General features: G+C 50.1%; 7 protein-coding genes across 18 annotated transcripts; 5 read left to right on the top strand and 2 right to left on the bottom strand.

Annotated features, from left to right (window-relative positions):
* The first annotated feature begins 3,150 nt into the window (after nucleotides 1–3,150).
* LOC122387224 (RING finger protein unkempt-like) lies at nucleotides 3,151–15,504 on the top strand. 2 transcript variants are annotated; one of them, XM_043377181.1, is made up of 14 exons: nucleotides 3,151–3,350; nucleotides 3,454–3,663; nucleotides 6,330–6,485; nucleotides 6,848–6,972; nucleotides 7,417–7,552; nucleotides 8,005–8,207; nucleotides 8,857–9,014; nucleotides 9,390–9,587; nucleotides 9,895–10,075; nucleotides 10,625–10,863; nucleotides 13,131–13,277; nucleotides 13,644–13,846; nucleotides 14,270–14,378; nucleotides 14,759–15,504. In XM_043377181.1, exons 1-14 carry the CDS (start codon nucleotides 3,298–3,300, stop codon nucleotides 14,828–14,830), a joined length of 2,190 nt encoding a protein of 729 aa, XP_043233116.1. In that variant the 5' UTR covers nucleotides 3,151–3,297; the 3' UTR covers nucleotides 14,831–15,504. The 2 variants fall into 2 exon arrangements, with proteins under 2 accessions (XP_043233116.1, XP_043233117.1); XM_043377182.1 differs by lacking the exons at nucleotides 14,270–14,378; nucleotides 14,759–15,504 and having other exon boundaries at nucleotides 3,258–3,350; nucleotides 10,625–10,874; nucleotides 13,644–13,785.
* Nucleotides 15,505–16,771: 1,267 nt separating this feature from the next.
* LOC122387247 lies at nucleotides 16,772–17,783 on the bottom strand. The gene is made up of 2 exons (XM_043377302.1): nucleotides 17,768–17,783; nucleotides 16,772–17,175 (listed from the first exon to the last, which is right to left on the bottom strand). Exons 1-2 carry the CDS (start codon nucleotides 17,781–17,783, stop codon nucleotides 16,790–16,792), a joined length of 402 nt encoding a protein of 133 aa, XP_043233237.1. The 3' UTR covers nucleotides 16,772–16,789.
* Nucleotides 17,784–20,832: 3,049 nt separating this feature from the next.
* On the bottom strand, nucleotides 20,833–30,401 carry LOC122387239 (protein disulfide-isomerase-like; the record flags this gene model as incomplete). Its single annotated transcript, XM_043377288.1, has 8 exons — nucleotides 20,833–21,690; nucleotides 22,189–22,299; nucleotides 22,705–22,833; nucleotides 23,321–23,491; nucleotides 23,857–24,057; nucleotides 24,418–24,651; nucleotides 24,904–25,376; nucleotides 30,323–30,401. Coding segments are annotated over 8 exons (1,461 nt in total), but the record flags the coding sequence as incomplete, so codon positions are not given.
* Nucleotides 30,402–32,954: 2,553 nt separating this feature from the next.
* Nucleotides 32,955–60,804, top strand: LOC122387232 (zinc finger protein 771-like). Of its 9 annotated transcripts, none has more exons than XM_043377261.1 (6): nucleotides 32,997–33,118; nucleotides 34,495–34,849; nucleotides 36,264–36,412; nucleotides 36,981–37,117; nucleotides 58,241–58,890; nucleotides 60,734–60,804. In XM_043377261.1, exons 2-6 carry the CDS (start codon nucleotides 34,529–34,531, stop codon nucleotides 60,755–60,757), a joined length of 1,281 nt encoding a protein of 426 aa, XP_043233196.1. In that variant the 5' UTR covers nucleotides 32,997–33,118; nucleotides 34,495–34,528; the 3' UTR covers nucleotides 60,758–60,804. The 9 variants fall into 9 exon arrangements, with proteins under 9 accessions (XP_043233204.1, XP_043233202.1, XP_043233200.1 ...); XM_043377264.1 differs by having other exon boundaries at nucleotides 33,003–33,021; XM_043377262.1 differs by having other exon boundaries at nucleotides 33,016–33,083.
* A 19,531-nt stretch (nucleotides 60,805–80,335) lies between these two features.
* LOC122387240 (nucleosome-remodeling factor subunit NURF301-like) lies at nucleotides 80,336–101,599 on the top strand. The gene is made up of 32 exons (XM_043377289.1): nucleotides 80,336–81,719; nucleotides 82,049–82,214; nucleotides 82,536–82,657; nucleotides 82,939–83,156; nucleotides 84,943–85,053; nucleotides 85,837–85,963; nucleotides 86,278–86,357; nucleotides 86,701–86,886; nucleotides 87,235–87,456; nucleotides 87,875–88,023; nucleotides 88,385–89,089; nucleotides 89,400–89,834; nucleotides 90,174–90,320; nucleotides 90,589–90,757; nucleotides 91,092–91,233; nucleotides 91,598–91,851; nucleotides 92,100–92,216; nucleotides 92,540–92,779; nucleotides 93,052–93,147; nucleotides 93,418–93,494; nucleotides 93,747–93,962; nucleotides 94,284–94,514; nucleotides 94,839–94,989; nucleotides 96,511–96,659; nucleotides 96,956–97,082; nucleotides 97,335–97,506; nucleotides 97,846–98,110; nucleotides 98,331–98,515; nucleotides 99,365–99,532; nucleotides 99,882–100,077; nucleotides 100,290–100,374; nucleotides 100,596–101,599. Exons 1-32 carry the CDS (start codon nucleotides 80,704–80,706, stop codon nucleotides 100,784–100,786), a joined length of 6,915 nt encoding a protein of 2,304 aa, XP_043233224.1. The 5' UTR covers nucleotides 80,336–80,703; the 3' UTR covers nucleotides 100,787–101,599.
* Nucleotides 101,600–102,468: 869 nt separating this feature from the next.
* On the top strand, nucleotides 102,469–112,409 carry LOC122387244 (ras-related protein Rab-40B-like). 2 transcript variants are annotated; one of them, XM_043377296.1, is made up of 5 exons: nucleotides 102,469–102,808; nucleotides 104,605–104,831; nucleotides 105,229–105,422; nucleotides 105,824–106,046; nucleotides 111,017–112,409. In XM_043377296.1, the coding sequence occupies exons 2-5, from the start codon at nucleotides 104,681–104,683 to the stop codon at nucleotides 111,277–111,279; spliced, it is 831 nt and encodes a 276-aa protein (XP_043233231.1). In that variant the 5' UTR covers nucleotides 102,469–102,808; nucleotides 104,605–104,680; the 3' UTR covers nucleotides 111,280–112,409. The 2 variants fall into 2 exon arrangements, with proteins under 2 accessions (XP_043233231.1, XP_043233232.1); XM_043377297.1 differs by having other exon boundaries at nucleotides 104,602–104,831.
* A 595-nt stretch (nucleotides 112,410–113,004) lies between these two features.
* Nucleotides 113,005–120,841, top strand: LOC122387245. 2 transcript variants are annotated; one of them, XM_043377298.1, is made up of 9 exons: nucleotides 113,005–113,157; nucleotides 113,785–113,867; nucleotides 114,870–114,953; nucleotides 115,794–115,951; nucleotides 116,359–116,513; nucleotides 117,114–117,209; nucleotides 117,503–117,736; nucleotides 118,531–118,706; nucleotides 119,031–120,841. In XM_043377298.1, the coding sequence occupies exons 2-9, from the start codon at nucleotides 113,787–113,789 to the stop codon at nucleotides 119,208–119,210; spliced, it is 1,164 nt and encodes a 387-aa protein (XP_043233233.1). In that variant the 5' UTR covers nucleotides 113,005–113,157; nucleotides 113,785–113,786; the 3' UTR covers nucleotides 119,211–120,841. The 2 variants fall into 2 exon arrangements, with proteins under 2 accessions (XP_043233233.1, XP_043233234.1); XM_043377299.1 differs by lacking the exon at nucleotides 113,005–113,157 and adding an exon at nucleotides 113,232–113,268.
* The last annotated feature ends 1,055 nt before the right edge of the window (nucleotides 120,842–121,896 follow it).

Here is a 121,896-nt window from a genome sequence, read left to right as displayed (position 1 = left end):
AGTTTGCCCATTTGGGCCCCATGTGGGCCCCGAATGGGTGTGCCCAGCTTGTTGGTGCCCAGTTTGCCCACATGCTGCCCGCGTCTAGCCCAGATAGGTGCCGGGTCAGTTAACAAAATTGTGTAATAAAGGAAATGTTCATATCCCAGCAAGCATGCCCACATGGTTCCCATATGGGGCCCACATGGCCCCCACCTCTTCCATATGGCCCCACATGGGAATGGCAGTGGGTGCCACGTGGGACCCATGTGGGCCAGCCCACGTAGGCCCATATGGGACCCACGCGGCGCCCACATGGGACCCATATGGGCCAGCCTACATTGACCCCATATGGCATCATGCATGAATTTGATATACTCGTACTTGGAGTACAAAATACACATGAACAACAGCCACCTTTTTTGCTTTTATGCACTTGGAGTAACTTAAATGGGGCCCACATGGGTGATCCATATGGGACCCACATGGGATGCCCATCTCCAGCCCACATGCGTTTGGCCCACCTGGCCCATTTTTATCCCATATGGGGCCCATATGGGTAGCTCATCTGTAGCCCATGTCCCACGTGGGCCCATCTGGCCCATGTTCAACCTATATGGGACCCATGTGGGCATGTTTGCTGGGCAGATAGGTGTCGGGTCAGTTAACAGTTAGTTTTGTAGTAACTTTTGCCCATGTGGGCCCCGGATGGGTGTGCCCAGCTTGTTGGTGCCCAGTCTGCCCACATGCTGCCCGGATCCAGCCCAGATAGGTGTCGGGTCAGTTAACAAAGTTTTGTAGTAAATTTTGCCCATGTAGGCGGCTGGGCCCCATGTGGGCCCCGGCTGGGTGTGCCCAGCGTGTTGGTGTCCAGTTTGCCCACATGCTGCCCGCATCCAGCCCGGATAGGTGTCGGGTCAGATACCAAAATTTTGTAGTAAAGGAAATGTTCATATCCCAGCAAACATGCCCACATGGTTTCCATATGGGGCCCACATGGCCCTCCACCTCTTCCATATGGGCCCCACATGGGAATGGCAGTGGGTGACACATGGGACCCATATGGGCAAGCCCACGTAGGCCTCATATGAGACCCACGCGGCCCCCACATGGGACCCATATGGGCTAGCCTATTTTGACCCCATATGGCATCATGTATGAACTTGATGTATGCACTTGGAGTCCAAAATTCACATGAACAACAGTCACCTTTTTTGCTTTTATGCTCTTGGAGTAACTTAAATGGGACCTACATGGGTGATCCATATGGGACCCACATGGGATGCCCATCCCCAGCCCACATGCGTTTGACCCACCTGGCCCATTTTTCCAATATGGGGCCCATATGGGTAGCCCATCTGTAGTCCATGTCCCACGTGAGCCCATCTGGCCCATGTTCACCCCATATGGGACCCACATGGGATGCCCATCTCCAGCCCACATGCGTTTGGCCCACCTGGCCCATTTTTATCCCATATGGGGCCCATATGGGTAGCCCATCTGTAGCCCGTGTCCCACGTGAGCCCATCTGGCCCATGTTCACCCCATATGGGACCCACATGGGATGCCCATCTCCAGCCCACATGCGTTTGGCCCACCTGGCCCATTTTTATCCCATATGGGGCCCATATGGGTAGCCCATCTGTAGCCCGTGTCCCACGTGGGCCCATCTGGCCCATGTTCACCCCATATGGGACCCACATGGAATGCCCATCTCCAGCCCACATGCGTTTGGCCCATCTGGCTCATTTTTATCCCTTATGGGGCCCATATGGGTAGCCCATCTGTAGCCCATGTCCCACGTGGGCCCATCTGGGACCCACATGGGATGCCCATCTCCAGCCCACATGCGTTTGGCCCACCTGGCCCATTTTTATCCCATATGGGGCCCATATGGGGCCCATATGGGTAGCCCATCTGTAGCCCATGTCCCACTGGGCCCATCTGGCCCATGTTTACCCCATATGGAACCCACATGGGATGCCCATCTCCAGCCCACATGCGTTTGGCCCACCTGGCCCATTTTTATCCCATATGGGGCCCATATGGGTAGCCCATCTGTAGCCCATGTCCCACGTGAGCCCATCTGGCCCATGTTCACCCCACATGGGACCCACATGGGATGCCCATCTCCAGCCCACATGCGTTTGGCCCACCTGGCCCATTTCTATCCCATATGGGGCCCATATGGGTAGCCCATCTGTAGCCCATGTCCCACGTGGGCCCATCTGGCCCATGTTCACCCCATATGGGACCCACATGGGATGCCCATCTCCAGCCCACATGCGTTTGGCCCACCTGGCTCGTTTTTATCCCTTATGGGGCCCATATGGGTAGCCCATCTGTAGCCCATGTCCCACGTGGGCCCATCTGGGACCCACATGGGATGCCCATCTCCAGCCCACATGCGTTTGGCCCACCTGGCCCATTTTTATCCCATATGGGGCCCATATGGGTAGCCCATCTGTAGCCCATGTCCTACGTGGGCCCATCTGGCCCATGTTCACCCCATATGGGACCCACATGGGATGCCCATCTCCAGCCCACATGCGTTTGGCCCACCTGGCCCATTTCTATCCCATATGGGGCCCATATGGATAGCCCATCTGTAGCCCGTGTCCCACGTGGGCCCATCTGGCCCATGTTCACCCCATATGGGACCCACATGGAATGCCCATCTCCAGCCCACATGCGTTTGGCCCACCTGGCTCATTTTTATCCCTTATGGGGCCCATATGGGGATGCCCATCTGTAGCCCATGTCCCACGTGGGCCCATCTGGCCCATGTTCACCCCATATGGGACCCATGTGGGCATGTTTGCTGGGGCTCAGCCCATATGGGACCCAGATTTAGCCCATTATAATAGCCCACATGTAGCCCATGCCCACTTAAGCCCAGATGCCCCACTTTCAGCCCATATGGGCCCCATTTGGGAAGGCTGGCTGGGCATAGCCTCTCCGATTATGCCTTTCACTCGATACGAGCGGGACCCATAGGCCGAGTGGCCTTATAACCCGATGACCAACTAAGGTAAGGTAAGGTAAGGTAAAAAAACGAAAAACTGTGCCTGTTCTAGTTTCTCGCTATAGAATAGTGATAAATTATCGAAATCAGTGCATCGATTTTGGAGCATGGCCTCGCCTAGGACGCTTGTCTGCTTTTTAGACACTTCCTTCTCTCGCGTGCGTAAATTGTAAATATGACCTTGACGTAAAGTTGACGTCATAGTCTTGCCTTGTTTGTTAGCCAATCAGCGTCTGTCTCATCAAATAAACTCTGCGCAGACGCGCTGCGCAGTAGTCGCCGTTGTTGTGAAAATGCGTGTGGAGGGCAAGACCGCGCATTTTTCAGAAAAATCATTACATTTATCGTAAGTATGATGTATATCACATGACTCCCTATTTTGTTTAGTAACCGATGTCTAATATGTTGTTAGGAGACAGGATCATTCCCCTTATTTTCCTCCATTTCAGATACTTGAAGGATTTCCGTGTGGACCAGTGTCCACTCTTTCAACAGCACAAATGCAACCAGCACCGGCCATACACTTGTTTTCATTGGCATTTCAAAAATCAGCGGCGACGAAGGCCCATCCTCCGCCGAGATGGTACATTCAACTATAGCCCAGATGTTTACTGCACCAAGTATGATGAATCAACTGGAGAATGCCCAGATGGAGACGAGTAAGTACCTACCTTGCTGCCTGAAATTTGCATGTTTTTAATCAAATGCATGTTAAAAGAATTAGTAGATTAATTATATAAATATATCATAGGCGGCGGAACGGGGAGGGCGCCTGGGCACCATGCCCCCCTTTGGTTTTAGTATTTTAACATTAGCCCTATGGGCGTTGCATGGAAAGAATGGGACCAAAAGTCGGCACTGCCCCCCCCCCCCTTAATTGAAGGTGTTCTGCCACTACTGAAATATGTATTTTTGAAAGGCACATTAAGTATCTAAACATTGAAGGCAAAATTCCATTTGGCATGCTAAATTCCACAAGCTCTGTTGAGTGTTGTGTTGATTTATTGGTGTTACTGTTGCCTTTTGAACATATAGCTAGGTTGCAAAGATACATATATTGATATAGTCTGTTCCATTTCGATTTTAAGCTTGCAGCTGAATTGCCCCAATGAAAACAGCTGATGTTGAACTGTAGTTCAGCCATAGTACCCAGAGCAGCTACAAGGTAGGTAACCCATAACCGGGCCTGGCGGTAGGAACGCCATGGCATGGAGTCGGTCTGAGCAGTTCAAAACCATACCAATTTTGGAGTGCTATGGCAAAGACTGGCTAGCTGGAATAGGGCCATGTTGACCCAACCCCCTTGTTTCAACAGTGTTCCATTTACACTGGCCCAAATCTGCCGTGCAAAGGCAAAAACTATGTGAGGTCAGAGTCTGACCTCACATAGTAGCTTTTGCCTTTGTACAGCAGAAATCGGGCATGTGTGAGCTGCTGGGGCAAAACAGACTTGAGGCCAAACCATATTACCTACTGCAAAATAGCCTTGCTATGCAAATACAGAAGCAGCGTGTACCAATCTCATCGTCTTTTTTGTCCCACCCGTATTTAATAGTATAGGGGATGTACTGAGTACTGGAGTCGGAGCCAGACCATTTTACTTCGAGCCGGAGCCGGAGCCGCCATGACATTCACCTAGAGGCGGAGCCGGAGTCGGAGCCGTTTTTTTTCTCCGGAGCCGGAGTCGGAGCCGTCTGAAATTTCTACGGCTCCACATCCTTGTTTTTTGTGAAAATATTTCTGTTTTATAAATTTTTTAGTCAAATGTTTTCCAATTTAAAAAAGTTAAAACTCATGTTCCCATATTAGCTGTCATACATGCTCAATTGAGATCCTGTAGCTCAGATAAACCTACTTAGTTATTATTATAAGCCTTAATAACTTGTCAGATCTCTGAATTGCTTCTGCCATTCCAATGTGTATGCGGTTAGAATTTGGCGCTTTTTCTCAATCTTGCTGTCATGGATTTTTTTTTTGCTGCTGTTTCCATTTTATAATTGTCCAATTGTTTTCAGGGTCATACCATTTGCATATGTACTGTATAGCATGTTTGGTGTACCTATGACTAGAGCCGACATGCTTGCATTCTTCATGCTGATCCTCGCAGACGCAAAGATTATCAGCAATTTGCAGAAATTAAAGCTGTATTAATGTTACATCTGTCCTTTGGATTTCAGACAGCTGGGGCACTTTGATCTGATGCTTCATAGTCACTTGTTTTGAAGCATAACGTCTCGCTGAATTTCACGCACAGTAATAACCTGCTGGTATACTCATCATCCATCCATCATCCATGTATCTGATACCTACCCCAAAAGTTACCAATGTCTGTGCGTACAGGCTACAGTACCTATTGCGTCCTTCTCGCACTGAAAGAGTGAATGCCGGGTTGTCTGTTCGTGATGGTCGTTACACCCGTCCCTGGGCGCGCACCGCCCAGCCGCACGTCTCGCCTCGCGTGGGGCAGCGAGCTGTTTGTTTACCTCTAACTCTGCACGCGGTGACAACACAGTGTTTCTGTATCGGTCCCGAGCCGCGGTGACAGCATGCATCAGAGGCGGTGGGCTCTGCCGCGTCTCCGGGCACAGAAACACAGCCTGCGCTGGACTCTCTCCCTCTCCCTCCACTCCCCTCTGCCTCGCTCGCGCTTCCCGCACCCTCATCCTATTGTTTCTAGTCTTTTTTCTTGACACATTCCTTCTTTTTATTGCGCGCTGCCGTCATTGCAATATCCTGACCCTTACTGCGGCATACAATTCATTCGGCATCTCTCTCTCTCTCTCTCTCTCTCTCTCTCTCTCTCTCTCTCTCTCTCTCTCTCTCTCTCTCTCTCTCTCTCTCTCTCTCTCTCTCTCTCTCTCTCTCTCTCTCTCTCTCCCCTCCCTCACTCCCTCCCTCCCTCCCTCCCTCCCTCCCTCCCTCCCTCCCTCCCTTCCTCCCTCCCTTCCTCCCTTCCCGCCCTTGACACTGATTCATCGGTAGGTCGCGTGGGTACCCCACGGGAGACCAGGCGCCGGTGCAACGCGACCGTGCACGTGACCTTGAAACTGGCGCTCTGTCATGTGCACTGCACAGGCCACGCCCCCTTCTAGCTATCGCCTGCCGGCCGGCGGGGTAGTTCCGACTTCGGCCGCCAGGGGCAGCACTGTCGCGTCTGCCGTGTGCTCCGCACAAGCCCGAACGCGGACGGCAAAAACGGCATATAGCAGTATTATCGTCACGTGGTTTTGCAGCAGCGATGCCGTTGCCGGGTGCTGTAAACAAACGACAAGCGGGGCTCGCGGACGGACGAGGAAGCGTTGACGGTGTTGCCATCTCTCGGCAGGTGTCCGAACTTACACCGCACGGCTGGCGACACTGAGCGGCGCTACCATCTGCGCTACTACAAGACGGGGATGTGCGTACACGACACAGACTCCAGGGGCCTCTGCGTCAAGAATGGCGTCCACTGTGCGTTCGCGCACGGCCAGAACGACATGAGGTGAGGCGGGAGACGGCCGGGGCGCCCGGACCCGCGCTGGCGAGATGTCTTACTGCATATTGACGTAAGTCCTAACTACGTGGTGGGCTAGTACCTACCTGTCTTCAATGCAGCTCTGTAGCCTACAATGAACATTGCTACACTGAGTCCTATTTCGACTTCATCACCAGCCATCTTTGCTTATTATCTGCTCGATGTCTATTTGAGGCTTTCTGTTAAGTGTGGCGTTACGTGGCTGTCCGCCCTTTCTGCTCCTCTCTGAGATTGGTGCCTGTTTCAAACCTTCATTGTACGAAAAGAAGTGTTTGGAACCTTCTGCCTAGTCCGACATTACGCGTTTCCTCTCTGCCTCTTTGTCTCAGGCCGCCCGTGTACGATAAGAAGGAGCAGGAGATGATTGATCATCCGGAGACCGATGTTACCGGCAGCGGCCCCAACAGTCTCGACAAGGAGAGGAATCTGATGAGCGAGGACCCCAAGTGGCAGGGTAGGTGGCGCGCGCGGGGGCCAGTACTGGAGGCAGTGACGCACGGCGGGGAGATGGAGTTAGGTCTTGGTCTTTAAGACTTTCTGCAACATTTTCATGCTATCGTTAGTGACAGTGAACATGGATCAACAAATTTTAGCAGATATTATGGGCGTTTCTCAGCGACTTGCACCTTGCCAGAATCGTGTTGTGGTAGTAGGTGTTGCATAGGCCGTCGATATCACCTGTTGTAGTCATTCAGTTGTTCAATATCCAATTCATCCACGCCATTTGTTGTGTCAGGTTGAATGATAGTGTATAGGTTCAAAGATAACAGTGGTGCATTATGACTGGGCCTCCAATTGCAAGTTAAACATGCTACATGCATTGGTTGACGTGTTTCATTTACTACAAACCACACTGTGCGGCGCTCGGCAGCTAACCTACCCCTTCCCCCACACACAGACACGAACTACGTGCTGGCCAACTACAAAACGGAGCCGTGTAAGAAGCCCCCCAGGCTGTGTCGACAGGGCTATGCGTGCCCCCAGTTCCACAACCCGCGGGACAAGCGGCGCTCGCCGAAAAAGTACAAATATAGGTGAGTCAGAGACCGCCCGGACCCCGCCCGTGTGTACTGGAGAAGTCATGTGTGATCGATTCATCGTGTTTTATTTTCTAAGCAAGCTTTGATCGTTTGAAAGAATATTTTGCCACACATGCACCTCACACGTAATTTTTTAGTTTTTACTTCTTCTTCTCAAATTTTGCTCATTTTTTTAGCGACGGTGTCGTAAGTCTTGAATCCAGTTGCTTATTCTGATCACTCCATCTCCTTCCTCTTGGCTTGCTTCTGGAACGTCCTCTCGTTCCGTTTTAAGTGCCGCGTTCTGCTGTCTCCTCGCGATTAAAATCGAGCTGCTTGTCTCGTTTTCACCAACCTCTTTAACCCTGTCCACCTTTCTTAAATCTCCACCAGCTCTCACCCCCCCCCCCCCCCCACCAACGTCTAACCCTCACCGCGTTGTGTAACCCTCCCTCCCCCCTTTCCAGGTCGACTCCATGTCCGAACGTGAAGCAGGCGGACGAGTGGGGCGACCCGGCCAACTGCGAACACGGCGACAGCTGCCAGTACTGCCACACTCGCACCGAGCAGCAGTTCCACCCGGAGATCTACAAATCGACCCGGTGTAACGACGTGCAGCAGAACGGCTACTGCCCGCGCGCCGCATTCTGTGCCTTCGCGCATGTCGAGAGTGAGTGAAGGAGAAGGAAGAGCACAGGGCCTGGGCTATGTGGAGTGATGTTAGTAGGAGAGAGGGAGAAGAAGGAGAGGATGAAACAGCGGGGGCGTGTGCGGGAGAACAGCTGTAGTCGAGGTTCAGTGCAAGAATTAAGGTTTAGCAGCAAAATGTAATGAATGATGGGTGAAAATAAGGCAGAATAGATGGATTCACGGGGTTGAGCAGAGGAAAGACGGATGCAAATAAAGATTATACGTTTGTGTTCAACAATAATAATAAACTTATTGGCGCCATGCAGACTGCTATTTTTATAACCTACATGATGCATTCTGGAAAGCAATATAAAATGCAGATCCAGGGCCCAATCTTACCAATGCCGTAAATAGGATTTGGCAGCACTGGCCGGAGTTTACGGCACTGATATCAAAGAAATCCTTTTTATTTACATCCAGCTAATATTGTCCAATGATTTTGATAGCATGAATGATTATGAATGTTGTCTGAATGAATGAATAAACGAATGTGGAATAGTTCTGAATGTTACCAAATGCCGTGAATGCGCATTCACGGCATTTGGTAAGATTGGGCCCAGGTGTAAATGCCCTGCGTGTAGTAAGGTCGTCATCCCTTTGTGATATCGGTGTTCTCCGTCTATTTCCAGATGAGATGGTGTCAGGCAGGGAGGTGGGCGCGCCCGGTCTCACGTGCCTGGCCGACATCGTGTCATCGGCACTGCCGCAGGAGGAGCCGCGGAAGATCGCTGAGCACGGTGACGGGCCGGCGCCGCACAAACCTCACCGCAACGGACGCCACTCGCTGGTGAGACTCGCGGAATGGTGAGGAAGGCCGAGGAGTGAGCGTGCAGTCAGCGCTGAGGTCAGATCGACAGACTCGCTGAGGCCGTGGTGGCATGCGGGCGTACTGACATGCGCCAACTTACAGTGGCCGTGAGGTTCGGATGGACAAAGGATATTCGTGAGGCGCTGCAAGAAATATAGCTTTTTGTTGTTGTTGTTGTTGTTGTTGTTGTTGTTGTTGTTGTTGTTGTTGTTGTTGTGTACCAATAACAGTGGTCAATGCGCTGTTTTTCATTTTAATCCCCCTCCGTTCTTGATCTGACTTCTGCAATCTTGCCGATCCGTTTCCTCCCATCTCGTTATTGAGTGTTGACCCTGCTCTCCCCTCCTCTCGCAGTCTGACCTGAACAGCGGCGCGCTGTCGGGCCACGGCAAGTCCCGCACGCTGAGCGGGCCCACCTCGTCGGCTGCCGAGCCGCTGCCGTTTCACACCTCACCACTGGCGGTGCCGGCCGGCTCAGCGGCCCACGCGGGCGGACCGGCCGGCGGCGGCAACTACCCCAAGGCGCCCGGCAGCGAGCGGGGCGAGAAAGACGTGAGTCTGGGGAGGGGGGAGACCACAGTTGGTGGTGGTAGAGTGGTGATATTTGCGCAGAATAGGCTCCGTTGGAAGGACGTCGGTTTTATTTCTTGTGATGCGTTTCATACTACTTCAAATTTCTGTTTTTATTTCATTTTCCCTTCTCCATTTCTGCCCATTTTTATTGCTCAGTTTTTGCCTGTTTATTTTACTCACTTTTATTTCTCCGCCTATTTGTAGTAGCTATTTACCACTTAACCGTATGTTGGAGCTAAGTACAGTCCATCCCCTCCGAGACCTGACTACCGTTCCCCGCTCCCAGGCCCAGCTGCGCCGGCGGATTCACGAGATCGACACCGACCCTCGGCTGGACCCGATGGAGAAGTTGCGCCGCAAGAACAGCCTGTTCGCGTCGCTGGGGATACCGCTGTCGTCCAGCGTGCCGGCCGGCGCCGCCGGCGGGAGGCTGTACGGACCGGCCGACCCGCTGGACAGTATGATGGGTCAGTGGGAAGAGGGACGGGGGTGCAGAGACGAGGGTGGTGGGGTGGAGAGGGGAGGGGGATTGAGAGGAGAGGCGGGAAGATTATGATGGCGGGCAAAGGAGGACTGGATGGGGAACGGCCCGGTGGATTAATGATGAAGGGAGAAATGAATAATGCTAGGATTTTGATTTTTGGAAGGGTCCGTAGCGGAATCGTCGTGACCTGTTGGATCAGCTGTGGCTGGATCCGGCTATAAGTGACGTCTGCCCTTTGTGTGACCTCTCTCTGTCTGACCTCTGACCTCTGTGATCTCCCGTGGTGGGTCAGATTTCTCTGGACCCGGCCATTAGTGACCTCTGCCCTCTGTGGCCACAGGTCAGATGTCTCTGGACCCGGCCATTAGTGACCTCTGTGACCTCTGTGACCACAGGTCAGATTTCTCTGGACCCGGCCATTAGTGACCTCTGCCCTCTGTGACCACAGGTCAGATGTCTCTGGACCCGGCTGTGAGTGACCTCTGCTCTTTGTGTGACCTCCGTCTGACCTCTGTGACCTCTGTGACCACAGGTCAGATGTCTCTGGACCCGGCCGGGGACGCCGATGACGGGGTCATGGCTCAGATTGACCGTGAGCTGGAGCGGGAGGAGCGCGAGCAGCAGGCGCTGGGCGCCGCCCTCTCGGCGCCGGTCAACATCCCGCGCGCCGGGCTCGGAGAGCCGCTGGGCGGCCTGTCGCCCTCGGCCGGATCGCCGCTGCTCTCCGGACTGGCCCTGCTCGGCTCGCGCGCCGGCGGCAGCGTGGACCAGGTCAGGCAATGGTCGGTTGGTAGACAGCATGTTATGCTGATAGGCTTTCGTCTGATTGTGAATCCATATAATTGCGCTTGTACATTTTCTAGTCAGATTAAAGTCAGATTTGTTGTCAGAGGCCTGTTTCACTAAAAACTTGCGATTACAAGTGTTTGAACTTTACAATTCATAAGTATTTTTGCAAACTATGTAAAATCGGGTTTCACTAAACTTCATCACCAGCGGCACCTCCGATAAAAAGAGTTGGTAAATAAACATGTAAACAATAAAGTTGTTTTTAATCAAGAACTTTAACATGTTACAGATATCGCTTCTTTTTATCAAACTATGTCTAGTTTTCATGTCAGAAATTGCAGGAATAAATTAAAAATAATGATGCTGTTTCTGAGTGGTATAAATGATAGTTCACAATATCTTATTATTGAAAGAAAATAACACGTAAAACATTTGACAGCAGAAGACTGTTGAATGCAATTATGGCGCGCGAATGACAAAACATGACGATATTTATTTATTGCTCGTAGCTGGTTCGTAGGGAATGTGCTAAGTGAAAAAGAGCATATAATGACTCAGCATATCATATTTGTTTTAAATAATTGATTGCTTTGCGTCATTGCACAAAAAAGTATCAAAATTCCGAACGTCAGGACCACTGGAATTTCAGGTTTGTAATTACGATGTTTTCTTTCAAGTTTCTGGTCTTCGTGAAACAGAAAGTTTGCGATTCCCGTGTTTTCTAGCAAACTTTTTCTTGTAAAAAAGTTTGCAAATTTTAAACTCAAAATTCATGCCCGAAGGTTTCGTGAAATCCAAATTTCAAATGTTGGTAATTATTTCTTTTAAACTCAAGTTTTTTCTTTGTAATTACACACTTTATTTGTTAGTGAAACAGGCCTCAGATTTGTAGTCAGCTTTGTTCGCTCGTTATATCGGCAGGAAAAACTCGTGCTTTTTGTAATCTATATTACTATTTGTGGTGACGTAGTTTCTGTCTATTACGAAGGTCGCGACATGGTGCTACGTAGCGCGGGTTACAGGTCACACCGTTGCACCTACCGCGCTGAAGTTTGCGCAACTCATAGAACAAGGATGGACAACGTGTCTTTGATGGGTCTCAGCTCGATCGGATCGATAGCGAGCGCGTGGCGCGTGCCCAAAAAGTGCAAATTCGCGTCATAGACTTTACATGTATTAATCGGCTGGCAAAAACGGGCGAAAACAGCCAAATTTGCCCGACACGGGTCCGGTCCCGGTGCAATATCTCGGTAAATGTGCGCCCGATCGGCACGGGGAAAACAGCATCGTGTAGAGAATCGAATGGGCAATCGAATGGTGTGCGATGCGGAGGATGGCACGCGCCACGTGCACCGGGGAGGACACTTTCTTTTGAAAAATGGACGTTTTGGACGGATTTTGGAATTTATATTAATTTCAGGTGATCGTCAGACGGAATGAGTTGAAACAGCGCCTATTAGCAATAAAAATGTACCGTCTCTCATGGAAAAATTGTGAAAAGCTAATTGATCAAAAACAATGTGGAAAAAATCGCTGAATTAAATGGTATTTGTCCAAAATGTGCCACTAAATAATTACACGGATTTTGCTGCTTAACCTAATACGTTTGACAATTGAAAATGCCATCATTGGAAAGAGCATTCAATTCTCTCCAAGATCCAATCATCACGTTTGCATGACAAGCAACAGTATTCTTAAATATATAAATATTTCAAACCTCTGCAAAACGATTTTTAGCGAAAATTATCTACGCCTTTCATTGGTCATAAAACTACGCACCTGAATTATAAAACACATTTGACAGATTCTGAAGTGGAAAGCATGCTATCAGACACGGGCACCTCGATGCGGTGGATATTTTTTCCAAACCAAATCGTTTAGCCGTCAAAAAGCAATCCACCGAAATGGATGGATAACCCAACCGACACAAGAACAACCAAACACCCGCCGATAGAAAATACCCCTTTTCGCGTTGCGGAGCACGCGGGTCACCCTAGTAAATACTGTTTGGTACTTAATATGTTTGTCTTATGGAAACTGCTGGGCCGCAGTAACAGTCTGTAGTGGGCCGCAGTAACAGTCTGTGCGGCAGTAACAGTCTGTACGAGAGTAACAGTCTGTCCTTTACCGCAGGGTCTGCTGGGCCGCAGTAACAGTCTGTGCGGCAGTAACAGTCTGTACGACATTAACAGTCTGTCCTCTGCCGCAGGGTCTGCTGGGCCGCAGTAACAGTCTGTCCTCTACCGCAGGGTCTGCTGGGCCGCAGTAACAGTATGTACGGCAGTAACAGCCTGTTCGAGTACAGCGGCAGCCCGACCAAGTCCAGTCTGGGGGCGATCGGTGGTCAGCTCATCTCTCAGAGTCCTCTGATCGGCAACAGCTTCGGCGCGCTGGAGGTAGGTGAAAGATGAAGCACAGCGAAAGGGAATGAGAAAAGCAGTCCTAAGCTCGCTCTAGCTAGCGGAAATATGACGGCTAATCGAGATTCGAGGCTGTATTTTACTGGAGCATATTGTGATCTTTAATCAACTGGTGTTTGGCAGGTTGCTTCATTCGAGGATATTCCACCACCATATTGGTACTTTTCTCTAAAGGATGCAATGATCGTCAGTCCTGTAAATAACTCGGACACTGATGGCATCAGGAGCCGAGGGTTTATCAACAACTTAAGAATCGCAACTTATCACCATACATACATGATTCCTGCCTCACCCATCCGACATCAACCCATCTGACTCCGTTGTGTGTGCCGGCCGACTCAGGTACAGCGGCTGCGGGAGGAGCTCTCTCAGAACCGGCTGAAGCTGGTTCAGTGGGAGGAGTCCCTGCTGCAGGCGCGCACAGCCTGCGAGGCCTGGCAGCGCGAGGCCGAGGAATTCAAACTGCGCGCCAAAATGGCGGAACAGGCGCGAGACGAGAGCCAGCGGCGGCTGCAGGGCCTCCAGCGGGACATCGACGCCATTAGGTGAGGGACGAGATCATAGAGAGTGAGGGCAGATACTAGTGGCGGGTGAGGGTAAAACTCTGGCGGGTGAAGTCAGTCTTCAGTTCAGTGGGGTGCCATGCACTTAGCAGCGATTGCTTAGTGACGCATATGACTGGATACGATTCGTGAAAACCCCATAGCATCATGAACATCGATCCGTCACCATCATCACCTTATATGGTGTGTCTGCTCCCTCAGCGTTACCAATTATACCTGTGTCGGCTCCCCCATCACTATCAATGATACCTGTATCTATTCCCTCGGCACTACCAAATACGGTACTTGTATCAGCTGCTCCCTCAGCGCTACCAATGATACCTGTATCTGCTCCCTCAGCGCTACCAATGATACCTGTATCTGTTCCCAGCGCTACCATTATGATACCTGTATGTGTTCCCCCAGGTCTGAGCTGCACGGCGTACGGCCGGTATCGGACCTGGACTCGTTACCCGTGGGCACCCTAAACACGCTCAAAGCGCAGCTGGTGGCAGACCTGGAGAGGATAGACAAGGTAGGGCGAGCGTAGGAGAAACTGAGAGGGAGACGGGAGACTTGGGTAGTGGGCTGATTTATTTTATGTTGTCAAATAAGTTGTTGTTTACGAGCTTATCGCGTAACGATCTTAGTTATTATTTTGATGGTTGTGTCTGGTAAGATTTTTGATAAAAGCCGCTTCCCTGATGGCGTTCTAAAATACTGCGGACTTGTACCCATTTTTAATCCCAAATTGAAGCTAGATGTGGTAGGGTCTCACTGTTTCTCAGAATAGCTGTTGCCCAACATTTTGTTTTCCCATGTGTCGTTCGTCGACCAGCCGTGCCCTGTTACGCATGTCCAGCCCCCCGGCCTGGCCGCCGGCTGATGCAGCGCTCCCCTCCGCTCCGCCGGCAGGCGATACTGGGTCAGGTGCAGGCGCAGCACCAGGGCCGCGGTCCGGGCGGCCAGCCGCGCTGGCTCCAGTAGCCCCACTGACCGCTAGGCGCCTTTTCCAATTGATGTGGCCGCACCGACACTCGGCGTCGACACTCTGCGTCGTCGGAGTGTCGGAGTGTCGGTGACGGCGGTGAGGAGGGTCCTGTCGACGCCGCCGTCGTCACGGACCGTCCTCGGTGAGCGGGTGGCTGCCGGGGGCGGTGAGCGGCGTCACAGACGTGTGGGAGCCGCGCCCGGCCGCGCGCCGCCGACTGCCATACAAAGATAAACTGAGCCGGCCAGGCAGACCGCCCCGGCGCCCCGCGCGCGCGTCCGCGAGTCTATAGAACGAGAGCTTGTGTTGCGCATCGTCCACTGCCGCAGCGGGAATTTTTTAGGAGTGTTTTTCGGGTCGGCTAGCTCGCCATGGGTCAGCCAGCTGCAGCGCGCGCGCCTTCAGACTGCAGTGTTTTGGAATCGGTTCAGCCGGGATGCTTGTGTTAGAAGGGGATCGCGCAGCGAGGGAAGGTTTCTGACTGCGTTTGCCAACTGCGGGCGCCTCAGAGGCTGGCCGATCGTAGCCGGGAAACAGCGTACCTGCCAACATTTGACCGATGAGGTCTGTAGCTGATATTTTTTCGAATTGTATGAAATGTTTGGGTGATTTGTCTCGTTGATAGGTGGAATGTTTTATGTTCGACACGAATTCATTTTTTCCAACAAAATCCTATTTTTTGGTAACTTATTTGTGCTTATTATCACATTTCCTGGGGATTGGAGTTTCTGTCGATGCTGGAATATACCGCGTGAGGTCAAATTTACCTGGTGGCAGGCAGGCACGCTCTCTCTCTGGTAGACGATGCTGACCCTCCGCGCGCCGCGTGTGTCTCTGCCGGGCCCCACAGTCGCTCGCGGCTCGAAATATGACCCCGCGCCGGCTCCAAGTCAGGCTGTGTCCGAGCGGATGGCATTCGTCGCCTCCAGACCGAATTGTGCGCACCACTGCGGCGTTCGTCTCGACATTCTGGTGAAGACTAGGAACCATTTACGACGACTGAGTGAAGCGCTAAGGACAGGTCCACCAGAGGTCCCTTTAAGCTCTCAGTGAGCATTCACCGGTCGGCTTGTGGCTCCTCGGCTTCGTCAATGTTGAGCACAAACTCGCAGAGCGTTAACGAGAGACGGACTTCGAATGGCCGCGCCGCGCCTTTGCCACTAACTACAGCGCTTTAACCAATATATAACCGGCGTTCGCACTTTGTATCCGTACAATACCTGATGCATACCTCAGACGTACACAATATTTACCGTAGTGAAAATGTTAACGACCCGGCCGGCGGCGTCAAAACCGTGTTTCGTGTGGACCGTAGAACGCTAGAGCGCTGGGCGAATCGCGGCTGCGGAGGAGGCGACTCACAAGTATTGACCTTTTGTAGACAGCTTTGGACGGGCGAGGGGCGGTGCGCTGTCGTGTATTCCATGTGGGGGGGGGGGAGTGGTTGGGGGGGGGCGAATTTCGGGTATGGCGGGTAAGGGCTGAGCCAGCTCCGCCAAAGGCTAGCGAGCTGCATCACAAAACGAATAAACGCATTTTTACCATTGCCGCGTGTGTTTGTTGGGGTTAGGGGCGCGCCGACTACGAGGTCATTTTGCGCCCACTTATCACGTGTGTTTGTTTCAATATGACCCAGATGACCTATGAGGTTCCTTGACATTTTTGTCAAAGCTGGAGGTTGCGAAATGGATGCTTTTCACAAGGACGTATCACTGTCTTATCTGCCATATTTGCCAAAGTGGGCTCAGTATCGAGCGTGTTTTGAATACGAGAAATGACAGAATTCTGTCAGTGTTATGAAATGACAAACATTTTCAGACATTGCTCGACTCATCACAGAAACTGACAGTATGACTTGCGATGTTCATTTACACAATATCAGTGAAATCTCGGCTTACAGGTTCATATCTCAGCGTCACCAAACTCGCGTCCCCCCGTCCCCTCCCCACACGCCCTCACAGATTCCCACCGAACCCCATCACCATCGACTCCCTGGGTTTGTGCGGCTTGAACTGGACCCTGGGCGGCAGCAGGGCTCCGCTGCGCCGGGCAGTGATGGGCAGCACCTCTGTGGGCGCAGCGAGCGGCGGCGGCGGCGGCTGCCAGGTGGGCGGACCCCGCAGTAGACCTGCCGCCACACAGCAGCACAGCAGCACGAAGAAGAGCGCGCCGCGCAGACGGTGGAGCGGCCGGCCGGCGCGGCAGCGCTGTAGCAGCTCGCGCGCGGCCGCCACACCCGGCTGGCGCAGGAACAGCAGGGGAGAGGCGCGCGGCGGGTCGGCGGCGGCGGCCCCCAGCGCCGGCGGCTGGCGGGTCACCGGAGACGGGTCCGAGTGAGCGCCTGCAGGATCGGAGGGGAGGGTAGAGGGTTGTCAGGACGGATTGACGGATTAGGCGGTTAGACGGAGAGTGGTGAAGAGGGTGCAGTGGGGGAGGGGTTTCGCAAAATACTTTCGATCATTTTGATTAGAACCAGGAAAGAGGCTGCAACATTTAAGGATGGTGCATCTCCAGTTGAGTGCGGGGTACGTTCGCAGGTGGTTAAGATGTAGAGTTGCAAAGTTTCCCTACCGCATTACCGGCATGCCGGTAATTTTTCACTACCGCAGGTTTTTTTGTGGTATCTGGCATGTCCTGCCGGTAGCATGCCGGTATTTTTGGTTTTGCACAAAAAAATATTAGCATATGATTCAAACTTTGGACACTAAGAGGAAAATGTGGCATCTCTTGTAGGGGTAAACTGGAATCAACAATGCAGGTTTTTTAGTATGCCGGTAATTTGGTGGTGTTTTTGCTTTGGGCGTGGTAGCATGCCGGTATCCCCAAAAAAAAAATTGTGGGGCGGGGCGGTGCCGGTAGCAGCCTTTGGGGGAAACTTTGCAACTCTATTAAGATGCGACAGAGCAAGCGGTGTAGGTTGTTTTGGCACCCACCTTCCTCCACCAGCATATTTACGTCTGGACAACGAGTTGCGGGGAAAAGTGCTGATTTTGTTGCAGTTTTAGGAGCCGGTGATTAGGCTGGATTTTTGGGTTACTTTTTCGTTCCGATTCATGTATTTCATAGTGTTTGGCTTTTGAATATTTTAGTTCTTTCAGATAAATATTACTTGCCTTACAACGTTTGTAAAAACGTTTCATTTTTTTATAAGCCGACGTTCAGAGTCCTAAAAATACATCAGCACTACAATCATTGTAAACAAACAAATGGAGCACCACTTGGCTCTGTTCCAAGGCCATTTTTAGTTTATCTGGTGGTTTTCTTACTCTTGTACGTCGTTTTGTTGGATGTTTTGAATCCCTTAAGATTGACTTATATCATATATAAGAAGCATGTTGACTGAAAACAATCTGAAGTATCCAGGAGGCTGACAGAGGTCCTGACTCCTGAGGCGCACCTCCTGAGCAATATCAATATTGATATCAAGTCAAAGTTGAACAGGTTATGAAATTTTGGTTGATAAACGAAAGTTGATCGGGCTCATATATCAGCAAGAAAAAGTTAAATTAAAAGAGCTTATTGGCCAAAAACAAGCTATAATATTGCAGACCTTGGAGCAATACTGAAGAGCACGCTGAGCAGGATCATGCCAGAAAATGTTGACTGATGAGCGCATATTCATGTATTGGTATGAATATTGAATGATAACTTACAACAGCAAGATAAATTAGTGCTAACTATCAAGTTAGAAATCTAGAATGAATGGACTTGGGCAGTTTTACTATGCAGTATGCTTAGATGCTATGCAGATTGTATAATGTGCATCAGGTACTCTGGCTGGCAAATGAAACATGCGATCATTCCATTGCTACTGGAGGAGAAAGCTTGGATCACTAAATCCACTTTATGTTGATTTTGATGTTAATCATCACTGTATTTCTTGAAAAAGGATTGTAGTAAAATTGTCAATGTGACAATCCATGCAACGATGTGATCATATAATGTGTTCATACTTCATAGTCATTCGTGATAGTGATTATTGGTCCAATATACAATGGCAAAGCTCTCAGCCTCAGCGTTTCTTCCTGTGGATGGCAAGTACTGACTCAGAGCTTAGAAGTATTAGTTTTCATCACAGGGTTGGGATAAAAAGTACTGATGGTAATCTTCCACCAAGGAACTCTACTTTGACATGGTATGAGATGTAGGCACAAGTAGGTAGGTGCTTAGTTCCTATAGTCAGTAGTTGTGTATGTTTAGTCAGGTTAGCTTAGATTAGATTGTTAGTTTTTTTTTTTTAATTTGCCAAGTGTCCATAAAAATGTGACCTGAGCAATGAGCATACCTGACTAACCTGACAGCTGACCTAACCTCAATCATCACGTACATATTTGCAGCCTACCCAAGACCTGCATAGCAGTAGCACCCAGTTATAGATAGGTACTCAGTACTCACCCTAACTCAATCTTACCTGCTAACCTTCAACTTGCCAAAAGTTAGCTCACATTGCCAAGCTGCATCCAGGGAAACAGTCAACTGAGGAATTGGCTCATTGGGTGGCTAGTGTGAGTCTGTGCATTTAAAGTGTTTCTTCTCTGAAGCTGCTCAGCACTGCTGTATGTCATGTTAGATGCTCAGAAAATGTGGAAATGATTACTAAGCTACTTAAGTGCTTTGTTAATGCTCGAGACATGAACAAGTACAGATCCTGCAGGGTACAGCTATGAGTTAGGTGCTAGGTGAGTATGTTATGTGAATGTGCTGTTCCCTGTTTGACGATAGTAAGTATACAAACAAGCACAGTGTCAGTTATATTCAATCTCCACATAAACATACAACAAAAATGGCCATATAGCCTAACTCCAAAGTCCGAACACACCACAGATAACTTAAGCCTTTGCAGGCACAAAAATGTTTTGATTAACAGGACAGGTATACAATATATCCTCTGCCCTTGGGGATCTTGCTGCTAAGTTGAGGTACGATGACTGAACTTCAGGATTGATCAACCTTTTCTTAGCCACTGCTTATATACAAGAAAGACCAAATGCTTGTTTGTTTTGATTTACAGGACATGTATACAATATATTATATCCTCTGTCCTTGGGGATCTTGCTGCTAAGTTGAGGTACGATGACTGAACTTCAGGATTGATCAACCTTTTCTTAGCCACTGCTTATGTACGAGAAAGACCAAATGCTTGTTTGTAAACTGCGTTGAAAATTTAATGATCCACCTTCAATACTGACATGAAGGCACAAATGAAATAGTGAACAATATTGATATTGATATACACTGACGCTTTTCGCTTCATATTTTGTAACAAACGCGCTAAAACTGCAATATGACAGCACTATATGCTTCTTGACAAAATAAGAAAGTAGTAAAAAATTAGCCCTGATGGCATTCATTCTTGGTGGAAACGTAATTACAAAATGTTTTGTAGTAATTATTAAATTCCGGCCGAAAACAGTGCACGGTTTAAAAAAGAATCATTCCAATGACGGTCCATTCTTGCGGTCCTGAAATCGCCACTATTTCCGGCCTCTCCAACGCAACTCGTTGTCCAGACGTAAATATGCCCTCCACCATGACATCGGCCGGCTTCCTGTCATTATCTCCGTCTTCGTCCATCACTGTTCGGACGAGTTCAGAGGTTGCACTTCTAAAACATGCGAGCTAAAAGTATCTCGGCCACCTCGTGACGGTGTTATCAGTGCTTCTTGAAAATCGCTCCTTTCGTGCTCGTCCTGTCGATTATTTATGCTTTTGATACGCCAAGTTTCATTTAACACTTGTATTGCTACTGCTTCATCAGCTCCATCAGCTCCGTCTTGCACGCTGTGATCGAGTGAATTAACGAGAAGGCACTATTGAAAAATAATGACCCGCTCGTGAACTTGATCTTATTGTTCCTCTCAATGCCTAGCTAAATCAGAACGATCTTGCAAAGCTGTCTGCTCACCTAGTTTTCAGCGTGTTAATTATCAAGTCTAAATGGGTAACCTAACGTAAGAAATTCCACTATAACGGGGAACTGCATTAGCAAAACACGACATTATGAAAAGTATTGTCTATTGACAATGAACTGGAAAACTCTGACCGAGCGAACGAGTCTAAAAAACACCACTGACACCGATGGAAGACATTTTAGCGGCAAATTCCCACTCCAGGCAACGTACAGATATCCACACATCCGCAGCCCAGCCTTAAACTCTGTTTAGGTAACGCAGAAATCTCGATTGCAGGAATAGGCGCCGTAACAGTGCGTGAAAGTTATGAACCCAAAATATAAACGCTTCACTTACGAGCTACGAAGCAACACATGTTATACGTGTATTTCTTTGGAATCGTGATAATCTCTTGTAACGTGTTCAGTGTAGCATTAATTCTGCGTAAAATGCTTACACATTTCAACATTTCTCCGCGAGGTTAATTCGGGATGATAAGGCTCCGTAACGAGTCATCCAACTAAATAATAACTTACCAAGCTAGAAATAAAAAGCCTACACCTTACATATTATAAAAAACATGACAGCGCAAAGACACGACAAGCGCACCCGACATACACCGACACTTTTCGCACTATCTAGTTCAATATCACCGAAACTTGCATATAACTTTCAGTATTTTTACATTGCAAAACTATTCGCCTACCAACAACACCCACCACTCACAACGTGTCTCACAATTGCACGTCATTCTATCCTTCACAGTGAGAAAGTCTGTAGTGTTCAAGGGTTTTTGCTGATAGAATGATATCCTGCCGCTACCAAATCCTCCACTGATGTCGCTAACTGCACAGACGATGAGAGCAGCGACGATGGAGACGCGCAGCCGGGAGACGGGTAGCTTACAGTTCGTCGTGTCCGGCGTACTCGTCATCATCGGTGTAGTCCTCGCTGTATTCGAAATCCTGCGCAGGGGGTGGGTGGTGTAAGTAGATCTCAAAATGGAAGCGAACGCTTACAGTGAGCGGTCTTTATCACAGGAATAAATCCTTCAAATCTAACGACAGAGATTGTAATGGGCTGGGCCATCATAACATAAATGTGAACGTTCGGAGACATCAGCCTCTTTTATAAGTTTCTTTTCTAAAATACAATCTAAGAGCCCGTGGTGCCTGGTTCATTCTGACCCCTTGCAGCTCATTCGGGAGTCTCAGCCCTTTAACTACACACTACAATCTCCCACCCAGTTAACAGTGAACGGGCGCTCTAGGAAACCGACATAGGGCATTCAAACCTCATTTTAACGTAAATGTAAATCCAGAGATGGACCCAATTTTGAGATCAAAATCCACTACTCAGTCCCAATTGCGAGGATCCTGCCCTCAACCACCAGAAACACGTAAATCCCGTGTACGCCGCAGAATTCTGAGCCGCGAGTTTCCCGTGCCCACAGAGCACCTCACCTCGTCGTCGTCATAATCATCCTCCTCGGGCGGCGCCTTGCCGTACTCGCCGTCCGTCTCTATGAACTTGGTCATGCCGCCGACGGTCCGCTCCCCGTTATACTCCACCACCTGGGGCACAGGGCGCATTGTGTCATCACACCGTCCCAGTGCGGCATCACAGCGTCACACTCAAATGACACATGACACACATGACACAAAATGACACAAAGCGTTACACATGACTCAGCTGCCAAACAAAGGTCCTTTTACGTGTAATGCTCCGAAGCAAAAGCAATCTTTTGGTACTGTACTTACAAAAAACGCCTGAGAGCAACAAAAAATAATCTCAACTATTTCGATAGATGAGACACACAAGCGCAAAAAACGCTTCAAACCCTGTTCGTTTCCAACGAGTTCCCTTTTCCCCGACAAAGCATTCACCTCAAGCATCCCTTCGGACGTCCGGATCCCAAATGTCATGCGTCCCCACTCACCCACCCCTCGGTCTCAAAGATCGTCCCGCTCCAGACCCACCTCATTGGTGCCCTTCTTCCACATTTTGATGGTGGGGAAGCTGCGCGGCCGCGTGTGCGTCAGCTCGTTCTGTGTGGCGTCCATCTTGGCTATGAGCACGGTCTTGGAGTCCTTGTACTTTTCACCCAGCTGTGTGGGGCGGAGGGAGGAAGCGTCATAGAACGGAAACGCGTGGCCGTCATGCAATGTTGGGTCGTGGTGACATTGCATTGATGTATTGTTTTAGACTTGTTTTAGGGATCATGGCAAATCAAAATAAACTCACATTCCAAACACCAACGGCACACACCGTTAAAGCAGACGTGAAATCGCCAAATGCATCAACTGGATCGTTTCGCACCCGACCATCGCTGCCGGTTTCGGTGCAATATTTAGCGGCAGACATAAAGATAGCTCGCTATTTCACCAGCGGACGCGTGTTGCGGAATCCCCACAGCACCGCCAGCCACTCCTTATAGCCACTTCCATTCGGTACCTTCAGATCCGGCACATCTCTCCCTTCCTTAGCCAACCCCGACCGCAAACTTGAGACGCAGATGACTTTCGCAATCCATGCGCCCAAAAACCCAACTAGCACTCGCGTGACACGCACCTTTTTCAAGAATATCCTCCTTACCTTATCGAGCTCCGGCTCCAGTTTACGGCAGTGGCCGCACCAGGGCGCGTAAAAGTCCACCAGCACCGTTTTACTCTTATCGAGTGCCACGGTGTCGAAATTGGACCCGACTAGGTAGCGCACCGGCTTGGCGTCCCAGTCGGCCGGCAGGTCCTCACTTAGAAGGTACGGCTGGAAGGGGGGGGGGGTCAGTGGGTGAGGGTGAGCTGCTGCAGGGACGCGAGGGGCTCTGATCAGTCAGGGAGTATTGCTGCACAAGCGTGTTGCGAGATGGCCGACGCCAACCGAGAAGTTTTGAATACTTGGCTGCTTCCAGAAATAGTGATTAAGAGTTTGAATGATTTTATGATTTAATGATTATGATAATGATTTGCTGATTTGAATGATTTTATTATTATTATTTGACCATTTAATTTCAAAAAGCTTCACTAAGCAAGGTGTTAAAGCAATATCAGAAATAAGTCACTGAAGTCATAAACGCACCCTCGCTTCTCATGACTGCGCCCATCCCTCTATCCCCCTCTCCTCTCCCTCACCTTCAGTTCGCCGCCCAGGTAGGCCGTCACCAGTTCCTGTAGGCTCTCACGGGTCGGCGGGCCGCCCTTCTCTGACCGGTACTTGGTCATGTCGCTCGGACGCACAACGCGCACAGTCGGAGCGTCCGAGGGCTTCACACCGAAAAACTCCAGCACGCGACTGAACGACTTTTCGTTCACGTCCACCCAGGTAAACAGCATCTGCGCCGGGGAGATAAGCGGAATGGTTAGTCGAGATATATAGTGGTCTACGAATTCCATTTTAAATTCGTCCCATTCATTCAATGACGTCCTTTTTCTGTGGGTGAATTGGTCAACCCAGGTATCAATCCTACGTATTCGATTTATTAAACACTATCATTGTCCGTGCTGACGACAATCATGTACGGCTGTTAGCCTCGAATTCAGGAATTAATAGTCGTTGGTTTCCAAAATAAGCTGATTTATTCATTAGGTTCATTTGCATAATTACATAAAGCTAGCTCAAAATAATTTTCAGTTTCAATGCCCATTTTGTCTCTGCGATCCCGAGCCTCTAAATGTCCGGCGGCTCCCACCTACCTCGCCCCTATGGTCGCGCGCCACGGCTCTGGTGACAGCCGTCGTCTCCTCGAACAACTCCCCATCGGCCGGCGTGAACAGCAGCAGCGTGCCGTCACCAGACGAGTCGAACACGTCATCGGCAGTGTTGTCGCCGAACCGGAGCAGCAGCGGCGGCGCCAGCCGGTCCACCCAGGCGGCCAGCTCGTCCACAGAGTCCACCGGGCCCGACAGATCGTGACGCAGCTCGTCGTACTGGGAGGGGGGGGGGTCAATGGTGAGGGTACAGGGTGGGGTTTGGTGGGGAGGGTACAGGTGCAGGGAGGGGCACACTGCAGAGGTGTGAGGGTCCAGAAGACAGGCAATAAGTAAACCATGAAATAACAAACTGGAAATACTTCAAGCAGGCTGAGAGCAGCGCACCATGAGAGCAAAAGAGCAATTCAATTTACCGAAGTGCGAGGACTCGGTGACTTACATCAAGTCACATCTGCTCCCCCGGCTCACCTTTTTGAAGATGGCCACGCTGCCGTCAGCAGCGTCCAGCTTGTCGGCCACCTCTGTAGTGGTGGCCAACGCGCACGGCAGGCTCTCCTCCCGCTCGGCCCACTCGAGGAACGAGCCGGCGCCGGCGCCGCCCGCAAAGAACCCCACCACGGCCGCCTCGCTCTGCGCCAGGAACGTCTCGGCCTGATCGGCGGTGGTGATTGTGACGGCCGGCGGACCGGCGCGACGCCGCACCCACGCCGCGATCGCCTCGGCCGTGTGCTCGCCCTCGTAGTCCACCCAGCGGTCGCCCGTGTGCAGCTTCAGCGTCGGATAGCTGCGGATGCTGTGCCTCTCGGCCAGTTTCTTGTGGCGCGTGCAGTCGACTTTGGCGAGCCGCGCTGTACCCACAGCGCCCTCCTCTCTGCGCAGCTGCTGGGCAGCCTTGGCGTAGTGCGGTGCCAGGTTCTTACAGTGGCCGCACCATGGAGCATCTGAAATGTTCAGGATAGATATCAATTATCAAAGGAGTCACGTTTTAGGACCACTGCTAACACTGCCACAAATGAATGGTGTTTGCTGTTTGCAGTACAACCTGGTGATAAAAAATAAAACAAAAATCACGATTTTGATACGATACCAAGGTAAGTAATTGTTTTAACCCGCTCAACGAAGAAAGGCGGCTTTCCACCCCCCCCCCCACCCTCTCCTGAAATTTTTCATTAACCCGGCCTGGTCCGGGGGGGGGGGGATCCCAACCACCGCAGCACCGCGGCCACGCTACGGCGAAACGGATCGTGCCGTGAGGAATTCATCAGCGCGGAAATTCCACGTGGAAACCGGGCTGTCCGAACGCAGCCTAGATTTCATTCACTATTGCTCGCCAGGCTCTCTCGCTTGGCTCGGAGCGCGCCGCACACACGTCCGTCGTCCGCTCGGGGCGAGGGTCACCGGCGGAATGACAGCAAGGTCAATTTCTTGACCTCCCCATTTTAAGTCAAAGGGGGGGGGAAATCAACTGCCTGATCTTTTTCACTGAAATAGCCAATTTTACCATGAATGGTGACTTCATATATGACTTAACTTGACTTCATTGGAACTTGATGTCTTGTTTGCTATTGGTGAACTGTAAGGTCATGAGAGTTGCCTTTTCTTTCTATCTCTTTCTTTCTTTCTTTCTTTCTTTCTTTCTTTCCTTGTGAAGCATTAGGACCACTGAGGTAGATTAAAAGACTTCAAGTTTTCACAACAATTCACATGTAGACACACAACACCCATTCCCTGACTCAAAGCCCCACCCACTTGCCCCAGCTTGTGTCCAGCTACATCCTTTGGAATTGGCGCGTCTCTGAATGACTTAGGTTTCCCTCCTTCTCACTCCTCTCCTCCCAGCTAACAATTTGCCGTTGTTACAACGTCGTTTAAACGTTGTCAAATGGTTACCACAACGTCCCGATTTATCGTTGTGACAACGTAATTTTGTAGACTCCAGACAACGGCGTGACAACGTCATCCGACCATGCATTTGAATGTCATCACAACGTTTCTGTAACGTGGCCGTGACGTCCCAAAACTGTTCTTACAACGTCCCGCCAACGTTATGAAATGTTTTCTGTTACGTACCAACAGTGTTTCTGGAACGTTGTCACCACGTTTCCGCAACGTGACTACAAGGAGTATAGAACGCTTTGGCAACGTCTCTGCGACGTTTTTATCACGTGCGCACCACGTTGTCGCTACTTCGCATTGCCGTCCCTGCGACCCTGAGTAAACGTCCTAAACATTTTCGCAACGCCCTCTCAACGTGTTCGCAACATACTCAGAATGTGTTCCCGACGCTCTCTTCCCGTTCTCTAGACTTGTAAAAAAGGCATGTAAGAAGTGTATATTTCAATACATCATACAGGTCAATTTACAACAAACAAACAAAACGACGGCGGCGGCATCGGTGATGGGGCATGAGGCCCAGGGGCGCCCCCATGGGGGCGTGGGACGGAATTGGGTTCTACCGGCTCTGACGCTAGCCGCTAGCACGCCAGAACTGGTGGAAGTTCACTTCTTTACTAACCCTCGCTGGGAGGATCACTCGGCGGACCGTTAGGCACCGGCTCATTTGCGGCCTCGATGTCCCTAGGCAGCTGGCAGTGCCTGACTAGACGGTCTGCGCACCCCCCGTTCCGGTCGCAGCTTCCGGACAGCCACTTCGCTACCGCATTGCCGACAGTAGGCCTGCCGCAAGGCGCGCTGACGAGTTGCGGGACGTCTGCGGGAAGACATGAGGGAAAATCAGACATTCAATTCATGAAAAAATCACAAAAATACCTGCACCACTTTCCGTAACAGTGCGACAGGCTGGATCAAACTGAAACATGTCAACACCTTAGAGGCTAGAGCTACAATGAACTATAGCCTAGACCGCACGATATTACAAGGCACAATCTTGCAAATGCTACTCGTAAATGGTACTTTGACTTACCAGTCAAAACAACAATCGCATCAAACGCAGACAACTGGCGCTATCTTTCATCTTCCAGCTATCTCAGCCGCGCCCGCCGCCGGCCCTCACTGCTCGCTCGCGCCGCGTAGACTGCGGCTCGGCCGGCTGGCTCTGAACGCCGGCCGGTGACACTGACGTCACGGCCCCTCAGGCGAGGTCAGGGCGCGAGCCACCGTTCGCCTGAGTGGCGGCCCGCGTGGCTTGCTGGCAGCCGCGGATAACAGCCGCGTTTACATAGGGATAGTTGCAAGCCTCTAGCTCCGCCTGTGATGTTGCAAAACATGCCAATGACGCTTTGCAATTTACACATGTTATATATATATATATATATATATATATATATATATATATATATATATATATATATATATATATATATATATATATATATATATATATTAGAGAGAGATAGGGAGAGAAAGGTATCGGAATTTAGGCGCTAATTATTCAGTACCTATAATGTCAAGGTTGTGAAAAACCGTTTTAACAACGTGTTGGCGACCACCAGCTGACAACGTGAACAGTCCAAGTGTTAAAATATGTCAAATATTTAACGATGAAAACTGAATATGCGCATTGAAAGTCAAAGGAAATGCATTATATGGCCATATATGTCACCATGCATTATCAAAATATAATGCTGCAAGTGCGCGGTTGCTGCAACGTACCAATAAAACGTTGTCACGACGTTTTACCACGACTTTCGGACCAAACCATGGCTTCACAACGTTCAGAACGTTGCTACAACGTAATTAAAACGTAATTTCGCAACTTACCGAAACACGACGTTGTGACAACGTTGTAGTAACGTTTCCTGTTAGCTGGGCTGAGAGCAAGGCTGAGGAAACCCAACAGCTGATGACAGACCTGAGAGACGTCCTCATAGGTTACCATGCAATTTTTGCTGATAACTCCTCACAGAAATGAGTTACAACCATGTGAATAGTCTCATTATAATATGACCTGTTTGTCAAATTGCATTGAATGATACGCAACATGACCTTCAGGTCGTGTGACCTGAAGTCAACCTTTGACCTTCACTTTTTTAGGTCACCACATGTTTTGAAGCAGATTGAGGAGAGGATCACAATGGGACAAACTATTAGGTTTGTGATCACAATGGATCACAAACCTAATAGTTTCTGCCTAGGCTCATTATTTAAAAAAAATGTGAAAACTACCCATTCTATTTAATCCTGTGACTTCATTTTTTTTAGCCTGACCTGAAAATGGCCTCAGTAATTATTCTAGGCCTTGCCCATCTGTATCACATGCCATTAACCTCCTGTTGCTAGCTTGCTTTGTTCTCAAGATATCACGGGCAGGTATCTGCCCCCATCAGTGTGAAAGTGGCACGGACCCCGGTGAGTCTGCTGGTAAAATGACCAATAAGTCAGTGCATAAATCACCAGGGTGCCTATACTAATACTAATCCTACACCACTTCAATGAATTATGTATTCAGTAAAAGCAAGGATGTACTTACAAAATTCCACCAGTAACAACTTTGTCTCTGCAACAACTTCTTCAAAATTGTTTTCATTTAAAATCAGAACACCTTCATCCTCTTCAACATCAGTGGTGGTAGAGCAAGTCACAGATACAAGGAACAGAAGAGCAAAATAATGTATATTCATCCTGACTGTTCTCAAACTTGCATGAACAGTTTCTATCTGGTTGACTAGGCCCCTGCAACACAAACCCTCTCAAAATATGAAGCCAACCTCTGCAAACGCTGCAGCTTAATTGTAAGAGGCCTTGGTCTTGGAGGCAAGAGCTGTTTGCATCACAAACAGCTTTCACTACGCGAGAGTAACCAGCCTTGTCAAATTGTCAGCTTTAATTTCACAGCTTTTTTGTTTTTATGTCAACAATCAGCAGCTGTGATCGTGTCAGCGAGCCGCTCTTCGAGACGTTGACACAAAGTCGACACAATGTTGACAAAGTTGATGCATTACGTGCAAAAGTCGAAGATTTTTTTAGTGGCCTTATGCTCCACAAAAATGTAGCAGCTGCGTAATTTTTGTCGCAAACTCTTTATCTTTATTTTGCTGCAACATTTTAAATGTCCGTGCTATATTCGTTTCCTAGGCTATTCAATAGCAAGTCCCTTCAGGTCACAACCCATAGCAGAAAAAACGATAAAATACAATCGCAGACCGGGTCAAAAGCAAATGCTTCAAGCTGAGCCATTTCCGCTCTCAGGTTCTTGGCAGCTTAGGTCCTTGGCAGCACTTTTCACCTCCATGCTTGGCAAGAGAGGGCAAGGGCCTTTGGGGCCTTGGAAATAGTGATGCATTCAAGGCTGTAAGTTAGGATCCATTTGTGTTTTCATCAATCATAACTTGGTTGCCTTGGTCGTAGTATATCATTTCAGTTTCAGTTTGCTTGGTCCAGTGTTTTTATACCTGGAGTGGTCTAGGCTAGTCCAGGGCACTAAAGGGCTAGTCAAGGGCATGGCGATAAGTAACTGTTCATAGTAATAATCACGGTGACTATAAATAGGTAATAATAAGCTGTGTTAAGTTACAATTTCGCCATCTCACTGGGCAAGAAGCATTCTGATTCTTATACTGGTCGAGGGTTACGTTCCTTATGTGTAGATTCAGCCATCCAGGATTGGATTGGTTCCACTTCCATCTGGCATTGCAAATGGGCCAATGGCATCACCGCTGGGCGCTGCCAGGGGCTTCGGGTTCTATGCTATTACATAGGGAGGGCTCAGGAGACAGATGACGTCGTGGGGTGTCAAGGTTTTTTTATTTTAAAGATATTGCTCTGTAGCAAATGATCTTTTTTAGGCTCTAAGGGAGCCCAAAGGTTAATATCAGAGTGCCTTTGAGGCTGAAATCCTCAAAAAATAAATATTGGCAAAGGCTGGCAGACACCTGTTGATGTCATCTTGTCAATGTCACTGATGTAAACAAACGGCTAACCATTCTACCTCCATGGCGCTGGGTGCTGGCTGTCCACTTGAAATGGTGTGTGTAAAAGTTCTGGTTAGCACTTGGTCCACCGCATATTTACGTCTGGACAACGAGTTGCGTTGGAGAGGCCGGAAATAGTGGCGATTTCAGGACCGCAAGAATGGACCGTCATTGGAATGATTCTTTTTTAAACCGTGCACTGTTTTCGGCCGGAATTTAATAATTACTACAAAACATTTTGTAATTACGTTTCCACCAAGAATGAATGCCATCAGGGCTAATTTTTTACTACTTTCTTATTTTGTCAAGAAGCATATAGTGCTGTCATATTGCAGTTTTAGCGCGTTTGTTACAAAATATGAAGCGAAAAGCGTCAGTGTATATCAATATCAATATTGTTCACTATTTCATTTGTGCCTTCATGTCAGTATTGAAGGTGGATCATTAAATTTTCAACGCAGTTTACAAACAAGCATTTGGTCTTTCTCGTACATAAGCAGTGGCTAAGAAAAGGTTGATCAATCCTGAAGTTCAGTCATCGTACCTCAACTTAGCAGCAAGATCCCCAAGGACAGAGGATATAATATATTGTATACATGTCCTGTAAATCAAAACAAACAAGCATTTGGTCTTTCTTGTATATAAGCAGTGGCTAAGAAAAGGTTGATCAATCCTGAAGTTCAGTCATCGTACCTCAACTTAGCAGCAAGATCCCCAAGGGCAGAGGATATATTGTATACCTGTCCTGTTAATCAAAACATTTTTGTGCCTGCAAAGGCTTAAGTTATCTGTGGTGTGTTCGGACTTTGGAGTTAGGCTATATGGCCATTTTTGTTGTATGTTTATGTGGAGATTGAATATAACTGACACTGTGCTTGTTTGTATACTTACTATCGTCAAACAGGGAACAGCACATTCACATAACATACTCACCTAGCACCTAACTCATAGCTGTACCCTGCAGGATCTGTACTTGTTCATGTCTCGAGCATTAACAAAGCACTTAAGTAGCTTAGTAATCATTTCCACATTTTCTGAGCATCTAACATGACATACAGCAGTGCTGAGCAGCTTCAGAGAAGAAACACTTTAAATGCACAGACTCACACTAGCCACCCAATGAGCCAATTCCTCAGTTGACTGTTTCCCTGGATGCAGCTTGGCAATGTGAGCTAACTTTTGGCAAGTTGAAGGTTAGCAGGTAAGATTGAGTTAGGGTGAGTACTGAGTACCTATCTATAACTGGGTGCTACTGCTATGCAGGTCTTGGGTAGGCTGCAAATATGTACGTGATGATTGAGGTTAGGTCAGCTGTCAGGTTAGTCAGGTATGCTCATTGCTCAGGTCACATTTTTATGGACACTTGGCAAATTAAAAAAAAAAAACTAACAATCTAATCTAAGCTAACCTGACTAAACATACACAACTACTGACTATAGGAACTAAGCACCTACCTACTTGTGCCTACATCTCATACCATGTCAAAGTAGAGTTCCTTGGTGGAAGATTACCATCAGTACTTTTTATCCCAACCCTGTGATGAAAACTAATACTTCTAAGCTCTGAGTCAGTACTTGCCATCCACAGGAAGAAACGCTGAGGCTGAGAGCTTTGCCATTGTATATTGGACCAATAATCACTATCACGAATGACTATGAAGTATGAACACATTATATGATCACATCGTTGCATGGATTGTCACATTGACAATTTTACTACAATCCTTTTTCAAGAAATACAGTGATGATTAACATCAAAATCAACATAAAGTGGATTTAGTGATCCAAGCTTTCTCCTCCAGTAGCAATGGAATGATCGCATGTTTCATTTGCCAGCCAGAGTACCTGATGCACATTATACAATCTGCATAGCATCTAAGCATACTGCATAGTAAAACTGCCCAAGTCCATTCATTCTAGATTTCTAACTTGATAGTTAGCACTAATTTATCTTGCTGTTGTAAGTTATCATTCAATATTCATACCAATACATGAATATGCGCTCATCAGTCAACATTTTCTGGCATGATCCTGCTCAGCGTGCTCTTCAGTATTGCTCCAAGGTCTGCAATATTATAGCTTGTTTTTGGCCAATAAGCTCTTTTAATTTAACTTTTTCTTGCTGATATATGAGCCCGATCAACTTTCGTTTATCAACCAAAATTTCATAACCTGTTCAACTTTGACTTGATATCAATATTGATATTGCTCAGGAGGTGCGCCTCAGGAGTCAGGACCTCTGTCAGCCTCCTGGATACTTCAGATTGTTTTCAGTCAACATGCTTCTTATATATGATATAAGTCAATCTTAAGGGATTCAAAACATCCAACAAAACGACGTACAAGAGTAAGAAAACCACCAGATAAACTAAAAATGGCCTTGGAACAGAGCCAAGTGGTGCTCCATTTGTTTGTTTACAATGATTGTAGTGCTGATGTATTTTTAGGACTCTGAACGTCGGCTTATAAAAAAATGAAACGTTTTTACAAACGTTGTAAGGCAAGTAATATTTATCTGAAAGAACTAAAATATTCAAAAGCCAAACACTATGAAATACATGAATCGGAACGAAAAAGTAACCCAAAAATCCAGCCTAATCACCGGCTCCTAAAACTGCAACAAAATCAGCACTTTTCCCCGCAACTCGTTGTCCAGACGTAAATATGCTGGTCCACCAGATATGGTGCTTAACCCAAACCAACCTACCAGCCATCTTGTTGGTCATCAGCAGAGACTATATAAGTTGAATTTCACCAATTAAATCCTAACTTCACCTAGGTATGAATCAGAACCTGAGTGCAAATAAGTCGTAGGTAGGTGGTTTTAGTTTGTAGGTTGTAGGTAAAATGGTTAGTTAGTAGGTATAAGGCTAGTTTAGGTCAGGTTAGAAGTTAGAATGATAACCCATTCATTCTGACTTCTATAATTTACCCACTTTTCTGTTGTAAGCGTGCAAGGTATAGTTGGGGTATAGTTGTGCCCCAACAATAGTATTGTTGGGGCACATTTGTGTGACATTACCGGTTACCCACAATGCTGGGACTTGTTGATGATGTAACTGGTGAAAATAATATTCAGAGATCAACATCTAACATAACCAACCAGGAACCTACCAACCTATGACCTATGTACTAGTCTGCAATTTTCCAACCTACAACTTACCTTGCAGTTTCTCCCCTACTATCTACTTCCTTGTCCCCTTGTCATTGTCCTTCCTTGCCCTTGTTGAATAAAAAAAAAAATCAGCAGGTTTAGTTAAGTTTGGTGAGGTAATGTCAGGCTAGGGTAGGTTAGGTTAGGTTAGATTTGGCTAGGTTCGATTAGAAAAAATATCAAATTGCTGAAAAGTTGCTTTAAAACGCATCCATTATAACATCATCAACACCTAGGCATCAGCATTGTAGAAGTAGCATTGCCTTAAAGGAAATAGTTCACTTTTAACATGGGGTTTTGAGCTGGAATAGCAGTTTCGTAGCTTGAGCTGAGACTAGCACAAATCAGGAGCTTTTACGGCTCAACGATCACCCTAGACGAAGATATTCCATTTCTCGTTCCGAAAAGAGTGCCTTGTAGAGGAATGCGTGCCTTGCACAGGAATGCAGCCACGTCATCGTCAGCCAATCAGCGTGCTGCTTACAGCCAATGCAGTATGCGTAGGTTTGAGCTACGCAATATGATTGGTCAATGCGTAATAAGCTTCCGCGTCAAACATTATTTTACATAGAATATAGTTCGTCCTATATTAAAATATAGAAAATAATTGTTTTTACGAAAAGGTTTTATTTTATTTCATGATTATTTTTAGCATAAAAAATCATAAATTAATAGCAAAATACTGATTTGAGGAAAGTGGACTGTTTCCTTTAATGCTTTATGCATATAGACTACATAATAACACATCGACATGGTCTGTTTGTTTGTCTTCATTGTTTTACCACCACTGCAAAGGAGACGTTATGTTGGCATTCCAGTTGCTCCACTATGCAATTGGTCCATAATCAAATGCATACCTACCTCTCCAAGAAACAACCCTCTGCTGATGAGAGGGAATGGGAAGCTGCTCAAAGCAGCAGCAGTGACACACACTTGGCCAGCAAAACAACACCAGTGTCCGAGACTCAGAACCCTGAACATTTGCCGCTTGTTGTGGTGATGCCTACCCTAACATGTTCCATTTCTCCATTTCCAGATTCATTTGTCCAGATCTCAAGCCAGCGCTCGTCATGTCCGCCACGTCACCCCTGTCGGCAAAGACACCAGTACGAGTGAGGCAGGGCCGGATGGAACCGGCCGACATCGGCGAGGGTCAGCGCCCGTCGCTATCTGAGGCGCCCGCTCATGGTGGGGAGTGGGACGACTTCACCGCCGTGCACAATACTACAGACAGCGTCTTTCAAGAATTATCAATAGTGAAGGAGGAGATCAAAGCAGAGATCATGGAAGAGATGAAGGAAGAGATCGAGGAAGAGGTCAAAGGAGAGATCCAGGAAGAGATCGATGAAGATATCGAGAGTGAGGGGAAAGAGGAGGTCTATTCGCTAGAGGTCAGTCAGTGTAGTGCACTTCTCGGTGCGAGCGACTTTAGCGAATGTCATTTGAGCGAACGTCATTTGAGCGAATCATCTTCAGAAATTACTGTCGTTTCAGCGCGACTATCAATTATAGCGAAAGCTATGTTTCAGCGACATCTATTTCGTCAACTACTATTTAACCGATTGCCATGTTGAGTGAAATACTTCATCCTCTCGTAACGGTATCTTTTTACTAATGGGCACGAATATTGCTGGAATTCCCATGGGTAACTGGAACGCGGGTACCACGTTAAAAACTAATACATTTAGCTCTAAATTTAACGCTACATTTATAATATAAAAAAACGGTTGAAGTTCACCCCCTGTCCTTGCGTTTCAATTTGGATCAGTTCTCACTTCTCCATGCTTAAAAATTTGTTCTTGCCCCAAACATCGTAGGTACGAATTTCTAAATATTTGAGTGAGGCCCTTCACCTTGAAAAATTGATTGGATTCCTCTGTGACATCCTTCCAGTTTATTGTTGGCCCTCTAGATTCCCTCGTCGTTCTATCTCTCACTTTCTACATTTCAAGATCAAATTTAGCCGCTTTCTTCCCCTCCCACCACTTGCTGGTCACCCCTTGTTGGGCTGCAGCAACTGCAATTTTGGCGGGTTTTGGGGCAAGTGACTTATCATGTTTCGATCGGATTTCTTTAAAGAATGTGATCGTGATAAATGAAAAGGTTAAAAAATGAAACATTTCAAGAGCAATGATTTAAAGTTGCGGGGTGAGGCCTAATCTCTTTGTGGTTTCCAAGCTTGAAACCAAATTTTTATTTTACCTTGTGCAAACTGAAGCAAGGCACATACTAGACGGGTATTCCATTGGCAAGAATTCCCGGAAAGTGGTCAATGATGGGTGTTCGTTGAGGTCGGGTTCGCTGTAACTGAAGTCGCTCCATTGGTCTCCCATTGACCGCAATATATTCGCTCAATCTGGCTTCGTTCATTCTGGCCCTCGCTTTAGATGATAATTGCTGTAATCGAATTCGCCCAATTGGCAATCGCTGAAAAAGTCAATCGCTTAAGTTGATAATCGCTGAAAAAGTTCCACTCAAATGTCGCTCGCTAAAATGACGGTGAGGTGTTGCGCAGAACCCTTTTTCAAGAGGTTTCGTCAGCAAGGATTGAATCCATAGAGGTGACGAAGTATCGTCTGCCCAGTTTTCTCCTGTCCCAATATTTTCTGTTTTATAATTTGATAGTTATAGGTGTCGATATTACCTATTAGGTTAACCAATTTTTAACAATTATTTAACTGTTGACTATATATTTGGTTGAATAGCTGAGTTTGTTGCGTTTGCTAAAGGTGCCCGGACAAATCCTGGTAAGATATTTATTGGTGTCGTTTTTTGACAGTGGCTTCATTTCCCTGTTTGATCCAGGCTGAGCTGCCCTTCCTACCATGGACACCGGATGAGGATCCTTTGTCGGTCAGCGCTCTGCAGTCTCTGGTGAAGGAGGAAAACTTGCGGTGTCAGTTGCCGTCATCGTCTGAGGACTTCTTCGGCTTCACTGAGGTGGACCGGGACAAGTAAGCATGGCTCAGTGGGGAGCATCTGGTCTAGGGGTTAGTTTCTTGCCTCTAGATTCAACCTGTCTGGTTCAATTATCGGTCAAGGCACGTGACATTGACGCTACCTGGCTGCTTGGAATACAGCGTGAGACTTCCGGTTAGCACTTGATTCACTGGATTTGCCGTTTAATCAAAATAGTATATTTCGGTAAAACAATTGATGGTTCTTTGTGAGTTCCTTTAGGTCATTTTTCGATGAGGCCAACTCTGAGTTTGCTGGAGGTCCCCAAAGTCATAGTATTTCCGTATTCATAGTCATAGTCATAGTATCATAGTATTTCCGGGTGTTAGCAATGCTTCACAACTTAACGTACGCATAACTCGCAAGCCAAAAAGCTATTGCGTCGCGAAAAAAGAAACGCGTCCGATAGCTGTCTTTAAGTTTTGCTCGCCGTATACCATCAGATTTGACCTCGAGTCAATATAAAGTTAAATCTGTCGCAAAAGATGTAAGTGGTCGTTTGCTTAATAATCGCCTACAATTTTTATATGTTAACTTAACCCATTATTTATCGACCTTTTTCAGGAATTCAAAGCCCATCCCGAAAGGCTCAGAGCTGCTGGTGTACTACGGAGACGACTCGGCCCCCCGGGAGCTGACCGTCCACTCGGAGACGTCTGGGGAGTCTGTGACTCCCTCTCCGGCCGGACCGTCATCCTCAGGTCAGTGCGCTGCTGAAGACGTTTGGTTCATGGTTCCTATTGAAGTTGGGCCCCTCGTGGGATGAATCCTCCCCCGGACACCAAATTGCTTGTCCTCGTCGATTGGTTGGTTACTGAGCCATTCCGATGGAAGCGAGAAGGATATAGGGAATAAGCTAGGTTTCCATGGGTGAGATTCATATATGATCATCGACATCGCCAGTGACCCACCACATGACGCAAGTACATGCGTGCAATGGTATGGTATCATTATCAGTGTCTTGTTTGATTATTGTAATCCATAAAAAGGTAAGTTAGCGCTACTGGTAGAGGTGTTGAAACATAAATACGAGAGAGCGCGCATTGCCAAGACCGGTACGTTACTGGGGAGTGTTCGCTCGGTCGTGGGGATTACCGCTGTGCCAGCCAGCACCCCCGACCGCAGATACATACACGGGCCTGATCCGCCTTCAAACAGATCGTTCGGTCCGGTGACATGTCCCGAGGGCACGGCCTCGCTTCACGTCCCGGAGCAGCCCTCTGACCTGCCGGACCCGAGAAATCGGGATAGCCCCAGCGTGCGCAGTGAACAGCCGAACATCCCTAAACACCTGCGCACTTACAGCCGCCCGCGTGGAGCGGCCAGTTGTGTGCTGCATCTGCAACGGTTCTCTGAACGGCTAAAGCTCAACGTACACGTTCGGACCCACACCGTCGAGCGGCCGCACGGCTGCTCCTTCTGCCCGGCACGGTTCGCTTATCGGTCAACTCTTAACAGACGTATGTATGCGGACCCACCACGGTTCGTCGGAAGGTCATCTCAGGCTCAAAAGAAACGATATATACCATTTGAAAGCTGACGGTGAGGTGAGCTGAATCCAAAAATGTAATTTTTATCAAAATCGATCGATGGCCTTTTCTGATCCCGGACATTCTTGAAAATATAAACATGTATTTTGGAGTTCCAAAGAAAGCTGAACGCCAAAAGAACAATATTTAGCGAAGCAACATTTCCAAACATTAATATGCGTCTCCCACAGCCGACAATAAGGCGCAATCACACAGCTCAGTGTCACGATGGACCAAAGTCAGCCGCACAGAAGCGTGAAATGACCCTTATCGACTCGCAGACCCAGCGCTTTTGGCCCGCCTGACCGGCCACGGAAAGAACGTTCGGCTCTCGTTCTACTTAACAAATGTCATATTTGTCAGTTTAACTGTCCACATAGCTATTTCGACAATGAATTTCCACCACATGAATTTCGACAATGTGCCCGTTTGAGCTGTAACGGCAGGGATCCGAGGGTGACTGCGTACTTCTGTTTGTTCAGGTCCTGCTGGTGATGTTACCCAGAATAAAATTACAACAATATATAACTTTGGTTTCCTTTGTACCTGCAATGTTCGTGTTTCGAGGTCCTTTGGTTTATAGGCAGTTCAATTACGAACTTTTTTTTACTGGCAACTCTAGTGAAAAGTCCTGTATGTGCTCTACAGGTATTGGCGGTGCCCTTCGATGTCCTCACTGCGACTACCGCTGTTCGGAACAACCGTGTCTAGACGGACACTTGAAGACACGGCACGGTGACGTCGTCAGGATCGGCAGATTCCATTGCGAGTGGTGTCTGTACTCCTCGGACTCTTCCGCCCGCATTAAACGACATCGAAAAAGCCACACGAGCGAACGGCCATATGGGTGTACCACCTGTTCAACACGATTTAATTCCCGAGCCAGTCTCATTCGACATATGCGGATCCACACTGGGGAGAAGCCGCACGGATGCTATATCTGCAAGGCACGATTTTTTCGACGGTCAAACCTCAACACTCACATGCGTACTCACACTGCTGAAAGGCCGTTCAGCTGCCCCTTCTGCCCGGCGCGGTTTGTTTTTCAGTCGAGCGTAAACAGACACTTGCGAACCCATACTGAGCACCTTCCATACGGCTGTTCAGTCTGCTCGGCACGGTTCGGTCACCAGGCAGACCTCAACAAACATAAGCGTACACACATTGAGGAGCGGCCCTACGGCTGTTCCGTCTGTGCGGCGCGGTTCTATATACGGTCAGACCTCATCGGGCACATGCGGACCCACACCGGGGAGCGCATTTCTCTAACGAAACACACGAGCCTCCCGACCAACTAGCGCCGACTCTTGGGTGACGTCACAGTGATATTTTGTGCTAACGCTGAGCTATATGACACAAGCATGCGTCTATAGAGATTAGGTTCAATATATAAGCCTCATTGAATGTGGCGACATCCACCGTCGCTATGGTGTACAGGATAACCCAAAGGTTTCTCTATATGTACATATACCTTTTCCTACATTATTGGCTATTATAGTAACACACACGAAGTATATTGGCAAAGTGCATGAAGTACATCGAGTTTGCATTATGGAGAGTTGGCGCAAAAGCCATGGGCTTATCTCGTGGCGCCAAATCTCAGCTAATCTGTCCACTGTCTCCAATATCACTACACTGCTATACCGCCGCCGCCGTGTCTCGGATTGTCTCGCGCAGCCAGCCGCCCCCACGCGTGCCCAGCGACGGGCGCAGGCCCACCAGGCTCAGCGAACAGAATGGGTACTTTAGTATTCACCGGTAAATCTACCTGATTCTTGCAAAAATGTGTTGTTCCTATACGCCACTGTATCGCAGTGTAGCGCTCTGCCTCCGGCGATGCCCGATCTCGGTCCGAGGCTCTTCCGGAGAGAGTTTTGGAAGTTCCGGCTTTGTGAGCAACGCGGCGACCCGGCCAGTGTATAGCGGAGCGGTGGCGCTAATGTACGTACATACATATGTGTGCACTGTGCAGAGGTGACGTGTGTGTTTTGTGTGTAATATTGTGCCCGCCTCACTCGTTTCAACTTTCACCTGACTCGGCAGCCAAGAATAGCAATTTTCGGATGGATCGGCTGGCCACGATGAGTATAATACAGTACTGTTCTGGTGCCGTCCGTTTGCCGTGGTGCGGTGGCCCGGTGGCAGAAGTAGAACTAGGCGCCGGATTCGCGCTGTGAGATGTTACAGGTAGTGTGCCACCTTTGAAAGATTTCCCGTTTTATTTTTCCTAGGATAAGAAGCTTCTGTTTTTACCTAATATCGCAAAAAAAAATCAAAAATGGGCCTGGAATAGTGCCTTTTTCGCCTAAAAGTTTATCGGTTTTTAGATATGTATAACAACTGTAGTGGGCTCACCTGCAAACAGGCGTCGGGCAACAATCGCGAATGCGGCGCACTTGTGACAATAAGCAAAGGTCATTATAGTGTTACGACCATACGACGTACGGGAATGAGTTATCAGCTGTCTAATCGTAGACAACACAATGTCGAGCCTTAAACTGTAAGCCTGTATTGGTATTGTTTCTTAAATTTGGCTGTCGAACATTAATTTGTGGTTTGAAATATGATTTTATGTAAAATAATTAATATGAAACAGCCGTCTCTTAAGTTATGACCCCATTACACCACACGCAAGTGGCAGAAATGACAATGATCAGCTGACGCATTTTTCTTGGCCGAAGTCAGAGCGCGCGGCCCGACGCACCACGCGTATTTGGAAATTCCGACCTCGACGAGCATCAGAAGCCACCTAACAGGCGTGTTCGAAACCGCCGGAGATGATGATGAACGGGTTTATCGAAACTTGATTGGATGAGCCTATCGGTAATAGCGATTTTAGTGTGTGCATTTATTGTTCATAGTGGTGTGAAATGTGGTTGGGGTACGACCGACAACCCGTCGGGGCGAATTTCGCACTGGGGTACTCAAAATTTGAAGAATTTAAGACGTTTTAATGAGTTTTGAAGGTATGGATAAGTTCTAAAAATCCGATTCTCCTTATCCGGGTCATTAACTCCATATGGTCCAGGAAAGCTGGCACACTACCTTTAAGCATGTGCTCTTGAGCTTCTATAAGAGTCGGCAGTCGCAGCGATCGTTTTTAGCCTTCAGTCTATTCCCCACGAACAGCGATTTGCGCACGAAGCAATTTGGCTTGTGGCAACCAGGTTATGCAGCGAACATGACTTGAATTTCGACAATGTGCCCGTTTGAGCTGTAACGGCAGGGATCCGAGGCTGACAGCCGGCTTCTGTTCGTTCAGGTCCTGCTGGTGATGTTACCCAGAATAAAACTACAACAATATATAACTTTGGTTTCCTTTGTACCTGCAATGTTCGTGTTTCGAGGTCCTTTGGTTTATGGACAGTTAATTACGAACTTTTTTACTGGCAACTCTAGTGAAAAGTCCTGTAATGTGTTCTACAGGTATTGGCGGTGCCCTTCGATGTCCTCACTGCGACTACCGCTGTTCGGAACAACCGTGTCTGGACCGACACTTGAAGACACGGCACGGTGACGTCGTCAGGAACGGCAGATTCAAGTGCGAGTGGTGTCCGTACTCCACCGACCGTTCCGAAGCTTTTACACGACATCGAATGGTTCACACGGGTGAACGACCATATGCTTGTGCCACCTGTGCTGCGCGATTTAGTAACCGATCCAAACTCGTTCGACACATGAGGATTCACACGAATGAGCGGCCATACGGCTGCTCCATCTCCCCAGCACGGTTCGGTTACCAGGCAGACCTCATCAGACACATGCCTACCCACACGGGGGAGCGGCGGTACGGCTGCTCCATCTGCCCGGCACGGTTCGTTGACCGTTCGCACCTCACCGTACATATGCGGACCCACACTGGGGAGCGGCCGTTCGGTTGCCCCAACTGCACTGCACGGTTCACTCAACGATCACACCTCACGACACATATGCGGACCCACACTGGAGAGCGGCCGTTCGGCTGCTTCATCTGCCCGGCACGGTTCGCTCGACGGTCAAACCTCGACACACACATGCTCATCCACACTGGGGAGAGACCGCACGGCTGCTCCATCTGTACGGCACGGTTCGCTCGACGGTCAAACCTCGACAATCACATGCGTACCCACACGGGGGAGCGGCCGCACGGGTGTTCAATCTGCCCGGCTCTGTTCGCTTCACCATGGGCGGCGCCACCGGGGGGGACGGGGGGGACAGGTCCCCCGCTATCGAAAGTTAGGGGGGTACAGTACCCCCCTATCGGCGAGGTCCGTTCAATAGTTGATAATAATGCATTGTAGAGTTATCCGTCGCATTTAATGCATCGTTGGTTAATCAAGACAGGTTCTGAATAAAGATTGCTGTTGGGATGTATCGCAGGGGGTCCTGGCCATCTGCAAAAGGTGTGGAGCTGTGATGCCTGTAGTCATAAGGTGATCGGCAGGGCCTCGGGGATCGTGCCCCCCCTTTTTGGGGCGCCAGACAGGGTTTATTACCTCCCCACCCCACTGCCAGACCACATTGCCGACAAAACCAAGTTTACTGAAATTCCATAGATTTCCGTTACTATATGGATATTTTCCATTCCTAATTAGTCAAATTCAAGCATGGCAGCTCTACCACAGGAACCATTTGAAATATATGCCATTTAACCCAGCACTTGTGGGCAGAAGTGTTCGGATAGATCACAGGCAGGACCAAAAAAGCACGCCGTAGCCCAAGATCTTATAATTGGGTAGCATCGGCACCCTCTCGTCAAGGGGTTCGATAGCACTCGTTTTTTTCTGCAAAACTAAGTTCGGTCGGCGGCCGAACGGCTGGGGGTCTAATCAAGCCCCCTTCCCTCCCCTTCTTACGTCAGCGGCTGTGAAAATGCCATTACCAGCTGTTGAAACATGGCAGTTGCTTTTGCATGAGTGCACGAAAGGGTTTTAGGTACGTGATACGTGAAAGGTTCTACATGAAATTGAGATACACCAGCTTATCAAATTGTGCTCACTGTGGTGCGCTCGGTTTTACCTTGACTAGTCTTTGAATTCTGGGGTGAAACAGACCAGTCAAGAAACCTGTTCCATAAGGAGAGCCACTGATGCTAAAGAGATGAGGGATGAGGTTTCAAGAGACCTTCATTACCTCCCAAAGGGGTGCCACGCCATTTGCCAATCCCTGCTGTAGTTGTTACGATTGGAGGGTGAATATGAGAACGATGCAGGTCGTGACAGCTCGATCATGACGAACACAATGGTGCCGACATCACAGCTCTATGTACCGCAATTTTTGACGAAGTTAATCAACAAGGACCGGAATCCTACCCTGGGGCACTTCACCTGCAGAGGTCGCCGGACCTGAGACCCTTTCACTCAATTTTTTCAACGGTGCATGCGGCATGCGCTCGTTTTTCCCTTGAAGCTCTTGGTAAGTAAAATCCATCAGAAAGTGTGATCAAATAACGGCTGGTGACCTTCCATGACCTAGCATGACCTTTTGAGTGACCACCGATGACATGACCACTGACGGCTAGCCATTAGCTGCACCCTGCCCGTTGCATATGGATCAGGTGGTGATGTCATGATTCTGAAATTATATTGCAGTTTTGGCGCACTTGTCAGAGCAGAAAACATTCCCACTTTTCCTCCATGACTATATGATGATGAAGCCATGAAGCTGACCAGACGCAAGATCGAAAATTTGAAAGTACGAAACGTAAGTAGTTGGCACTGCTACTCATACCTAAGCAATTCGCAGCTTGTAGGAAACCAGCTTTGAGTTGGCAAGACTGCAAATTTTGATTTAGAGGCAAGGATGCTTGAAAAGGTGATCGATCTTATAGTTGTCCTATGATAAGTTTGGAAACGGGATGCACCATTCGATGTGTTTTGGGCTTTGCCAAGTTTCGCGGCGTTACGTGCCTCGTTTTTTTTTTTGCATACACGATCAGTATCTACTTTTGGGATTCTCAGTCAGGCAAGCCCCCGTCCCCGTCCCCCCCTATCGAAAACCCGTGGCGCCGCCCCTGCGCTTCACGGTCAGACCTTAAGACACACGTGCGAACCCACGCAGGGGAGAAACCGCACTGCTGTTCCATCTCCTCTGCACGATTTACCAGACGGTCACACCTTTACCTACACATGCGGAGCCACAGTGAGGAGAAGCCGATCAGCTGCTCCAACTGCCCGATGCAGTTTACTAGACGGTCACACTGAAAGAAAAAAATACCACCCTAGTTAGTTTTTGGGTGGTGGTCATATTTTGAACAGCCTTTTACTTATGGTAAACCAGTTTACGATCCAAATACTAGGCCCAATATCAAAGGAATACTATGCAACTACCAATGCTCATCAAAATACCATGGTCTTAGTACGGTAATATTTTTTCATCATACTACCTTGAAACTAAAGCATAACTAATAAGAAACCAAAGCTCTACTAACGCTAGTATTATCCTGGTACCGCCTACTAAGAAAAATACCACCCTAGTTAGTTTTCGAGTGGTGGTCATATTTTGAACAGCCTCTTACCTATGGTAAACTAACTTACGACCCAAATACTAGGCCTAATATGAATGTAAAACCATGTGAATACCAATGCCAGTAAAAATTACCATGGTATTAACACGGTAACTATATGTCGTCATACCATGCCCAAAAACCCACGTGATACTAGCACGAAACTAGGACTTTACTATCGTTAGCTACTCCCTGGTAATGCTTACTAATGACTTATCATGGTAAAACCATCCTTTTGTCATCTGGATACCAGCTTTGCTTTGCTGGCCAACCATCGTAAAACAATAGTTTACTATGTGACATTTATTGTGATATTACCAGTCGGTTAACAGGATCTTACTAGTCATCAACCAGCATGCTTCATATGCTGTGCTTTAGCCTATCCATGCCAAATTTGTTTATCATTACGACAGCCACTTACTGATGCACAACAGCATGCATGACAGTATCTACCTAGCAGTCGACAAAGCAGCTCTTCACTTTTCCAAAGCATCTACCTAGTAACCTACATGAAATATTTCACACATAAAAAGCATTTGGCCACAAACAAAGTTACGTCTGCACATAACCAAACAACGCGCATGAACAACAATTATTACAGTTCACTTTATCATCACAATGCAATCGGTCTCTTTTCACACAATCGTTGAATGTCGCCCTTCCAGCGATTTATCACGCAACACCTTCTCCAAGGGCATTGGTAGCCATATACCGAAGGTTCGAACTTCGAAAGCCAGCTCTGGAAAAGAGCAGGCATTGATATAAGATAAACCAATGGAAAGATTGATTGTGTGTGCTGCAGTGACACTCTATCTCCTACCCCTCCCACCTTGACTCGCAGTGTCCCGTGACCTAGCTCCCAGTTTGATGAAACAAGGATTTAAGATAAGTTGTTTTAAAAAAATGGCAGCATCTAATAGAACAGGGGATTTGTAGGGTGAGGAATTTAGCAAATTTGGGACATTAGGCCAGAGGCTGGTTCAGGTAAAATGCCCTATAATGAATTAATTGCCATGAGGTGCAGTGTTGAGTGTTGGCAATAATTCAAAAATTCTACTCTTAACCAGCGCCCCACTGGGGTATGTTCTGTAACGCACTCCACTGGGGGAGGCGGGGGCTATTTATAGAACCCCCCCCCCGCTCCAACTCCGAAACTACTGGGCCGATTGTCAAAACTGAAACGGCGTCTGATAGCCCTGGAAAAACTGTCGAGCAAAACCTAATTTTATTGACCTCGAGATCACCGTTGACGTCACAGGTCAGATCAAAATAAAAATTAGCAACGTTTTGGCTTGTTAACCCTCCCCCGTATAGGGGGGGGGGGGGGTCGAACGGACTCCCCCTCGGTTTTTCGCGAATACCTCGCGTAAAAAGCGGCCGACCGCAACGAAGCTTTCAGTACCCTCGAGTTATAATCAATTTTACACCTACCCTAAAAAATGTAATGGCCCTGACTAATGACCTTTGACCTGTGACCTACTTTTCGAGACCATGTTTGGCCGGAATCGCGATTCGGCGTATGTCGGCTCGCATTTGCCGCGCGTTTGCAGTCCTTTCGTGGTTTCAAGCGTTCAAACATGGGATATGATGCTGCTCCCATGCATTAGGGTGGATGTCAAGGTCACCAGAAGGTCAGGTCAGTTCATTGACCTTTGATGACCTCGGTTTACTTTTTCGAGTTTTATCAGCATCTTTCTAGGCTAGTTTTTTTAGCTGATTTCGAATTTAACAACCATATATGAACATTTACGAAGTAGTTTTGGTGCCTTCGTAACATGTTACGAAGCTGTCAGAGGCGGTTGCCACCTAGTGCACCTACTACGAATACCCGGCAAAACCCTTACTGGTTGACCTGACCTGACCTGACCCGACCTGGCCTAAATGCATGAAGACATCATCTATGATCATAGCTAACATGATATTCGTGATCAGTTCCCTAAAAAACCCAATAGCAGCCACGTTTTACGACGTTCTAACAGGTCCCAGTTTTCCCCACTTTTGGGTCATTGACCTGACCTGGAAGGTCAACCGATGACCTAGGACCGACGACCTAGGATAAAATTGGGTACCATCGGCTTTCTCTCGTCACGGGCAGCACGCTCGTTTTTTCCGCGAAGCTCTAGCTCAATCAGCTGGGCGAAACGGCAAGGAGGGGGTTCAACGGACCCCCCCCTTAAACGTTCGTGGCTGAAAAACACCAATACGGGCGAGGGTTAACCCCCACCCTACTGTGGGGAGGGCTATTCATAGCCCCTCTCGTGTTTACGCAATATCTTTAAAACCGCTGGACGTATCAAAACAAAGCTTTTAGGACCTTCGGCTGCATCAATTTATTTGACACCTTGTGCACTAATAAAATTTTCGTAGCTACTATAGATCGGCCGGAAATGACGCCAGAGTGACATCATGTTCGGCCGATTTTGATGCAAAGCATTGAACAACGGTAATCGCTCTCAAGATCTGAGTTTTAACCCGGCAAGCGGTGGGCCTCCCGGCTACCTTCCGCGCGGTGGGAGGGGGGGGATTTTTGACCCCCCCCCCCCCCCGAATCTCCGAAGCTACTATGACGGATCGGTAAAATTTAAATGGCGTTCGATAGCCTTGTTAAATTTGTCGAGGGAACTTCAATTTCATTGACCTCGGGGTCACCGATGACATCACAGGCCAAGTCAAAGATAAAATGTTTCACCGTTCACGGGTCTTTTAAGGAATGCGCTGCAACATCGAGTAAAGGGCATTTTGTCAAAAATCAGCGATAGGGCGTGAGTTGCCTATTATACGAGCATATGTTGCTATTGGAGGTCACTGATAATACCAGGTCCGATCACCAAGGGTCAGCACATGAACCTATCTTTACTAAGTAGGGTTGTGCGATGCATGTTTTATGGCCAATTTTTCATATTCGCCTCAATGGTGTTGGTTATAAGACCATCAGGGACGGTTTTTTGGTCACTTTCTGGTGGAGGTCAGGTCAATGTCAGGTCAAAAAGGTCAAATTTCAGGTCAAAGTTGATAGTTTCGCATAAAATTGGTATTGATTCGATGCCACTCGTCACGGCGAGTCTAATGGTGGTCTTTGTTTTGCGCTTTGTGGTCTAGAATTGCCAAAATCGAGTTTGAAAATTTGACGTCATTAATTTTGAACAGTTTTTTTTTGTTATAACTTGGCAAAAAGGAGTTATCGATCTAATACTTGGAATGTGAATAGAAGTCCATAGTGGCTATTACATATATTCCGTTTGTTTCGAAAATCGAAAAACTTTTGGGATTTTTTGGCTATTATATCTATTTCTTTTTATTTTTGGGGTCAACTTCAAAAACAAAATCGAGAGAACAGTATAGTAGCCCTGGTAATTCTACACATTTCATGTCTTGAACATTTTTATGCATAATCAAATTTATAGACCTGACAGCTCTTCCCGCGAAGCTTTTTTTTTGGTCGACAATGGCAGAAATGACGTCACTCCGACGTAGCGGCCAACTTATCATAGCCTTTGGAAAAAAAATTTGGTCACAATGTGCAAAAGGGTACTGAAAGTTTGGTGAAGATCGGCGCAGCGGTTCTGGAGATATATCGAAAAAAAAACTAAAGATGGATGCAAAAAATGCCCCCCCCCCCACCGCCTTGAGGGTTAAGCTAGATCCTTTTTTTTTTGCATGGGTGGACTCTACAGGGCTACCAAACTGATTTCGGACTTTCGAAATGTTGAATATTTTGAAAATTATAAATATAAAAACTCAGAAATTGTATTTTTATTTTTTTACATATACGTTTCTGAATGAAAAAAAGCAGAATTATATGTGTTTGAACACATATGCGTTGAATATATGTGAACTTCATCTGACAAACACCTTTTTTGTTGAAAAATGTCAACTTCAAAATTTGACCATTTTTGACCTAAAGTGACCTGACCTGACCTCAGCTATATTCAGCTAAAATGGCCTAAACTGACACATACAACACTGATTTCGATATATATGGCCTACATGAACCATAAAACATGTCTCACGTCACCGATGCACGATATAAAGCTTTCGTGACCTGGGATGAGATGGCCTTGACCTGAAAAATTCGAAGTACAAGTTCGGTACCCTCAGGTTATGTTACGCATATATTCACGAGTGTGCAAACAAAAAATGAGCCTGATCTGATTTGTTGGCCGGCGCCCAGAGTGCCAAGACGCTGATATTTTTACTTTGACCTGACCTGTGACGTCATCGATGACCTCGAGGTCAATGACATTAGGCTTCGCTCAACAATATTTCCAGGGCTACCAGGGGCCGTTTGAATTTTGACAATCGGCCCAGTAGTTTCGGAGTTAGGAGCCCCCCCCCCCCCCCCACTGTAACGTGCTGTAACGTGCTGTGGGGCGCGTTAGAGCACATACCCCAGTGAGGCGTGGGTTAACAAATAAAAAAACACGTTGATTTCCGACGCTGGGAAATGCCCGCAATGATACCCACCCCACCACCCTCCCCCTACCCGGTCCAACAGGGTCTCAAGGAAATTCAACAACATGAACCGAAACAAAGGCTGCGATCTTTGCTGGAAATGGCACTCGTGAGATAAGTATTATTATGCTGAAGATACAACGACTTACTTGTTATTTTCGAGTATCCTCCACCGTCAGCTACGCTAACCACCCACACAATCACCGTTCAAATATTTAAAACCACGGAGCACCTTCACAACGCCGGCGCGCGGCCGGAACTGACATGGCGGCGCCGCTGCAGCAGAGTCAGACGCACGTGGATTGTTAGTAAGGGTGTAGTGTTGTCATGGTGTTGCCATGGTATACCTTACCATAGCAGCAGAAGCACACCCAGGGAACTGTTGCAAGAAATTTCTGGCCTTTCGTCCATAAAACTATTAATTGCTCAGGGTCTCAGCTAGTCCTTGGATGACGCTCCTTCCAACATATAAAAAATTGGCAAACACCTCTATGGAAAGGAGGAGACTTGATCGCCGAATTCACCTGCTGGATCCGCCCGTGGAAAGGTTGATTTTACTATGGTAGGGAATATTAGCTTACGAGGGTATCTACTAGCCTCAGGTGGTTACCACCTTGTAAACTGGGGTACAAAACCACCCCTGATAAACGTAACCATGGTAATATCAACATGTCAAGGCAGGATAGTATTCAGCACCATAGTAGGCTGGTAGTAATATGATGGTAGGCTGATGGTAAAATTTACCAAAGCTAGTAACTTAGTAAATTGATGGTAAAAACTTTTTTCAGTGCAGACCTCACCAAACACATGCGTACCCACACTGAGGAGCGGCCGTACGGCTGCTCCGTCTGTGCGGCGCGGTTCTGTCTACGGTCACACCTCATCAGGCACATGCGGACCCACACCGGGGAGCGTATTCCTCTAACCAAACACGGGAATGTCCCGACCAATTAGGCCGTACGCCGACCGTTTCCAGTGAATTACACCACATCAAAGTATCACACCGATGAACGGCTATACGGCTGCTCCATGTGCCAGACACGGTTCTCTGAACAGCCGAAAATCACTTAACATATGGGCACCCACAGTCCATACCACGGGGCGGCCATTTGTGTGCTCAATCTGCAACAGTTCTCTGAACAGTCAAAGCTCAACACACACATTGGGGCCCACACCGGGGAGCGGCCGCACGGCTGCTCCGTCTGCCAGGCACGGCTCGCTTATCAGTCAACCCTTAGGCCTTAAAGGGACCCTCCCACCTTCAAAAAAGTTAATGAATTGGCATGAAAGTGATGTCGCTCGGTTCAGAAAGAGCAAAAACGAATATCTACGAAATTTCATCGAAAAATATTCACCGGTTTTCAAGATATTAGACTTTTACTTTTGTTTACTTTTCGGGATCTCCGCTGTTCCTAGCGACTTTACCGGGTGTCCCAAAAGTAAGGTCATGATTTAAAACTTAAATATCTCGTTCTGTAAGAGTCCGAATCACTTCCAATTTTAACACGTGCAAGGTACATCCATAAAATTATTTTCTTGCATGCTTAAACCATTTTTGATCATAACTACACCGAGCAGTAGGCATAAAACTGAGAAGGTCGAAATTCAACTCTTAGAGAGGGTCCGTCATTAAAACAAAGGGTAAATACCGCCCAGTTTTCGGCCCTAAGCAGACCCTATCAGCTCGCCCTATCTCTGAACTCATGCATAGTTTCGCCTCAACCGGTAAAACGTCAGAAAAAATGTATAATGTACGCACAGGGCATGTATACTTAGCCACCTGTGCTTCGAGGTCCTGAGGACGACAGCGGGAATCGGGTGAAAATAAATCAAGAGAGGTGGCCGAGAGTCCTCCCAGTGGTTCTTCCGCTCGTCGCAACGCAGCTGTGCCGACACCCTAGCCAGCAGTGGTTTCAGCAGGATGGAGACTATGCTTGCACCGTCCTGAAGATCATGCATTGTCTCCGAGAGTGGATGTGAGATCCCGTAATTTTCAGTCAGGGCAACGCCATTGAATGGCCTCCGCGGTCACCTGACGTTACACCTTCATATTTCTATTCTCTGGATACACAACAGAAAGATTGTCTTTTAGGACAACCCAACGAGCCGTGAAGAACTAAGGATGATCCCTTCGAGCAAACATAGGCGGCATCTCACCAGAGAATCGCTCCAGAATAGTGGAGGAAGTCAAACGTAGTCTATTCATGCACGCGGCCCGAAATGGTAGCCATGTAGAAAAGCAGCAAATGTGGGGCTACGAACCAATGTATTGACTCATATGTATGTCAGAATAAAATTTTTTATAAAATGCTCTTTCATATGATGTCCTATTTATATCTATCCATCGCGTATTTTTGGCAGTGTGGCCAAAACAAATGATGACCTTACTTTTGGGACACCCTGTATTTGAAAGTGCGGCATTTGTTGCGCGCAAAGCAGCATATACCACCGCGTGCTACCAAACGTTTTAGTAAAAGATTTAAAATCGTTAGATCTCCGCTGACGTCACAAATTCTAAGGGGGCATACCAATGCATTAGCCCCTTAGAATCCGAAAACTGCAAGTTTGAAATTCGATATCTCCGAATTAAAGCATTTTTCGATGTTGTGAGTGCCCAAACCGGTATTTTCAGGCAATGGCCACCAATTTGGCTATCTCAACTCAAATCTAATGTTAAGGTGGGAGGGTCCCTTTAACAGACGTATGCGGACCCACAGAAGCGCCTCTGTAGGCTGACCGAGGTCAGAGCTGTTGCTGGACATGAGACCTTGATCCCCGGCCTGTCCGCGGGCTTGTCTATAGCCAGCAAGGAAATGGCGTACCCTGAACCCTCGTAGTGGTCCCCAGTTTGAAATATCACTAGATGAGTTTGATTTCCTTCGGGCATGGAATGACTATCGGAATGGCGGAAATCGTTGTTAACTGTGTGCGAACTGCGAACTGAGCACGTGCGAACCCACACGGGGGAGCGGCCGCACGGGTGTTCAATCTGCCCGGCTCTGTTCGCTCGACGGTCAGACCTCAAAGTCAAGACACACGTGCGAACCCACACAGGGGAGAAACCGCACTGTTGTTCCATTTACCAGACGGTCACACCTTTACCTACACATGCGGAACCACAATGAGGAGAAGCCGATCAGCTGCTCCAACTGCCCGATGCAGTTTACTAGACAGTCAGACCTCACCAAACACATGCGTACCCACACTGAGGAGCGGCCGTACGGCTGCTCCGTCTGTGCGGCGCGGTTCTGTCTACGGTCACAACTCATCAGGCACATGCGGACCCACACCGGGGAGCGTATTCCTCTAACCAAACACGGGAATGTCCCGACCAATTAGGCCGTACGCCAACCGTTTCTAGTGAATTACACCACATCAAAGTATCACACCGATGAACGGCTATACGGCTGCTCCATGTGCCAGACACGGTTCTCTGAACAGCCGAAAATCACTAAACACATGGGCACCCACACCACGGGGCGGCCATTTGTGTGCTCAATCTGCAACAGTTCTCTGAACAGTCAAAGCTCAACACACACATTGGGGCCCACACCGGGGAGCGGCCGCACGGCTGCTCCGTCTGCCAGGCACGGTTCGCTTATCAGTCAACCCTTAGGCCTTAACAGACGTATGCGGACCCACAGAAGCGCCTCTGTAGGCTGACCGAGGTCAGAGCTGTTGCTGGACATGAGACCTTGATCCCCGGCCTGTCCGCGGGCTTGTCTATAGCCAGCAAAGAAATGGCGTACCCTGAACCCTCGTAGTGGTCCCCAGTTTGAAATATCACTAGATGAGTTTGATTTCCTTCGGGCATGGAATGACTATCGGAATGGCGGAAATCGTTGTTAACTGTGTCACATTGATTTTGTATTTGTTTTCCTTTATTTTTATATTGCATTCTATAGGGCCGGCATAACTTTGGTGTTAAGCATGTGCTCTTGAGCTTCTATAAAAGTCGGCAGTCGCAGCGATCGTTTTTAGCCTTCAGTCTATTCCCCACGAACAGCGATTTGCGCACGAAGCAATTTGGCTTGTGGCAACCAGGTTATGTAGCGAACATGACTTGAATTTCGACAATGTGCCCGTTTGAGCTGTAACGGCAGGGATCCGAGGCTGACAGCCGGCTTCTGTTCGTTCAGGTCCTGCTGGTGATGTTACCCAGAATAAAACTACAACAATATATAACTTTGGTTTCCTTTGGTACCTGCAATGTTCGTGTTTTGAGGTCCTTTGGTTTATGGACAGTTCAATTACGAACTTTTTTACTGGCAACTCTAGTGAAAAGTCCTGTATGTGCTCTACAGGTATTGGCGGTGCCCTTCGATGTCCTCACTGCGACTACCGCTGTTCGGAACAACCGTGTCTAGACCGACACTTGAAGACACGGCACGGTGACGTCGTCAGGAACGGCAGATTCAAGTGCGAGTGGTGTCCGTACTCCACCGACCGCTCCGAAGCTTTTACACGACATCGAATGGTTCACACGGGTGAACGACCATATGCTTGTGCCACCTGTGCTGCGCGATTTAGTAACCGATCCAAACTCGTTCGACACATGAGGATTCACACGAATGAGCGGCCATACGGCTGCTCGATCTGCCCGTCACGGTTCGGTTACCAGGCAGACCTCATCAGACACATGCCTACCCACACGGGGGAGCGGCCGTACGGCTGCTCCATCTGCCCGGCACGGTTCGCTGACCGGTCGCACCTCACCGTACATATGCGGACCCACACTGGGGAGCGGCCGTTCGGTTGCCCCAACTGCACTGCACGGTTCACTCAACGATCACACCTCACGACACATATGCGGACCCACACTGGAGAGCGGCCGTTCGGCTGCTTCATCTGCCCGGCACGGTTCGCTCGACGGTCAAACCTCGACACACACATGCTCATCCACACTGGGGAGAGACCGCACGGCTGCTCCATCTGTACGGCACGGTTCGCTCGACGGTCAAACCTCGACAATCACATGCGTACCCACACGGGGGAGCGGCCGCACGGGTGTTCAATCTGCCCGGCTCTGTTCGCTTCACGGTCAGACCTTAAGACACACGTGCGAACCCACACAGGGGAGAAACCGCACTGCTGTTCCATCTGCTCTGCACGATTTACCAGACGGTCACACCTTTACCTACACATGCGGAGCCACAGTGAGGAGAAGCCGATCAGCTGCTCCAACTGCCCGATGCAGTTTACTAGACGGTCAGACCTCACCAAACACATGCGTACCCACACTGACGAGCGGCCGTACGGCTGCTCCGTCTGTGCGGCGCGGTTCTGTCTACGGTCACACCTCATCAGGCACATGCGGACCCACACCGGGGAGCGTATTCCTCTAACCAAACACGGGAATGTCCCGACCAATTAGGCCGTACGCCGACCGTTTCCAGTGAATTACACCACATCAAAGTATCACACCGATGAACGGCTATACGGCTGCTCCATGTGCCAGGCACGGTTCTCTGAACAGCCGAAAATCACTTAACATATGGGCACCCACACCACGGGGCGGCCATTTGTGTGCTCAATCTGCAACAGTTCTTTGAACAGTCAAAGCTCAACACACACATTGGGACCCACACCGGGGAGCGGCCGCACGGCTGCTCCTTCTGCCCGACGCGGTTCGCTTATCGGTCAACTCTTAACAGACGTATGTATGCGGACCCACAGAAGCGCCTCTGTAGGCTGACCGAGGTCAGAGCTGTTGCTGGACATGAGACCTCGAACCACAGCCTGTCCGCGGGCCTGTCTATAGCCAGCAAGGAAAATGGCGTACCCTCGTAGTCGTCCCCAGTTTGAAATATCACTAGATGAGTTTGATTTCCTTCGGGCATGGAATGACTATCGGAATGGCGAAAATCGTTGTTAACTGTGTCACATTGATTTTGTATTTGTTTTCCTTTATTTTTATATTGCATTCTATAGGGCCGGCATAACTTTGGTGTTAAGCATGTGCTCTTGAGCTTCTATAAAAGTCGGCAGTCGCAGCGATCGTTTTTAGCCTTCAGTCTATTCCCCACGAACAGCGATTTGCGCACGAAGCAATTTGGCTTGTGGCAACCAGGTTATGTAGCGAACATGACTTGAATTTCGACAATGTGCCCGTTTGAGCTGTAACGGCAGGGATCCGAGACTGACAGCCGGCTTCTGTTCGTTCAGGTCCTGCTGGTGATGTTACCCAGAATAAAACTACAACAATATATAACTTTGGTTTCCTTTGTACCTGCAATGTTCGTGTTTTGAGGTCCTTTGGTTTATGGACAGTTCAATTACGAACTTTTTTTACTGGCAACTCTAGTGAAAAGTCCTGTATGTGTTCTACAGGTATTGGCGGTGCCCTTCGATGTCCTCACTGCGACTACCGCTGTTCGGAACAACCGTGTCTGGACCGACACTTGAAGACACGGCACGGTGACGTCGTCAGGATCGGCAGATTCAAGTGCAAGCGTTGTCCGTACTCCACCGACCGTTCCGAAGCTTTTACACGACATCGAATGGTTCACACGGGTGAACGACCATATGCTTGTGCCACCTGTGCTGCGCGATTTAGTAACCGATCCAAACTCGTTCGACACATGAGGATTCACACGAATGAGCGGCCATACGGCTGCTCCATCTGCCCGGCACGGTTCGCTGATCAGACAACCCTCCTCAAACACATACCTACCCACACGGGGGAGCGGCCGCACGGCTGCTCGATCTGCACGGCGCGGCCGTACGGCTGCTCGATCTGCACGGCACGGTTCGCTGACCGGTCGCACCTCACCGTACATATGCGGACCCACACTGGGGAGCGGCCGTACGGCTGCTCCATCTGCACGACACGGTTCACTCAACGGTCACACCTCACGACACATATGCGGACCCACACTGGAGAGCGGCCATTCGGCTGTTTCATCTGCCAGGCACGGTTCGCTCGACGGTCAAACCTCGACAATCACATGCGTACCCACACCGGGGAGCGGCCGCACCGGTGTTAAATCTGCCCGGCTCTGTTCGCTCGACGGTCAGACCTCAAGATACACGTGCGAACCCACACAGGGGAGAAACCGCACTGTTGTTCCATCTGCTCTGCACGATTTACCAGACGGTCACACCTTTACCTACACATGCGGAGCCACAATGAGGAGAAGCCTGGATGGCGAGCGAGGCGGGCCTAGCGGAGCTCCCAGCGGAGCCGCTGGCCCTGACACCGCCTGTCCTTCTACCGGACTCCACAAGTCTGACTACATCGACCTCTCTGACGGTGCCCACCTCGCGCACAGACCCACCGGAAGCGAGAAGAGCTGCAGCGGAGACGACGCTGGCGTCTCTCCCGCAGCCCGACGTGTCCATCTGGACCGACGGTTCGGCTGGGGGCGGCACGCACGATGGCGGAGGGGGAGCCCTGCTGATCTTCCACCAGGAGTCCCGCACCGTTCAGCTAACGGTAGTGGCCGGGAAGGTATGCAGCAGCACCCGGGCCGAACTCGTGGCCATCCGCGAGGCGCTGGCCGAGGCCGCGGGCGATCTGCCTGACCGGCCGAGCATGCTGCTCCTCCTCTGCTGCGACTCGCGTGCAGCCATCCAGTCGCTACAAGACACGGCGGACTCCCAGTCGGCTCTGGTAGCGGAGATCAGGGACCTGCTAGACACCATCACTCGTTCAGGCCACAGACTCCACTTGCAGTGGGTGCCCGGCCACGCGGGCCTGCCGGAGAACGAGGAGGTGGACCGTCTGGCAGCGATCGGGAGCTCGCGCAGACAGGACCAGATCCCCGTGGACCTGTGGTCGGCGAGAGCCGCGGTGGCCCGCCGGGCGCGGGCGATGTGTGATGCGCGCGCCAGACGCAGCCACCCGCACCCCGACCCGACGCCCGGGCACGACGGACTGGACCGCCGAGCGTCGGTGACCGTGGCGCAGCTCCGGGTGGGATGTTCGCCCCTGACAGGAGACACCCGGCACCGACTCAGGCTGGCCGAGTCCGACGCGTGCGTCGACTGCGGCGAGCCGGACTCGGTCCCGCACCTGCTGATGGACTGCCCCGCACACCAGGGGCCTCGGACCCGCCGGTGGGGCCCCCTGCCGACGCTGGGGGAGATATTCTCCACCGAAGCTGACCTCATCGTAGACTTCCTGGTGGAGACGGGCCGGGCCCCACGGGACCCGGCCTAAGCTGGCAAGGAAGAAGAAGAAGAAGAAGCCGATCAGCTGCTCCAACTGCCCGTAGTGCCCGATGCAGTTTACTAGACAGTCAGACATCACCAAACACATGCGTACCCACACTGAGGAGCGGCCGAACGGCTGCTCCGTCTATGCGGCGCGGTTCTATCTACGGTCACACCTCATCAGGCACATGCGGACCCACACCGGGGAGCGTATTCCTCTAACCAAACACGGGAATGTCCCGACCAATTAGGCCGTACGCCGACCGTTTCCAGTGAATTACACCACATCAAAGTATCACACCGATGAACGGCTATACGGCTGCTCCATGTGCCAGGCACGGTTCTCTGAACAGCCGAAAATCACTTAACATACGGGCACCCACACCACGGGGCGGCCATTTGTGTGCTCAATCTGCAACAGTTCTCTGAACAGTCAAAGCTCAACACACACATTGGGGCCCACACCGGGGAGCGGCCGCACGGCTGCTCCGTCTGCCAGGCACGGTTCGCTTATCAGTCAACTCTTAACAGACGTATGTATGCGGACCCACAGAAGCGCCTCTGTAGGCTGACCGAGGTCAGAGCTGTTGCTGGACTTGAGACCTCGAAACACGGCCTGTCCGCGGGCCTGTTTATAGCCAGCAAGGAAAATGGCGTACCCTCGTAGTCGTCCCCAGTTTGAAATATCACTAGATGAGTTTGATTTCCTTCGGGCATGGAATGACTATCGGAATGGCGGAAATCGTTGTTAACTGTGTCACATTGATTTTGTATTTGTTTTCCTTTATTTTTATATTGCATTCTATAGGGCCAGCATAACTTTGGTGTTAAGCATGTGCTCTTGAGCTTCTATAAAAGTCGGCAGTCGCAGCGATCGTTTTTAGCCTTCAGTCTATTCCCCACGAACAGCGATTTGCGCACGAAGCAATTTGGCTTGTGGCAACCAGGTTATGCAGCGAACATGACTTGAATTTCGACAATGTGCCCGTTTGAGTTGTAACGGCAGGGATCCGAGGCTGACCGCCGGCTTCTGTTTGTTCAGGTCCTGCTGGTGATGTTACCCAGAATAAAACTACAACAATATATAACTTTGCTTTCCTTTGTACCTGCAATGTTCGTGTTTCGAGGTCCTTTGGTTTATGGACAGTTAATTACGAACTTTTTTACTGGCAACTCTAGTGAAAAGTCCTGTGTGTGTTCTACAGGTATTGGCGGTGCCCTTCGATGTCCTCACTGCGACTACCACTGTTCGGAACAACCGTGTCTAGACCGACACTTGAAGACACGGCACGGTGACGTCGTCAGGAACGGCAGATTCAAGTGCGAGTGGTGCTCGTACTCCACTGACCGTTCCGAAGCTTTTACACGACATCGAATGGTTCACACGGGTGAACGACCATATGCTTGTGCCACCTGTGCTGCGCGATTTAGTAACCGATCCAAACTCGTTCGACACATGAGGATTCACACGAATGAGCGGCCATACGGCTGCTCCATCTGCCCGGCACGGTTCGCTGATCAGACAACCCTCCTCAAACACATACCTACCCACACGGGGGAGCGGCCGCACGGCTGCTCCATCTGTACGGCACGGTTCGCTCGACGGTCACACCTCGACACTCACATGCGTACCCACACGGGGGAGCGGCCGCACAGGTGTTCAATCTGCCCGGCTCTGTTCGCTCGACGGTCAGACCTCAAGACACACGTGCGAACCCACACGGGGGAGCGGCCGCACGGGTGTTCAATCTGCCCGGCTCTGTTCGCTCGACGGTCAGACCTCAAGACACACGTGCGAACCCACACAGGGGAGAAACCGCACTGTTGTTCCATTTACCAGACGGTCACACCTTTACCTACACACAGGGGCGGCGCCACGGGTTTTCGATAGGGGGGGACGGGGACGGGGGCTTGCCTGACTGAGAATCCCAAAAGTAGATACTGATCGTGTATGCAAAAAAAAAAAACGAGGCACGTAACGCCGCGAAACTTGGCAAAGCCCAAAACACATCGAATGGTGCATCCCGTTTCCAAACTTATCATAGGACAACTATAAGATCGATCACCTTTTCAAGCATCCTTGCCTCTAAATCAAAATTTGCAGTCTTGCCAACTCAAAGCTGGTTTCCTACAAGCTGCGAATTGCTTAGGTATGAGTAGCAGTGCCAACTACTTACGTTTCGTACTTTCAAATTTTCGATCTTGCGTCTGGTCAGCTTCATGGCTTCATCATCATATAGTCATGGAGGAAAAGTGGGAATGTTTTCTGCTCTGACAAGTGCGCCAAAACTGCAATATAATTTCAGAATCATGACATCACCACCTGATCCATATGCAACGGGCAGGGTGCAGCTAATGGCTAGCCGTCAGTGGTCATGTCATCGGTGGTCACTCAAAAGGTCATGCTAGGTCATGGAAGGTCACCAGCCGTTATTTGATCACACTTTCTGATGGATTTTACTTACCAAGAGCTTCAAGGGAAAAACGAGCGCATGCCGCATGCACCGTTGAAAAAATTGAGTGAAAGGGTCTCAGGTCCGGCGACCTCTGCAGGTGAAGTGCCCCAGGGTAGGATTCCGGTCCTTGTTGATTAACTTCGTCAAAAATTGCGGTACATAGAGCTGTGATGTCGGCACCATTGTGTTCGTCATGATCGAGCTGTCACGACCTGCATCGTTCTCATATTCACCCTCCAATCGTAACAACTACAGCAGGGATTGGCAAATGGCGTGGCACCCCTTTGGGAGGTAATGAAGGTCTCTTGAAACCTCATCCCTCATCTCTTTAGCATCAGTGGCTCTCCTTATGGAACAGGTTTCTTGACTGGTCTGTTTCACCCCAGAATTCAAAGACTAGTCAAGGTAAAACCGAGCGCACCACAGTGAGCACAATTTGATAAGCTGGTGTATCTCAATTTCATGTAGAACCTTTCACGTATCACGTACCTAAAACCCTTTCGTGCACTCATGCAAAAGCAACTGCCATGTTTCAACAGCTGGTAATGGCATTTTCACAGCCGCTGACGTAAGAAGGGGAGGGAAGGGGGCTTGATTAGACCCCCAGCCGTTCGGCCGCCGACCGAACTTAGTTTTGCAGAAAAAAACGAGTGCTATCGAACCCCTTGACGAGAGGGTGCCGATGCTACCCAATTATAAGATCTTGGGCTACGGCGTGCTTTTTTGGTCCTGCCTGTGATCTATCCGAACACTTCTGCCCACAAGTGCTGGGTTAAATGGCATATATTTCAAATGGTTCCTGTGGTAGAGCTGCCATGCTTGAATTTGACTAATTAGGAATGGAAAATATCCATATAGTAACGGAAATCTATGGAATTTCAGTAAACTTGGTTTTGTCGGCAATGTGGTCTGGCAGTGGGGTGGGGAGGTAATAAACCCTGTCTGGCGCCCCAAAAAGGGGGGGCACGATCCCCGAGGCCCTGCCGATCACCTTATGACTACAGGCATCACAGCTCCACACCTTTTGCAGATGGCCAGGACCCCCTGCGATACATCCCAACAGCAATCTTTATTCAGAACCTGTCTTGATTAACCAACGATGCATTAAATGCGACGGATAACTCTACAATGCATTATTATCAACTATTGAACGGACCTCGCCGATAGGGGGGTACTGTACCCCCCTAACTTTCGATAGCGGGGGACCTGTCCCCCCCGTCCCCCCCGGTGGCGCCGCCCATGCCTACACATGCGGAGCCACAATGAGGAGAAGCCGATCAGCTGCTCCAACTGCCCGATGCAGTTTACTAGACAGTCAGACCTCACCAAACACATGCGTACCCACACTGACGAGCGGCCGTACGGCTGCTCCGTCTGTGCGGCGCGGTTCTGTCTACGGTCACACCTCATCAGGCACATGCGGACCCACACCGGGGAGCGTATTCCTCTAACCAAACACGGGAATGTCCCGACCAATAAGGCCGTACGCCGACCGTTTCCAGTGAATTACACCACATCAAAGTATCACACCGATGAACGGCTATACGGCTGCTCCATGTGCCAGGCACGGTTCTCTGAACAGCCGAAAATCACTTAACATATGGCCGCACCCACACCAGGGGGAGCCATTTGTGTGCTCAATCTGCAACAGTTCTCTGAACAGTCAAAGCTCAACACACACATTGCGACCCACACCGGGGAGCGGCCGCACGGCTGGCCCAGTGGCGGATCCAGGAATTTTCGGGAGGGGGGGCGGCAAGTCAAAATAGGGGCGACCTGGCAATTCGGGGGCGCTTCATACGAAGGGGCGCCAAACCGTCGTCAAACCCGCGCCGTGCTGGGGGACGTTGTCATGCTCCCCCTCAGTTTTTTTTGCAAATATCTTAAAAACAGCTGCGCGTAGCGCCGCCGTTTTTAGCACACTTTATCATGCATCTTTTCTGCACATATTGTAAAAATGTCAGGCTCATGAAACGGCAGGTCACCAGGTCATGCCAAGTGACCTAACCGCAGAAAGTTAAAATGCTCACCATTGATATACCGACTGAACGGTCGCTTTGAAACTGTCAGCGATTGATGAAAGCATCAATATTCATGAAATGTATATCTCGGAATTTTGATATTTGTGAGCTTAGGTCAGGTCAGTTTTACGACATCTCCAATCTCCATTAGGCATACCTACCTAAGTATATGGGAGACAACTGAAAGGTATCTCTTTTGGACGAGCGCCATTCTAGACAATCGCAAGTATTAGGATCCATGTAAAATTAACACACTGAATAAGAAAATTGCACCTGTGACCATTCATTATGTCCCACAGGTCATCCCAGGTCATGAAAGGTCCACAACAGTTTTTTGAAAATAACTTTTGATAGATACACGCTAGAACGATAAAAAACACCTCAGTTGTGTTCAGCTCGACGATACGGATCGACTGATATGCAACATGACATTTCCCGGTGGGGTCATGACCTTGACCTGAGGTCAAATTCTCAAAATTACCTTTCAAGATCATCCTATAGTGCATTCGACGCTGGAGGCGGCCCATTTCTGTCCAACGTTTGCCTGTTCTGCAGGGGGCACTTCTCTTTTGCTGGAGACGCCTCTTCTGGGGGCGCCCTTCCACTGTGGGGGACGTCTCTTTTCTGCCAGCGGCGCCCTTTTTTCTTCTTATGGGGCTCCTCTTTTTTTTGCTGGGGCGCCCCCTTTGTTCTTTTGTTCGGAGTGGGGCACACCCTCCTTTTTCTGGGGCAACGCTCCTCTGCTGGGGCTGCCGTTCCGCTATCAGGAGCGCCCCTTGCGCAGAATATGCTCCTTTTCTTCTTGTAATGAGGCGCCCCTCTTCTACTGGGGACACCCAACGACTGCTGCCTGGTGGGGCGCCCATCTGCTGCCGGGGCAACTCTCTTCTGCCGGATATTGTCAATGGGGCGCCTCTATCCTGCTTGGCGAGCCAAACCTCTGCCGGAGACTCCCTATTTCTGATCAACTTTTGCTGTGGCGCCTCTCTTCTGCTGGGGCGCCTCTCTTCTGCCGGGGCGCCCCTCTTCTACTAGGGGCGCCCCTCTCCTGCTGGAGATCCTTCTCTCCTGCTGGGCCCCTTCCGCTGCCGGGGGCGCCCCTCTTCTGCCAGTGGCACCCATTTTGTCAGGGCGCCCCTCTTCTTCTCGGAATGGGGGCGCCTCTCTCCGTTTGCTGGGGCGTCGCTCCTCTTCAGGGCTGCTTTCTCCTGCTGGGGGTGCCCTTCCGCTGCCAGGGGCGCCCCTCTTGAACAGAAGGTATCTTTTTACTCTTGTAAAAGACGCGTGGGGCTCCTTTTTTTTGCTGGGGCGCCCATCTGCTGTCAGGGCGCCCCTCTTCTTCTCGGAATGGGGGCGCCTCTCTCCGTTTGCTGGGGCGTCGCTCCTCTTCAGGGGTGCTTTCTCCTGCTGGGGTGCCCTTCCGCTGCCAGGGGCGCCCCTCTTGAACAGAAGGTATCTTTTCACCCTTGTAATAAGACGCCCCTCTTCTGCTGGGGGCGCCCATCTGCTGGGAATGGGCAATTGGGCGTCGCTCCCCTGCTTGGTGAGCCCAACTTCTGCTGGAGGCGCCCTATTTCTCCTCAACCTTTGCTGTGTCGCCGCTCTTCTGCTCGGGTCGCCCTCTCTGCCGCGGGCTATGGGCGCCTTTTCGGATGGAGGGGGGGGGGGGGCGGCCGCCCCCGCCGCCCCCCGCTGGATCCGCGCCTGAGTCGGCTGCTCCTTCTGCCCGACGCGGTTCGCTTAATCGGTCAACTCTTAACAGACGTATGTATGCGGACCCACAGAAGCGCCTCTGTAGGCTGACCGAGGTCAGAGCTGTTGCTGGACTTGAGACCTCGAACCACGGCCTGTCCGCGGGCCTGTCTATAGAGAGAGAGAGAGAGAGAGAGAGAGAGAGAGAGAGAGAGAGAGAGAGAGAGAGAGAGAGAGAGAGAGAGAGAGAGAGAGAGAGAGAGAGAGAGAGAGAGAGAGAGAGAGAGAGAGAGAGAGAGAGAGAGAGAGAGAGAGAGAGAGAGAGAGAGAGAGAGAGAGAGAGAGAGAGAGAGAGAGAGAGAGAGAGAGAGAGAGAGAGAGAGAGAGAGAGAGAGAGAGAGAGAGAGAGAGAGAGAGAGAGAGAGAGAGAGAGAGAGAGAGAGAGAGAGAGAGAGAGAGAGAGAGAGAGAGAGAGAGAGAGAGAGAGAGAGAGAGAGAGAGAGAGAGAGAGAGAGAGAGAGAGAGAGAGAGAGAGAGATTTCTATATTTGCAGACTCGAGGTCCAATAAAAAAGGTACATGTAAGTAAAAGATCACTGATCAGTGATCGGCTACATGCTATATACAATCAGCTATATGCAAACAGTGCAGTGGACCAGGTCTGTCGAATTGACGACAAAAAGCGAAGATCCCCATGAAATAGGGATGCGATGATGCCATTGCGAGATTGTCCGATACGAGACATGAAGCCGAAAACAGCTTTCCGGTACATAGCCCAGAAGTTATCAATGCGCTCATTCACATACATAGATGAGGCACTACTAAAGCGGTCATAACCAAAGAACATTCTAGCAGCGTTATTGAAACAAACTATGAATTTACGCAGAACAGCAGCACGATGCGAATGCCATAGATGAACACCAGAAACATTCGAGCAATACATGGAATACAAATGCTTCTTCACTTGATATGTACAGAGAGAGAACTTTCTGATCAGCGAATTGGCTCGACAACACAGAAGGCGATACTGGTGCTGCACCTCCAGATCATCAGATTTTGTTGGAACATTGCTCACTTCAAAGCCAAGATAAATATACCTATTCACATAAGTAAGCACAGTACCATTCAAGACTATATCTGGTAAAGACATATTTTTAAACAAATTGGGCAGAATAGCCATGCATACCGTCTTTTTAACATTGAAAACAATATCATGTGCATCGGCATATCTAGCACAAATGTCAAGCAATTTTTGCAGTCCTTGAGGCGTTGGCGATAGCAGTACCATGTCATCTGCATAACAAAGGTGATTAACACTGCCCAAATAATGACAACCAGCACCACTACTGTCTAATTTTTTAGACAGCTCATCAATGTACACGTTGAAAAGATATGGGGATAAGATACCACCTTGCCTGACGCCATTGGACACATGAAAGCCTTCCGACAAACAGGTGCCCCACATCACACGGAATGTTTGCGAACCATACCACGAAGCCAATAGTTGTACAATAGTGGCATCAACACCTCGACGCAAGAGTTTATCAAACAAGGTCCAATGGTTAACCCGGTCAAAAGCCTTTCGAGCATCAAGAAAACAAACAAAAACAGGACTACTGTTTCGAAGATAATGATCAACAATTTCTTTGAAAGCAAAAACAGCCATATCAGTGGAGTGTCCATCCTTAAAACCGAACTGATGGTCACTCGTAACCAAACCAAGCCTGCACCGCTTCAGAATCATTTTTTCTAGGATTTTAGAACACACTGTAGCTAAGGCAATCGGTCTATAGTTGTCTTTGTCAGTTATGTCAGCTGTTTTATCTTTAACAATAGGGCACAGAACGACATTGGTCAAAGATTGAGGCAAGCAATTGTGCCTATAGCCTATAATATATATAGCTATAGCCAGCAAGGAAATGGCGTACCCTCGTAGTCGTCCCCAGTTTGAAATATCACTAGATGAGTTTGATTTCCTTCGGGCATGGAGTCACTATCGGAATGGCGGAAAGTTGTTAACTGTGTCACATTGATTTTTCTATTTGTTTTCCTTTATTTTTTATTGCCTTCTATAGGGCCCGGCATAACTTTGGTATTAAAGGTAGTGTGCCACCTTCCAATGATTTCCCATTTTATTTTTCCTAGGATAAGAAGCTTCTGTTTTTACCTAATATCACAAAAAAAAATCAAAGTTGGCCTGAAATAGTGCCTTTTTCGCCTAAAAGTTTATCGGTTTTTCGATATGTATAACAAGAGCGCGCGGCCCGACGCACCACCACCGCACTACAAATCCTATGAGCAGAAGCCACCTAACAGACGTGTTCGAAACCGCAGGAGATGATGATCAACGGGTTTATCGAAACTTGATTGGATGAGCCTATCGGTAGTAATAGCGATTTTAGTGTGTGTATTGTTCATAGTGGTGTGAAATGTGGTTGGGGTACGACCGACAACCCGTCGGGGCGAATTTCGCACTGGGGTACTCAAAATTTGAAGAATTTAAGACGTTTTAATGAGTTTTGAAGGTATGGATAAGTTCTAAAAATCCGGTTCTCCTTATCCGGGTCATTAACTCCATATGGTCCAGGAAAGCTGGCACACTACCTTTAAGCATGTGCTCTTGAGCTTCTATAAAAGTCGGCAGTCGCAGCGATCGTTTTTAGCCTTCAGTCTATTCCCCACGAACAGCGATTTGCGCACGAAGCAATTTGGCATGTGGCAACCAGGTTATGCAGCGAACATGACTTGAATTTCGACAATGTGCCCGTTTGAGCTGTAACGGCAGGGATCCGAGGCTGACAGCCGGCTTCTGTTTGTTCAGGTCCTGCTGGTGATGTTACCCAGAATAAAACTACAACAATATATAACTTTGGTTTCCTTTGTACCTGCAATGTTCGTGTTTTGAGGTCCTTTGGTTTATGGACAGTTCAATTACGAACTGTGTTACTGTCAACTCTAGTGAAAAGTCCTGTATGTGCTCTACAGGTATTGGCGGTGCCCTTCGATGTCCTTACTGCGACAACTCCTGTTCGGAACAACCGTGTCTAGACAGACACTTGAAGACACGGCACGGTGACGTCGTCAGGAACGGCAGATTCAAGTGCGAGTGGTGTCCGTACTCCACCGACCGTTCCGAAGCTTTTACACGACATCGAATGGTTCACACGGGTGAACGACCATATGCTTGTGCCACCTGTGCTGCGCGATTTAGTAACCGATCCAAACTCGTTCGACACATGAGGATTCACACGAATGAGCGGCCATACGGCTGCTCGATCTGCCCGTCACGGTTCGGTTACCAGGCAGACCTCATCAGACACATGCCTACCCACACGGGGGAGCGGCCGCACGGCTGCTCCATCTGCCCGGCACGGTTCGCTGAAATGTATAAGCTCACTAAACACATGCGAACCCACACAGGGGAGCAGCCGCACGGATGCGTGCTCTGCCCGGCGCACTTCGCTACACAGACAGCCCTCACTAAACACATGCGGTCCCACGCTGCTTCATGGGTTTGATACGGCTACTAGCATGCCATTATTGATTTAGATGACTATTCCAAAATAGTGAAATATAGTGCATGCAATGCAAAAATGTCCATTTTTCTTAATCCAGCAGCGATAAACGTAGTGGTCGAATTTTGTACACTTATACAGAGGAGGAGTTTCCTATACAAATGGTGGGGTAGGTGCCCCACCAACTTTCCATTTTGCCCCACCTAATAACCCGCGCCCCGCTGGGGGGGGGGCAGAATCTGCCCCCCCCCCTCGCGTTTTTTGCCAATAACTTATAAACGCGTTACGCAGCGACGTCAAACATTCAGTGCCTTATCATACATCAATTTGACACGTTCCCTGAAAATTTGAGCGAAATCCGTCGGAAATTTTTTGAGAAATTGACATTTTAGTGACGTCATGTTCGCCACTTTCGCCTAAAAACGGCAAAATTTCAAACGCCGCTAACATCTTCATTTTTAAAGGAATCAAGACGTAACAAAAAAAAGGTTATACGTGATTCTACTTTGTCTATCAAATGGCTATCTCGGTTTTTTGAAATTTGAGGATTTTGGCCCAAATTTTTTCAAAAAACTGACTTTTTGGGGAAAATAATTATAAAATCCAAAATTTTGAGAATATCGAAAAAAACGCAATATTTGTCAGAGAAGTGATCTATGTGCACCTACATGCCAATTTTTAGAAGAATCGGTTCAAAAATGTGGGAGTTCAAAATTTTATGACGTCCCGACACACAAAATTTTTGAAAAATGATTTTTTTGGAAGTTCTAGACCTCGTACGGAAACAAAAATAGCATAATTCGATTCGTCGTGAAAAACTGCATCAGATAGGTACAGGGTGGAAAGTAATTACGCGAACATACTTTTTCGTCTTCTAGTAATGAAAAAAACGGCGGTGACATAAACAATATATGTTTTACTTTATCCTTATCTAGTTGCGATGCATTGACATAGGCGTTCCGGCATGATTTACATCAGTATGTGAAGATCTGTTGGCTAAAGCTCAGCCCACACCTTATGGAGCTGTCCAGTGAGGTAATTGGTATTGGTGGCTCCTTGCAGCTTTTAGACGGTCTCCTGAGGAGTCATCTGGAGATTTTTAATCGAATTGAGGCCCAGGCGTTTCCCAGATCAGCTTTTGTATGTCCTGAAGAAAAACAGGTTCTCACAGCACCAGTATTGCGTTTTGTTGGCCGTGAAAGTAAGGATTTCACCAATCACGAAGAGCAGTTTCTTTGCGTCAGGCACAAAAGTGCGCTCAGTCATTTTGCCCCTTTCGTTGCACGGTGGATTAGACAGAGACACTCGTCTTGGAGGATGTTCCACCGGTTGTATACTTTATTTTTAGTGACCTTTTTTAGCGCTACACGCAATTCTGACACCACCCGGGGGCTCGTGACCAACTGATGTGTTCCTTTGCCGGATGTTTGAAGGTTGGGACGGACGGGACATAGGACGCTACAGCAGCCCTCAGAGCAGTTGTTCTGCAGGTTTGACGGATGAAACAGTTTCACAGATGTCTCACCCAACCACAAATCCAGCTGCCTGTCCTCCTCTGTCCATCTTTGATCGTCTTTGAAAAGCTTCAATTAACAATTCTGCTGTTAATTCGTGAATTTTGGTCATCCCGAGGGTTTGTACGACTTAATTTTCGAATTTTTTTGCGTATTAATGTGCGAAACGTGATATCCTAGATCGGGTACCCGGCCAGAGTAAGCTATTTTGCCAGTTGTCGGGTCGACTGGCGTCGTTTTGTCGCCGACATGGTGACCACCCGCCCGGCGACAGAATTCGCCGAGGGGTTGCTGCCGCGGACGGCTTTGCTTTTTAAGTCCTCTCAAGTGTTATTATGTTAAAAAAACGTATAATTGTGCAATGCTGGTGCTGAGACCGCTACGAATCCCTTCTCCGCCAGTCCAGCGAAAATAATCACAAACGCTTTCCCTGGCAGCTCCAAATTGAGCTCTTTGCCCATTTCGGTCTTGTGCAGCGTATGGTGTCTGCACCATTTTAAGTCGAGAGGTGTTTAAGACCTTCCAGGTCATTGTTCAAAGTTAGGTCACTTTTGGTAGATGAGGCGACAACAAACACGACCAATTATGTTCCATGACAGCCCGTACTCATAAAAATGCTCCACTGACGGTCAAAATTGTAAGAAAATACATGTTCGCGTAATTACTTTCCACCCTGTAGACACCTTTTTAGGCCTTAACAACCAACTTCAAAATTTGACCTCACTTGACCCGACCTTGACCTGACCTCGACCTGAAATTCATCCAGAGGTGGTCCATATCACTTATTGAGTGTGCCTATTGAAGTCTATGAGTAAAATGACCCATAAAACATGTGTCGCACATGCCCTTTTCTATATTTTGTTTTTGGTGACCTGACCTGACCTGACCTGACCTGACCTGACCTTGACCTTGACCTTTGAATGACATTTTATGCAACGAATATTGTCTTGGTAGTCTAAGAACACGTTTTGGGCAATCAGTCTCAGTCCATTCTTCGGCAACTACGGTGCAAGGCCGATACTGTAGAAACTTGCATTTTGTACCCTTGACCTGACCTTGACCTGACCTCTGACCTACTTAAGCAAAAAATTTGGGCTCTTAAGATCCGCCTTGTTGAGAGCTTTCGATTGCCGTTTTCCCCGTCTTTCTACGACCATCGGTTCGGAAGTTGGACAGGGGGGCAGAATCTGCCCCTCCCCCTCCCCCCAGCAGGGCACGTATGGCTGAATAGCCCAGCGGGGCGCGGGATAATCGTTTTTCCTCACCAACAAAACAAACTAGGATTTAGGAATAAGGACAGCATCGCACCTATCCTCAATCCTTTCCCATGTGCTGTGATGCAGCGGGTGCGTCGGCCACTGGGGATGCCGAGCTCGTCCCGCTGCTACACTGGGGAATGGGGATGACACAGTCCGAGGGTGACCACAGTGCGCGCTGATCCGAGGTTGGGCTGGCCGCCGCCGCCGTCGCAGCCTCGCCAGGGGTGTGGCTAGTGATCCCGTCGTCGCCGTCGCCGTCGGCGTCTGTGGCGGAGCATGTTCGCGCGTCGTCGCGGTATTGTTCAGTAACTGTGTTCTGTTAATGTTTTGTGGCTGCCGTGCCGAAGTTTTGTTTTATTGTGTGGCAGACGTGAGGATTGCATGATTAATGCTTATAATTATGCCGCTGAGTGTATAATGCTGTTAACACTCGAGTTAAACATGATAATAAGTGGTGTAAAAAAGTTTGAGGCATGTCTGAATAGCGCAGCTCAAATGTTTTTTTGGACAATTTCTGTAGTGCTTCTCCGCAATGCATGTTTGCAAAGGCACAGGCATCGGTAGGATTGTGATTGCAGGATTGCAAAATCCTGATTGCATTCCTTTTTGGTGGATTGCACCTGGATTTGAAATCCATTAAAAAAAAAACAGGATTTGATTGCGGATTGGATTACATCATACTTCCAATTTTTGCAATCCAATCCGGATCGTATTTGATTAGTGCTTTGAAATGGTTTGTTGCGATTTAAAATTATGAGATCGGCTTCATCGGCTTAACCCGCGCACCGACGGGGGGGGGGGGCGGATATCCGCCCGCCCCCCTGAGGTTTTTCGCGAATAGCGGGAAAACCGCGAAAATTGGTACGACTATTCTCTCATTAATTTTACACATGGTGTGCAAGTTTGAACCTCCTAACTTTTAAGGTCAGGTCACCAGGTCACTTTGAATGATCCAACCTCAAGTCACTTTTTTGCAACTTTGTCACCGTGCCAGAGCTACAGTAGATGTCGGAGGCATTTGAAAGTCGCAGGATGTTATAAGGTCATTAGTAGCTACAATTTGTATATCTCGGAATTTTGATATCGGTGACCTAAGGTCAGGTCAATTTCTCGACCTCCCCATTATAAGTCAATGGGGGAAAAATCAACTCCCTGTTTTTACCACTAAAACGGGTCGGAATGGCCCCATAAACCATACATGACCTCATATACGATCAACCTTCACTACCTTGAGGTCTGTTTTGCTGTTGGGCAGCTGTAAGGTCATGTGACGTCATCGAAGGACACCAGCGGTTTTTTGACAATAACTCCGTACAGGAACAAGATACAGCCGCGCGGATGGTCTCATTGTGTTCAGCTCGTAAAGGCGCATCGAATGATATACATGATGACCTCAAGGTCACGTGACCTGAGGTCAACCTTTGACCTTGACCTTTCGAGGTCAACATATATATCATTCGATGCGGATTGACGAGAGCATCACGATGCTGCCCTTAGTTTGTTCCTATATTGACTAGTTCGAAAGTTATTCGAGAAAAACTCTCTCCATACTTAGCGCCGCCATTTTGACTTTTTTGACCCCTGTGACGTCATCTTTGACCTGACCTGAAAATGACCTTAGTAAAGATTGTAGACCTTGTCCGTGCGTATCCCTTGCCGTTTACCGCTTGTCGCTATCTTGCTTCGTTCTCGAGATCTCAGGGGGGCGGTCATCCGCCCCCCCCCCCCCCCCGTCGGTGCGAAGTTGGCGCAGACCCCCGTCGGTGCGCGGGTTAATGTACTTTGCTATCAAGGGCTTTACATCGAAACTTGAGATAATTTAAACACATTTAATTTAAACGCTCAAAATAATATACCTACGCTGATGAACTACATAGGAAGGGCAAAATTACGTATTTGAGGGCGAGTTTTAAAAATATAAAGCACTGGTTGGGTAGAGGTTTAAATATGGGGGTGTTTGAGGCAAAAAAATATTTCCCATAAAATACCTGTGCCTTATAGATAGGAATTACTCGCAAGACTAGGTACTAGAAATGGGTGATTTGGGGATGGAGGCACGGCCCTATGCCCCCCTCCCTCCCCCAGATCCACTAGTGCACATAATAATACAACAGGATTGCAGAAAAGGATTGCGGATTTGATCACAATCCAAGTGAAAAAGGGGATTGCGGGTAAGAATGCAATCCACTTCAGCACTAGGAATGTGGATTGGGAATGCAATCCTTTCAAAAAGGATTTTACCGATGCCTGCAAAGGCACCTATTGGCAGGGTGATGTTATTTCCAAAAGTATTCATGGGTATTTCTCCGAAGGCTCAGTTGGACCAAAAGCAATGTTATCCCTCGCCCCGTTGGGGGGAGGGCAATATGCCCCCTCTGTGGGTTTCCTGAATAGCAAGAAAATGGCGGCGCACAGCGCCGCCAAATTTTTCAGTACCTTCCCGGGGAGAATAGACGATGCTATAAACCTGATGCCTCGGATTCTCAAAATTTTATCATTTTGACCCTAAATTCATAAAATTGTTTTGCTTAGAAAAACGCAAAAAATCCCAAAAGTGTTTCAAATTACGAAAAACGGAATATAGGTATAGGTATGATAGTTCCGGCACTCTTCTATCTAGGGTGAATAGGTCAAAAACGCCCCCCTTAAGCGCGAAACCTTCTGACACTCAACCCAACACAGATTACTTAAACCTTTGGGCACCATCATGTAGCTCATTCTTTTTACTACGTTTTGAGACCAAGAAAAGACACCTGCGTGTGGTATTTAACCCCCCAAAAAGGTTTTCGCATACCCTTGCAAAAGGGCGTTTTGCCCCATACCCTGGGTAATACGCCCACACCCATGTGCAAAGCGCCCCACCCCATCTATCAACAGAAAATGATGAACATGGCAGAACTTGACGTCATTCTGACGTCATTTGTGGTCAACCTATCATAGCCTTTGGAATAAAATTTTGTTGCAATGTGTAAAATGGATGCCCGGAGAAGTCCTGAAAGTTTGGTGACGATATCTGCAGTCGTTTAGGATATATCAGCAAAAAAGGACAGGGAGAGGCCTTTTCGGCCCCGACCTACAGGGCGCTACCCTGCACTCTCACCACCGTGCAAAACGCCCCCTTTCAGAAAACTGGGGGCGTTTTGCCCCATGCATCGAGTAGGCGTCTTGCCCCATCCACTCCATTTCCGGTCAACAAAATATTGACAAAAAACGCGCCACTAACGCCGCAGCATAATATATTCAACAGAATGACAATAAAACGCAGTTTTGAGTGATGTGCACAATAGCAAGGTTTGTGATATAAAGAGGGCATCAAAATATTAGGAATCTTCTGCAAAAACAGCAAAAACAACATCCAAAACCAACATCAGCACCTACCCACGCTGCTCCTCAAGACTCAGAACCGGAAATAGAGACCTACGTAAACAAGCAGCTGACTGTTCTGAAAGACAGGATAAAACACCTATCCGTCGATAAGAAATACGATTTTTTAGGGGAGGCGTTTAACCCAGGGGTGCGTTTTCCCCACAGTTACCCTATACATACTAAATTTTAATAAATCAATACCTCCTCTTTTGGTCAAGTTATGGCGAACAAAAACTTCAAAACTGATGGCGTCCAATTTTTGAACTCAATTGTTAGCAATTCTAGACCACGTAGCAAAACAAAAGACCACCATTAGGCTCTCCGTAACGAGCTGCATCGAATTTTATGCCAAATATCAGGTTTGAAATTTGACCTAATTTGACCTGACCTCGACCTGGCCTTCACCAGAACATAACCTTAACTGGTCCCAAAGGCTGCCTAACCCACATAATCGGGTTTGTCATGTAAAATGGAACATAAAACATGTATCACATGATATTTTCATATTGTGACCCTCAGTGACCTGACCTCTGTGACCTGACCTGGTATCATTGACCTCAAATAGCAAAATATGTGTTTGACGAACAACTTCCCATCGATGATTTTCAATGACATGCATTTAACTCGATTTTACAACACATTTCTTGAAATTCCTCTAAACGGTGAAAATTCGCCATTTGACCTGACCTCTGGCGTCATCGGTTTGACCGAGGTCAAATGAATTTGGTCACAAGGTACATACTTCCCCGTTGGGGCTATCCAACACCGTTTGCTGCTTGTCGCTATGTTGCGTGGTTCTCGATATCTTAAGGGGGGGGGGGGGCAAAATGCCCTCCGCCAACGGGGCGCGTTGCTCGGCAGACCCCAACGGGGCGCGGGTTTAGAGCACTACTGTCAACAGTGATTTGAGCATTCTGCCCTCTATGGATGGCCTTGTTCTGCGCGGAATCTGTACACAATATTGGCTGATCAGCAGTTACCTCTCAGTCTTGGCCATCGCGTGGTAAATAGGTCAAGACGGCTTGTCGCCGATATGGTCTCACTCAGCACGTGACGTGACCTAGCGCGCCTGTGTAGGTATCAGAGCCGACCCCCGGGCCTCAGCACGTGATATCAGGCGCGCTTCTGTCGGTACAAAAGCCGACCCACCACGCGATGACGATTTATCGAAGAAGACTGCTGCCGAAGCGCCAGGTCACTACCTACTGCAGCGTCTGGAATCTGCCGACCTCCGCCTGGGCAGCTGCAGCTGTTCCGTGGAGTGATGGCGAAGGAACTCAGGTCACCAGCGGCACCAGCGGTTCGCACCATGGGCACCAAACGCCCCAGGTCAGAGTAAATTGCACGCCAAGTGGTCGGTTTCAGGTGCTTATGTGCGCTCCTGCACAGAGTTTATAGTGCAGGCCCCGAACATATCCGTCCGAAATCAGGCAACTCCGGATAAAATTTACTCCGATAAAGTTACAACTCCGGATAACTGGCAACTCCGGCTTTATGAGACAGAGCCCCGGGCTCCATGATTGACTGGCCTATAAATGCCGTGGACTGTATTATATGGCGGTAGGGTAGCCTGGGCCTGTGGCAAGACGCCCCAGATAATTTATTTTGCTACATTACTTTTGTCCCACACAGTGGCGCAGCCAGGATTTCGTTTCGGGGGGGGGGTCATCGCTTCCAAAGCGGGCCCCCTAGTGTGCGGGCCCCCACCCATTTTTCAGAATCTCTCCATATTTCATACGCATTCTGCTGGGCGGGCCCCCTTTACCTGCACGATAACCCTGAGCGAGTTTGAATCAGAAAATTTGCATAGAACAGTAGCTCGGTAATCACCCGGTCTTCACTTTTTACGCAAATTGACCACGACAGAAATATGTTACTATGACGTATGACTTCGTATCTTTCGAGTCCGATATGAGCCCCAATTCCGCAATATGCATAGCATATTATATGCAATCGGAACTGTTGCCTGCTTCTGTCGCACAAGATTTAAAAGTAGTCCCATGTGCCTGTCCTAAGTCATCTATTGGCTGCTGTAGTAGATTGTGCTTTTATTCTTCTTCATTACGTGAATTCGCTCGTAAGAAGTTTTAAAGGGACCCTCCCACCTTAACATTAGATTTGTGTTGAGATAGCCAAAATGGGGTCCCTGGCTCACAATTACCGGTTTCGGCACTCACAACATCGAGAAATGCCTTAAATCGGAAATATTGAATTTCAAAATTGCAGCATTTTGATTCAGAGGGGCTAATGCTTAGGAATACCCCTCTGAATGTGTGACGTCAGCGCAGATATCTAACGATTTTTAAATGTTTGACTAAAACATTTTGTAGCACGTGGTGGTATATGCTATTTGCGCGCAACATCTGCCGCAAACGCCGCACTTCTAAAATAAAGTCGCTAGAAACAGCGGAGATCCCAAAAAAGTAAACAAAAGTAAAAGTCTAATATCTTGAAAACCGGTGAATATTTTTCGGTGAAATTTGGTAGATATTCCTTTTCGCTCTTTCTGAACCGAGCGACATCACTTTCATGCCAATTCATAAACTTTTTTGAAGGTGGGAGGGTCCCTTTAACCCTCGCCGGCACAGGGGGGAGGGGTTGATGCAACCCCCTAAGGTTTTTTTCGCGAAGAACTCGCGTAAAAAAGCGGCTGATCGCGACGTAACTTCCATAGTGCGCTGAAATTGGCGCAACTTATAGAACAAGGATGGGTAACGTGCCTGTGAAGAGTCACAGCTCGATCGGGCCGGTGGTGAGCACATGGCGCGTGCTCAAAAAGTGCAAATTCGCGTCATAGACTTAACATGCATAAATCGGCTTGCAAAAATGGGCGACAATGGCTTAACTTGCCCGACACGGGTCCGGTCCCCGTGCAGTATCTCGGTAACCGTGGGTCCGATCGGCACGAGGAACACAGTATCGTGCATGAGAATCGAACGGGCTATCGAATGGTGTGCGGTGCAGGGATGGCACGCGCCACGTGCACCCGTGAGGGCACTTATGCTTGAAAAATTGACGTTTTGGACGGATTTTGGACTTAATGCTATTTTTGGGTGACTGTCAGACGGAGCGGGTTCAAACAACGCTTGTTGGCAAGAGAAATGTACCTACCGCCTCTCATGGGAAAATTGTGAAAAGCTAATTGATCAAAAACAAGGTGGAACAAATTGCTGGAGAAAATAGCATTTGCTTATGACTTACTTAATTACAGGGGTTTTGCTACATAACCTGGTATGTTTGACAATTGAAATGGGCATAGATTGGAAGAGCATTCAATTGTGACCAAGGTCCAATCATCGCTTTTGCATGACGAGCAACAATATTCTTAAGAATATAAATGTTTCAAACCTCTACATAGTAATTCATCGATGGCTTTCACTCTTCAATAACCTACGCCAACCTATGTCATGAAATACACTTGGCATGTTCTATAGTAGAACGCATGGTTATTATCAGACACGAGCACCTCGATGCGATGGATATTTTTTCCCAAAACCAAAATGCTTAGCCGTCAAAAGGCAATCGACCGTAATGGATACATAACCCACAGACACAAGACCAACCAAACGCCCACCGATCGAAAATACCCCTTATTCGCGTTGCGAAGCAAGCGGGTCACCCTAGCGGGCCCCATTCACCCGGGGGCTCGGGCCCTATCCACATGGGGGGCCAAGCCCTATCCATACGGGGGCCCGGGCCTCGTCCACCCGGGGCTCCGGGGCCCGCCCACCAGGGGGCCCGGGCCCCATCCAGCCGGGGGCCCGGGCCCCGTCCACCCGGGGCCTGGGGTCCGTACTCCCGGGGGCCCGGACCCATCCATCGGGGGGCCCTGGCCCCATCTACCCGGGGGGCCGTGCCCCATCCACCTAAGGGGCCCGGGCCCGTTCTCCCGGGGCCCGGGCCCCATCCACCCGGGGGCCTGTGCCCTATCCACCCAGGGGCCCGTGCCCTATCCACCCAGGGGGCCCGGGCCCCATCCAACCGGGGGTCCGGCCCCGTCCACCCGGGGCTCAGGGCCGTTCTCCCGGGGGCCCGGGCCCCATCCAGCCGGGGGCCCGGGCCCCCTCCACCCAGGGGGCCCGGGCCCGTTCTCCCGGAGCCTCGGGCCCCATCCACCCGAGGGGCCTGGACCCGTTCTCGCGGGACCCGGGGGTCCGGGCCCCGTCCACCCGGGGCCCGTTCTCCCGGTGGCTCGGATCCATCCACCGGGGCCCCATCCGCCGGGGGGCCCGGGCCCTATCCACCCGGGGGCCCGGACCCATCTACAGGGGGCCCGGGTCCCATCCACCCAGGGGGCCGGGCCCGTTCTCCTGGGGGCCCGGGCCCTGTCCACCTGGGGCCCCAGGCCGACCCCTCACCCGAGGTGTCGCAGTGGGCATTTCTCGAAGCGGGCTCGTCCGATTAGATTAGGACCTCTCTCTCTCCTCTCTCTCTCTCTCTCTCTCTCTCTCTCTCTCTCTCTCTCTCTCTCTCTCTCTCTCTCTCTCTCTCTCTCTCTCTCTCTCTCTCTCTCTATCTCTCTCTCTCTCTCTCTCTCTCTCTCTCTCTCTCTCTCTCTCTCTCTCTCTCTCTCTCTCTCTCTCTCTCTCTCTCTCTCTCTCTCTCTCTCTCTCTCTCTCTCTCTCTCTCTCTCTCTCTCTCTCTCTCTCTCTCTCTCTCTCTCTCTCTCTCTCTCTCTCTCTCTCTCTCTCTCTCTCACTCTCTCGAGCGGGCCCCTGACAGAAATTTCGGGGGGGTCAGCTGACCCTCTGACCCCCCCCCCTGGCTGCGCCACTGGTCCCACATCACCTGGAAGGCCAAATTTGTGCTCGATGCGTTCTTTGGACATTTTACTTCAAATTCCACCCCTCAAATTCATTCACTTATGATCGGACTCCTAGCTAAGAAGTGATTTGTGAAGCAACTGCAAATGGGGCATTTTGCCCCAACCCCAGGGCAAAACGCCCCACGGCCTGGGACAAGAATGGGGCATCTTGTGCCCCAAATGGGAATGGGGCACAAGAGTATGGGGCATACTCTAGATTAAAGATTAAACATGCTAGTTGACTTAAATCTGTATGAGAGGTCTGTTAGACCTTGGGAAGCACGGTACTGAAGTTAGCTCCTTCCATCCTATCAGGCGTTCAGCTATGACACTATTGTATGAGCAGGTTTTTCACCTGCCTCATAAGGCCAAATAATAAATTATTGCAATGAAAATGTTAACAAAATACTTCCTTTGCCATCCAGTTGCTGAGAAAAGTACATATAAATGCATAGCAACTTACTGTTAGTCAGCTACCGAACATTAGGAAGTGGGTAGTCCGAACAACACATGAGGTAAAACGCCCCATGGGGCGTTGGTAAAACGCCCCATGGGGCGTTTTGCCCCGCGACCTACTGGGGCGTTTTACCCCATCACGTAGTTCGGTCAGAGAACAACGCCTTGCACTCCAGCAAGGCATAATTTAACACGAACCAACCCGGCATTATAAGCGTTAGATAAAGTTGTTCAAAATACATAAAAGCCGTTAACCTGATGTGGACCATAAAAGAACGCCATGATGCATAAGCTGACAACAAAACATAAAAATCACTCCAAAAACACATTTTTGGCTGTATATCTCCCTAAAGAGTCATCACAATTTCTTTCCAGTCTGCTCATATAATGATCATAAGTGCACGTTTTATAGAAGAGATGATGTTTCTCCAGAACCTTGCCAGTTCCGAGAAACATCGGTGAGGCGTTTTACCTCGGCGGGGCGACTTGCCCCGGTCTACCCGGGCTACTGGCTACAGTTCAGCTGTAGAAAACGCAAATTCAAACGCTATCAAATGCAAATTGGTTTTCACGCAAATCAGTAGGTAGGTATACATCATACGAGTTTATTGGCGGTACTTACCAAGAATCGTTTTGCTGAGTCTGATAAGCATTTGTCAGCACTGGTTTCACTGTCAATGCCTCAATGGTACCTACCAAATGTCATAACTAGAATAGCACGCCCTTTATGAGATTCGGCGCCAGGTGTCGGAAAAAGTTGGGTGCCAAGGTTTAAGTGCCCGTCAAAATCGGAATCCACTTCAAAAGTGCCCGTCAAAAAAAGTGCCCGTTAAAGTACCCGTCAAAGTCGGAGTTCCACTTATAATAGGGTCTGTTCCAGTCGCACTTCCTAACACCTCTAAACTCCTCCAAGGGCAAGATAAAGGAGGCTGGAACAGGGTCCTCCTTGGCTTTGTAGAGAAGAGCCAGTGGCGGATCCAGGGGGGGGGGGCAAAATGGGCATTTGCCCCTCCCAAACGGCATAATTTTAACATTACGCCTATGGACGAGGCATGGAAAGAATCGATAAATTGTTATGGTTTGCCCCCCCCCCCCAAAAGAAATGTGAGCTGGATCCGTCTCTGAGTAGAGCTGCCACTGGATCAGGGAAGCAATCTTGGAGGAGTTAAGATGTGTTAGGAAGTGCGACTGGAACAGGCCCATATGTTGTACCGGCTGCTTCCACTGCACCCGTAGACCACCCGGCTCGTCAGATGGAAATGGACATGTATGATGTATGTATACAGCCCTTCCTAATTATGTACGAGTAATATCGAGTCCAAGTGCCGCAGAGGCAGAGGCTCGGTTCTGATGTCTCACGCCTCACGGTCACGACCGGTGATGAGTCCGATGCTCGACCGGGTGAGCTACTAAGAAGGTACATGCCTATTACCTACCTTCTAAAATCTAAAGAGGCAGACACGGTCGGTAAGTACAAGTGCAATGTGGTCTATGATTTAAGCTCATTTTATTACCAGTTTTAGGGCACCGGATCGACTGGGCCTGGCTAATGACTTTATTGAGCATGCAGTGGTGATTGACGACTTACGTTTCCAAGCGAAACAGTTGTTTATTACTTTACCTGGAACAAATGTTAAAGCGACCGAAGTCAAAATATTTTGCATAAAAAATATACAAATTATATTCAAAATCTATAAAATAGGTTAATTCAGAAATTATAATAAGTCACTTTAGCACTCAAACTCATGGCGTTCGCCATCCGCCCGTAAAGCTAACGGACCTCAAAACGGCAGCTCTAGAGCTGCTAGTTTCATTTTGTTCTCAATTGTTTCTCAAACCCACACCGAGAGAGTAAATTGTCATCAATCCTATTTTCTGAATTTCATAAAAAACGATAGGAGCTAGGTCTTTGCTCGGTTTGCGCGTAACTCTCTCTTTTGCTTTGTCTGATTCATTTTCGGTGCAAGTAGAGCCATCTAGTGGTTCCTTCTACGACTAACAGCACCAATCAGCGTTCAGTGCAAGACCACAGAAAGCTGCTCTCTGATTGGTGGTTCGCTCTATTTACATTCTGATCATTTTATTCTTTTGAGTTCTTTGTTTTGTTTCTCATGATATATGCTTTTAATTTATTATTTCTTACTGAAAATTTGTATCTTAAAGGTACTTCATGAATAGAATGATTTTATTTAAACTTAAAACCTCCAGGCTACCCACCAATCAGAAGGTCCCTTTCATGCGAACAGTCCAGAATCGCCATATTGATATCGTGCGCTAGACATCTTTGAGAATCTGACAGATTTTCTCTGTGGAAGTATATTTGGACCAAAAGGGCCCAAAATATAGTGCGAAATGGCGACGATAAATCAGTGCTAGTGAAGTTTTGTGCTTGGACGTCGTGGAAGCTGTAGAATCGGTGGTTTTCCCAAGGCGCTTCCAGGTCACGTGACCTGCGGTCGAAAAGGCGCTTTTTGGGCGAGAAATCAACACCGTTCAAAATCTTGTTCTTTTTGTGGATCAGCTGATTCATTACGGGGTCGTTGCCGGTATGCATGAATCGGTAACCCGCACTGTCATGACCTGACCATGCGGGGGAGGGGAAGAGGACGAGGGAGGGGTCGGCCCGCGAGGCCGCAATTTCACACGAGAAGCGAATTGATAAACAAAAACATCTTCATCAAGAAGCCGACGTACCTTCGCGAAAAGGAGGATGGCAGTCGTGCCAGCACTCCCGGGGGTGCCGGGCAGGGAGAGAGCGAGGATAATGTTGCGTCAAGATCGCGGTCGAGTTCGGTGACCCGTTCTAGTCTGGGAACGAGCACACCCAGGAAGATAAAGCTCAAGAAACCAAAGGCTGGGGCCTCAACCTCTGCTGACACAACACAGGACTATTATTATGGTTCAGACTTTGAGAACCTCTCTGACCTCGAGGAGGTGGATGGTGAGGACAATGGCTCTGAGGACTCTGACAGTGATCGATCAGTGTACGATGCAGACGAACTGGTCAGTGAAAGTGAACTGTCGCTGCCAAGCTCGGCTGGGGCAGGGCAGGACTATGTGCCAGTGTCGCGGCCTCCAACCCCAGTTCCAGTGTGGCTGCAGGACAGGGAGATACCTGAGCTGGTTCTACCACCCTCTTCGGAAGACCTTCTCATCCCTCGAGAGCACATTCTTCAGACGTGTGCAGTGTACGAGGTGCTTAGACACTTCAGGACTCAGATTTATCTTTCTCCATTTACTCTGGAGGATTTTGGTGCTGCTCTTTTGGCTGAGCAGCAGAGTAAACTGCTCTCAGAGGTCCACTTCCAAATGCTTCGTCTGATCTTGCGGGAAAACGAGAAGGAGCAGGTTCACTTTGGACCCCAGGATCACAAGGACAGCATCAACTCTGTCCTGTATCTTTGTGACATTGTGACTTGGCCTGAAACACTTAGAATATACCTCCACACATGGGAGGGAAGTGGTGAAAATGTGAAGGAAGTCCTCCACATCCTGGACAGCAACGAGTACCCGTTTGTCCCATTTGACGATAGGCTGAAGGTGCTGCAGCTCCTCGTAGACATGGTGCTGGTCACTCCAGTCATTAGGAATGAGTTCCAGAGGTGAGACTCTAGGCACACAATAAAGGGTATTGGCATGCATGTTGATTGGTCTTCTTCAATTCATTGCCAATGTTTGTTAACCATTTTAATTGTTTGTTGGCTGCTGTTAATTTCCTATTGAACATTTAGCTCAAGTTTACAGTTGAACTTTGAAAGATAACATTTGGGTGGCATTTTTACTGCACCCATTCTGAGAGTTCTGAAGCGATATCTAGAATAGAAATCTTCATAAGTAAATCAATTATTACCAGTCTGCCAGAGACTCATTTTGCAAGCATTCACATGTTATGCCTCAGTCAGCAACTGACGTTTCCCAATTGTCTCGCCAGGGAGGGTCCGATCGTGTACGACGACCACTGCCGCTCATGCCACAAGCTGGGCGACCTGCTGTGCTGCGAGACATGTCCCGCCACCTACCACCTGGAGTGTGTCAACCCGCCACTGAAGGAGGTCCCTGACCACGACTGGCAGTGCGAGATCTGCCGCAAGCACCAGGTGACCACTGCGGAGGGATTGGGGAGGACTAAGGAAGTGCTGCTAGCTCGGCGATATGTTACTCTTCTGCATTTTTAATCAGCGTGCTCTCGGTTTTCCCCATATAAGGAAGTTGTTGCTGGCGCTTCTTGGCCTCTCATTGGTCTAATGAATAGACCACTTGAATTCGATCAATGAGGAGCCAAGAAGTAGCAGCATGCTCGCAGCCTGCTGATAAATAAACGGGGGGCGAACAGAGCTCTGATGTTTCACCTCCCATGCTCCCCCTGTCACCCACTGACCTGCGTCGGGTCACTCTGACACTGCCCTGCCCCGCGCCAGGTGAAGGGGGTCACCGACTGTGTATCTGACATGGAGAAGAACGGCGCCATGTCGCGACAGGAGGTGCTCGGCTACGACCGGCGCGGACGCCGCTACTGGTTCCTCTGCCGGCGCATCTTCGTGTGAGCGCGCGGAGACGGGCCCGGGGCGGCGGCTGGGGTCCGGCGGAGGCTTCTGTTGGTTCTTTTGTCGATGTACATTCGTGTGTGAGTGCGCGTCACTCTGAGTCGCCGCCGGTGCCTGGCGTTGGGCTAGCTGTATGGCACGATATGGGAATAAGTGGTTTAAGATCAACGGTCCCGTAATCGTCCCGTACTCGGCGTCTTACCCAAAAAAGCAGATTAGTCATAGTGTTACATTTCTGTCCATCCTCTAACGCCTCCGTCCGTCCCTCCGTGCGCAGTGAGGACCCCGACCACCCCGAGTCTGTGGTGTACTACACTACGTCGGCGCAGTACGCGGCGCTGCTCGCCCGTCTGGACCGGACCGACTACGAGGACGCACTCTGCATGTCGCTGCAGGAGCTGCACTACGACATCCAGCGGCAGATGGCGCTCACGGAGGAGATGACCGAGCAGAGACTGAAGCCGGGCGCCGTCAGCTACCTGCAGCAGGAGAACGGTGAGGGGGAGATGGGGATGGATAATATGGATTGGAAGTGGTGAGAGAGAGGCAGAGATAGCTGTGGAACGATAAATTGCGGACGTCGATGGTGAACGACGATGGCCGACAAAAGACATCGCACAGCTGCGGAGGAGGTGGAGAAGAGGTGACAGATACAGGCACCTGATATTCTCTACTTGACAAGCAGTGATTAAGGCATTTTCTGGACGTTTTTAACGACCAGCTTTTCGGCTAGGCTAAATAAGTTTCGTTTTTCCGGTTTTGTTGCGAACCCTGTCAGATATATTGGTATAAAACGCGCGTTAAACCCAACTTTCCTATTGATAATTGAAGCCACCTGTCACGTATCGGATGATGTGGGCCGGGGTGTTTGTGCCGACTCGCCACAGTCGCCGTTTGACCGGCTGCCACGACAGAGCGGGGGCGGGGAGGGGAGGGGGTCACCGCCTCACACCCGTCACCACGGGAGGAGAGGTCGGGGAGGGGGGAGGGGGGAGGGGGCAGCGTCGACAGGCGAAGTGTCAAACAGTGGCGTTTACAGAAATTGGCGGGGCTAAGAGCTACTGCCGTCCCCCACTCTCCCGCCCCCACTCTTCCTCTGGTTCTCCTCTTTTCTCGTATCTCTTCCCATCAGCAGAGGCTCATAACCAGTTTACGACATCGAGCCGGGTTGCCGAGTCGCCTGAGTCTGACATCCATTCCTCCGCGGATTGGCGTGCTAGGTTACCCGACGGCCCTACGTGACAGCCGAAACAGATCGCATGTGCCGAACGATCACCGTCTACAATATCGGTCGGAAATGGAACCGTGAATATTAAATATCTGCGTTCCCTTTCGTCTGACTTTTTTCCGTATAATATAATACAGCTATCTCGCCTATCTGCTTCGCTCTGGTGAAATCCGACGATTCGTTCCACAACAGTAGATGCTGACTTGCGCAGAACTCAGTGCGACTCATCAGTTGCATGGCTGATAACTAGAGCCTGACACAGACTTCCGCTGCGTTCGATGTACCCCTCCCCCCTGTCCCCCGTCTCCCCCTCGTCCCCCTCCCCATCCGGCGGTGTGGTGTTATCAGAACGTTCCATGCACCAGTCGATAGCAGAGGCGGAGCTACGGTCAGACAGACGGGGAGCAAACAGCGTACGCCGTGCAGAGAAAATGGCGAAGGCTTTGCTACTGGTCCATTTTGGCAATCGTTTTGTGTTTCCGTCGAACGTTGCAATTTATCAATGATGAATGCCCGGTACGTCCTCTTCATATTCTCTCCAGTCACCTTATCTCATGTGGATTTAACTTCCTGTCCTCCCCACATCTTCCTACCGCCCATGTCCATCCGCCTTTGTCCGCCCATGTGCCGAGTTCCGTCTGATTGCTCCGTCCGGATTGAATCAGTGCAATATGTCTGGCACAGTCCGGGCCTCCGCAGTACTGTGTGTGCATTACAGTGCAGTGATGGGTGTGGACACGAGAGGGAGCTATTGCGGTAGGGGACTGCGGTTGTGATATTTGGCTTACCGATATGGAAATTTTGTAGTTTGGTGGTAACCAGTGCACAAGGGAGCCATCCTCTAAATAAGGGACTTGCGGCATGATGTGATCGGCGACGTGATATTCTTGTGACGGAAAGCTATCACCGTGTCAAACTGTGAAATAGGGCGTACCATCATATTCGTGTGCTTTCGTTGGAAAGTTATCTCCGTGTAGAACTTCGAAGTTCGAAGCCTGTATATTGTACTGAATGCATGCAACAGATCTAACCAGCGTTCTCGTGTTGTTTCAGACCGTTTGAAGGCAGCTCGTGAGGCCGAGGAAGTGAAGAAGGAAGAGGAGGAGGGTGGAGAAGGTAACGGAGAACAGAAACCGGTCGTCGCCGCGGACGGCGAGCTGAAAGGTGAGACTGGTGGGAATTCGTGACCGACGGGGAGCCTGAAAGGTGGTGTCGGGGCTTCGTCATTAGCCGACGGAAAAAATAGAATGGTGGCGTCGGTACCTTAGTGGGTCTTGTGTCGTGTGTTTGCTGTTGTCTGAGTGTTGTTACTAAATGAGTTTTTTTTACAACTGCCCGAAATTTTAGTTACCTTCTACATAATGGATTATTCTCCCATCCCAGTATTACCAGACATCTACGCTACTGCAACCGCGATAGTCCCTCTTATTAGCAGTATACGCTCGAGGTCGTTTTTTACGCCTCCCTTTTTACCCCGACTGCCAGGTGGGCCGTCCAGTCAGTGACCTTGCCACTGATGACCTTGATCTCCCCTGCTCAGCCCGTGCTGACTGTAACTCTCGGTTTAGGGTCGTTCGGATGGCGTGGGGAACTGCGGTGATGACGGTGATAAAATACAGGGCTGATACGGACTTTCAAGGTGGCCGGGTGATTTCTAGCAGGAAAACGGAACGGGTGGGGTTGGGGGGGGGGGGAGGGCTGAAGATGGATGGCTTTCATTTCAGAGAGATTTGGTCGATGAGGGCCACGGGTACAGTCTGCAGACTAGGTGGTAGCTAGGTTCGAGTCAAACCCATCGTTTTATGAAACCTCACGAAAATTTCTGAATTATGAAGTGCCTTACTAACTACGCATGAAATCGGTTATCCATCACTCGCGGGCACTGGTGACAACTGAACATGGCGTCCCTTTCTTTCTTTACACTCCCTCCCCTTGTGTTCCCCTCAGCGGAGGCCGGCTCGGCGGCCGGCGGCGGCGGCGGTGACGCGCCCTCGGAGACGGACGGCGCGGACAGGAACGGAGAGATGGACGACAGCAAGCCGGCCATCCCCGCACGCTCCGTCATGGTCACCAGGTGAGAGACGAATAGGGAAGGCTTGGGTAGAATGATGCGCGGTGGTGGTGTGTGTGTGAGATGCGGTGGTAGATTCCCCGAGAGGCATTTCATCTTATTTCAAGTTTTATGACTCGACAGTTGTCAATATTTTTACGCTTTCATTGGATGTACCCTTTCTTCCTGATAGCCTGTGTTCTCTTCCCTTTGTTTGTTTTCCTACGTCAACATTTTAATTTACGCTTTGATTGGATGTGCCCTTTCTTACTGGTAGTCTGTGCCCTCTTCCCGTTTGTTTTCCTACGGTCACAATTGTCCGCTCCGTTTTCCGTCAGGACCAAGTCCGGTGCGCTGCCGTCCAAGACGGTCAAAGAAGAGGGAGAGGACGAGGAGGAGGAGGAACCCGTCAAACCGAGTAAGGGCCAAATGATGGTTGCTAACCTGTGTTACAAATATGCATATAACATTTTTGTATAACGTTATTTTACATAATTGCTGTTCCATCAAATCAACGCCTGGCATTGATGGAAAGGCTGTAATCACTGTAATCAGTGATTACAGCCCCCTGTGACATTGTATGCTGGTTGTAGAAGGAAGAAGCTACCCAAGCTAGATGTGCGGACGCGAAATGCTCCTGCCGTCAACGCGCCGTTCAACCAAACCTAGCTTAGTGACCAAACAAACTCAGGCTAAAAGAGACCACCCCAGCAGTCTGCCCCTCTGACCACACTGACAAACCCCCCTCTCCTGTCCCGCAGGCAGTCCGTTCCGCCTGGGTGACGCCACGGACCGGTCGTACCAGCGCTACGAGAACCAGTACTCTTCCAATCCGCTGGCACTCAACCGATTCCAGATGTCTGAGGATAAGGACAAGCGGCGACACATGAGCCACAAGTTCTCACTCACGCAGGCCTCAGAGTTCGAGTGGGCAGGCGTCATGTTCGGTGAGTGGCCAGGGGACTTAAGAGTAAGACGATTGCGTCTCTGACAGTGACAGATCTATTTCCCTCTCTGCATAGTCAGTTACTCACAGGCAGACATAAGGAATAAATTGATCTTAAATAAACCTCGACATGCTCAGATGCTGCTCACATGCTGTTCATCTCTCGCTCTATTCCCCATGAGTCCGTTCTGCAGGCAGCATCTGTTTCAATGGCAAACTTCTGTAATTCTGTCTCTAAGTCCCCCTCCCGCCCTGTGTCTCTCTCACGTCCAGCTGTAGCCGGCAGCAGCGGCTACATCAAACACAAACTGTTATGTCTCTGACCCTCCCCCTCCGTCCGTCCCCGCAGGCAACCGTCACCAGCTGCGTCAGACGCTCCGTCAGACCCTGCAGGAGCTGGTGTCCCGGCTGCCGGTGGCGCTGATGCACCCGTCGTGGCCCCAGCTGCGACGCGCCTGGACGGGTGCGGTCACCGGCTCGTCCCGGCCGCAGGACTTTGCGCGGGCGCTGACGGTCATCAGCGCGCTCATCAAACCGCGGCTGCTCTGTACCGTCTGGGCCGAGTCACTCGGTAAGTCAGCGGGAGGAGCTGGGAAGAGAGGATGCTGTGACATCACTCTGTGGTTGGCTGAAATTTTCTGTGTCGTTGTAGTTTTTCTCACATGTTCGCTTTCATGCAACTTTCGTCGCGCAAAACATTCGTTTAGTTTATTGTTGAGACCATCCACACCGTGGCTATTCTAGTCTCCCGTCATACATGTTCTAAAATCAAAGTGACACTAAAATATCGATACGTTCTACATGCACACAATGCCACACTACACACAAAACAGCTACACACACAAAACATAGCTATATAACTTCTGATAGTCATATATTTTACGAATTCATTCCATAAAAAGCATTGGGCTTTCACGAAGCTCTGGTACGCTAATTTCAAGGGTTCACATATTTCGTTAACCAGCGTCATATTTCTTCTTTCCCCCCAGCGCACGTATCGGTGCAGCGTATCACGCCGCTGGACAGAGAGGAGCGGAAAAAGGCAGAGAAGCGCGAGAAGCGGGAGCGGGACCAGGAGGAACTGGATCAGCTGCGAATACCGTTCGTCAAGTACAACCTGAAGAAAGTCAAACATCAGGTGAGTGTGATGATGAGGTGGGGCTGTTTGAACGTTAGGACATGCAGATGTCATGAATCATGGTGATGTGGACTTGCTTTTGTAGCGGTAGGGGAGTGCCGCTAATTACGTTTCTTTGTGACCGGATTTTTATTCTATTGGCTGACGTTTTATTTTACGAGGGTGCGTTCAGTGCCACCTGATTCTCCTCTACCACTTCTTAACTCGTTTTGTGGCCTGCGATCTAAATCTCGATTTTTGTATTTTGCGAGGCTGTAGTTACCTGACAAACTGAGTGTGTTTCCTTTCCGCGTGACTGCGATGCCCCGACCGTTACCTTCTTTTCCGTTTTAACCCCCGCCACCCTCCGCGTCTCCGTCAGGTATGGAAGCAGCGCGGCGAGGAGTACCGTGTCCACGGCCAGACCGGCTGGCTGTGGCTGAGCAGCACGCGCCGCTACCGGCCGGTGCCGGCCGCCGCGCGAGGCCACGCCGCCGGGCCGCAGCGGATGTTCGTCACAGTGGCCCCCGCCGAGGGTGAGAAGGAAGGCGACGCCCCCGCCGGTACTGATAGTTCAACCAAGGCCGGGCTGCGTGATCTGTGGCTGCCGATGTCCGCGTACCGGCGTCTTCTCGAGCAGCAGGCGGCGGCCGGCGGGTCGTCCGACCGTCTCCTCACCGTGCGCCTCAAACCGGGCACCAAGGAGCTGCAGACGGACCCGGACGCGCCGGCCGAGGAGGCGGCGGTGGTCGCCCCGCCGCCGCCGCCGCAGCCTGACGATGTGGTGGACGTGTCGGGCTGTTTGAATGGGTTGAGAAGGCCGCACTTCCCGCGAGGAGCCCGGCCCGGCCGGCTGGATAAGCTACTCGCGTGGAGAGAGGAGTTGGAGCGGCGGGAGAGAGGGGAGGAGTCGGACACGGACGATGCCATGGACGAGGACGGCGGTGAGACGCGCGTGGCGGAGGCCCAGCGCGAGCTGGCGGAGGCCGAGCGGCGGCTGGCGGTGCTGATGGCCCACCCGTGCTACAGCGCGGCCTGCCGCGGCGGCGGCGGAGCGACCTGCTACAGCGTCTCCTGCCGACAGGCGGTAAGTGGGGCTTAGCGGGACAGTCGTAACTGCTACACTAGGCTAGGGAAGGGATCGCTTTGACAGAAGGTTACTTATTAAATTCAGCCGTAATTCATTTTCGATTTGGATAAGTCGCAAAAAAAAAATGGCGGTCATTGCGCCAGGGTCTGCTTTCAGAGGTGGAAACTGATAAACAAAATCCATTAATAAACTTCCATGTTTGAACTTGTTGCGACAAGTCTCGTAAGAAATGGACGCTTTGCCTATCTGTTACGATCGTATTGTGTGTTTCACTTCAATGTGTTAACCGGCGTTCCACCTCCCGCAGGAGACCGTCCGTCGTCGTATAGAGCAGCTCCGTGCAGACGCTGTGAAAACGGAGCCGGGCACCGAACCGACCACCAACCGGCCGAAGGAGAGTGGCACCAAAAAGGAGCCCCCTTCCGACACTAAAACCGACACGGGGTCTGACATTAAACCGACCATCAAGACCGAGCCGATGGAGGTGGATGGAGCGGCGGTGAAGACGGAGCCGGGCGCCCCGCCGCGGCCGGCGCGGTTCGCCGGAGTCCCCACCTCCGCCCCGGTCCGCTTGGAGGTGATTAAACCGGTGGTCAAGAAAAACTACGTGCGCTACCCGCTGTACAGCAAGTTCCGCGCCGGCGGCCGCTGGAGCATGTTAGTGCTGCCGCAGTGGGAGCTCAAACAGCTGGCCAGGAGGAAGGGACAGAAGGTGGTGGAAGGGTTCAACTACTCGGCAAAGGTGAGCGGCAGCGAAATTAGGGGCGTATTCAGTGGAGCGTGAGTGGATGGGGTCAGAGGGATCTGGTACGTGTAAATGGTTGATGGTCGACTTCAGTTCTCATGGCTGTATCCATGGATTTCACGGTATATTTTCACAACAGTTTTTTTTTTTCGATAGGATGGCAAAACATTCCCTAGGCCAGTCTTGACTGCGCGGCACACATTGCATCAGAACAGCCAGGTTATTGCATTATCCCACTCTGACTTATTTGCATTGACCTGACCGCCCCCACCATAGAACAGCGAGGTATGGCCGTGACCTGACCTGACCTGACCTCGCCTCGCCCCCCGTCCACAGAACAACAGCCAGGTGTGGCCGTACCCGTGTCCGCGCGCCTCGCTGCGTACCGGTTGGCTGTACCGCACCGCTCGGGTGTCGAGTCTGCACGCGGCCGGACTCCAGCTGAGGATACTCTGGGCCTGCATACGGTGGGACGATATCGATGTGAGTTTACAGTTGGACAAGACGGGACAAGAACGGAAGATTATGATGAGGAAGATTGCCAAAGATTGTTGGGAGGGTCCCTGAGAGTCAGCTATAATTATACCAATACTCTGATTTTTTAACGCTATTTGCGGAGAGCTGAGGGTACCATATCATGATACCTTGCCCCCTCTGTCTTTCTGTCTTAACCGTCATTTCCCGGTCTCAATGATTTGCTCATAATGTACCAGTAGAGTTCTAACATTCCCTCTCCCCCCGTGTCCGCCAGTCTCGTCCGCAGCAGGTCGGCCCGGGCGAATTTCAGATCACCACCGATACGGGCATGGTGCGCTCGCTGGTGCTCAAACACCGCGACGAGGGCCGCTTCAAGGAGAGGACCATGTACTTCCGCCGGCGGGTCACCATCCTCTTCGACAACCCCGTCCTCGTGGAGAAAGGTGGGACAGTCGTCAGCCGGCTGCGCTTAGGGATAATGGGGGGTCGTGTCAGTCGTGTGAGGACAGGGGTTGCGCTAGATTCGGTGGGCATTGGTTGGTCATTAACTGGTGGGGTTAAATTGTTAGTTGCTGTTTGCTGTTGTATCTGTTGCAGAATAATTTGATTGGATGCGTCATTTTTATGGAAGTCCCTTATTGGTACCGTCATCTTTGTCTAGGTTTGTCTGACCGACAATTCAGACTCGAGGATGCAAGCCGTTCCCTCTTTCTTCAACCTAAGTCTCTCCTCCGCTCTCCCTCACCCTAACCTCCCTCCCCCACCCTTCCCGTACAGAGTACACGTCGTCGGCCCGCAGCGGTTTACGGAAGCGGCGCCGTGTGATCGAGTCCTCGGAGAACCCCTCCAGTGCCGTCACCCAGGAGTGGGTGCCCGAGGAGGCATTAGAGATCTTCGAGATCAAGTACTACCACGAAAAGTGAGTGGCGTGAGGGTGGCGAGGATGGATGCGGTTCGGGTAGTTTACTTTGTGTCTGACTTGGACTGTTGTGCGCGGAGGAAAGAGCTGGACGCGTGTAGTTGTTTTACGGCGGGTTGCCGATCTGATTATGTACGTACGTTTTGGCACTTTTTGCTGTTCAAGCTGACTTAAACCCTCGCCCTTCTGTATTATTTTTCTAGACATTCTTAGGATCTTTTGATGCTCTAGCGCTCTTCTCCAGCCGTTCATTTTAGCATGCGTCAAACTAAGACCGAATGCATTGCCTAACGGGACTTAATCAAATAAACGTTTTTTTTGCGCAGTGTCTCATCCCTTTTCTCCCACCCTCCTGCTCCATCAGACTGGAACGGCTGCGCCAGGAGCGTCAGCAGGCGGCCCTGCAGCGGCGCACAGCTGGTCTGGCGACGCCGCGCGCCGGCTCACCGGCCGCCGGCGGACCGGGCAGCCCGGCGACCGCCTCCTCCTCTACAGGGCTGGCCGGCACACCGACCACGACTGTAGTGGTGGCCGGCGGCCGGCGGGCCGTCACCTCGGCCGTCCAGCTCAAGAGCAAGCTGGAGGAGGCCGTCAGACAGAGCAGGACCATCACCAAAGGTGCGGCGATGACTGGTTTTGTTGAGTGGAGAGAAATGTTATTGATGAAGAAATTAGAGTGGTCGGAGCTGATAACATGCTATATTTTCACGTTTAGCCGTCTCCATACCATCATGACTGAGGTTTTGAGGTTTGAGGTTCTTAGATGTCTTTACCGTACTTCGCAGGCGGCTAGAGCCCGCTCAACTTCAAAACACCGAACGCCTGTGACCATTAATGCCCCACTTACGTTGCTATTCATCTCTCAGGCACCAAGTTCATGGTGAAGCCGTCCGGTGCTGCCACCCCGGGTCAGGCGGCCGGGACGCCACAGCGGACCTACGGAGCCATGCGCAAAATCATCACCAAAGACGGCAAAATTATCGGTGAGACCCCGGGCGATGTGGTGACGAGGGGGTATGAGAAGGGAGGAGACTGCAGAAAATGTATGAGTGCTAATGGGACGCCAGGGTGGGAAACAAAGCTGTACTAATCTTTTAGGTAGCTCTGTATGTTCTTATGTGATCGTTCTGAAGCGTCTCGGGAGATAATTTTGTGCCAAGCTTGGATGACACGGCTTACAGTCACTGAATGTTTTGCGTCCAGTTTCAACTCTTACCTGTGTAATTACAGCGCACTAGCTTTACCTGACTAGCATTTCTCACCCTATTACCCGTATTCTGACCCCTCCCCTCCCCCCCCTTTACAGCGATCCAGTCGGCCCCGCCGGGCTCCGCGGCCGGCACGGTGACGGTGAGCGGCATCCCGCAGCGTACGGCGCCTCCCACCCTGGCTCCGGCGCCCTCCCCAGGAGCCACGGTCACCGTCTCCGCCGGCGCACCCGCGGTGACAGCGGCGGCAGCGGCCGGTGGCGCCGGCGCCAAACCGAACCAGATCCAGATCATCAAACTGCCAGACGGAAAACTGCAGGTCAAGGGACTCAAACCCGGTGAGTTAGTGGGGTCAAGCAGAGGAGTAAACATTTTTTTTGTAGAATTGCTGTGGCTTGAGGCAGCCTCAGCTCAAAATAATTCAGAATGATGCTGACCAAAATGTCGCGATATTTTGCTCATTGACGTCACTATGACGCCCTGAAAGCTTCGATCTTGTATTCGCCGTGGCGTACGATTCTGCCTAGCTCGACCAAATCGTATCATCAAACAGCCGCGGCGGTCCAGCGACTAGCCCCTCTGACCTTGTCCGCCTCTGTGTGTGTTCTAGGTCAGCAGCTGGTGCAGCTGCCCAGCGGCCAGCTGCAGCTGGTATCGGGCGGAACAGCCAAGTCCCTGCAGGCGGTCGGCAAGCCCGGCTCGCCAGGTAGGTCCCCGGGTGGACTTCACAGTCTCTTTTTGCTGGGTGTGTGTCGTTTTGTATCTCGTAGCGTCGCTTCCTCAATGTGCGGATTCGTTCAACGCTTGGTTTGTTACAACGCTGAGTTCGGACGTTCGCGACTACGAGCAAGTAGCGAGCGTCCATAATTTTACCCTCGCGCTTGAGTATGCACCGAGTTAGTCGTATCGCTCATGCTCTGTGCCGGACACTTTGCATTATCATATTCTGACGCAGTGTACATTTTCCGTTCCACAGCGGTGATGTCGACACCGACGGCGTCCAAGGTGCGTCTGGTGGCCCCCGGCGCTCCGGCTGTCGTCAGCCCCGGACAGGTGAGGAACCCCGATACCCCAAACACCACTCACACCTCCCCAGTCGTGCTCGCACCCCGTCGTATGTACTTTTCTAAGCAACTCTAATGATTTTTTTTTTATTCTTTAGCAATATATTCACTATAAATATAAAAAAGTAATTAGTTATTCAAATAGCCTAGATGAATTTAGATGCTACGAGTGGACCGCTCGATGCTTTCAATCACTTTCCAGCTCCCTCTGACTCACCACCCCTTCCCTCTCCCTCCCCAGGAGTCGACCCCAACCTCAGGCACAGCCCCAGCGGCCGGCACGGTGGTGGGCTCGCCGTCAGGCGCGGTGACCTCTCCGGCGGCCGGACAGCGCGTGGTCCAGAAGATGGTCACACAGGTGGTGGACCTGGCCGGACTCACCAAGCCGCAGCTGGTGGGCTGGCAGCAGAAAATCAACGAGGGAAAGGCCAAACTGGCGCTCGTCAACGGCAGGAGGGTAAGAGCGGGGAGGAGACTAGGGAGGGATGGTGGAAGAGTTAAAGGCAAGAGTGATACGCAGGGACGTGACTGGTTAGTAAATTGGAAGCTCAGGACACTGATGAGATGGAAAGTTTGCGAAATCCGATGTCTGGAGGTGTTGTGATATGTGGGTATAACTAAAGCGACGTGTTTTATAAAGACAAAAGCTAATATTAATGTTTTTTTTTCTTATGCCACTCGTTGCCTCACTTCCATGTTCCGTGTATTTCTGTTTGACCCGCTCTGTGTTATCACGTTCTGCATGCCTAAGCTGACCACCATCTCCCTCCCTCCTCAGGTGATCCTCCACAACGTCATCGTGAACCAGTCTGTGTCCGCCGACTCGGCGGGTGAGCCCACCGCCCCCGGTGCCGGAGCGGCCGACGGCGCCGCTGCTGGAGCGGAGGGTGACGCAGACGACCAGGCGGCCGTGTCAGAGGCGCAGGGCGGCACAGAGACGGTCACGGGAACAGAGGGAGCAGAGGCGGCCGATGGAGCCGCCGAACAGGATGCGGAGGCGAAGCCGACGGTACGTGGAGTGAGGCGGAGGGTGTCAGTGATTGTGAGTGTGATGGATTTGGAAAGAAGCGTATGTCGTGTGTTGATAAAGTATTCCGTGTGAGGAGGAACTTATCTCGCAATATTCAATTGGATTCGATGTGTTTAACATCGTGAATTATCAGTTTTGTGAACGAGGGACCGTTTTTTGCTCTTCTTTCATGTCCTCATTTTGCAGTAAGCTCGCCTAGAGGGCATATATTGCATGACGTCTCTCATGATTCCTATGTGACCCACGACTATAAGTATTCCCATCACCACGTCCCTGACGCTCCCCTGCCTCTCGTGTTTTCAGCTGGCTCCCGGCCGCCGTATCACCGCCACTGCCAACATTGTACAGACGGTGGCCGGACCGCGGGTGGTGATCCAGGGCGTGCCCACCCAGGGCCTGTCCCAGTCTCAGCTGCACAACTTACAGCAGCAGGTCAAGGCCGAACTCGCTAAAGGTTAGTAATGTGGCAGAGGCGACGCGGGATAAGGAGAGTGTGAGGGGCAGGGGGTGGAGTGGATTGACTCGTCATGCTTGCTCTGAAAAGTTGTCTAGTGCATAAATTGTATTCACTATGTGGTTGTATGAGCCCAAAATGACCTTGTATAATGTATAGTCTGTTCCATATCAAGCTTGCAGTCGGAGTTTCTTCGGCAGATCTCTCCTCCGCTCAAGAATTTGCGTCTCAAAATGTAAGCTGTATATACAGAAATCACGCACTGCTTTCAGCAGGGCACTTCGGCTGCAAGCTTGAAACGAAACAGAGTATAGTCGTCGCGCCCCCAACAAACAAACAAACAAGCAAACAAACAAACAAACAAACAAACACTAAGTTGTTGTGGCAGCTCGATTATAAAAGGTTATAATATATATTACTGACCGGGCCGACGAAATTATTTGGAAACGAGGTTTGCAAAATTGACGTAGGTCCGAGTGCGAAGCACGAGGGCCGGAGTCAAATTTTGCAAACCGAGTTTCCAAATAATTTCGTACGGCTGAGGTCAGTAAGATTTTTCCTACATGCCGCATACCTGCTAAGTAGTTTCGACAGGTTTTGGTGACACTTTTATACAATTGTTTTGTCCATAATTTCCTAACAGTGATTGCGCTACTGCTGTGGATAAAGCTTTAAAGGAAATTTATAGGTAGAAGAAAATGCATCAAAACACCTTACTTCAAAAAGAATCGCGTCTGAAAATATCAACTCAGAATGACACAACTGGATATCCAAGAAACATAATGCATGAATAATTTGCCACGACATAAGAACAAGAAGAAGGTAAAATATTCCTAGTGAATAAACGTGAATTTTCCAGTGCTCTTGCAAGAATCTTTTCTTTATTTATGTAATCGTACTTTGTTGATGCCCTATAGCTAAACTTTCGTGAAATGCATTATATTTTCCATATTTTACATGTTTGTTTCGAGGAAAGGACTACAACTGTCAAATGATAACGCATTAAATTAGGCCCAATGTACCAGTGGACATATCAAACGAAGATAAGACAACAAGCGATAACGGATTTCGATTAATAGGCGCATATTTTACCATAATTTCGGCTTTGTAACCAATACAAAATATTTCAAAACCCTTGATAGCAGAGCAGATATTGTTTACCAAAAAATGTTAGTTTTCTATTTTTACGCGGCAACATGCAATAATGTTGTCAATTATACATTCCCTGTCAATTATACCTCTGGGCTAATGCGATAAACTGTAGTTTAGAGGTCATTGCCCTGGGCAGTAAACTCGGGCAGTAAACTTTTGTTTCCTGCCCGGCCTATCAAATAACATGGCATTTTGACACCGACAGTTTCTTGGTCATAGTTTTACTGCCCGGCTCGTGCTGTGCTTAAGACATACCCCGGCATGTAGGAAATAACTAGGCTGCCTGAAAAGCCGACTCTACGAGTTCAAAGCCGACTCTACGAGACTCGTACCGCGTATTTGACCCCATGTGACCCACTACTCTCACAGGTCCGATGCTGACGGGTCTGCGCGAGATCCACCTGACGGTCCCGGCCGACGAGCCGGAGCCTGCTGCCGCTCCGGCTGCTCCGGCCGCCGTGCCGACCACGCCGCCGGCGGCCCCCATCTCCGGGCAGAGTCTACTGCAGAGCGGACAGGTGAGCCGGGGAGAGGGAGAGAGGAGGGAGGGTTAGGGCAGAGGGGATAGATGAGAGCGGATAGATGAGAGAAGATTGTCAAGAGAGGAGAGCGGAAGTCGCTGGGGGAGATAAAAAGGCTGCTCGTTGGGAGAAAATGACTTCACTGCTAAGGACTGATAACTGTTCTACCAAGACTACTTCTTTGTAGGTATACCGCATAGGCTCCCTCTTCGCTTTGTGAAATAGAGGCATGGTCTGGACGTCCGGCATCATCGGAGCCGCTCTGTAACCGTCGTGCCCCTGCATTGTTCCAGCGTCAGTCCCTGTTGTCTCCGCGCCGCATGACGGAGCCTGTGGCCACCGCCGGTCTGCAGGTGGAGGAGACTCCGTCGGGCGCCATCCACCAGGATTTCACCGTCACCCAGGAGTACATACAGCAGAGTGAGTCACACACGGGAACGACACTGGGGGGTTTAAACACGGCAACGACACTGGGGGTTTAAATAAGTTTCTCGTGAAGTTACTTTATTGTAATGTTTCAAAAGTCATTTGGAGCATTTTAATTTGGTAAACTATGGCCGACTGGGATGTTTGCTCGATAAATTATCCTTTCCCGTTTCTTTTTTACACCCACTCCCGTCTCGTCTGTCTTACGGCGCCCTTTACCACCATCACCCTCCTCTCCATCTCCAGGCATCAACAACGCGCTCAACTCTGATAACCTGAAGCCGGAGATAGCCGAGAAGCTGCTGCAGCTGCGTAAGAAGCCGGCCGGCGGCGGGGATGGCGGACCGACCCCGCCGCGACAGACGGCCGCTGGGGGAGCCGGCGGACAGCCGCCCAAAAAACGACCCAAAACCGACCGGTTAGTGTTCCAAGGAGACGTGGGATGAGATGTATCCAGTCGCTGGGATGTGAGTAGACGAGCTTTGTGTGTAATTGAGTTTGCTTATTGCAAATGTGATCGAACGAAGCGGAAGTTGATGTTGTCACCAATAGTTCAATCGGCTGAACTTTGAAATCTTAATCATAAGCCCATTCTGTTGGCTGAAAATCAAAGTTTGAGTAAAAGCCCGAGATGGCAGATTTGAATGTCGATCGTCGTATTCGATCAGTGTGTACTCGGATCTCCCTTGGACGGTGGTAGCCAGGTTCGATGGCCGCCCAGTAAGTGCTGCGCTCACGCCTTCCTCTCCGTCCGCAGGCCCCGCCAGCCGTCGTCCGGCCGCTCCCGGCCGCGCTCCGAGAAGCGAATCATCCGTCCGTCGGCCCGCCTGCAGCAGCTCAGCAGGCGCAAGGAGCAACTGAAAAAGGAGATCCTGCGCAAACGTCTGCAGATGGAGAACCAGCTGCAGCTGGAGATCTCCAAACAGCTGGCGGCCTACCGACACGCCATAGCGGAGCAGCGCGCCGCGGCCGAGGCGGCCGCGCGACCCGGCGGCCGGCAGCGCAGAGACTCGTCACCCAGGGTGGGTGGAGCTGTGTTTTGCGGATTGCGATTAACCGGAATTCGCTTGAATGCGGTGGTCGATTTTTTTTTTAATCGGTCTGCGGTCATTGTTATCGGTGGACGGTGATTTTAAGTTGTTGACAAAACCATTTTTTAACATTTTTGCGAGCTCATCAATGTGCTCTTGCATTTCTCTCTCCCCGGCTTCTGACGTTCCCCGTTCTTTGGCCTGAAAGCAGGGCCGGAAGTCGAACGAGCACCGCCGGAAGTCTGACGAGTCCGGCCGGAAGCGCAAGTCGTCCACCTCTCGCGCCAGTCCGGCGGCCGGCCGGCCCGCCAAAAAGGCCAAGAAGGAGCCGAAGGAGTCGCCGCGGGACACCAAGAAGCTCTACTGCATCTGCCGGCAGCCGTACGACCCCTCCAAGTACGTTTGATAGCGCGGTTATGTAACAGCTGAAATGAATCACTGGCCTGTCTGTAGCGGATGGTTGAAATTCAAATTAGTGGGAATCTGCTCAGGAAGTGGCACACATTTGCCACTTTAAACTTTAAAGGTCTTATTTTTCAACAAGGCGGGTCCTTAAGTATGTTCATTGTTCGTGTCATTTGAAACATTCTGGCTGTTTTTAAATCGTTCAGACTTCAGATGATACAACGCGGAATATAGATTATGGAATCTGGTTTTGACATACCGGAATCTCGGAACAGCTATAAACAGCAGTCTTGTTAAAGGGACTATCCCACCTTTAACATGGGGCTTGAGTTGAGATAGCCAAGTTTGCGGCGAGGTTCAGAAACCACTATCTATCTAGGTTGCAACCCCCGCGGCCTCTTGGTGTTGAAGAAATTCGTTCCCTTCATTTGAAAATGGGCCTTGTGCAAGGCCCTATCTTCAACATGGAGCGACCGTTAGTGTGACGTCACCTCGTTTAGTCATTCTGATTTAAATGGGTTTGTTCGTTGAAAAATCGCTTAAAACTTGGTCTGAACTTTGTTGTGGTGCCTACAGAGTAAAAAGAATCAGCTTTATGACAGTAACGTGGCCTGGGGAAGGAGGTAATTTTGGGCTGTGACGTCACATATTTGAAAGTTTGTGTTTGGAATATGGGAAGCCTAAGATGTTTAATGAAAAATAAATGCCAGAACCGTGTTTCTGGTCATCCAATCTATAAAGTCGGGCACAATTTAACTGGTTTTAACAACATTTTAGAAGGTGGGATAGTCCCTTTAAAACCTGTCAGTAATTACTGACCTCCCTCCTTTCCATCGCCAGGTTCTACGTGGGCTGTGACATGTGCAGCAACTGGTACCACGGCCAATGTGTGGGCATCTCGCAGCGTAACAGCAAGAAGGTGAAGGCCTTCGTGTGCCAGCAGTGCCAGTCGGCCAAGGAGAACAGGGAGCTGTTCTGCTTCTGCCGCACAGAATACGACGAGTCGCAGTAAGAAGGGGACCGACTTACTGTGGGAAGGGACGGAGTCACATTGGGTAGACTGACGGGCATAGGACCCTGCCCTTCTATCGGATCTACTAGTCTCCTAGTATGCGTATGTGTTCTTACACTGATTGTTCGGTGATGCGCTTCCTAATTATGTGATGTAGTTGTGATCGAGCTCCGTTTTGTTGAATTATTGAAGGTTAACCGGTTGCTGTATAAACGGCCTTTATTTTTTACCCAGCTTGTCTCAAAATCCTATTTTCTTGTTGCCTCTCTGCCTCGGGTGTCGCTTCCCCTCAGTGTCTGCTGCCTTACCGCACTGTCTAAACCCGTCCCTCCGTTCCACCGTCAGGTTCTACATCGGCTGTGACACGTGCGAGGACTGGTTCCACGGCCGCTGCGTGGGTATCCTGCCCTCCGAGGGAGACGATATCGACGACTACGTGTGCCCCCGCTGCGACCCCGAGTCGCGCATCAACGGGCCCAACTTCCGGCCGCTGACGGACGCCAACTACGCTGAGCTGCGGCGCGTCTTCAAACAGATCAAGGTAAGGGATCGGACAGCGGGAGCTGGGGAAGGGGACCGCTCACTAGGGTGAAGTTATTGGAAGTCTTTTGAGCTGAATGAAGCTCTGCTTTTTAAGAATGATTGGTAATGTTTTTCACCCAACTTTGCTGTTGGATGTTGAATTTTTAGCAATGATCCATTCCATTGATAGCCTGCTAACTTTGTTCGTTTTTTTTCTGTTCGTTTCGACAGAATAACAAGAACGCGTGGCCGTTCATCGAGCCCGTCGATCCTGACGAAGTGCCCAACTACTACAAGGTCATCAAGGAACCAATGGGTGAGCAGCGCGCATCAAACTACTGGCTTCGACAAAGGACGGTCGTCGGATCGAGTCTTGTCGCTTACTGTTATCGTTAACAGTCAATTTTGTTGATTACTACCAGCTGATAAATACCGTTATTCATGTTTGTTGGTAAATTCCCACACACAGGTTGATCGAGACGTTTACTCGTCGAGCTCGTTCTCTAACACGCCCCCCCCCCCCGCCCCTCCGTTCAGATCTGCAAACGATGGAGAACCGCCTCGAGTCGCGCCACTACGGACGTCTCTGCGACTTCACCGGAGACATGATCGTCGTGCTCGAGAACTGCAAGTTCTTCAACCCGCCCGGCACACGGCTCGCCACGTGCGGAGTCAACCTGGAGGCCTTCTTCCGCGCCGAGCTCAAGAAGCTGCGTACCAAGATCTGAGCAGCATTGCCGGCGGCGGCGCGGAGCGGGACTCTGGGATGATTGAGTGGACTAGAAGGGAAACATGATTCGATCGTAGAGTGTAGGTGGTTCTGGACCACATTGTCTGCGTTGGTTGAAATGGGAGTGTGAAATTTGACATGGGCCGTGCGTTGGTGACGTTCAGTATGCAAGGGACTGACTTCCAGGGCTGCCATTGGGAGGTGTTTGTGTGGGCTGGGGGAGGGGAGATACAGTTGGGGACAGCATGAGAGCTCCTGCTGCCGAGAGAAGAGGTCTGACGGTGGTATGTCCTCGTTCCCGACTCTGTGTTGGAATGGGGAGAGCTCGGTGCCGCGTGGGATTGGTAACACTCGCCAGAGAGCAGCAGCGCAGGGCAGACTAGAGCCGAACCGCGAACGGTCCGATAAGCGGGCTCTGTTGGGAGAGAGTGGATGGGTTTGGGTGGCGTGGCAGGCAGAGATGAGACCCTCGCGACTAGCAGCGAGTGGAGTGAGCCCACACTGCGCCCTGGGCGGGTGCGAGGGACGGTTACGGACGGTTACACCGCCCGGCAGAGTGTGAATGTGATTGCGTTTTCATTGACTTGTATTCTCGCCGGCCGGTTAGCGCATTATTCAGTCACAACTTGTACAAAGCCTCATCATTGTTCACCGAGTACCCACGGAGCGGCGGCCGGCCGGTTTTAGAGCAGCATGCAGGCCGGCGGCTGGCTTTTATTCATCAATTTGTTGTTTTTTTTTTCTGCGACTTTGCCATGTTGCTAAATAAACCGCGTGCCAGCCGGACTGGTGTTGTGGAGGGATACCGAACCGAGGTTGTTTGGAATGATGTGAAGGGAGCTGCTGTACCTTGGTGGATGGGGAAGCGGTATATTTGTTGATGACAACCGCTGCATTAAAAACAGATCATTATATGTGTAAAAGCGCATTGGATATCATGCCATCTTATCAAGATTTCGTCAGCACAACAGAAGAGGTAAGATGCTTGGAAAAAACGCAGATCCCGCGGCTCGCGTATCAAGTTTCAAAATATCAATGACGAAACTATCAGGGAAAGGGACAGCACTGCTGAAAAAAAAAGAATTTCAGAAAGCTTGTAAGTCCGTGGTACGGGGAAACGCATATGTGTCAATTGTCATGCCCCATTAAAAAAGGAGCATCTTTTAGAAGCGCGGGCAGCAAGTGTTGGGACTAGAGAAACCGCGGATCGATTAACAATAGAAGAGTGCCGCAAAAATATTTATTGAGGATAAGGATAAAATCGTAACTTTGTTTGTATAACTACTGAGATGAATATATTGATGGTGTCAATTTGTGCTCTCAAAAAGACCTACTATTTTGTACGTATTGCAGCCTATACATTAAAATATAGTGGTATTATTTCTATCAAAATCTCATCGAATATGGCAGCAACGGTAAAGAAATAAGAACGAAGGAAAAAACAGAATCAAAACCTCAAATAAACTGTAGACGAGAAGCTTGCTTTAGATCAACTGAGGATAGCCAATTCAGCTGAGAACAGTCATAAACACGAAATAACTGCATGAGGGAATCAATTGACTTTCATGTGTGAAAAATTATGAAGTTCGGAATTGCCAGAATATTCGCAGGGAGGAAGAAACTGCTGCCATATTTGGACTGATCGTTCGCCGTAAACGCCGCGCAAAAACGCTATGCATTTGCATTGGATTGCGTTTCTCCATTGTTTGGGTTAGGGCGTATGGTGTGGGATTTTCTGATAAAGTTCCGTGGCGTGCGAAAGTGGTTTTCATATTGGGATACACTTGAACAAAATTATTTTCTCTATTGTGAGAAGGGCACTCGGGACAATCTTCAAGGCGTGGAGAGATCATTTGGAGTCATCTGAAACAGAAAGTGCTTCCATTGTGATTGTTTTGTTTCACCCTGCTTCAAGAATATCTGCTCAAGTGTTAAGCCTTCAGTTGACCTAATCGTCTTCTTCCTGGGCGACGTTTCTGGAGGATTGCATATTTTTCATCATGCCTTGATTTTCTGATGTGTAAGTATTTGTAGGCCTCATGAAAGTGTAGCCGGCGAGGACCTAGGTACCAGTACCTGATTTTAATTGGATATCTTTGTTGGATTGGAAACCATCATAAAATATTGCTGTGCATTGCAGTTTATGGTTTTAAAATTGTTTTAAAATTACTGCTCATGGTGAATGCTTTTCTTCATCTCCCTGTTGGCTGTTCATAGGATCTCGTATCAAGACTTGGTGAACGTCTGCTCTACTAATACCCAAAATTTGTGTACCTATGGTATGACAGTGGTTCCCCTCCATTTGTTATGGCTCCTATGTTTTAGCAACATTGAAACTGTGATTAATCCATGTGCATTGCTTGTTCATTTTTATTTTTGTGCGCTCATTTCTCATGAGAACTATCCCTTCTGTAATTTACAGTGTAGACTTTGCTAGTATTCTTTTAGAAGCTTATTGGATCTGGATGCCCGCCTCAGTCAGTATCATGTCCACATGCCACATGTTAAACTGCATACTCTAAATTCTGTTATAGATAAAGAATTATGCAATTGAAAGGTAGAGGGCAGGACTGATACATGCAACAAGCTCTGCTTAGCTGAGGCTCTACATTTGTGAATCCTTCTATTCAAATGGTTAAGGTTTAGGCTAAATTTGTTTAATAAATGCTCCATAGTATATTGTAATTCTGATGTTGCATGAGGGACTGTATGGCTTGTTGCAGATTATGGGTATCATGACATTCTTCGCCACCGATGACAATATATTGGTGTTTGACGCAGGGCCCAGGGGCCAGGGATCCCACATTTGTGCTGTTGATGGATGAAATCAGGACTGGAGATCCTGTTTAGATTCTGAGATCCAGACTCAGAGAGACCTGACCTGGTTCTGTCCTGAAACCTGAGTCCTCTCAGATTGCTTTGAGGACTTGTCTGGCTAAGCTGAGGCCCTTAGAGAGTGGTGGGTAATCGTTTTACATATGAAGGTAGTTCTCTTATATTATTTTTAGGCCAGCTCAGCTTTCATAAAAGTGGGAGTTGCCTCTTTATCATAGAATGATAGCTTATCACAAGATGCACCATTGTAGCTAATCAGGATGAATTTTACTGACCTCAGTGGGTAACTTTTGAGGCCAATATCTAGTGACCTGGTGTTTGATGTTATTTAGTATTACTTGTCATGACTATAGGCCATCCCTGTCAGGATTCTCACATTTGGAGCATTGGATCAACTTTCACTTTGGCTTGCAATATTTGGATTTGGATGCTTTTGTTACTGAAATATAGAGCAGGTGTAATTTACTTGACACTTGTTTCTCATTGGTTCTGTTGATGGTTGCTTGATCCCTGAGTCTTATGCATTTGTTGTACTTTGTCTGGTCCATATTCCATGTGACCCTGGCTTGGTTTATGCCGCCCTTCCAGCAGCCTCCCGCCTGCCTGTGCCGCGGTCAGCTGACACCTCCCACCTGCCCGTGCCACAGTCATCTGACCTTGTAGTTGTACCCCTCCGACAGCCTCCCGCCTGCTCTGGTCGCGATCCGTCGCCGCCCCCAGTGCCGTGTGGGGTCAGCTGACACTCCTCCCTTCCCTCAGCCTCCCGTCTGCCCGAGCCGCGGTCAGCTGACACTGTACCCCTCCCCCACCCGCAGCCTCCCGTCTGCCCGAGCCGCGGTCCGTCGCCGCCCCCCAGTGCCGTGTGGGGTCAGTTGACTGACACCCTCCCCTCCAGCAGCCTCCCGTCTGCCCGTGCCGCGATCCGTCGCCGCCCCCCAGTGCCGTGTGGGGTCAGTTGACTGACACCCTCCCCTCCAGCAGCCTCCCGTCTGCCCGTGCCGCGGTCCGTCGCCGCCCTCTGTGCTGTGTGCGCCTGTGATGCCCGGCGCGGCTAGAGATGGCCTCACCGAGCCCCAGTCAGGAGCGTGCCTACGACTACCTGCTGAAGATACTGCTGGTCGGAGACAGCGACGTTGGAAAGGGGGAGATTCTGAGCCGGCTGGACGCCGAGCCCACCGACTCGCCCTTCAGCTCGCTCACCGGGCCAGGTCAGTCGCTGCGGGGTGAGAGGCTGGACATTATGGGTGACAGGGCAGTGATTGATGAGGAGGTCTTAGGTACTGTCTCAAGCTTGGGTAATAGATCTCACTATGACAGTTCTAGTTGGTGTAGTGTGCGTTTGATTGCTGGCGTAGCAGTTGATGAAGCTGTCCCATGCAGAGCTGTTCAAGTGATTGTGAAATGTCCCTCACTTAAACAATCATCAATAGCTCCTCAGGCTGTGCTTTCATCACCACAACATCCATGTGTGAGCAGTCATTACCGTGCCTAATTGCAAGCTAAGTACCCATTTCCATCTTTGTACAAAGCATTTATCCCATCTTTCCTCTCTGGGAGGTCCTCAAAGAGACTAGGTGATGGTGACACCATCTCCCCTCTCCACAGACTGTAAGACCACGATGATCCTGTTGGACGGTAAGCGGGTCAAACTGCAGCTGTGGGACACATCGGGCCAGGGTCGGTTCAGCACCATCCTGCGCTCGTACTCGCGCGGCACGCAGGGCGTCCTGCTCGTCTACGACATCACCAACAAGTGGAGCTTCGACAGCATGGACCGGTGGCTCAAGGAGGTCGAGGAGGTGAGAGACAGGGAGGGGAGGGAAGGAGAGGAAAGAGAAAGGAAAGCATGGAGAGAGATGCAGGAAATCAACCAATCAATTTATCAATCGATCAATAAAAGATCGAATGAGTGAATGAATGAATGAATGAATGAATGAATGTAAGCAAAAAGAGAGGAGACAGGAGTGGGATGTTGTGGAAGTAATGGGTAACTGAAGAGTAGCAGAGGCTTCTTATATGTTGTGTGATGTGGTGTTGTACATGGATTAATGAACAATTAGCTGTACAACTTACCTTGATTTTAACCATATGCTCATTGCTCAGCGTGAATTATCCTACAGTGTAGACGGGATGAGAGCTATATTAGCTCGGCGACGCCGCCTCGTTGTCTCACTGTACGTCTTCGTCTCTCCGTTGTCAGCACGCGCCGGGCATCCCCAAGATCCTGGTGGGTAACCGGTGTCACCTGGCCTACAAGCGGCGCGTCTCGCTCTCGGAGGCAGAGGCGTACGCGGCAGACAACCGGATGGCGTTCTTCGAGATGTCGCCGCTGTGTGACTTCAACATCCTGGAGAGCTTCACCGAGCTGAGCCGACTGGCGCTCTACAGGAACGGCATGGAGCGGCTCTGGAGGGCCAACAAAGGTGAGGAGGGGTCGGGACGCTGTACAGGAACGGCATGGAGAGGCTCTGGCGGGCCAACAAAGGTGAGGAGGGGACGGGACGCTGTACAGGAACGGCATGGAGCGGCTCTGGAGGGCCAACAAAGGTGAGAAGGGGACGGGACGTTGTACAGGAACGGCATGGAGCGGCTCTGGAGGGCCAACAAAGGTGAGGAGGGGGTGAGACGCTGTACAGGAACGGCATGGAGCGGCTCTGGAGGGCCAACAAAGGTGAGGAGGGGACGGGACGCTGTACAGGAACGGCATGGAGCGGCTCTGGAGGGCCAACAAAGGTGAGGAGGGGACGGGACGCTGTACAGGAACGGCATGGAGCGGCTCTGGAGGGCCAACAAAGGTGAGGAGGGGACGGGACACTGTACAGGAACGGCATGGAGAGGCTCTGGAGGGCCAACAAAGGTGAGGAGGGGACGGGACACTGTACAGGAACGGCATGGAGAGGCTCTGGAGGGCCAACAAAGGTGAGGAGGGGACGAGACGCTGTACAGGAACGGCATGGAGAGGCTCTGGAGGGCCAACAAAGGTGAGAAGGGGACGGGACGCTGTACAGGAACGGCATGGAGAGGCTCTGGAGGGCCAACAAAGGTGAGGAGGGGACGGGACGCTGTACAGGAACAGCATGGAGAGGCTCTGGAGGGCCAACAAAGATGAGGAGGGGACGAGATGCTGTACAGGAACGGCATGGAGAGGCTCTGGAGGGCCAACAAAGGTGAGGAGGGGACGAGACGCTGTACAGGAACGGCATGGAGAGGCTCTGGAGGGCCAACAAAGGTGAGGAGGGGACGAGACGCTGTACAGGAACGGCATGGAGAGGCTCTGGAGGGCCAACAAAGGTGAGGAGGGGACGGGACGCTGTACAGGAACGGCATGGAGAGGCTCTGGAGGGCCAACAAAGGTGAGGAGCGGACGGGACGCTGTACAGGAACGGCATGGAGAGGCTCTGGAGGGCCAACAAAGGTGAGGAGGGGACGAGACGCTGTACAGGAACGGCATGGAGAGGCTCTGGAGGGCCAACAAAGGTGAGGAGGGGACGGGACGCTGTACAGGAACGGCATGGAGAGGCTCTGGAGGGCCAACAAAGGTGAGGAGGGGACGGGACGCTGTACAGGAACGGCATGGAGAGGCTCTGGAGGGCCAACAAAGGTGAGGAGGGGACGAGACGCTGTACAGGAACGGCATGGAGAGGCTCTGGAGGGCCAACAAAGGTGAGGAGGGGACGAGACGCTGTACAGGAACGGCATGGAGAGGCTCTGGAGGGCCAACAAAGGTGAGGAGGGGACGGGACGCTGTACAGGAACGGCATGGAGAGGCTCTGGAGGGCCAACAAAGGTGAGGAGGGGACGAGACACTGTACAGGAACGGCATGGAGAGGCTCTGGAGGGCCAACAAAGGTGAGGAGGGGACGGGACGCTGTACAGGAACGGCATGGAGAGGCTCTGGAGGGCCAACAAAGGTGAGGAGGGGACGAGACGCTGTACAGGAACGGCATGGAGCGGCTCTGGAGGGCCAACAAAGGTGAGGAGGGGACGAGACGCTGTACAGGAACGGCATGGAGCGGCTCTGGAGGGCCAACAAAGGTGAGGAGGGGACGAGACACTGTACAGGAACGGCATGGAGAGGCTCTGGAGGGCCAACAAAGGTGAGGAGGGGACGGGACGCTGTACAGGAACGGCATGGAGAGGCTCTGGAGGGCCAACAAAGGTGAGGAGGGGACGAGACGCTGTACAGGAACGGCATGGAGCGGCTCTGGAGGGCCAACAAAGGTGAGGAGGGGACGAGACGCTGTACAGGAACGGCATGGAGCGGCTCTGGAGGGCCAACAAAGGTGAGGAGGGGACGCGGGACGCTCTACAGGAACGGCATGGAGCGGCTCTGGAGGGCCAACAAAGGTGAGGAGGGGACGAGACGCTGTACAGGAACGGCATGGAGCGGCTCTGGAGGGCCAACAAAGGTGAGGAGGGGACGGGACGCTGTACAGGAACGGCATGGAGAGGCTCTGGAGGGCCAACAAAGGTGAGGAGGGGACGAGACGCTGTACAGGAACGGCATGGAGCGGCTCTGGAGGGCCAACAAAGGTGAGGAGGGGGCGGGACGCTGTACAGGAACGGCATGGAGAGGCTCTGGAGGGCCAACAAAGGTGAGGAGGGGACGAGACGCTGTACAGGAACGGCATGGAGAGGCTCTGGAGGGCCAACAAAGGTGAGGAGGGGACGAGATGCTGTACAGGAACGGCATGGAGAGGCTCTGGAGGGCCAACAAAGGTGAGGAGGGGACGCGGGACGCTGTACAGGAACGGCATGGAGAGGCTCTGGAGGGCCAACAAAGGTGAGGAGGGGACGAGACGCTGTACAGGAACGGCATGGAGCGGCTCTGGAGGGCCAACAAAGGTGAGGAGGGGACGAGACGCTGTACAGGAACGGCATGGAGAGGCTCTGGAGGGCCAACAAAGGTGAGGAGGGGACGAGACGCTGTACAGGAACGGCATGGAGAGGCTCTGGAGGGCCAACAAAGGTGAGGAGGGGACGAGACACTGTACAGGAACGGCATGGAGAGGCTCTGGAGGGCCAACAAAGGTGAGGAGGGGACGGGACGCTGTACAGGAACGGCATGGAGAGGCTCTGGAGGGCCAACAAAGGTGAGGAGGGGACGGGACGCTGTACAGGAACGGCATGGAGCGGCTCCAAAGGTGAGGAGGGGACGGGACGCTGTACAGGAATGGCATGGAGCGGCTCTGGAGGGCCAACAAAGGTGAGGAGGGGACGCGGGACGCTGTATGGGAACGGCATGGAGCGGCTCTGGAGGGCCAACAAAGGTGAGGAGGGGACGGGACGCTGTACAGGAACGGCATGGAGAGGCTCTGGAGGGCCAACAAAGGTGAGGAGGGGACGAGATGCTGTACAGGAACGGCATGGAGAGGCTCTGGAGGGCCAACAAAGGTGAGGAGGGGACGCGGGACGCTGTATGCGAACGGCATGGAGCGGCTCTGGAGGGCCAACAAGGTGAGGAGGGGACGGGACGCTGTACAGGAACGGCATGGAGAGGCTCTGGAGGGCCAACAAAGGTGAGGAGGGGACGAGATGCTGTACAGGAACGGCATGGAGCGGCTCTGGAGGGCCAACAAAGGTGAGGAGGGGACGCGGGACGCTGTACAGGAACGGCATGGAGAGGCTCTGGAGGGCCAACAAAGGTGAGGAGGGGACGAGACGCTGTACAGGAACGGCATGGAGAGGCTCTGGAGGGCCAACAAAGGTGAGGAGGGGACGAGACGCTGTACAGGAACGGCATGGAGAGGCTCTGGAGGGCCAACAAAGGTGAGGAGGGGACGAGACGCTGTGCAGGAACGGCATGGAGAGGCTCTGGAGGGCCAACAAAGGTGAGGAGGGGACGAGACGCTGTACAGGAACGGCATGGAGAGGCTCTGGAGGGCCAACAAAGGTGAGGAGGGGACGAGACGCTGTACAGGAACGGCATGGAGAGGCTCTGGAGGGCCAACAAAGGTGAGGAGGTGACGAGACGCTGTATGGGAACGGCATGGAGAGGCTCTGGAGGGCCAACAAAGGTGAGGAGGGGACGGGACGCTGTACAGGAACGGCATGGAGAGGCTCTGGAGGGCCAACAAAGGTGAGGAGGGGACGAGACACTGTACAGGAACGGCATGGAGCGGCTCTGGAGGGCCAACAAAGGTGAGGAGGGGACGAGACGCTGTACAGGAACGGCATGGAGAGGCTCTGGAGGGCCAACAAAGGTGAGGAGGGGACGCGGTACGCTGTACAGGAACGGCATGGAGCGGCTCTGGAGGGCCAACAAAGGTGAGGAGGGGACGCGGGACGCTGTACAGGAACGGCATGGAGAGGCTCTGGAGGGCCAACAAAGGTGAGGAGGGGACGGGACGCTGTACAGGAACAGCATGGAGAGGCTCTGGAGGGCCAACAAAGGTGAGGAGGGGACGCGGGACGGGAGGGCTGGGAGGGCTAGACGTACCTAATGGTAGGGGATAGTCCTGTGACAGGGTAGTGAGTGGTTACTGGCGTGGAGGCGGCGAACAACATAAAGGTGATGTTTGTGTATTACAAACAAGGACTGAAGTTGATCGTTACAACACTGCATTTTGCTACTCTGTTTATGATTGGAATGGATGGAATGTACCATTCGGTTTAACTAGTGAAATTTAGAATATTAGCTTTATCACGGAAAATTCACCTATTGGGCAAAAATTAATACTCGGCAGTTGATTTTCGAGCTTGTCACTTCGTAGCGGTAGAGGCATTTCACTGGCGTGAGGACCGATTGTCATCCCTCCCAGTTTAAATGCGTCTATTGTGGTAGTGATTACTGTTATCGGGATGCAATGCTTCTTGTGTGTCCGTCTGATAAACCCACTTAAGTTTTAGTGAGCTGGCATGTCGCGACAAGCTATCATTGTCTGATATAGACGTCATAGGTGCTTGAACAGATATCTTGTCATGTCGTCACTGTGCGTACTGCGTACTCAATGACCCCATTGTATTGTGATACGGATAACCAAACTTACGTCTTTAGATTGCATCACCTTTTTATTAATTTATCAAGCTGCTTGGTATTGGAAACGAAGTGGATTAGGCTTATACTTCCACTTTGTTCCCCGACATATATTGTCATGTAAAATTGCTGAGCGAAGGGCCAATCCACAATCGCTGATACAGGTCACGATTGCCCAATGAAACAGGGTTCATTGGTGTGAAATGTGAATGTTGCTCGTTTTCTATTTCTCCCTCTTTTCTGTCCATACCTTCGTTATCCCCCTCCTCTTCTCTTGCTCGTTTCTGTTTTCCTTATTTCACACCTCACTATTATGTGACCCTCTAGTCTTCTGCCTACGCTGCTTTACCCTTCACTGGCTCGCCTTGTCGTCTGCAGCTGTTTCGTGTATGATAACCCGCGTCCGTCCTCCCGCAGTGCTGTCGCTCCAAGAGCTCTGCTGTCGGGCCATCGTGGCCCGCACCACCGTGTACAACATTGACCAGCTGCCTCTACCGGCCGCCCTGCGCGGCTACCTCAAATCGTACGCCGAGTGCGGCTACAAGACGCTGCGGCCGCAGCGAACCGGCTCCCAGCGGCACAAACACCGCAGGAAGATCATCACGCCACAGACATACCGGCCGCCCCGACCGCCCCTGTCCACCATGCTGCTGGGAGGACGCAGCTGCGTGCTCATGTGACGGATGGAGACAGGGCGGGGGCGGGAGGATAGGCGGGGGCGGGGTGAGGTGGACAGGCGGGCGGAGGTGGGGACAGGCAGGCGGGGGCGGAGGAAGGCGAGGAGGTGGATTATGGCGGACAGGGAAGGAGGAAAAGACAGGAGGACAAATATGGGATCTAGTGGACGGTTCAGGCTTTGGTGGGGAAGGTAAAAAATATGTGAGCAGAAGAGAAGGACTTGGTGGGGTGGGAGTCATGAAGAAAATGAGAGGAAGGAAATTGGTAAAAGCTGGGCTGGCAGTTTCAGATATCCGAAGTTTGGTAAATGATAGAAGCTGAGAAGTTCGCCGCCCGCCCTACAGACTCAGTACAAACAGAGGGATACGCACACCGCCCCCGCCTTCCGCGTCACAGAGGCATCTAGCGGCCGCCGCGCGAAGCTGCAGCTGCGGCGGCGGTCAGCAGGTGCCACCCCGGTCGCCCCGACCCGACCCCTAGGGGCGCCCCACACCGCGCTCCGACGTCATATAGTCATCTTGTATATACGTCATTTTACACGTTGTAATATTTTCATATGAAAGTTGTTGCCCAGATGGCTGCAACCTGATCCACGGGGGTGTGGATTGCTGGCGCTAATTCGAAGGACATCGAGAATTGATCGAGAAGCTTCTAAAGGACGCGGACCCGTTGATTTTTGTCGATAACCGGCCTCGTGCTGCACTGTTAACGCGCACCTCCTGGCACTGAGCTATCGTCTATCGTCCAATCGAGTGTGGTGTGTGAGAAATGTACTGCACTAAGCGTGACTTACCTGATTGATTCTTCCTGCGCACTTTCGATCGATTTCTTTGGCCCGTCGTCGCGGTGCGCCGGTCCGTCCCACGCGCTCGTGCGGCGTTTGCTGAGTTCTTTCTGTGGGCTGGGTGTCCCGTATGTCGCCCAGTGTGAGGATGGTTGGTGCTTATTGGCCGGCAGCGAATCTAATCGGTTAATTGGTCATACTGCGTGATGGTTTTGTTATTTACCGATTGTTTGGGCAACTAGCATTTAAGACAATGCGAGTGTATGTGTGTGTATGGGTCCGCACAACCCGTATAGGAGAATGGAGGAATCTCATGGGGGATGCCCAGAGCCGAGATAATACAAAATACCATAAGATACTTGTTTTCTCGGAAGGCGTTGATTGATTACTTCGATTTGCAATGGGGACTCACGGGAGCTGCTTCCATGAGTTATCTGTGAACAACATAACGTAAGCGCTACCAAACAGTGGGGCAGTTACAATAATGCAACTAACCAATTGTGCTTGTTGTGACTTGAAAAGCTGGGATATGAGACAGTTCACACCCGTTAGAACACCTTTTAGCTTGGCTACTAAGAATTTCTGGCGCTGGCTCCGAGAGAGAGTACCTAGATCTCGCAGCAGAGGTGCGGTCATTGTCGCGTCACCGCCTTCGCGCAACCGGGGAGCCTGATGCGTCCCTTCCGCTGGGACCGTCATCATTTCAACACAGCTTCGTAACGGAGTCACGAAAAGACACGCGCTGGGACCGCTGGGACCTGTGTTATCACACCGCCAATGAGAGGACAGAATCAGAAATGTATGACGTCATACACTGAGTGTGCCGTTCGCTATTTGGGGAGCCGCTCATTCTCTTGTGCGTCATAGCTGACGTCATCCAATCAGAGCTGGATGATTACGTCACGCACATGCGCAGACGGCATCTAGCGTCAATACGGTCGAGAATCGAGTGCTATTGTCGGTATACCAGCTGCTTGGTGAATGCTTTGGCGACGGAGTGCGAGCTCGGACTGAAGCAGAAATACGGGGAAGCCAACACAGAAATCCGCGCCGAGTGTACGAGAGCCTGGAGCGAACCGGCACACTTGGAGTCCAGGTATGCTTGACGCCGAAAATTGTGTTGTTTGTTGTCTGTGTTGCAGCTCGCAGCGTTTCAGTTTGTGGTGTTGTGGTGAATTGTTTGTGTGGTTTCTTATGTCATTTTAAGGTGCTTCGTGTTTGATACATCGATGCAGTTTTGATGCCTATTTTCCGCTCTTTGGAGACTGTGACGCTGAATTTGCTGTTCACTTCCCTGCACTGAAAGTCAATGCAATTTGAATCTTTGTCGTTCACTCGATGCCGCCTCGAATCAGAATTCCAGCGTTACGAATTTGTTGATTGTGTCTTGTTTCTGACGACTGACATCATCCGTTGTTGGCTGTTGCACATTTTTCCATGGCGGTGCTATCCAGTCAGTGATCATCATAACTACCGTCTACCTCGGTGCGTAGTTTCGCCCCGAGTTTCGCCCCGCCCCGCCCCTCCCGGTCTCCCGGTGCCCCTCCCTCCCCGTGTTCTTACCCTCCCCTCCGTCATCCCCCCGCGCTGTTCTCTCGATCCTCTTACCTGTCTTACTTAATTAACCCCTGTTGACCTCTTTCACCCTCCCAACCCATCACAACCAATACTGACCTAACCTCTCTGACCCCACCGTTTGACCTCGCGACCCCTCATTTCGCAGAGATGGGTAACGCCCTGGCTACCTACCAGGGTCGGGACGGAAGCGAACCTCCGCCGGAGACAGTTACCCTTCTGGACCTGCCGGTATGTCCGTCCCCCTCCCCTCCCCCTCCCCTCCGGATTGACAGTCGGCCGTGTATGTGGATCGATGGACCGGCAGGGGCGGCGCCAGGAGTGCAGAGCGGGGGGCGGAGTTTGTTGTGAGGTGGAGTGGCAGAGGCGTTGCTAGGAGCGCAGCGCGGGAGGATTTGTTATGTGGTGTTGCAGGGCGGGAGGAAGGGTAGGGGAAACAGTGGGGACGGCTGAATTGGGAGGATAGGGGACGTTTCGAAGGGTGGATTAGTTCCAGTGGTGAAATTGTTGAATTGGCTAGTTTCGGGCAATGCGACTGTTCCGATGCCTCTCGTCACGTTTCGCGACGATCTTTGGACCCTTTTGACCTGATCATTAACCCGTTAGACCTCTATTTGACTCGTGCTAATCCGTCATTAAGACTCACTTCTGAATCGACAGTTTGCATAGCTGGGACGAGGCGTAACAGTTCGTTCATTGTATCGGTGATCGTGCATCGATCTTTCTTCGCTATCAGCGATGTGAAAACTCTCGACTTCGACTTTAGTTTCTGAATCATGCGAACTCCTCAGTCAGTACGAAATCCCAATGACGCTTGTGAGAGATGAGGGTTTGTGAAGATTTCAGATATACCTCAGAGGCCAGTTCTACCAACAGAAAAATAGCCGCCTGCCGGAATTTTTTGCCTAAAGACCGCTTCACACACAGAGTGAAACGGTAAAGCCCTATCCGCTTACGTGCCCATCGCGTTTACGCTCCGTATATGAAGCGGTCTTTAGGCAAAAAATTCCGGCAGGCGGCTATTTCTATGTTGGTAAAACTGGCCTCAGATCTATAAGTTCAAGTGGGTTTCTCATTACCCGTCACTTGGGCGTCGATGCAGTATTGATTACTCAATAACGAATAGTAATTTCTAAGACTTCTCGCCGTTGTGTGATTTATTCGAAAAGCATGTTGATGTGCATGTCCGTGCATACCTATCGTAATAGTAACTCGTTCCGTTATTTATTTCAGCTTCTGGTGATGGAGAAAATATCGGTATATTTATCGGCAGAAGACGTCTGGCAACTGGGAGCTACGTGTCGCCAGCTCAGAGAGGTTCGTATAGTCAAATCCTCTCTCTGCAGCCGCAGTATACAACAGTTACACCCGGTTGTTTATGGTTTAGCCGATATCAAGGCGCCTATAAAGAATGCTTATAGCTGCTGGAATACAGGTCGATACCATTCCGATTAGCGGAGCGAAGCCGAAGTCGTAGCCAACGATCATTCGAAAATCCATGCACCCGAATCCAAGCTAGTAATAACTAATAAGTACCGATTGTAAATTTAGACTTGCGCTCTCCGGGCCTCATAACTACACAGCTAATGATTGTTAAAGCTCCCGTAAGCCCCGCTTACACCTTCGTCCATATGGTCTCTGGTTCCGTCCGTGCCACAATATTTGTCTAACATTCGTCTCCTGCCTACCTCTCCCGGGAAGCTGCATTTATCTCGCGGACTCGGCCGTCCTTGAACTTCGACACCTCACGCAGATAACGACATCTCGAGCTGTCGGTTTGCTCTTATCGGGCCGTCTGGCTGCAGGGGCAGAGGTGGTGGAGAATGCAGTTTCAGATCTCGCTTATTCATGTTTGTATCATAATTGCCTCCTCATGTTTATGTGTTCCCAAGTAGGTAGTTAAAGCTCAGCTCAAGCCAATAACCATTTATCAGCTAAGCTGGAATATCAAACCACCCTGTTATTTAGTCGTGTTGTACGATGTGGCACCTGCCACCGACAACAAAGTGCGTCGTCGTTTTCTGTCCTAGCGACGCACTTTTGCCACCAAACTAAGCTCTTGCCAACACACACTGTGTTTTATATCCCTGCTTCTAACCTTAATCACGTTCCATTCTCTTTGTGCGCTGCTCTAACCCCCTCCACGTTCTATTCCAGCTCTGTACTGACGACAAGTTATGGCGAGACCGTATCATGCGTGAGGCGCGTACCCTCATAGTGGACGAACTGAGCGACGAGCAGGCGGTGTTCCAGCACCAGAGACATCAGATTACGATGACCGTGAGCAACCCGCGTCTAGACCAGCCACGACTGCAGTAAGTGGGGAACGGAGGGGGTCAGTGTACCGTGCGTAGTCGTACGTCATATGAGATGATGAAGATACCTGTGTCATGGGTGGAAATATTAGGTAATAGTAAAGTAAGCCGGGGTAGACCTAGGGCAGGCCTGTACTAGACAGTGGACAGGCCAGACTGTAGCTGGGAGGTTGCTAGATATTCCGAAGTTATATCACAGTCGTATTGCCGTATGCAAAACCGAAAAATCATGTGACAGTGTTAGCGATACATGTAACATTTCACGGCTTCGCCGCAACAATGGCAACTATCAGGGCTGTCTCTCTGGCAAAACAAAAACGCTGTGTATCATTTCCCCACCCGTAGGTTACCCGTAGAGCGTGTATACCCCCCTCCTCAGAGTATCACGCCCCCCCCCCCTCCCTCAGCTGGTCATCTGTTCGACCGAGGAAGCGCCGGGAGCCGCCCAGCCGAGGCGCCCTGCTCGACTCGTGGGCTCTCATCACTGACCTGGTCACGGGGCGGAACGCGGCCAGCGCCGCGCCGGCAGGGGTGACGCCGCGCATACTGATGTATGGCTCAGGTCAGTGAAGTGGTGAACGGGACAGTGGGCACTTGATACCTAGACACCTTGGGAGGACCGTGGGTGAAGGTGGCGGTAAGTTGTTCTGCCTAGTTGGTGGCTCACTAAGCGTGTATTAACGGTCCTCGGGGAGGTTTTGCTAGTGGCTGACCAAGTGCTGACTTACGCTTTTTGGCTTGGTTGTCGTTTTGTATCCGCGGCTTGGTAGGGCCCGAGCCCCACCAATATTTTCAGAATTTTGACATTAATTCTGTGGCGCTTCATGGTAAGAATGGCTTTGGTATTCTAAAATTGACCCTTAGAGCCCTACCAATAAGCTTCAGAAAGTGACGCCCGTGGTCCTTGAAAGTTTTGTGGAGGATCGACCATGGACGGTTGGCGTTGTATTGAAAGGATGGATATTGGATAAGCTGGTGGATGTGCATTGTGGGTGTTTGGAAAAGGAAACAGAGAACATATTGCGGAAAGTTGATGAGCTCTATGAAAGTTTCGGAGTTCGTTCGAATTTAGGTCGTTAGTTATCATTGCCGTCTATTTTGCTTTGTCTTTATCACGTTCTTTTAACTTCCGTTTTTCATTATGTCGCGTCGCTTCCCGCAGGTCTGGAGAATAAGAGCGTATTACGTCGAATGATGATGGACAAGGCCGAGGGTCTGCACGTGCACTCACTGGTACCCAGCGCCAATAGAGGCGTAGGTAAGTACTGCTGAAGACTGTGGGATGTTCTATGTGTGCTTGAATGTCTAGCTTGTGTCTGTTTTGTAGAGTTCGTCATACGGATGCGAGAATAAATATGTTCATAAATAACTGTATTGACTTATATATGTGAGTTGTGACGATAATTTTATTCGACGATCTTTGGGAGATATTCTAAGGGCGTACTACGAGTCCATGATGACGTAAGTCCATGATCACATGATGAATCCCAGAGCGGGCCTGCACACGCCAAAGCTCCCACCCTCACTAACTCCCCCCCCCCCCGTCCGCAGGTGCCGGCGTGCGGTTTCGGTTCAGCGACGACGCCACGTTCGACCTGATCACGCTGTACTCCAACACGAGCGAGGTGCGGCGCCGGCGGACTCTGGGCGGCGCCGCCTCACAGACGCGACTGTACGCGTCTGTTAACGAGGGCGGCCGACTGAAGATGGAGCCGTTTGTGACCGATCTGCTGCAGCACGCCGATGGAGTGGTGCATGTGGTCGAGGCGGCAGAGGAGAAGGGAGGTGAGAAAGAGGGTTGGGAGAAAAACCAAAGGGACGGGAGAAGAAGGGAAAGGACAAGAGAAGAAGTTCAGGCGGGTGAGGGAGACTGTTAGAAAGGGAAGGGAGAAGGCGAGTGAGGAGCAGATAGTAAAGCCTGTCACCCAGAATCGTACCTCGCCGCCTTACACAATCATTCACTGCGAACTTTGAGGTGTATCCCCGCCTTCCCCCGCCGCCCCGACGAAGTGCTATTTGCGGGAGCTTATTTAACCGGCAGAATCCTGCTAGTAAATGTTTGGTCACGACCGCCTGAGATCAGAGGATTATCATCAATTGCATCTTGCATCTTCTTCTTGGAGCTCCGCTCCGTTTATTTACCTTCATCATCATTTGGCCTTTTCTGTCGATCTCTCTCCTCTCTCCCTTTCCCTCCCTTCTCTCCCCTTTCCCTTTCCTCCCCTCCCCTCCCTCTCCTTTCTTCATCTCGCCCCACAGAATACAGGTGCGATTCTCCCACTCGTACTCGTTCTCGTATGTCACCTCGACTCTTTACATCCCCTTCTCCAGCCTAAGGTCATATTAAAGCCCTAACCCTCACTCCCATCCTCTGCCCCACAGAACACAGGCCTCAGTCCCCGTCTCTAACTCCCTCTCCCCGGAGACTACGGATTCGAATCGCTGGCCTATCATAGTTCCCTCAAACTTTCACTCCCTTTACCATACCTCCCTCTTCTACAGACTACGGGTTCAAATCGCTGACCTATCTTAGTACACTCAGACTTTCACTGCCTCTAACATACCTCCCTCTCCCTCAGACTACGGTTTCGAGTCGCTGGAGCGCGAGGCGATGCAGGAGGCGATGACGGAATCTGGCCGCCAGCTGCCTCTGCTGACGCTGCTGCTGGCCGCTGAGCCGCCCCACAGCCGCAGCAGCACACTCGGATGGAGGGCTCAGCAGCGGCTGGCGCCGCCACCGGCAGGACCCCATGCAGTTAGTGGGGGCCTGGGTGAGGGTGGGGCTAACTAGCGGCTACTCCTTCCCGTTGTAGTGCTACTGATGGTGTTGGTGTTTAGAAGCTAGCTGGACAGGGTGCTGATGCTCTTGCTGTGGATCTTCTTGTGGAGACTTGCTATTTCTATCTCGTGGACTAGGAGTGTCTGTGATTAATTTAGTTGTCTTGTTGGCACTCTTTCCCTGGCCGTCTCAGTTGCTGACGTCTCTTCCCTCTCTTTGGGTACTGATCTTTCTCCCCTCTCCCCTTTCTATCCCCTCTCTCCTTTCTCCAGTCGCTGACCCCCTCTCCCCTCTTTCCAGGTACTAACCACCTCGGTGTGCAGTTTGACCGACCTGTCACACGGGTTCAGCTGGCTCACCGCCGTCTGTCGACTGGAGAAACGACAACACGAGGCCGCGCCCGATCGACCCGAGCAGGCAGAGTTCGCCTTTGGGGCCACCGCTTCCGCCGCTGCCGCGACAGCCTCAGGGGGTACCTGAAAGGACGGAAGGTTATAAAGAGGGAGGGAGGGAAGGGAAGCGTGGGGCTGGGTAGAGGGGGAGGTGTGATCGGGAGGGCTGGTAGAAATGATAAGGAAAATGATTAGGCTGTATGCATATTGAAGGTAGGCATTGCTAGAAATGAGACGTTAAAGTCCATAAAAGGACATGCATTGAAGTGTCACGTTGATCAGGGCATTGAATAGGGGCATTGTGATGACCCTATAGGTGATTAGGGTTTGAGAAGGATAGTTTATCAGAATCAATGCCTGGCAAGGTGCGTGATCTTCAGAATGGGGCCAGCCGCTGCGAATTTCGGTAAGCTTGGTGGAGTTTGGTTCGCCCTTAAAGTTCGGCCCCAGCTCTAGCTCATCTGGAGATCAGTATTATACGATGTGCAGAATACGTATAACTGTCAAAGTAGACAGCCAGAAGAAGCATCTGATTTTGTATCAGCTTGTCAATGTCCTTCCTAATATGTCGGAGATGTTATAAAGGAGAGCTTGTTAATTTTTAAAATAATTTATTTGTATTCTCTGATCTGTTTATACCGTTGTTTACTGACCAGTTTGCATGAAGTTAGTGTTGGTGCCTTTGATTTTGTTTCTTTGTTACTTGTTTGAGGGTTTGTATTATTTAACGTTTTAAGTTGGCTAACGTTCGCGTTTAACGTCCGAGGCGAACAGTATTCACCGGTCGACGATGGTTCATGATGTCGTGAGGCACCGATGTGTTCGCGTGCTAGCCCATAGTCCGCTGATCCGAATACGGTGACATCTGGCGGGCAGGCGCGAGTGCCCTATTTGTGTGCGTTCCGCAACGACAGGCCCCGTCACCTGAGGTGACTTCTCCAATTGAGGAGACACATGGCATGGAGTCGTATTTTGCCTCTGGTGTGAACAGCATAAGAAAGTGTCGGTTCTGAGCCGTGATACTCCTTCTTCGCACGACCACGTGTTCTTTCTCGCCCATGACTCTACCAAAGCATCTACACTGCACTTAGAGTACGCTAGTCTCGCAGGAACTCTATTTTACGCAAAGTGGTTCAACTTTTCACAAATTCTGCGAGTTTTATCATGTTTTGTGCGTAAGTTTGCGGGAGGCTCTGTCGTTTCCCTCGCAGTACACCCGCTACAAGCCATCCTGTGAACTGTGGTCTATATCGTGACCGTGTGCAGGCGTGAGCTGGGTTCGGTGCCTCCTGTGAGTTCAGTGAGCTCTGTGAGTAGCCACCCACCGACCACCAGTTAACTCACTTACCCATTGGGTCGGCTCGGCAGCTGTGCTCCGGTGAAGCTTTTGGTCTCGGGTCGAGGCTAGCTGTCGTTTTTATGCTGGCTTTTGCACTGAAACTTTGAGAAATGAGAAGTCAGCTAGCATTGCATCACTTAAAGTAGTTAAACTCCTTTGAGGAGTTTTGCCGCTAACCAGCCTGTGGTATTATAGACGACCGGTCGCGAACTGGCTTTAGTTTCACCAAAGCTTTGTGAGATGAGCGCGTGATGATGGTTACAGCCCTCACTGGGGTGTTCTGAGGTCACTGAAGGGCCCTCGCGTCCAGTGCCTGCGATCAGGCCCGTGCACTGCTGTGATACTGTTTTTCTATATCGAATACATGATTGGCACCCGTTCGGTACTGTTTGGTTGGTTTTGAGATTCGGAATGCGAGTTTTGCTGCCAATGGAACAGGGGTTGTGCCGTCTGCGAGCTCTTATAAACGATTTCGGCCAACATATGCATATGCAATGAAGCCGTGAAGCGAGAATGTAGTCCGGATGCTTGAATTGAATAGTTAATAGTTAGAAAATTAGCAAGAATCCTGTACTTCCATTAAATGACTGGGTGGCACATACTAGGCGACCGAATTAGATATTGAGCGGTGGCGTCACGGCGGTTTCGGTGTGTGACAAACGAGCGAATAGCGAGCGGTAATGGCTGCCGGGCTGAGCGTCGGACCCATATTGCCAGCTTGGCATTCTCTTCTATCATCCGAAGAAGGAAATCATAATTTCCCAACCTAAAACGAGCTCACAAAGTTCAATAACAAAAACAAAAAAGTCCAGGAAAGCGACATCAATAGGAATATTGCCTTGCCTTGAATAGGACGGAAAGACAGGTGGGATTTTGTCCTGCTAATGTGTTGTGAAGCGCCTTTTAAATGAACGGTATGAGAAATATAGGTAGGTACCACTACCTACCTAACTTTCGACAAAACTTTTAGGAACATGCAGTTTCAGTGGCCTAATAAGTTACCTAATGAACCTTATACAACATCCGTTATCAGAAGACAACAGCACAATTACGCAATCGTAGCCTGGATGCACTGACTTTGTAGTAAAACTCGGTAAAACTGACGTGCCGACCGGCGACCGCTGTGCCTCGTGCTACGCGTTTAGTACTAATTACACCTCCCGCCGTTAGATGGCAGGGCGGTCACGACGCCTGAATTCACGCTGCGCCGCACGACTTGGTGCTAGTTATAGCTTCTGCTACTAGATGGCAGGCATGGCGTACGCCTGAAGGTAGGCTGTACCGCATTACACAACCGGTCTGGTTTCGCGGCTAGGCTTGAGAATGGCCCGCAGATGGATTTCGATGGATGAGTACATAAGGTATTGTGAGTGATCAGTAACGTGAAATGACTGATGAGACTGATGAAATGACTGACTGATCAGTCATGGATGAA

This window comes from Amphibalanus amphitrite, unplaced genomic scaffold (assembly GCF_019059575.1).
Source record: "Amphibalanus amphitrite isolate SeventyFive unplaced genomic scaffold, NRLGWU_Aamphi_draft 000278F_arrow, whole genome shotgun sequence".
Taxonomy (NCBI): Eukaryota; Metazoa; Arthropoda; class Thecostraca; order Balanomorpha; family Balanidae; genus Amphibalanus; species Amphibalanus amphitrite.
The sequence above is the reverse complement of the archived record's forward strand: the minus strand, read 5'-3'. Positions and strand labels throughout refer to the sequence as shown.

What these genes read in the sequence shown, in the direction of transcription:
- LOC122387224 (XM_043377181.1), top strand. Translation starts at nt 3,298, where the DNA reads ATGCGTGTGGAGGGCAAGACCGCGCATTTTTCAGAAAAATCATTACAT. An exon ending in CCCGCTGGACAGTATGATGG is followed by an intron (nt 10,076 to 10,624) that starts GTCAGTGGGAAG and finishes CTGTGACCACAG; the next exon opens with GTCAGATGTCTCTGGACCCG. An exon ending in CCGGCGGCAGCGTGGACCAG is followed by an intron (nt 10,864 to 13,130) that starts GTCAGGCAATGG and finishes CCTCTACCGCAG; the next exon opens with GGTCTGCTGGGCCGCAGTAA.
- LOC122387232 (XM_043377261.1), top strand. Translation starts at nt 34,529, where the DNA reads ATGTCCGCCACGTCACCCCTGTCGGCAAAGACACCAGTACGAGTGAGG. An exon ending in AGGAGGTCTATTCGCTAGAG is followed by an intron (nt 34,850 to 36,263) that starts GTCAGTCAGTGT and finishes TGTTTGATCCAG; the next exon opens with GCTGAGCTGCCCTTCCTACC. An exon ending in GGCCGGACCGTCATCCTCAG is followed by an intron (nt 37,118 to 58,240) that starts GTCAGTGCGCTG and finishes TGTGTTCTACAG; the next exon opens with GTATTGGCGGTGCCCTTCGA.
- LOC122387240 (XM_043377289.1), top strand. Translation starts at nt 80,704, where the DNA reads ATGCGGGGGAGGGGAAGAGGACGAGGGAGGGGTCGGCCCGCGAGGCCG. An exon ending in AGATCTGCCGCAAGCACCAG is followed by an intron (nt 82,215 to 82,535) that starts GTGACCACTGCG and finishes GCCCCGCGCCAG; the next exon opens with GTGAAGGGGGTCACCGACTG. An exon ending in GGTCATCAAGGAACCAATGG is followed by an intron (nt 100,375 to 100,595) that starts GTGAGCAGCGCG and finishes CCCTCCGTTCAG; the next exon opens with ATCTGCAAACGATGGAGAAC.
- LOC122387244 (XM_043377296.1), top strand. Translation starts at nt 104,681, where the DNA reads ATGGCCTCACCGAGCCCCAGTCAGGAGCGTGCCTACGACTACCTGCTG. An exon ending in GGCTCAAGGAGGTCGAGGAG is followed by an intron (nt 105,423 to 105,823) that starts GTGAGAGACAGG and finishes CTCCGTTGTCAG; the next exon opens with CACGCGCCGGGCATCCCCAA. An exon ending in GCTCTGGAGGGCCAACAAAG is followed by an intron (nt 106,047 to 111,016) that starts GTGAGGAGGGGT and finishes GTCCTCCCGCAG; the next exon opens with TGCTGTCGCTCCAAGAGCTC.
- LOC122387245 (XM_043377298.1), top strand. Translation starts at nt 113,787, where the DNA reads ATGGGTAACGCCCTGGCTACCTACCAGGGTCGGGACGGAAGCGAACCT. An exon ending in CTAGACCAGCCACGACTGCA is followed by an intron (nt 115,952 to 116,358) that starts GTAAGTGGGGAA and finishes CCCCTCCCTCAG; the next exon opens with CTGGTCATCTGTTCGACCGA. An exon ending in CATACTGATGTATGGCTCAG is followed by an intron (nt 116,514 to 117,113) that starts GTCAGTGAAGTG and finishes CGCTTCCCGCAG; the next exon opens with GTCTGGAGAATAAGAGCGTA.